Source organism: Equus caballus, chromosome X (genome assembly GCF_041296265.1).
Source record: "Equus caballus isolate H_3958 breed thoroughbred chromosome X, TB-T2T, whole genome shotgun sequence".
Lineage (NCBI taxonomy): Eukaryota > Metazoa > Chordata > Mammalia > Perissodactyla > Equidae > Equus > Equus caballus.
In genome coordinates this window covers 24608558-24752736 of record NC_091715.1, presented here as the reverse complement: position 1 = coordinate 24752736, position 144179 = coordinate 24608558, and the positions used below count along the sequence as shown (strand labels likewise).

Here is a 144179-nt window from a genome sequence, read left to right as displayed (position 1 = left end):
GAGAATGAGACCAGCAGGCACAGAGGAGCAGAGATAATGTAGTGTGTGTGTGCGTGTGTTGGCAGGGGTGGCAGACATCACTAATGACTTTGGGTCTGTGACTCTAAGTCCCCTGCTGGTTCGTTACATGAGATGATAAATTTCTGTTCCAGCTTTTCCCCCATAATGTAGTTTGGTCTGTCTGTTGCAATGAATATCCCCAATTAACACATTCATGAAGTGCTTTAAACAGTGCTCTGGAATTCTGGCCAAAGAAGATAGTGTGCCAGCCAAAGCTGTCTTCATCATTATTATTTTTTTTCTACAATGTTGTTTGGAAAGAAAGAACTGCTCTTCTGTTTAATAATGAAAGTATTCACACTTACAGAAATACAGTGATAAAAGCTTTAAAATATTTAATATACCTGAATGTGTGAGTACACATAACTTGTAATATACTAGGCAATGACTTGCAGAAAAAATATTGATTTAACCAAGAAGACAGTCATAAGTTAATTTTTAAAATAATATTTGTATGACTCTATGCAGTTGGTAAAGCAATGATGTCATTTATAAACACGAAGGCCACACAAAGATAGAATACCACAGTCTGGAAGAAATAAAGTCTAGATGAGGGGCCAGCCCCGTGGCCGAGTGGTTAAGTTCGCGCGCTCCGCTGCAGGTGGCCCAGTGTTTCGTCAGTTCGAATCCTGGGCGCAGACATGGCACCGCTCATTGAGCCATGCCAAGGCAGCATCCCACATGCCACTAGAAGGACCCACAACTAAGAATATACAACTATGTACCGGGGGCTTTAAGGAGAAAAAGGAAAAAGAAAAAAAGCCTAGATGATATAAGTTTCTCATACGTAAACTCTGTAATCAGCATATGAACAAAGAGGCCAAAGTTTAATTTACTGGTGGCATAAAATATGCAAATAATAATCATGAAAATATTGTCTGAAGCCAAATTTCCTGTTTTAAAAAGGACAGATCTATTAAGTGAAATCAGAATCACTAATTTTAAACTATAGTCAATAGTAGCAGATACAGATAGATACTTTTCATAGAATAAATACTGAAAATAATTAACTACTTTATGCAAAACATCTATTCAGCACATTATTAAGTAAATTCTGTAGTACGTTATGCTTTTTAGTAATTAGATTTATCTCTTTTTAGCACACAATATTTAATTCAAGAATAATTTACTTTTTTAAAAAATTATTGAGGTCATATAGGCTTATAACATTGTAAATTTCGGGTATACGTTATTGTATTTCAGCTTCTGTATCGACTGCACTGTGTTCACCACCAATACCCTGATTTTTATCTGTCACTATACACATGTGCCCCTTTAGCCCTTTCGCCCTCCCCCCTCCCTGCTCCTCTAGTAATACTCATCTATTCTCCTTGTCTGTGTGTTTATCGTCCACATATGGGTGAAATCATATGGTATTCGCCTTCCTCTGTCTGACTTATTTCGCTTAGCATAATACCCTCAAGGTCCATTCGTGTTGTCGCAAATGGGACGATTTTGTTTTTTTACAGCTGAGTAGTATTCCATTGTATGTATGTACCACATCTTCTTTATCCACTCATCTGTAGAAGGGCACTTGGGTTGCTTCCGTGTCTTGGCTGTTCAGAATAATGCTGCAATGAACATACGAGTATGTACCTCTTTTTGCACCCATATGTTCATTGCAGCATTATTCAAAATAATAGCCAAGTGACTCCATGTTCTTTGGATAAATACCCAGTAGTGGAATAGGTGGATCATATGGTATTTCTATTTTTAATTTTTTGAGACATCTCCATACTGTTTTCCATAATGACTGCACCAGGAGTGTATGAGTGTTCCCTCTACTAGAGGAAATAAACAAAGAAAACTTCTCGGTAAATTTGTGATAAAAAGACGTTATTTTATTTTCTTGTTCTTGTCTATGTTAATGGTACATGACCAAATATTTATAAGCCCAATTTTGATATTCTAATGATTCTTGCTTTTAATCACATTCTCCCTGCCCTTTATTTTTGGCCTTCTATTGTATCTCAAAGAAAGAGAAATCAGACAAAGAGAAGCAAGTCGCTAGACTAGAGCCATACTGGAGTAATTGCTTTGAACTTAGTCAAACGCATGACCTGGAAGTGCTTCTAAACCTGGTCACTTTCATCCATTCGGTTTTTGCCACAGGAGAAATGTTAGATAAACTGAAATCACAGAAATATGCTATTTATAATCTATTTAAAGCAACAACTGCATTAAGTTATTAAAATCTTGGTTGTATGAATCAAACTTTTTTTTTTTTTGCACGCAACTTTCAAATACTGTGTTTTATACTAGTAGACAAGAATATCCCTTAAAAGTAATATTCTGTAACAACTAAATTGATTTCCTAGGAAAGATCATTTTTAGCAGTTTCTAGCTAACTCTACTTGTGGATTTGCTATTCATAGCATTAAGATCACTAAGAAAGCAAGCTTTGGTATAGAGGATGCCAATTATTTTTTAGCCTAAGTTCTCTTTTCCCAAATTGCCCATGTATTTCTGTCATGGAAGGATAAGGAGAAAATCTACAAGGGCTGTGAACATCAAGGATATTCTTTTTTCTTTTTTTGAGGAACATTAGCCCTGAGCTAACATCCACCAACAAGCCTCCTTTTTTTTTTTTTCTGCTGAAGAAGATTGGCCCTGACCTAACATCTGTGCCCATCTTCCTCTACTGCCACAGCATGGCCTGACAAGCGGTGCATAGGTCCACACCCAGGATCTGAACCAGTGAACCCCGGGCCACTGAAGCAGAGCGTGTGAACCTAACCGCTGTGCCACTAGGCCAGCCCCCAAGGATATTCTCATTAGTCAGGATAGGTTAGTTTATGCTGCAATAACAACCCCAATATCTCAGTAGCTGAACACAACAAACATTTGTTTCTGGCCTCTGCTCAAAATGGTCACCCCAGGAGCTGAGCCTGAGGGAGGATCCAACATGACACTTGGTTCTACCATTACTACAGCATGGGGAAGAGAGTGATTCAGTGTCTCCCACTGGCCATTAAATGTAACACCTAACACTCGGGCACTTGTGGTAGTCATAATTTGCACCCTGTGAATTAGAAGTGACAGAGAAGAAGAATATTTGACTGCAGAGAGATGAAGAGAGTGACAGAGACCTGATAGTGATCTACTTTTTGGCTATAACATAACCTGAGGCTGAGATATCCTCCTGTCCTTGGGGTCTAAGATATACCTTAAGGTCCATTCAATAAACGCATTTTTTTCTTTGGCTAGAGCTAGTTTCTGATGCTTACAACCAAAAGCTTTCCCACCTCATTAACACTGTTTAGTCCACGTGTTTCCGTACTAAGTACAGTGAGCTGCTATTATAGGCTCAGGCTGTGCATTGAGCTAAACACTGCCATCTCACTCCAGAGGAAATAAATCCCGTGGAGATGTAGACTCCTTCTCCTCTGAATTATCCTAATGCATATTCTTGTAGACTGTGAAGTTTTTCCCTCACTTAATTTAGAGACGAAAGCTTCTTTTCTTAATGCCCTAATTAGAACGGTAGCTGAATGTATTGAGTATTTACTGTTGCAGGCATTATGCTAAGTACCTTAAAGAAACGATAGCTTAGCTAGTTAAGTACAATGCCCAGCGTCATAGAACTAGATAGTGTCATAGGTGATTTTCAACCCTTATCTGTCACACTCCAGAGCCTATACTTCTCATCTTATGATCCTCTAAATCTCAACCTAATCTAGATATCTGTATATCAAAATCGTAAAGACATACATTTATGTTTTTCCCAATAAGACTTATTTTTATTAAGAAATTATAAGAGCATCATGGTACCATAAGATGTCCTTTCTTTTCATCGCCATTTTTCAAAGCATTAGACATCTATCCATGAACCACCGCACCTTTGTGGGACTTGTGGGATCCAGCACCATATGCCAAGGGACCCAGGAGGAACCTCTCCAAACTGTGCATCTGGTAGTAAGCAGACAGACAGCAGTATAGGCGGTAAAACCAGCGGAGCAGCAAACCCACCCCAACCCCTCTCATGGCAGTCAAGAAAAAACCTGGAGAGTGCTGACCTGGGCAAACCCCACAGACAAGAGAGAAATTGTGCAAGTCCAGCCTTCCCGAGGGGAGATTCCAGCATGCCACTGGAGCAAAAAAATATGTCTGACAGAGAAAGACCAACTCTGTATGACTCCACTCATAGGTGGTAGTTAACATGTGGACAAAGAGAACTGATCGGTGGTTACCAGGGGAAAGGGGGGTTGGGGGGAGGGCACTAGGGGTGAAGTGGTGTACCTACAACATGACTAATAATGATGTACAACTGTAATTTCACAAGGTTGTTAACTATCATAATCTTAATTTTAAAAAAAATTAAAAAAAAATATGTCTGAGTTTAGATGCAGGAGAGATAGTGAGAACTTTACGAGTGCCACCCCTTCCCCTCTACCCCCGCAAGGAAACACTGCATGGGGTTGAACTATCAGGCAGTACTGACCTCACCTCCCAACCTCTCTCACAGTTGAAAAGGAGAACAGTGAGGGAGTGCCTGCTACTCCAGTGGTGAGAGATGCAGCTGGAGGAATCCCGTTCTCTCCAGCAGCACCCAGAGTATAGAGGCAGGACCTCCAGGATTAGAAGGGAAGAGAACAGGAAAGAGGCAGATAAGAATATCAAAGGACATTAAAAGGGACATGGTTCCTGCTGACTCCACTCAGCAGGAATTCCACTCACACCTGAGAGTACCACACCTGGGGATCTCCCGACCAGGTTCACTGGCACCCACAACACCTTGGGTACTAAATCCACACCTCCCCCCACTCTGCAGCTGGCTCCTTGTGCATACGCCTGAGTGCAGCAGCAGAGCTGGCTCTGGTAGTTAAGAGAGTATGCTCAGAAAACAGGCCAAGGTCTATGGGCAAGAGAGAAACCACAAACTTGAGCTATAGCGCCACCTTTTGGAAAACAAAAGATAGGTTCCCAGTAGCCAGCCTGGTGAGTTGCAAGAACCAGAGAAGACATAAAAGCTTACAATTCTGCCACAAGAGGGAGTAAGAAGAGTGCAGCAGGTGTACCCATACAAAAGTGAAGAAAACGCCAGATAATAACAGCACCAACAAACAGAATATCCCGTCTGAAGTCAACTAGCAAAGATTTAAGGAGGCGTCTGCTACTTCAAATGCAAAAGCAGTGATGCAAAACTGCAAGGAACACACAAAAAATCAAGGAAATATGTCATCACCAAAAGACAATAATAATTCTTCAACAACCGAGCTATAAGGCATGGAATTTTGCAATCTAGCTGATAAAGAATTCAAAGTAGCTATTTTGAAGAAACTCAAGGAGCTACAAGAAAACCCAGAAAGACAGTTGAACAAAATAATTTCAAAAATACATGTTCAAAATAAGATATTTACCAAAAAGACAGAAATCACAAAAAAGAATCAAGCAAAAGTTCTGGAGTTGAAGAACTCAATGAATGAAGTGAAAAATGCAATAGAGAGATTCCGTAGCAGAGTAGTGCAAATGGAAGACAGAATAAGTGAGTGAGAGGATAAGATTTTGAAATAACCTAGTTAGAGAAAAAAGAATGAAAAAGAGAAGACAGCCTATGTGATCTGTGGGATTCCATCAAAGGAACAAATATTAGAATAATCAGGATTTCAGAAGGAGAAGAGAGGGAGAAGGGGGCAGAAAGCTTATTTAAGGAAATAGCTGAGAACTTCCTAAACATGGGGAGAGAATTGGACACCCAAGTTTACGAAGCTAATAGATCACGCTATTATCTCAATGCAAAAAGACCATGGGCTGGCCCTGTGGCACAGCAGTTAAGTTTGCACGTTCCACTTCTTGGCGGCCCGGGGTTCACCGGTTTGGATCCCGGATGCAGACATGGCACCACTTGGCAAGCCATGCTGTGGTAGGCGTCCCACATATAAAGTAGAGGAAGATGCGCACGGATGTTAGCTCAGGGCCAGCCTTCCTCAGCAAAAAGAGGAGGATTGGTGGCAGTTATCTCAGGGCTAATCTTCCTCAAAAAAAAAAAAAAAAAGACCTTCTCCACGATATTATAATGAAATTGTCAAAAATCAAAGATAAAGAGAATCCTAAAAGCAGCCAGGGAAAAGAAGATTGTAACCTACAAAGGAACCCCTATTTGGCCATTAGTGGATTTCTCAGCTGAAACCCTATAGGTCAGCAGAGAGTGGAATGACATATTCAAAGTGTTGACAGAAAAAAAGAAATCGCCAGCCAAGAATACTCTATGCTGCAAAATTACCCTTCATATATGAAGGAGAAATAAAGACTTTGCTAGACAAACAAAAGCTGAGGGAGTTCATCACCACTAGCCCTGCCTTGCAAGAAATGCTGAAAGGAGTTCTTTAAACTGAAACGAGAAGACACTAATCAATGACATGAAAACATACCAAAGTATACAACACATCAGTAAAGATAAATATACAGTCAGACTTAGAAAACTCTAATTATGTAATAGGATGGTGTGTTAACTACTAAACTGTAGTATAAAGGTCAAAGGAAAGGAGTATTAAAAATAATTATAGCTACTACAATTTGTTAATGAATATACAATATAAAAAGAGGTAAATAATGACATCAAAAATACAAAAGGGAGGAGTAAAAGGGTGAAGCTTTTATAGACAATTGCAGTTAAGTTGCTATTAGTTTAAAATGGACTGTTTTATCTATGAGATATCTTATGTAAATCTCATGGTAACCACAAGGCAAAAGACTAGAGTAGACACACAAAAGACAAAGAAAGGAGAAAGAGAGCATACCACCACAGAAAAATCACTAATTTATATAGGTGGGCAGAAACAGAGGGAAAAAGAAACAATAGAAAGACCAAACAACCATAAAACAATAAAATGGCATTAGTAAGTTCTTACATATCAATAATGGCTCTAGGGGCTGGCCCAGTGGCTCAGTGGTTAAGTGTGCATGTTCCGCTTTGGCAGCCCGGGGGTTCGCCAGTTCGAATCCTGGGTGCGGACATGGCACCGCTTGGCAAGCCATGCTGTGGCAGGCGTCCCACACATAAAGTGGAGGAAGATGGGCATGGATGTTAGCTCAGGGCCAGTCTTCCTCAGCAAAAAGAGGAGGATTGGCAGATGTTAGCTCAGGGCTAATCTTACTCAAAAATAATAATAATAATAATAATGACTCTAAAAGTAAGTGGATTGAATTCACTAAAAGGCACAGAGTGGCTGGATGGATAAAACAGAAACAAAAATAAAAACAAAAACAAGAGCCAACTATATGTTACTTACAAGAAAGTCCTTCAGCTTTAAGGATACACATAGCCTCAAAGTGAAGGGATGGAAAAAGATATTCCATACAAGTAGAAACCAAAAGAGAGCAGAGATGGCTATACTTATATCAGATAAAATAGACCTTAAGCCAAAAACAGTAACAAGAGACAAAGAAGGTCATTATATAATGATAAAGGGGTCAATCATCAAGAAAATATAACAATTATAAATATACACATATCCAACATCACAGCACATAAGTACATTAAACAAATACTAAGAGATCCAAATGGAGAACTAGATAATAATACAATAACAGGAGGGGACTTCCATACCCCACTTTCGGCAATGGATAGATCATGCAGACAGAACATCACTAAGCAAATGTTGGACTTGAACTATACTTTGCATCAAATGGACCTAACAGACATTTGTAGAACACTCCATCCAAGAGTAGCAGAATACACATTCTTCTCACATGCACACAGAACATTCTCCAGGAGCGACCATATGATAGGACACAAAACAAGTCTACCAACTTAAGGAGACTGAAATCATACCAAGTATCTTTTCCAACCACAATGGCATGAAACTAGAAATCACAAGAGGAAGAAAGCTGGAAAATCTGCAAATATGTAGAAATTATACAACACACTCCTGAACAACTGATGGGTCAAAGAATAAATCGAAAGAGAAATCAAAAAATATCTCAAAACAAATGAAAATGGAAACATACCAAAATCTATGGGATGCTGCAAAAGCAGTTCTGAGACCAAAGTTTATAGTGGGAAATGCATATCTTAATACAATAGAAAGGTCTCAAATAACTAGACACCTCAAAGAACCAGAAAAAGAAGAACAAACTGAGCTCAAAGTTAGCAGAAGGAAGGAAACAACAAAGATAAGAGTGGAAATAAATGAGAGACCAGAAAGACAATACAACCAAAATCAATGAAACCAAGAACTGTTTTTTGAAAAGATAAACAAAAATGACAAACCTCTACCTAGTCTAAGAAAAAAGAGAAGACTCAAAATCAGAAATGAAAGAGGAGACTTTATAACTGATACTACAGAAATACAAAGGATCATAAGAGATTACTATGAACAATAATATGCCAGCAAATTAGATAAGCTAGAAGAAATGGATAAATTCCTAGAAACATACGACATACCAAGACTGAATCATGAAGAAATAGAAAGTTTGAACAGACCAATAGCGAGTAAGGAGATTTTATCAGTAACTAAAAACCTCCCAACATAGTGGCTGGCCCAGTGGTGCAGCAGTTTAGTGCGCACATTCCACTTCGGCGGCCCCGGGGTTCGCCGGTTTGGATCCTGGGTGCAGACACGGCACCGTGTGGCAAGCCATGCTGTGGTAGGCATTCCACATATAAAGTAGAGGAAGATGGGTACAGATGTTAGCTCATGGCCAGTCTTCGTCAGCGAAAAGAGGAGGTTTGGCAGCAGATGTTAGCTCAGGGCTAATCTTCCTCAAAAAAAAAAAAAAAACAAACAAAGAAAAACCTTCCAACACAGAAAACCTCAGGACCAGATGGCTTTACTGGTGAATTCTAACAATCATTTAAAGAAGAATTAGTACCAATTTTTCTCAAACTCTCCCAAAAAACAGAAGAGGAGGAAACACTTCCGAATTCATCTTATGAGGCCAGCATTACCCTGATATCTAAGCCAGATAAGGGCACTACAAGAAAACTATAGACCTGATAAATATAGATGCAAAAATTTTCAACAAAATATTAGCAAACTGAATTTACAACACATAAAAAGTTATACACTTTGACAAGTGGGATTTATTCCTGGGGTACAAGGCTGGTTCAACATACGCAAATGTGATACACCACTTTAATAGAATGAAAGGTAAAAATCATATGATCATGTCAATAGATGTAGAAAAAGCATTTGATGGGGCCGGCCCCATGGCGCAGTGGTTAAGTTCACGTATGCCACTTCAGCAACCCGGGGTTCGCCAGTTTGGATCCCGGGTGCACACATGGTACCGCTTGTCAAGTCATGCTGTGGTAGGCATCCCACATATAAAGTAGAGGAGGATGGGCACGGATGTTAGCTCAGGGCCAGTCTTCCTCAGCAAAAAGAGGAGGATTGGCGGCAGATGTTAGCTCAGGGCTAATCTTCCTTTAAAAAAAAAAGAAGATGTGGTGTATATATATGCAATGGAATGTTACTCAGCCATGAGAAAGAAAAAAATCCTGCCATTTGCAACAACATAGATGGACCTCAATTGAGGCATTATGCTAAGTGAAATAAGTCAGTGAGAGAAAGACAAATACAGTATATCACTTGTATGTGGAATCTAAAAAAGCCAAACTTGTAAAATCTGAGAGTAGAATGGTGGTTCCCAGGGGCTGAGGGTGGGGGAATTGGGAAGATGTTGGTCAAAGGGTATAAACTTGGAAGCAGTAGGTAAGTAAGTCCTGAAGAGTGAATGCACAGCACAGGGATTAGAGACAATGATACTGTTTTATAACCTTCAAAGTTGCTAAGAGACTAGATCTTAATTGTTCCCACCACAAAAAAGAAACGATCATTACGTGACATGATAGAAGTGTTACTAACGCTACAGTGGTAATCATGTTGCAATATACATGTAGTAAATCAACACACTCTAAATCTTACATTTACACAATGTTATATGTCGATTATATCTCAATAAAAATAAATTTAAAAATTAAAATGATAAAAGCCCACCCTCTTTGAAATGTTCACCCGTTTATTCATTAGTGTGCAGTACGAATGTAAGTTTTATGTTTGCATTCTGAGGCCGTCCTTGAAAGCATAATGCATTGTTTAAAGTCTAGGCGGCCCATGGAGTGACTTGTGTTTCCCAATGGAGAAGATCCAAAGGAAACACTCGGACGGGCCAATAGCTTCTGTAGCTAATACGGATTTGCCTTTCATGAAAAACCAGTCCAGCACCAGGACGCGGGTGAAGGGTGGAATGGCTTGCTTGGTATCCTCAGGCAGTACCTGCAGGGGTGAATGTGGGCAGGGAAAATTGGAAGGGCCCGTCAAAGCAGATTGTTTCTTTTGCTCCAGTCATGCAGGGAATATTTTTAAAGGTAGATTTGCAGTTCTATTTGGGTCAACACTGGAGTTTTGTATTCCTTACCAGCTATATACGCCTTTAAAAATATCTTCACCCCAGTTGGTGGTACGTTTTATTTTGTGCTGACGTTCAAGTTCTCAGTACGGGTTGTTCCTGAGGCCCAAGTTTATCCTGTCCTTTCCTTCACTTGGTTCAGCCTCAAAACACACAGGGGTCTTCCAATGAATCTTCTTTTTTGGCTGAAGCTATGTAGCAGTTAACTTTTACTGCGTAACAAACTACTACCAAACTCAGTGGCTGAAAGCCAGCATTCATTTAGCGCACGAGACTGTGGGTCAGCTGGGTGATTCTGGGATGGGCTGCCCTGGTTGATCTTGTCTGAGTTCAACTCATGTGCCACTCACGCTGACAGCTGGATGATCTAGAAGACGACCTCACTTATATGTCTGGCAAGTAGATAGCTGTTGGCTGAGTGCTGTGAAAGTGACTGGGCCATGTGGTTACTTGTCCTCAGCAGGCCAGCTGCGGCTTCCGCACATGGCAATTACAGGGTTCCGTGAGGTGTAAGAGAGGGCAAGCCCCAAGGTGCAAGAACTTTTCAAACCTCTGATGGTATCACATTTTTTAGTGTCGCATTGGCCAAAGCAAGTGACAAGGTCAACCCAGATTCAAGTAGATAAATAGCCTCTGCCTGGTGAAGGGAGGCATTCTGGCCTTGTTTGCAATCTCCCACAGCTAGTTCAAACGGGCTTTTTATCATTCAAATTGGGTTCCTATCGCTCGTGATCAACTACTGATAGAAACTATTTTTAATTTTTAAAGTGTTAATCTGAATAATGTTTATAATCATATCTCATTGGCACAACAATCACGGAACTAATCAGGCAAACTTTAGAAGAAATATATTTGAAGTTGATAAACCAACAGGGCCTTCAAAGCAATCTCCTGCCGGCATTTTAACAGGGTAATCTGCTTTTCAAGGACTTGGGATAGGCTATTGAACCATCTCAGAGATGCACGTTGTATATACATATTTTTTGTCCCGAAAGGACTTCCTTTGTAAACTTGGTAATCCTCCGAAGTGCTTTTCTGCTCGTAGGCAAGGAGGGACAGTTCCATACATTGTTTGTGGAAAAGACAATAACAGCTCACTCCTCCCGTTGCCACAGGGAGCAGTTTTGATTACTTTGTCACACTTGGTGTGCGTCCTCCCAGAAACGCCGAAGGCTGCAAAGTTAAAATCGCTCCCCAAGTGGCAGCAGTGGCTCACCACGGACGGTTTCATCTTCCAGCTCCATAAACATTCTGATGTCCTCAAGCATCGATGAGGCCATCTGGAGCCCAGGATGACCAGACAAATGGGCAACATTGGTTACTATTGCTTCTCCTCAAGGAACATTAACTAAGATGTCCTTTTGAAGTAAAGCATCTGGACCTATTTATCACTGTTTAACGATGAAGTGAAGGGGTTGCAGCCTAGCCAGAGTACTGCATTCAGATGCTAAGTACGCATCGGAAAGAAGTTTGGCGAGGAGAGAAATGACTGCAGACATCTCTCCTTCCCTGAGACTTAGAACGCTCGGTCAGTGTCATGGGTGGCAAAAAATCCCCAAGCCGTGCTGCCACATCTTAGAGACTTTTTGAATTTTCAAAATAAGGTGAGGGGTTGCCCCTAGATTAGACATCACAGAAACATATGCAATTTCATGGACATTGAGTCATTCTTTGACCCACTCAAACACACACACACACAGATTGACCAAACTCCTGAATGAATCTTCCCTTTGCTTCTGAGAGACCCTTTCATCTGGCCCCTGACCCCTCGGAGTTGAGGGTTCCTCCCTCAGGGCCACTACTGAATCTTAAAGGCTTTTAAGTAGTGGAGTGACATGTCAGGTTCGTGGTTAGAAAACTCCGTTAGAGCGGCAAGATTGGGGCAGTTTTTGCTGTGTAAAGAAATGAACCCCAAACATAGAGGCTTAAGGAAACAATCATTTTATTGCTCACGATTCTGCGGGCAAAGGTGAATCACATGGCCAAGCCCCGACTCAGTACACATGGGGACCAGTCAAAGGGGTGGATACTGGAAAGCGTGAGCAAACTGGGGGCCATTACTGCCCCAGTCTGCTACAGACGGCTTCATGATTTCATCTGTGAGTTACTTCCGAACTTGTGGATGGATTTTTCTATGGCCCTAAGTGATTTTTTTCTTACACTTGTGTACATTTTGAGAAATGATGAGGCTTTAAACAAGGTTAATAGGGAGGATGATCAGGAGACAAGATAATACGTATACTGTTTTTTTTTTTCCTCCTGCTTTTTCTCCCCAAATCCCCCCAGCACATAGTTGTATATTCTAGTTGTGGGTCCTCCTAGTTGTGGCATGTGGGACGCCGCCTCAGCGTGGCCTGAGGAGCGGTGCCATGTCCACGCCCAGGATCTGAACTGGCAAAACCCTGGGCCGCGGAAGTGGAGCGCGCAAATCCAACCACTCGGCCATGGGGCCGGCCCCTGTATATTCTGTTTTGATTTCTATTTATGTTTAAGAAAAGCTGGCTTCAATTTATGCTCATTTCTCTACTGGGAAGAGTTGAGTGTCATAAAAACCAAGAGAACTCACCCCGTAGACTCCAGGGACATTAGGTGATGATCACAAAGCGTTGTTCCATAGAGCCTCACTACCGTTTACACGTCTACATCCAGAGTCCCCATTTAAAGTTAGTTTTTGCTTACAAATTAATTCCATAGCTACACAAAGGAGACCACTTGATTATTTCAAGTATAAAGGAAACAAATTCTTGTTCTCTTTTTGTCCATGTTCTTATTTGTCCCTTCAAAAGCCTCTAATTAGATTACTCCTTCATTCCAAAAATAGTTATTTAGCTTATTATATGCAAAGAATGCAAATGCATGTAAGATTTGCTTTTCCCATTTGCTATCTTCTCCCTAGACCAGGCTTATTCCGTCATTCCTTATTCATTCAGCAAATATCTACAGTACTGAGTATGTTTTATGTGCCATATACAATTATAACTCTGCAGATCAAACATTCAATCAACAAATACGTACTGAGTGTCAGTTATGTGCCAGGCACTATGCTAGACATTAGGGTTCTAAGGGTGAGGAAAGCTCCACATTCTTTACTTTCTGGAGTTTATAGTGTAGTTGAGAATACAGACATTAATCTTAAAATCACATGAACGTGAGTATATTTAATCACAAAATGAAATAAGAGATATCCCTGGCAAAAGCGATAGCATACACAAAGGCTCTGGCAGGAGGCGCCCGGCCCATTAGTAGAACTGAAGGAAGGGCTGGGGTAGAGAGACTGTGGTGGGAAGTTGTGGAGATGAGGCTGGAGCTGGGCGATGGGAGGTGGCTCGTGCTGTGAAGGGCTGTAGGTCATGGTAAATACATGCGCTTTTATCTTAAGATAAATGAGAGTGACTGAAGGATTTGAAGTCGGGGAGGGGGGGGAGGGGTGGCATTGTCAGATTTTATTTTAAAATGATTGCTCCGACTGTTGGAGAGCAGATCGGAGTGGGGCCAGGGTGGATGCAGAGAGATGAGTAGGAGGAATCTCTGTTTAGTAGATCAGGTGGGAGCCTAGAATAGGGCGGTGCCAGCGTAAATGGAGGAAAGGAGATGGATTTCAGGTTCATAGGCGGTAAAAACAGACTTTGGTGATGGATCTATGCAGGCTGAGGTGGAGGGAGGGATCAAAGCTGACTCCTAGGTGCCCAAATGGTTCAGTAATACCTTTAGTAAGGTTTCTACTGACAAATAGAAATGGCAAGTAATAGGATATATTGGAGTATATGAGGAAGCCATTTGGTGTAAGCCTAATTCGTCCTGACTTTGTTTTTCCAAAAGGGCCTGACATGGCCATTGAGCATGCATTGTCTATCCGCTTTAAGCATTACCCATGGCAAGAACAAATGCCCTTAAGATAAAGGTGCAACTTCCCCACACATTGGCATTTCCTTAAGGATAAGCATCTCTCCCTAGGCTGGGAACTGATTGCTATGCTCACCTGTGACCACCCAGCTCGAGACAACAGGCCTGCCACCCTGCTGTGTCCACCAAGACAGCAGACCTACTACCTGCTGTGTCCATCAATCGCTGTGCCGACAGAGCAGTCTCGTGACTATTGTAAAAGGGACATTTCAATCATATGTGAAACATGCTCTTTCAGGGTGTATAACCACTCTGTACACCCCACTTCTTTGGTGCCCTTCCCTTCTTGGAGAAGGAAGGCCCCAGGCTATGGTCCTCACATTTTGGCTCAGAATAAACTCATCTGAATTTTCATTTATAGATTAGTTATGGATTATGTGTGTTGACACTACCTATGATTCTGCACCCAATTCTAAGGTGTGGGTATTTTTCCTCACCACCAAGCAATTCTCTGACACCAGGTGGGTGTCCTACAATTCAACTCACTTCTGACACTATCTACCTGGAGTCCTACCAGACTGCTCCCCAGCCCCCATTCAGACGCCAATCACAAGTCTAGGTTATCATCTGTGCTTCTGACTCATCAGCTATAGATCAGAGGTTCCCACAACCCCCTCCTCAGGCTCAATTAATTTGCTAGAGCAGCTTACAGAACTCAGAGAAGCATTTTACTTACTTACTAGATCACCAGCGTATTATAAAAGGATATAACTCAGGGCAGCCAGATGGAAGAGATGCACAGGGCAAGGTACAGGGAAGGGACGCGGAGCTGCCTTGCTCTCAGAGCACGCCACTCTCCCAGCACTTCCATGCGTTCACCAACCAGGAAGCTCGGCAAACCCCAGCCTTTTTGGGTTGTTATGGAGGCTTCATTACACATGCATGATTGATTAAATCGTTGGCCATTGCTGATTGAACTTAATCTCCAGCCCCTCCCCTCTCCCCGGAGGTCTGGGGGCGGGACTGAAAGTTCCAATCCACGAATTGAATGGTTGGCTCCACTGGCAACGAGCCCCCATCCCTAGGTGCTTTCCAAAAGTCATCTCATTAACATGACAAGAGATGCCTTGATGCCTCTCATCACAGGAAATTCCAAGGGTTTTAGGAGCTCTGTGCCAGGAAAGGATGAAGACCAAATATATATTTCTCATTATAAATCATAATATCATACTACTACCTTGTTAGGGATGGAAACAAGACACACTTTCTCTTGGATAAGAATTGCAAAGGCAACCCATGAAGTCATTCCCACGGTGTTTCAGTTAGCGTTTACTGTGCCACAAACAACCCCCAAAACGTCATGGCTTAAGACAACAGGTATTTATTCACTCACAATTCTGAGGCTGGGCAATCCCGGCTGTGCTCAGATGAGTCGTTCCTCTGCTGCTAGCCTCTGGGCTCACATTGGTGAATGCAGTCAGCTGGCAGTTCAGCTGACTAAGAGCCCTCAGCTGAGATGGTTTATTGACCGTCCCACTGAAACTGGCAGAGAGTTAACCATTGATGATTAAGTAGCTAGGAACTAAAGTTTTGTTTCCTTTTTGCAATTACTGATTATAGCTTTTAGCTGTTAAACGCACCCATTGTTAACTGTGCTGCTTAGGCAATATGCTATCTGACTCCCGCTAGGCTCCTATGGATAACATCTCCCTGGAGCCTGGGTCACCATGGTAATGGGTGTATGAGCCATTTTTCAGGAATTAGAACTCCTTGTCCACTTCAGGCCAGTTGAGACCACAAACTCATCAACTGGGCCCATGCAGATGTCTGATAGGTGACCTTTTGACGTCAAGAGGCTGAAAACTCCACCCTCAGATCATGCTAACGCCACCATTTTGTGAACATGGGCCCTATGAAGAGGCACGGAGTCTGAATACGCTTGCGCAGATCGTCAATTACCTCACCTCCCATCACCTGTCTCCACATTTCAGACCACCTCGCCCCCATCCCATAAATATCCCTGAGTCCCTATTTTCAGGGAAGCGAATTTGAGGCTCATGCTCTCACTTCCTCACATGCCTGCCTTGCGATTAAACCCTCTCTCTGCTGCAATCTCATCGTCTCGGTGTTTGGCTTTCTGGGCGCTGGGCAAAAACGAACCTGGTTCATTAACACCACGAGATCTCATCTTCCAGTAGGCCAGCCTGGCTTCTTTACATGGTGACCTCAGGGCTTCAAAGAATAACATGAGAACCTATGCCCGAAATGTTATCTCTTTTCAAGCCTTGGCTTGAACCACATTTACTATTGTTCCATTGGACAAAACAAGTCACTCAGTCAAGCCCAGAGTCATTATACATGTGAAAGATGGCATGAGTGGAGCCATATTAAAACAGAATCGGAGTGGCCATTTCAGAGGAATTGCCTTGCACGTCTTGTCTTATCTCCCAAACTGGACCAAACTGCCAACATTCCAAGCAGTTACTAAGGACAAGAATATCCTGTCTGTAAGAACTCATGGAACTGGCCTTTGCTGATGACCAGATTGAACCTGTCAATGAAGTACAAGTCCAGCCTTTTGCCTGATGATGGAACCTCAGGCCAATCTACGAAGTAAAAACCCAGCCTTAGCTCATCTAGCAACAGTGAACTCTTCTTTAATACAACTTACGTCGTCCTCCCTTTATCCCATAAAAACCCTAAGCCTCTCTCTGTAATCGGGACACAATTTGGGTTTCTGCCTGAATCTGTGCTCCCTGAATTACAATTCTTTGATCCCAAATAAACATTTTACCTCTTACACTGTTTTCTGTTTTTGTAGGTTGACATACAAGAGAATCACTCAGGGGAATGGATATGATGAGCTGTGACCAAACTGGGGACAATTACTGAAACAATCTGCCACCCATGGTTTCATTGTTTTAACTGTGAGTGGCTTCAGAACTTGTAGGAGGCTTTCCTATGATCTCAGGGATTTATTTACATTTATGTAGAATCAATACATTATTATCTAGGCGCAGCTACTATTTGACCCGGTGTTCTTGACCTAGTGTCTAGCTCTGGTGACGTAATGTATCTCTCCTTCTGGATCACCATGGCCTTGAAACATTGATTTTCTCGCAGGCTCTCCAGCCACTGCAGTATCATTTTTTGTGGGTTTTGTGCTTCTAGTGAGGAAACTTTGAATTATTTTCTGGTCTCCAATATCTTGTTGTTTTTTTTTTTTTTTTTTTGAGGCAGATCAGCCCTGAGCTAACTACTGCCAGTCATCCTCTTTTTTTTTTTGCTGAGGACGCCTGGCCCTGAGCTAACATCCGTGCCCATCTTCCTCTACTTTATATGTGGGACGCCTACCACAGCATGGCATGCCAAGCAGTGCCACGTCTGCACCCGGGATCCGAACCGGCAAAGCCTGGGCCGCCAAGAAGCAGAAGGTGCGAACTTAACCGCTGCACCACCGGGCTGGCCGCCTCCAATATCTTGTATTTGACTCAAAGTATTTCATGATCACTATACATTTCTTTGTGTAAGCTTTCCATTTAAAAAATGTTCTTTCTAACAGACATGATTGTATCAGTCCGCTATTGGTATGTAATGACAAAACACATAATTCTTATGACATACAACAATAAATGTTGATTTTGCTCATATGTCTGTGGGTCAGCTGGATCTGGGTCAGCTCCATGTGTCTCTCATCATCCTTGATCTACAGGGTTAGCTAGTAAAGGTTTGTCAATAATGACTTATCTTTTAAACCCACTGGCCACACTGAGGTCTTGGGTTGGTTGGTTTGCTTGTATGTTTTTAAATTTGTTTTCTCTCTCCCCCCACCCTCCATGTTTAAAATGTGGTTCTTAAAAAGTTTTAAGACACAGTAAATTATTTCTTTTACTGTTATTTACATTTTTTCCCTAAATGATAGTTTATCTGAGATGCTTTTTCTTTTATCCATTTTATCCATGAAATTTATCGAGACATCTTAGTTTGTCTATTATTTCTGTATCTATCAGCTGCCAGACAGGTGGGTAAGAAATTTGTTCACTAAACCATCAAGTGTATCACTTGCTGTGTCCTTTTTATCCCAAGTATTTCAAGACATTCTTTCCTTTTCCGCTATTATTATTCACAGAGAAAGGATCACCTTTGTCCTTAACTTTAAATGAAAGTTCTAGACATTTATCAAACATCTAGTGCTTTCAAAGGCTGCTCAGGCTATTTGGCCAGTTAGCTGAGAAGGAATGGCCATGAAAAGAAGCTCTGAAATCCCCCCAGAGAATCCGTGATAAAAAAAAGGCCTTACTTCTAGAATGAATAAATCTTCTGTGGATGATGGGGTAGGAATTTGCTAATTGAGGGTCACCTACTTAGGTACAATTATGTATGCTTTATAGATTAATAATAAATATTAATGGCAGAAGTTACTGAATAGAAAATAAAGGCTTGCAAGTAAATATACCTGCAAATATTCATCGTGGCAACTTTAGTGAGTGAAAGTGGGCCACAGTTGTAGGAGGCAAGCCTGTGTCACAGACTAGAATGTGGAATCAAAGCTAACCCAGGAGAATGTCAAGGCAGTTGGCTGTACTGCACGTGACCATCTACTCTCCCACTACCATTTCTTGGTAACATTTCTGAATGTGTACATCACCGAGCTTTTGGCCCCAGAAATGCACATGGCAGGACAACAGTGAATCATGACTGGAAAGAGTCGATGATGCTAAGAAGTCCGGTCGAGTGGTTAAGAGTCTTGGCTTTAGAGTCTGATGCACTTGGGGTTGAGTCTGAGTTCCATCACTCGCTCTTTGACCTCGGGCAAACCAATCAGCTTCTCTGGGGCGCCTGTAGGGATTCGGGGAGCTTGTCTGTTCCACGGCAAGATTCCAGTCTTAGGACCAGCCTCCTTGAACACCACTCCACCACCTGCTCCTCCCCACCTCTGCCTACCCACGAGGCCTCTGAAGTTTCCCCCATGAGTCTCTGCGGGGAGAAGAACTTGAGTCTCCCCTCCAATGGGTTCTGTCCCCTTTCCTTCTTTCCTCACTCACTGCCCTCAGAAGCATTTATCTCTTTCCTCTCCTCCCAAGCATAAAGCCCTCCAAGTGTTAAAGGGAAAAAAACATACAGCAGGAACAAAAGGCATTCTAACTGCTCAATAAATTATCTAGTTGAAGCAGAAATAGTATTAACTAACTTAAAGGCAAGGAGGTTATATAAAAGCAAAACAAAACAGGGGCCGGCCTGGTGGCGCAGTGGTTAAGTTCGCATGTTCCACTTCAGTGGTCTGGGGTTCACTGGTTTGGATCCCAGGTGCAGACCTAAGCACTGCTTGTCAAGCCATGCTGTGGTAGATGTCCCACATATAAAGTAGAGGAAGATGGGCACGGATGTTAGCTCAGGGCCAGTCTTCCTCAGCAAAAAGAGGAGGATTGACAGTAGTTAGCTCAGGGCTAATCTTCCTCAAAAACAAAACAAAACAAAAACAAACCGTTAGGTTAGCAATGCATACTGATGTGTTATGGATGCAATGACATAGTGTCTAGAATTTGCTTTGAAAGATTCTAGAAAGGAAGGAAGGGAGGAAGTGAGGAAGAAGGAAAAAGGCATTGGGTGGGAACAATGGAACAAGGTTGGCAAAACATGGACCAGTTCTTGCAGCTTGGTAATGGGTATATGGGGGGTTCATTGCGCAATTTTCTCTGCTTTTTGTGCATGTTGGAAATTTCCATAATGAAAAGTTAGGAAATAAAAAAATTAAAAATAAAGAGTGTTTATGAAAATTAAATGTGATCATCCATGGTAAAGTAGGTAAAGCACCCAAACTGGATATACAGTAACAACACAATAAATAATATTATTATTGCCTACCTATCACCTCACATGAGCAACATTTTATAGACCAGAGGGTAAATACTTTATATTAACCCTTTTGGGCATTTCGCCTTCAAGTGAGACAGATCTAGACGCAAATTCTGGCTCCTCCTTCTTAAAGACATGCAATATTTTTCAGGCTTTGGGAACCTCTTCTATCTCCAAGAGCTTCTGGATTATGTAGCCTACTCTTATGTCCCATGTGTCTACTTTATATGAGTAGGATTATGCTAATTAAGATACTGCAACAGGGGTCTGCATTTTCCCCCGGCAACAATCCCCATTCGCACAGGGTATGTGGTCTTGTTTCCACAGAGGTCTGTCTCTGTCTGTTTTCTTTACTTTCCCTCCTCCCTGTTTCCATTTCTTGTCTGGCCTCTGTGGGCGTTTGACATTTTGACATGGGCATAGGGCATGAAAGGACCAGGAGGATGCAGAAGGAAGGAGAAAAACCTCAGTAAACCCTCTTCCTTTTGTAACCTTTTATCATTGCTATTTTTCCTATCTATAAGAAGATAACAGTTCGCATTTATTGAGCAGTTGCCCTGTGACATCTCTGTTCTAAGCAATTTGTATGCATTATTTCACTTAATCTTCACTATTCTAGGAGGTGGGGATCGTTATCTTTATTTTCTAGAAGAGGGAATGATGCAAACAAGTTGAACATTTGGACAAAGGCCACACAACTAATTACTGTGCATCGAACCCAGGCAGAGAGCCCAAGATCTTAACCACTGTGCTCTTTTCCCCACTGTTTTCCTCTGATGTTTTAAAAATGTATTTTCTTTTCCTTCAGGGTTCTTGCAAGTTGTGATTTGCTTTCAATTTTTTTCTCTATTGAGTTGTAATTCTGTACTAAACCTTTTAAAAAGTCAAACAATACAGATGCGTTTACAGCAGAAGAAAAGTCCCCTTCCCCATAATCCACTAGGAAAGCGCTGTTAAGAGCTCAGTGTAGACCTTTCTTATGAACCTCAACAGCATTCTCTAGTGACATCACAATGGTCATAGTAGGAGAAAACCAGTATCATGGAGTTTGTAATAGGATGGTTGTAATACGCAGGAACTATGTCCAGAATTGCTCTCTGCATTCTGATAATTTCTGTTACGCTTTCCTCACTTTATCTCATTCTCAAAGGAGAAGGAGTGAGAAGAAAAGCGACTCCAGAGGCAACTCCTAGGAGATAAAATGGCCAATGGGCCTTCCTTCAAACCGAACTCGGTGGGAAGCTGAACATGCCAGTGACTGATCAACACACACATGATGAAAGTCATTATCTACGCCACCAGGAGGCCCATCGTTCATAAAGTGACATGCTAAAATGGCCATTCCCAACCTACCAGAACAGTCTCTCTTGCAGCTAACAGTAAATCCTTAGAATACTATTCATTCATTCATTTATTCATTCACGCAACACATATGTTCAGCACCTACCATGTGCTACACACTCCTAGGCGCTGAGGAAACAAATCAGAAGAAAATTCCTGTCTTCATGGAGCATACATTCCAGAGAAAGATAAGGGAAATAGACGGCAAAGCCATTTTAATAAAATACGTACTGTCAGATGATGATAAGTGCTATGGAGGAAAAATATCAGGGAAGAGAGTAAAGAGTGTTGGATAGGCTTGTGATTTTGCTCTTGTTGCTTTTTTCTCATTTCAGATATTTTCTTCTATGGTCTCTGTTACATGTTCTAGGTTTTTAGCCTTTTATATTGTGAGATATAATTTACATACAGAAATGTACATAAAACATATATGTGTAGTTAAATTATTACTATAAGGTGAACACTCATGTACCCACCACTCCACTCATGAGCTAGAAAGGCCATTATCTTAGAAACTTTCCACCTGTTACTGCCTGCTATACACTGAATGTTTGCATTTCTCCAAAACTCATGAGTTGAAGCCTAATCCCCAACGTGATGCCTTTAGGAGGTGGGTCCTTTGGTAGGTGATTAGGTCATGGAGGTGGAGCTCTCATGAATGGGATTAGTGCCCTCATAAAAGAGACCTCAGAAAGCTCCCTCGCCCTTTCCGCCTGCAAGGACGCAGATAGAAGACGGCTGTCTATGAACCAGGAAGCGGGCTCTCACCAGACACCAAACCTGCTGCAGCCCTGACCTTGGACTTCCCAGCCTGCAGAGGGCGAGAAATAAATGTTTGTTGTTTAAGCCACCTAGTCTATGGTATTTTTGTTATAGCAGCGTGAGCTGACTAAGACATTGCCCAACCAAAACCCCCTCTACAGACTTCCAGAGGCAACTGCTATTCTGACTTCCATGTTAATCACTCCCTTGCATTTTTAATACTTTTACTACCCATAAATGCCTCCCTAAAAAAGACAGTACAGTCTTTGGGCTTTCCACTTTGTTGAGGTACCTGTTCCATTCTTCTAACCATTTTTCTAAATTGGGTTGTCTGCCATTTTCTCATTGATTTAGAGAAGTTCCTTTACAGTCTAGATACAAGTTCTTGGTCATATATGTGTGATGCAAATATTTTCCCACTCTCTGGTGTTTTCACATTTTATGATGTTTGTGGCAGGAACAGAAGAGGCTCTGCCCACCGGTGAGGGGTGTGGTTAGCTGATAGCTCCTGCCGTTGGCTCCTTCAGGGTCCTTCTTAGTTTTTGAACCAAGCTCATGCTTTTCTTGGGGTAGCCCCTAGCCAATGACTGAGCAGGTGGTGGTACTCTGGCTTGGCCATTTCTGCCCATGTGGGGCTCCTCTAACAGGCAATCTTCACTCCAGAACTCTCCATTGGGCTGGCAGAGATTTTCCACCTTCTTTTCTTTCTGTGCTCCACACTGGGTAATTTGTCTTGATCTATCTTCCAATTTACTAATTCTCTCTTCTGACGTGTCCAACTTGTTGTTCAACACATCCACGACATTCTTGGTTATTGAATTTTTCTTTCCTATAAGTTCAGGTTGATTCTTTTTCAAACCTGCTTTGCAGATGTTTTCAAGTTTGTCATTTATTTCTTGAAACTTGTCTGATAACATCTAAAATTGTGAAAATCTTTCTGCTGTTATTTGAGCAGGTTCTCTTTCATGATGCTTTGCCTTCTAATGCTGTCTTTGACTCCATGCTGGTTATTACCTTAGGAAAATTATTTCTGGTGGCCTCCAGAGGCCTAGAATGGTGAGGCTTTGTGAATTGATTAGGTCAGACACCCAGGGGCACTTCTAGTCCAGACTGCATCAATCAAGTTCAGGGCTTGAGGGACCTGGCTCATTGAGGCTGTGAGTCCCTGGGGTACAAATTTGAATGAGGCAGGCATGTGCCAATAACTTCTTAGGGATTCTTTTCCTTCTCTTTCTTCTTTTCTAGCTCTGCTCAGAGTCAAGGAAGCCTTCTCTGTAGTCTCCCGGGCTAGACAGTGAGGGAGTAGATCCAGTCCTTATCCTGGAGGTATAAGTCTTTTGGGATCCATCTGTAATGATGGAGAATCTCCTACCTACAAGACTCACTATATGTTGAATGCATCTTGGTCCTGGACTTCTGAATCCCAAATGGGAAACCTGTTCATCCAAAGATGGTGCTCTGATAGCTTCTATCTCTGAGCACAGGCTGTCATCCAAAAATTAAAAATTGGCCTGGAAGTTTACCACTGTCTTTTCAGCTCTGCAATACTTTTAATTTTTTTGTAAAGATTGGCACCTGAGCTAACAACTGTTGCCAATCTTTTTTTTTCCTGCTTTTTCTCCCCAAATCTCCCTAGTACATAGTTGCATATTTTAGTTGTGGGTCCTTCTAGTTATGGCATATGGGACGCCGCCTCAGCATGGCCCAATGAGCAGTGCCACGTCCACACCCGGGATCCGAACTGGTGAAACCCTGGGCCACTGAAGCAGAGCGTGCAAATTTAACCCTCAGCCACGGGGCCAGTCCCAGCTCTGCAACACTTTTAAGGTATTATTTTGACATTTTCAATGAGAAGGTTGATCTGAATAACCTAGTGTGATACATAAATATGGCCACAAATTATCTGCAGCTCTTCCTATCAAGAGGTGGAGTCTATTTTCCCTGCTCTTGAATCTAGGCCTGCCTTATGATTTGCTTTAACCAATAGAAAACACTGGGAGTGACAGTGTGGGACTTCCCAAGCCCAGGCCTCAAGAGGTCTCACAACTTCTGCTCTTGCCCTCTTGGAACCCAGCCACCGTGGGAAGAAGTCTGAGCTATCCTGCTGGATAGACAACATGGAAAACAACTTAGGTGCTCTGACCAACAGCCTCAGCTAGCTGCCAGATGTGTGAGTGAAGTCAACCAAGCCAGCCAGCCCCCAGCCAACTGGTCATCTGACTGTAGGCCCATGGGACCAACAGAAGAACTGCTCCTCTGAGCTAGGCCAAATTGATGGTCCAGAGAATTCTGACCAATAGAATGGCCGTTGTTCTAAGCTACAAAGTTTCGGAGTAGTCTCCTAGGCAGCAATAGATAACTGATAACACCCAGCTCACTACCATGAACTTCAAGCTCCCTAAACTGAAATTGTCATGTTGAAAACATCACTATCAATTTTTTGTTATTCATTATTTTGAGAAGGTATTTACATAAAGTTTGTTAATAATCTAAGTATATTTTACTTTAGTAACCAAATATTTGAGGGCAGAATTGGATTTTAATCCTTTTTTCCTTTTGATTTCAGAGAAACCTTTAAGCATACATGGTTAGAATGGCCAAGTTCACTTGGAGATACTAAAGTCAATCAATCGCTAAAGCATAATATGAAAAACTCTACCTTCCTTTCTCCACTCCCTTCCCTGAGGGGACTAAAATTAGCTCCGCTAAAAGCAATTTTAGAAACAAAACTCATTATTCTTTAACCTAGAAACCTGAGCACAGAGAAAGGAATGGTATAACTCTAAGACCATTCACATTATTTCAAGTTAACATCCTACTCACATGTTTTGGATAAAAACCTTTTTAATGTCTTTCTACAGCAGAGCTCCAAAAAAAGTTTTGGGAGCAAGACAATCTCTTCGACTATGCCTTCCTGCTTGTGTATTTTTAGCATCTATACGGTCACAACAAAATTTCCCACTAATAGTACAATGCAAAGCAAAATATCATTACTTCTCTTAGACAAAAATTAATTTGAATTACTCAATTCCAAAGTGGTTTATGATTCTTTTTAGAGTAGCATATTCAAAGAAATTTCTTTTAAAAATGTCTCATTTATATGAAAAGAATTCCATTTGAAATACACTTACCCAAAAGATGCCTAAGGAATTAGGGTGTTAAAATTGTTGGCTCAATGACTGTTTGATGATTAAAGGAATTTAATCCTATTTGTAGCTTATTAACATTGATATGAATCTATTGTGATTGTTTTTTCAGAGTATACACTTTGCCTTATACAACTGTATGTGAAAAATGTTTTTACTACAAAATATTCTATAAATTAGATTATTCACCATTTTCCAAATTAGTTGAGCTTTATCATATTTGGATGCTAAAGTGCTTATGGTACTTAGAACGTGATCAAAATGCTGATGGACTATAGTAATAAAGAATATTTTCTTAATAACTTTGTAAATTTAATATGTAAAAAGCTAATGAGAATGATAATAGAGTTAAAAAAGATTTCCTTGGTATTGAGACAATAATGATGGCACCAACATAGGTACCATTAACAAAACTTTGTCTCGATTTGATGTTTGTGGATTGTTTTAAAAAGAGATTCTTTCTTTATAATTCTCTAGAACCAAATAGGTGAAAAGGAAAAAAATGATAATGAAAAATAATTTGGTTGATATTGTTAAAATAATGGGGGCACAATTTTGCCTCCAAATTGGTCGATTCTACTATTTCATCCCAAGAGTCAACCATGAACAGAGGTGTTTAAAAATAGCTTCTAAGAAAATAGGCTGGGGGCCGGCCCTGTGGCCAAGTAGTTAAGTTTGTGTGCTCTGCTTCAGCGGCCCAGGGTTTCGTTGGTTTGGATCCTGGGCGTGGACCTAGCATCACTCATCAGGCCACACTAGAGGGACCTGCAACTAGAATATACAACTACATACTGCGGGGCCCTTAGGGAGAAGAAAAACAAAAGGAAGATTGGCAACAGATGTTAGCTCAGGGCCAATCTTTAAAAAAAGAAAATAGGCTGTAATTAAGATCTTTATGACCGAATAAATTTAGGACAGTATATAATGTGCAATTAGCAGAGATATTCCAGTTTGTAAATAATTGTTAAATGTTAAATTATATATTATGAAGAGCATTATCTATAAATCTGATTTTTATGATGAGCTGCAAAATCTAAGCTGCAGGCAAGTATAAATGGATTGACGGCTTCACTTACACCTTTAGTTTTTATGAGCCTGGCATGAAAGCATCCTGGGCATCTCCCACGGTCACCACAATGCTTTCATTTAACTGATTACAAAAAACGAGTACTTCAGCTACTTTTGCAGTACACGCTGATGGGAAGGATGCCTGAGAAGACAGAAAGCATTACTGTGGAGAGCAGCGCCACCTAGGGGTTGAATTTGTTTCTAACAAGAAACTGACTTCTCAATAGATAACCAGGTCACTAGACCCTGTTCTACATGGCCTGTAGCAAGCCGATAAAACATTTTGGACTACAAGTGATGGACTTAGAAAACATAGGGGAATGTTGTATGGTACACATTACTTAATAAATTGTGATTATAAATTTGAGATATTTCAGCAGAAATGGTTCAGCATTTGTCCATTTATAATGACTTCATATTGGCATTACAGGTCTAAAATATAACTCTATAAAAAACCCACAACCATTAAATTTGCAGTCCAGTCTACCATCACCAGATGAAAGAAACCTACGTTAACACTTGTAGCTTCACCAGTTCTCCTTCCAGTTGCAGGACAGAAATCCCTGGCTTGAACTACACAGTCACTTGGCTCGAGCCAAGAATCTGGGGAGGAGTACGCAGTGAGAATTTTCTTTCTTGAGTTTTGACAGGCAGCCTTCTTTTTGGAAGACCCACGTGGTTACCAGTGAGTACAGTTCAATTAGTCAAACAGTCGTTGAGGTGAATTAGGAAACAGGAACAAGCAGCAACAGGCTTCAGTGTGAGAAGCCCTGTGTGTTACAGGCATGGCCCTGTCCGGGCCTGACATGCACATGTGCCTCTCTGAGACGGAGGGGAGGGGCGCCTGGTGGCTCTGATGAACACACAGTCACACTAGAGACCTGGCACAAATTTCCCTCCAATAATTTTTATTATCCAGTCTATAACCCATAGAGAAAAGAACAGCTCTGCTTTTGTTTATTCTAAATGTACCCACTTAATAGAAAATAATCTCTCCTATACTCAAATGTGATTATACTGAACAAAAATATGTACTGTCTCTGTGTGTGTGTGTGTGTGTGTGTGTGCGCTGGAGGGTGGGTGTGTACCCTGCAGGATACACACATACACACATATTTAACAAATAAAGAATTAACCCAATCTGCGGGATGGATACATAAAGATAATATTGAAAAGCCATAGAAGAATCTAAACAATTTTGTTTTCATCATTAGTTATGTCTCTTCCTTTAAAATCTATTAGATAAAACAACTAGCAGTAACAGCTCACTGAGTGGAGCAAAGGGAAGTGAAACACCGAGGCATAATGGGAAAACCCCTCAGCACAGGTGAACCTAGCAAGAGTTCCATTTCAGAGCCCGGGTTTCCCTTCCAGAGCAGGTGTTGGTCATTTCGATTGCCACCCTACCATTCTATTTTATCCATGGCTTTGCGGTCTTTTAAACACATGTTCATCCACTTTTATCATTTAGTGCTTTCTTTCAACTGTAATGAACTAGGACCTGGAATACAATAAAACAGGCCTTGTGCCCTACTTAAAAATCCAGTATAAAGATCACAACGATTTTTCCCCTTGACATTGAACTTTAAAGTGAGAGTTGCCTTTTCTGTCCAGAAATTTCCTAGCCTTAGTATGTAACTGCATATGTGGTGGGCTTACAGCAGCGCAGTTGTCTATTAAAACTTGCGGAAGGTACTATATAGGAAATTAGACAAATGGGTATTTCTTTTTTGAGTCTTCTAAATTCAGTTCATAACAAGTGATTGGCTAGGCAAGAACGCAATTTCGAATACACATTTCTTCTGTATATTGATACTTTATACGAGGTGCTTGAAATAATTGTGCCAGATCAGTAAGATTTCAACCCTTTTAATTGGGAAGGCTGGCAGGATAACAAAACTGTGCTAACGGACAGTGAATGATGGACTTACATACATACAATTAGGGCAATATGCCTTATCTTTTTGTTATGAAGCATTTCAAGCATACAGAAAAGTAGAGAATATAGTAAATACATGTGTACCCACCACTCGGAAGTGTCAAATCTTAAGATTTTGCTATACTTGCCTGAGCTCTTTGAATTTTTTAGGAAACACAACTTTTCAGGTTCCAGTGAGGTCTTCTTCCTTGATTCCATCCTGTCCCTTCCAGAGGTAACCATCATCCTAAACCTGGTATCCATCATCCCTATGCAAGTCCTATACTTCTAGTTCACCTGTGTGTGTCCACATACAGGATAGCTTGCATTGTTTTGCATGTTAAAAAAAATTTTTTTTGAGGAAGATTAGCCCTGAGCTAACATCTGCTGCCAATCCTCCTCTTTTTGCTGAGGGACTGGCCCTGAGCTAACATCCGTGCCCATCTTCCTCCACTTTATATGTGGGACGCCTACCACAGCATGGTGTGCCAAGCGGTGCCACGTCCACACCCAGGATCCGAACTGGCAAACCCTGGGCCGTTGAGAAGCGGAACGTGTGAACTTAACCGCTGTGCCACAGGGCCGGCCCTGCATGTTAAAATTTTTATGTAGTCTATGAACATTCAAGATCTATGAGGATACTCCCTTTAAGTTTGGGAAAAAAAATCAAAATCACTACAGGCATTATTTTAGGACTAGGAATGATTTTCCACTCTTTTTTTTAACCTCTTTTATTTTCCAATTTTTCTAAGAGCACTTATTACTCTTATTTCCAAACAATTTGATCAAAATAAGAAAATGGACAGGAATGCTTGTTTTAAAAAGAGCTCCCTGGGTTGCTGAGACCAGTGATGTAGAGTGTGAGCTCGCACACAGTACTGCCATTTGAATTAGATTCACCACTAACTGAAGGAGTAGATTTCAAACAGACCTATTGTTTCCTCCTATAAGCTCTGTAGTGAAGAAAAAGATGTGGTGGTAAATTAATTAAAGGCTGAAGGTTTAAATTGAGTTTGGGGAGAAAGAGGATGTGGAACAGATGGAATTAAACCTTTAAGAAAATTAAGCAATGGCATAGTGGAAAGGTTCCACTTTGGGGAAAGTCAAGTTACTGCTAATTATGGTACTATATTTTGGTTAATACTTTCAGAAGACTGCCTCCTCACTTATCAAGTCTTTGAGGGAAGCGAGTTAGCTGCATCTGATAATACCGGTATATTCTATTGGACAGACCGCGAAAACCCCTGGGAAGACGAATGGAAGGCCATAGCTTGTTTTACCATAATTTTTTATGTGTTAGTGACTAAAACACCTTTCTTATTTCCAATATTAAATGCTTGAGAAACAGTTAAAGTGGAATAAAAAGGAGTTAAATTTACCAACCTCCATTTTTCAGGGAGTAAATAAAATTCCTTTCTTTCAGAGGGCTCATTTCAAGGATTACAAGCTCCCATGCCATCAGGGGCTGGTCACATGTTTATTTTACAGAAACACAAATTGAAAATAGTTTTGTTGTTCTAAACAAGCTCGTGGGCTGAATTTGGCCTGTGGGTCACTAACTTATGACGTCTAAATTACATTTTTATTGATGTAATTCATGTATCATAAATGCACCCCTTTAAATAAGTGTAAAATTCCGTGGTTTTTAGTATATTCACAAAGTTGTGCAACCCTCACCACTATCTAATTCCAAAACATTTTCATCACCCCAAAAGAAACCCTGTACCCATAAGCAGTCATTTCCTATTTTCCCTCTCCCCGCAGACTCTGGCAACCACTAATCTATTTTCCGTCTCTATGGATTTGTCTATTCTGGACATTTCACATAAATGGACTCATACAATATGTGGCTTTTTGTGTCTGGCTTTTTTCACTTTGCATACTTTTCAAGGCTCATCCATGTTGTGGCATGGATCAGTACTTCGTTCCTTTTTCGCCTACATAATATTCCACTATATGGCTATACCACCTTTTGTTTATCCATTCATCAACTGATAGAAATTTGGGTTGTTTCCTCTTTTTGGCTATTATGAATATTGCTGCCATGAACATTCATGCACAATGACCTCTGAATTTAAGTTTGAAAATTTAAAATTAGTTTCGTAAATAGTTAATACATTAACATGGCTCAATATTATACATACTAACAGTTAACATGGTTCAAATATACATATAGAGAAAAGTTTTTTCTCACTTGTCTCTCACCTGCCTTTCACTGCTTTCTGTCCCAGTAAGTAAACACTATTCACAGCTTTTTTTTTTTGAGGAAGATTAGCCCTGAGCTAACATCTGCTGCCAATCCTCCTCTTTTTGCTGATGAAGACTGGCCCTGGGCTAACATCCGTGCTCATCTTCCTCTACTTTATATGTGGGATGCCTGCCACAGCATGGCTTCCCAAGCAGTGCCAAGTCCACACCCAGGATCTGAACTGGTGAACCCTGGTCCGCTGAAGCAGAATGTGCACACTGAACTGCTGCATCACTGGGCCAGCCCCTATTCACAGCTTCTTATGTGTCCTTCCAGCACAGGCAAACATTTTCTCTTTTTAATTTATTTTTTGGTGAGGAAGACTGGCCCCAAGCTAACATCCATTGCCAAACCTTCTCTTTTTGCTTGAGGAAGATTGTCCCTGAACTAACATCTGTGCCAATCTTCCTCTATTTTGTATGTGGGACGCCACCACAGCGTGGCTTGATGAGCAGTGTGCAGGTCTGTGCCCAGGATCCAAACCTGCAAACCCTGGGCTGCCAAAGAGGAGCATGGGAACTTAACCACTACATCACCAGGCCAGCCCCTCTCTTTTTTAAATAGAAAGGTAGCACCTTACGCGCTCCTCTGCACCTTGCTGTTTCACTTATCCTGGGTTCGTTTCCACATGTTTCTAGACACTGTCCTCATTCTTTTCTAAAGCTATGCATTTTCTAGTGTGTGGCTGTACCACAGTTTATTTAACCAGTCTCCCTTTGATGGATGTTCTGGTGATGATTTCAATGATTTGATATTTATGAAATCTACTTGTAAATGTCATACAATAAGCAACCAACAAGATAAATAATATCAGGATTAATAATGAAGAATAGAAGCAGCTACTTACTTTTAACACTCAACAGGAAAATCAAAAAGGGCCTGAGGCTACGTTTTAAAATAAAATATTGTCATCCTCTCAACTATTATGCTGTCAGGTTAGAACCAGTTATCTGAAATAGGATGAAAACTGGCAAATAAAGATACTGGTCTAGTTGAGCAACTTGCTTTTAACCTTTCTTCTGCTTCTCAGAATATTTATCTTTATAGTCCCCAAATTTAATTTAGTGGGTCATTTTCACTAAATCTTATAACAGGGAAATCTCAGGAAACACTTATGAGTTTTTTCAGCCTTAAAATAGAAGAAAATCCTACCGTTTGCGACATTGACCTGGAAGACACTATGCTAAGTGAAAAAAGCCAGACACAGAAAGACAAATAATGCATGATCTCACTTATGTGTGGGATCTAAAAAAGTCAACCTCACAGAAACAGAGAGAAGACTGGTGGTTCCCAGGGGCTGGGGGGAGGGGGAAGCGCAGGCGCTGTTGTTCATCGGGTTTAGTTAGTTACGGAAGATGACTCAGTTCTCGAGATCTGCCGTACAACGTAGTGCCTACATTTAACAGCACAGTCTCGTACGCTTCAAAATTTAAGGCGGTAGATCTCATGTGAAGCATTCTTACCACAAGAAAAAAGCAAAGGGGCACAAGGAAGCTTTTGGAGGTGATGGATATGTTTATTACCTTGATGACGGTGATGGTGTCATGGGTGTGTGCCTATGTCCAAACTCATCAAATTCTATATATTAAATATGTGCAGTTTTCTGTATATCAATTATACCTCATTAAAGCTGTAAAAAATAGCAATTTTTGTACTTTTGGTACTTCTATTCACTATTAGGTAGACACTATGAGGTGAATACTACCTGTTCTACTGTCAGTGCTGCTAGTTCCTATGTTATGACAGCTTTCGTTTGGTGGTTTCTCCTAAATAGCTATCATTCTTCCTTCCCAAATGATACAAAACACCCATCAATGAAAGAACTGAGCTTTGGGCACTTCAAAAGAAATACACGAAAAAACTCTAAGATATCATTATAGAAGCAAAGACGCATTACGTATTTTACTGATTAGCTGGAGAAGAAAAGATTGAGGTGTTGGCTAGCAAGTTGAGAGAACAGCGGGGTACTTGACTCCACCGACTAATCAAGGCGGAGAGAAACCAGCAGAAGGTCATGGTTAGCCACGTGAGACCCTCCTGATAACGGCTGCTCAACTCACCAGGGCATTTCCTGGATGCTGAGATGGCACAGTGTAGTCTTTTCTAACAGAACGATTAAGGTGCTCATCATTCAGAAACGATTTCTTCAGCTGCTGGCTAATTCTTCAGAATGCGCCTGATCAAGTGCTAGCAGGGGAGCTCCACGTTTCCTGAAATAGCTTTCTCAATTTAACTTTGATCTAAGCTCTAGTCTCTAAGTGAGAAATGCAAGTAAGAATGAGGGGTCAATTTATTTTAAGTACATTTATCATTAAATATCAATGTGTACAATTTCAAACATTTATAAATATTGCAATTTGTAGAAAATGAGTGTAACCTTAAAATTATCTGAACAGTGATTTTCACATTATTCACAGTTAATTCAACCTATCTTTGTAGAAATATAATTATGTTAAAAAGTACCCTTGCCACAACGTAATAACTTCATGATACCTTTCTATAATATTTATGTCACTAAAGTGGCAGCTGCATCAATAAAACCCAGCAGATTCAATAATATAGAAACAGGACAAATAGAACTGCAAATGCAAGCTACCATTAATCCAAAACAAAATAAAACCTTTTATACTAATATATAAATATTTTCCCATTTTCAGTTCTGACTGAAGAAAATAATTGGGGGGCAGTATTTTATTCATAGTAAACAGAAATTAAAAATATTTTTGAAATTGACATTATGCAGCTAGATTAGGTAAGTTTTTATAATACGTAATACTAAATATTTTGAGAAATTCTTGGTTTCATTGGGAGCCATTTCTAATAGTAAACCTTTTTTCAGTTGTAATGACAGTAAGCAGAAATAATTCTCTGTCATCCCACATAGAATAATTGCTTATCCACAACTGATAAAGTATTTAGATAAAAAGAGATTCTTGGCTTTATTTCTAAGGTTTTTTTCGACTTAAGTTTTTAAGCTTTTTCGACACCCTCCAAAAGGATCCCAAATAAATCTAAAATTATGTCAAAGGAAAATAACTTTATACGGACTAGTGCTTGTGTTTAAAGCAATATTTACTACAGTATTCCACAGTTGTTTTCTTTTTCTTTCTCAGCATATACCCAGCTAAAACAAATAAAAAGGTAAGATATAAAAAATACAGTTGAAGTCACAATAAAGTACATTTTCTTTTATTGACATAGAACATTTACTTAAATTTTAAAGGTTGGCTCTTTAAGAAAAAGTTTCTCCTTGTAAATAATATGCATAACCGTTGCCCAAAAATGTATACAGTGTTTTCTCCAAAATATTTATACATATAGTGGTCCACTTAAGACCAGCCCCATTATAACTTGCTGAATACAATGTGCTCTTAATTTATAAATGGGCTACCCTCAGTATAGAAAATATATAGGCATGTATGTCATACATACAAAGTAAGAAATATAAAAAGGAGAGATGAAAAGAAAAAAAAGAAATGTTCTTCCCTATAAGATCCAGACAGAAGTTCAGTGTCGTTAGCGAGACCATGTAAATGTACTCTTAATTTATAAATGGGCTACCCTCAATATATAAAGTATATAGGCATGCATGTTAGACATGCAATGCAAAATATATAAAAAGGAGAGATGGAAAAAAAAGGTCAAAGTGTCCTTCCCCATAAGATCCAGACGGCAGTTCGGCGTAATTAGTGAGACCATGGAAAATGTCCAAGGAGTTTCAGCTCTAGCAAGTACTTTTCAGAAAAATATCTAAGCTATGAGAGCACTAAATTTCCATTTTAAGAATTTAATAGAGGTTTCCATTTAAACAGTCAGTGAGGATGCTGTGGTCTCCCTAATAGGCAGAAAAGAGGACTCTTGGCCGTCTGTTAAAAAGAAACAAACAAAAAGTTGCTCATTTTTAGCCAGTTAGTAAGAAACCTTTAATCAAGTGTGTGTAGTGCAGAGAATGACATCCTGGCCCACGAGCGTCTGAATTTGTTCGACGAAAGATTCCAATGGACAGGATCTGAATTCTTAGATCTTAGAGGGAATGGGGCAGGAAGTGATGGCAAAAAAGGGGTCAGCCCCAAAGGTGGCTGGTCCAATCTTAACTGTTGATGTTAAAAAACACACCAAATGTTTCTATAACATTCTTTCTGCTGCATTTTCTTTATTTCAAGCCACGGGTCTACTTGGAGGGTCATGCAGCAAGTGGCTTATAAATAAAATCAGAGTCTATGAATAGTGTCATCACATTTAGAGACAACCACTGGATTCTCTCATTAGATAAAGAGGTCGCATCTTTGGAATCCATGAGTTGGTATTATTTACGGGATACCTAAAATGGGGAACAAAAACCATATGTCAATAGCAACATACATGAAATTCAGGAATTAAAGCAATGAAGACTACTAGTCATTTACTGAGCTAGAAATTCCATATGGTCTCTAAATACTGCTTCACAGTCAAAATGCAAGAAATATAACTGGACCAATTCCAAAATTAGCAAATATTAACACTATTGCTAATTGTTTACCAAGGCAAGCAATTCCCACTGTTCTCCAATCTCAGCATATGTTACCAAGAGAGAACCTAAAGATGGCAATCATCCATTTTGGAAGCTTAGGCATTTGGACACTTAATGTATCCTTTAGTGTAGAGATATGCTACATGTCTCAATTTTCATAGAGAACAGGCTTTTTCATCCTGTCATGGTACCAAAGTGGAAACAGAGGGAAAAAAGAATCCATGAAAACATTCAGCTGCCATGTTCTTTTCTTTCCTTTTCCAGACCATCATTATGCAGCCAAAAACAACCCCCTCAGGATAATAACAGAATAATAGAACTTCTCCTAAAATAGCATATAAGTTTCTTTATAAATTAAAGTTACAATTCTTCAGGGGAATATAAGGGCTCCTTCAACAAACATTCTTGAGAAGCAGACAGAAAATAGTCATCTGCTAATTCTGTATAGATTTATGTATACAGAAGCCCTTTGTAGGATGTAAAGCACTAATGCCAACATAAGGTATTGTTATTACGGAAGCAGAAGACTGAAACATTTATCCTGCATTGAAGAATACAAAAGAAGGAAACATAGTTTTAAATTCTCATGCAAGTAACCTATATTTTATCACTAATTAAAAGATAATCTAATGTTTTGCTGATGTAAATAATTTTCATTCCATATATACATATATATATATGTATGTATGTATGTACATATAGCTAAACGATGATGCCAAGCTAAATTAAGGCTTGTCAGATTTTTACAGACAGATCTTCTGCCATATCAATAAAGTTTACATTTTACACGTAAAACCCAGGCCATCCATCTAATTAATTGAGAGAAATAATTAAACTCTTTCCCTAATTATGAAGATTTTAAAAATGTTTCACTTTCTTGGCAACATATGGACTAAGTCACTTCCATTTAAGCCATTAACTTGGAGAAAAAGTGAGCTATCATCAAGAATGGCTTCCAAAAATGATTATTACACTTAAGTTAACACATAACACAGGTTATGCAATGTATTTCATAATATGCTGAGCAATTTTACTCATAAATAATAATTCAGTTTTAGTTTCAACCCCAATTTATTTAAGCAATTTTAAAAACATGAGTTCGCAAAATGTATTCTTTTAATTAAAATAAAAGTGACTATGTATTTCCCCTAGTTTTAGAGTTTTACAGAAACTCTGCTAACATACTCTGGCCAACACTCTTACTAGAATTGAAAGATTAAGACTTGCGTAGCAAATTTTCATAAGTATGAGAAACAGCTTATGTACGCTTGAAAGCCAATTTGATCATGGTCAAAAATTAGACTTTAAGTTTCATCTGTCACTCAGAAAGTCCTTCCATTTGAGCATTAACAGTAGCGCGTGCACTTTTGCTGCTGAGGGCAGAACGGAGCCCCTCAAATCCTCATCATCTACTGCAAATTGAAAGAGGTTAAGCAGAGCCACAGTCCCTCATTCTGACTGCCCCCAAAGATTAACTGGTCTAACCAACTAGACATTTAACGGATTTTCCAGGTTCCTTAGCATAGGAAGAACGAAAAACATGGAAAACTTTCTGCTGAGTTACACACAAATATATTAATGCTAACTAATAAAATCGTCTAATTTAAAGAGTAACTGACCTGAGATGTACCTTGCTCCGATTAACATTACCATGCTACTCACTATAAAAAAGCCCAAGGGTAGACTACAGAAGATACTAGGGTCACCTGTGGTCATCCAAGTAGAAGGGAATTCCAGTCAAGCAAACCAAAAGAGAGACACATAATTACAATATTTGTGTTAAGAATCACATGACAGCAAAACAAATTAAGTTATAAAAATAGTATATTCATAAAAGCTAGCAAAGAGTTATTATTTCAAATCAAAACTATAATCAATATTGAAGGCTTACGACAATGAACAAACAATACAGATAGCACGCTACGAGTAGCCAAGAACATACAGTAGTCTCCCCTTATCCGCGGTTTTGCTTTCTGTGGTTTCAGTTACCCGCGGTGAACCGCGGTCCCAAAATAATGCTACCTCACAACGCCTATGTCATTCACTTCACTTCACTTGAGCTCATCATGCAGGCACTGTGCCATCTCACATCGTTAGAAGAAGGATGAATACAGTGCAATAAGATATTTTGAGAGAGAGACGACATGCATATAACTTTTATTATAGTACATTTTAATTGTTCAATTTTATTGTTACTACTGTTAATCTCTTACTGTGCCTAATTGATAAATTAAACTTTATCATAGGTATGTAAATATAGGAAAAAACATAGTATATATAAGGTTCAGTACTATCCGCGGTTTCAGGAATCCATCAGGGGTCTTGGAACGTGTCCCCTGCAGATAAAGGGGTACTACTATTGTGCATATAGACCAACATAAGCCTTACACTGGCGAAGCCAAAGAGAGAACTTTTTGGGAGGCTACTGACTTTAGCTTTCTTGATTGTTCCCCAAAAGATGCTAAATGAGCAATCCAATTCCCCCAAAGTTCAAATTATGGATCCTTTGGCTATCAGAGAAGAATTATAGTCTACTGAAAATGCATTTCACACCCTATTGGATTCATTTTCTTTTTTAAATAGAAATTGGTGTATAAGAAAATGCACCCGAGAATTAATATTACTGTAACTTAAAAGCTAAATTGTGTTAACCTACACTTACAAAAATTGCCTGAGAACATGCTTCTTTGATTATTTTCTAACCTGGATTCTCTTGGAATCTCTTTCTTTAAAGAATATTTCTTATATTTACGCTTTCGTTTTTTTTCTTCTCCCCAAAGCCCCCCAGTACATAGCCGTATACTCTAGCTGTAGGTCCTTCTGGTTGTGCTATATGGGACATCGCCTCAGCATGGCTTGATGAGCGGTGCTATGTCCACGCCCAGGATCTAAACCAGTGAAACCCTGGGCTGCCACAGCAGAGTGCGTGAACTTAACCACTCAGCCACGGGGCTGGCCAACCCCTATGCTTTTCTTGAATTTAAAACTATATATCTAGAATATTTAACATTCTTTAAATAAGAAGTGTATTCAAAATTAACATCCAATTGAAATTAGTCTTTGAGTGGTGAACATGATATAATCTAAAAAGAAACTGAAATATGACGTACATCTGAAATTTATATAATGTTATAAACCAACATTACTGCAATAAAAAAAAATTAACATCCTAGAGTTAAAAAAATACAACCACTAGATGAGGTGGCACACATCTGTTATATCTTGTACAGAAACTAGCACTGTGGTAGAAAAATGATTGAGAAATTTAATTATAAACGGTCTCAAAATTGCAAACAGCCTTAGCATGAAAAGCTTTGCCACCATCTTGGAAAGGAAGTTGAGTCTCAGAACAAAAGATTAAAGAAAAAGGATATTAAGCTTATTTAGGAGAAAAAACAAAAGCTTCAAATAGGAACATCCAGGACTGAAAATACAGATCACAGTGATCTATGGTAGTGGATGATTCCAGAAGCTTCTCCTAAGAGCCAGATACATTAAAAGTGGTTCTATACTCACTTTGGGGTTGGAAGGCAGGTTACCTTTCATTTATAAACTCTTCTCCATTAAAGCATATGCTTCAATACATTCCTGGCCATTGTTCCATCCATTATGTTCCATATCTTGCATTTAGCAAAGAATTAAAATATTATGCCATATTAAAGGCATGTTTAAGGCTGTTTGAATATCAAAAGCATATTAAAGACAGCTTAAGACTGCTTACAACTAAATGGTTTACTTAAGCTGAATACCTTCCTACCTAAGTGAGTGAAAACAATAGTCCTTTGTTTTTTGCCAAGAGCATTTCCAAATCTATTATGACACTCTACTGTGTTGGATATATTTCTTCCTTTCTGATTCCAGTGAATTCCCATAATATACACCCACTAAGAACTTGGAATCAGCCTAGGAAGTGGCGCAATATATCCTGAAATTAATACAGCTTTCAGCTGGTTCAGGTCATGAAGACAGCCCCCCAAAAAGGTAAAGTAAGATATTAAGAGAAAAAAAAGACTATAGTTGATTTTTTTTCATTAAGAAGAAACTAGAAATAATTTCACTTTTAGAAAACTAAGTTATCAATTGAAGTACCAGGAATAAACTAATAAGAAAAGATATAGTAGGACAGAGTTAAGGATGTATATCAACCTGATAATTTACATTTTATGTATAGAACTTTAAAGTGTTTTTAAAATGTTAGAAACTTCGGACATATGAAAATGCTTTTCTTCAGAGCAGCCTTGCTAAGTATAAATGGCCAGATATTCAAATAAGATATTGAACATACTAAGAAAAAGTGGCAATAATATTAAAAACATTTTTACCACTTTCCGAAGACTGAGTTGTAACCCAACCCATTGACTTCATCACAGCTTTCTTCCACGTAGAATAACGAATTTCACTTTCTAGAAATAGAAGGTAGGAAAAACACACATATGAAAGGTGGTTTACTGAGATGTTCTAAGGACCACACTTACGTTCACTCAGCATTCTTGACTAATTGTTACACGTATAAACTGACATGGGACTTTACCAGGATTCATATTTGGGAGAGTATGGTTGCTAGGGAGTGCCAGTGACCGAAAGAGACGCTTGCTTGGAAGTTGGAGGGGAAATTCAGCTGGGTCTACAGGGTGAAGGGAGATTGGGAGAGGGCTACCTGCTAAGACCAGGCCATTTACAAATGAGTGGTGACGAATTAGAAAGGGGAATCCCATTTGATCTGTTCTCTCTTTGTTGTGTGTGTGTGTGTGTTGTGGGGAGACAAGAGGGGTTGGTGAAGGGAAGGACAACTGACACAATTGATTAACTCTGGGCTAAGGCCTAAAAATGGCACGGGTGGCTCTAATCAGAAAACTAATCCTTAACTTTTTGCACACAAGTTCCTTGCTCTAAGAGAGGGATTCGTGTCTTGAGACCATATACTTGCTCTGAACATTATTTGCTTATTAAAAAGCAGTTCTTTTCAGAAGTAGAAAAATTCTTGAACTTCATATTTTATCTAATATTGCAAAAGTTAAACATTACTTAGAGACAGAATATCAGATTTTGAAACACATTTCTACATCAGGGTACATGGTACACTGTCTGACTATAAAATTACTAGCATTACGATCTACTTTCTTATATATGGAAAAGAACGAATACAATTAAGAAGTGCTGGCATAGTCTTCCAGAAAATTAAACAAAAATGAATTTGAAAGCTTATTTCCCAATAGCTCAAAATCCACTTTGATGCTATTTTATACATAGGTTTTTTAAAAGTTATAAAACCAGGGGCCAGCCTGGTGGCGCAGCAGGGCCCACGTTCTGCTTCAGCGGCCCAGGGTTCACTGGTCCGGATCCTGGGTGTGGACGTGGCACCGCTTGGCATGCCATGCTGTGGTAGCATCCCACATATAAAGTAGAGGAAGGTGGGCACGGACGTTAGCTCAGGGCTAGTCTTCCTCAGCAAAAAAAGGAGGATTGGCAGCAGATGTTAGCTCAGGGCTAATCTTCCTCAAAAAAAAAAAAAGTTATAAAACTAAATTCAGTATATAAAAAACCTTGCTTTTGTACTCACATTTATTTCAATTTAAGAGCTGCATCACTGTATTTTAATAAAGGTGTCGGTCAGAGCTTGCAGCTTAGCTTAGTTTGTTAGGACAGTGAATAGATCATTTAATGCTCATTTACTGAAATTGTTGCTGCTTTTGTCAGGCTAGCTCTGCTATGCTTACAAGTTACCAGAATGTCCCTTAGCCCAGGTAATCATGTTCTAAAACCAGACCATTGGAACCAAAGATGATCCAGTGTAGACATTAGGGGTTGGTGGCTGCTATATCTCTGTTCTCGCTTTTAAAAACGGCTGTGCTAACAAGCCAAAACTGATAGCGTGGCAGTGTTCTCCTTCTACATGAAAGGACTGTAAACAATAGAAGCGCAGGGGGAAAAAAAAGAGATTTTAGGAGGTGTTTTTATAAGGATTTCTCTCATTTACACTCATTGAGTGTAGCCCAACACGCTGAGGAGCCAAATCTGAAACAGCAGCATTTGCTATTTACTTAGTTTCCTAACTTAGGAATCAACAGAAAGGCCAACGCTCTCTCACTAAGGTGCTTTCCACGGTATGCCGTTAAAAGTTTCATTCTTTAAATGTACCCTCAGCATTGATCTGGGGTTCAAACCGTTCCATTGTGACAGCTGACAAATCCTCGGGTTCGAGACTCCAGACGCCGACGCCTTCTGCAGCGCCTGCAGCCATGGCAGCTCCCAGAGCCGTTGTTTCAGGCATCGAGGGCTTCACTGAGGGGAGAGAGCCACGTCAACGTCTTTGCAGTTACCGATGCCTAAAAAAGCAGTTCTGCTGAGGGAAATGTTACTCTGGGAGTTTAAAGGAAAGAAGGCTCACTAACCTACTGGGATGTACAGAATGTCAGCTTGGAGCTGCATAAGAATCTTGTTGTTGGTCATTCCTCCATCTACCTGCAAATGACTGAGTGGAATCCCACAGTCGCGGTTCATGGCATCCAAAATCTTAAACAAACCAACGCAATGAACATAATGAAACGACTTCACAGTAACATCTCTCAAAATGGCAATCTTCTACTTAAAAACCCTCAAGACCTTCCCAAAGCCTACAGAATAAAATTTAGACTTCTTATTCTGGGCTTCCAGGCCCTCGTTGATCTGGTCACAACCAACATTTTCTCTCACGACACCGCTGCACTCACCGTTATATCGAGCCAAGCCAAACCACTCTGTTTTGCACCCTGGTTTCCTGCCTTGATGCCTGTTTGTGCTATTCCCTTTGTCTAATATGTACCATTCAGCATCCCAGCCCTCGACTGTAAAATGCCCAGCGCCTGGCAGATAATGGGAACTTAGAAGGTAATGACAGCTGGACAAAGAACCAACACTTACATTTATTAGATTAGTGTTTAGGCAGGCTTAACTTTCGACAAAGTACTTCATAAATTTCCGGCATTAGTATATAATTTGTTTAAGAGTGATAAAAGGATCAAGTACAAGAAAACAGGCCTCTATTTATTACCTCTCGGGTTTGGAAACAGACAGCTTCTAATGCGGCAAAAGCAATATGGCATTTATTGGTGAACTGTGTGAGCCCACAGATGATCCTAAAGACATACACAAAGATTTTAAGATTAGAGTGGAAAAAACGAGTCATCAATCTGAAATGTCCTGAACATGGAAAGACTGAATTTGTAGACAGAAAAGTGCAGAAGAAAAAAGGACATTAAAAACCCCCCAAACTGGAATAAACATTAAGTAGCTTGGAAAGTCCTTCGAGTCCACAATTCTGCATCCACATAGGAAAAAGTTCACGATCCATCTGAATACATGACAATAATATAAAACCAAATCAGTATTCAGCTCGACGATGTCCCTTTGATACATAACTTGCAGATGCCTTGAAGATAAAAGATAACAATACTAATATGAATATGGATATAAATTCATGAATATGAATATGGGGGCTTATTGTCAGATTATTTATAACTTCTTGGAGTTTAAAAGTTCTGAAATTATACTCTCCAAATGGAAAAGGTTTCCTCAACACTTTAAAATCATTTGAAAATAGATAGGAAACTATTAACTAATGTTATCAGCTAATTTAGTGAATAAATCAGAACCCACAAAAGCATACCTCATTTTCAATTCTTACCCTCTTGCACTGGGCTCCCAATAAGGCGCATATAACCCTGAAAATGCTGGGACGAAATAGCAGCCATAAGAAGTACCAACTTCTTTAGCAAGTTTTTCTAATATTAAACAAAAACATAAACAAAAATCACTCTAATATCTCCTACTTACTTTAGTTAACAAACACATCTGTTTAAAACAATTAGGATGGGGCTTTTGATTTCTTGTTCATTAGTACAGCAAACTGTTCCTAATGACAGCAGAATGCCACGAGCAACCAAAACAAATTTCCCCACATTGAACACCCCCACTAAAATGAAACCCAGCCCCCAAAATAGAGGAACCGGATTAGTTTTAAGGTATTTTAGCTCATTTCCACAATTTTTAAGGTAGCTGACTAGGAGACGAAGAAGTGGCCTCCGGTGTGCCCCTGATCAGAAATGTGTTTCTGATTGTCTCACCTTCAGGCAAAATTAAGCAAGTCAATGACAGAGCAGGTAGGTGAGTTCAAAATAATTATCCATAGACTGAAAATAGCCAGATTAGTACTTAAATTATAGGTACCGGCATTTTTTTTTTATTAAGGTTGTAAAAGTTAACATCCTTGTGAAATTACAGTTGTACATTATTATTAGTCATGTTGTAGGTACACCACTTCACCCCTAGTGCCCTCCCCCGACCCCCTTTCCCCTGGCAACCACCAATCAGTTCTCTTTGTCCATATGTGAACTACCACCTATGAGTGGAGTCATACAGAGTTCATCCTTCTCTGTCTGGCTTATTTCACTCAACACAATACTCTCAAGGTCTATCCATGTTGTTGTGAATGGGACAACCTTGTCCTTTTTTATGGCTGAGTGGTATTCCATTGTATATATATACCACAACTTCTTTATCCAATCATCAGTTGCTGGGCATTTAGGTTGGTTCCATGACTTGGCTATTGTGAATAATGCTGCAATGAAGATAGGGGTGCATGGAACTTCTGGAATTGCTGATTTCAGGTTCTTAGGATATATACCCAGTAGTGGGATGGCTGGGTCATAAGGTATTTCTATTCTTAACTTTTTGAGGAATCTCCATACTGTTTTCCATAGTGGCTGCACCAGTTTGCATTCCCACCAACAGTGTATGAGGGTTCCCTTTTCTCCACAGCCTCTCCAACATTTGTCACTCTTGGTTTTGGATATTTTTGCCATTCTAACAGGTGTAAGGTGATATCTTAGTGTAGTTTTGATTTGCATTTCCCTGATGATTAGTGATGATGAGCATCTTTTCATGTGTCTATTGGCCATCCGTATATCTTCTTTGGAGAAATGTCTGTTCATGTCCCCTGCCCATTTTGTAATTGGGTTATTTGATTTTTTATTGTTGAGTTGTGTGAGCTCTTTGTATATTATGGAGATTAATCCTTTGTTGGATAAATAACTTGTGAATATTTTTTCCCAATTAGTGGGCTGTTTTTTTGTTTCAATCCTGTTTTCCCTTGCCTTGAAGAAGCTCTTTAGCCTGATGAAGTCCCATTTGTTTATTCTTTCTATTGTTTCCTTCATGTGAGGGGTTATGGCGTCTGAAAAGATTCTTTTGAAGCTGATTGTCAAAGAGTGTGTGGCTGATATTCTCTTCTAGAAGACTTATTGTTTAAGGCCTAATCTTTAGGTCTTTGACCCATTTTGAGTTTATTTTAGTAAATGGTGAAAAAGAATGGTTGATTTTCATCCTTTTACATGTGGCTGTCCAGTTTTCCCAGCACTATTTGTTGAAGAGACTTTCTTTCCTCCATTGTAGGCCCTCAGCTCCTTTGTCAAACATTAGCTGTCCATAGATGTGTGGTTTTATTTCTGGGCTTTCAATTCTGTTCCATTGATCTGTGCATCTGCTTTTGTACCAGTACCATGCTGTTTTGATTACTGTAGCTTTGTAGTATGCTTTGAAGTCAGGGATTGTGATGCCTCGAGCTTTGTTCTTCTTTCTCAGGATTGCTTTAGCAATTCGGGGTCTTTTGTTGCCCCATATGAATTTTTGGATTCTTTGTTCGATTTCCGTAAAGAATGACATTGGAATTCTGATTGTGATAGCGTTGAATCTGTAGATTGCTTTAGGTAGTATGGACATTTTAACTATGTTTATTCTTCCAATCCATGTGCATGGAATGTCTTTCCATCTCTTTATGTCGTCGTCGATTTCTTTCAAGAAGGTCTTTTAGTTTTCATTGTATAGATTAGGTACTGGCATTTTAATGCTCACTCTAAGAGTTAAAGCTCTTTGTCATCCGCTAAATTTAACTGGACTACTTCACCTGCAGATTCTGGCAATCTTTGGTGTTCAATTTTACAGTTGGGTAATTTTTATGCCCTACCTTGTCAGTTTATTAATCCACCACTAATCATGTCCATTTGTTGTTTTATAAGTCTTCACAAAATAGTCTTTTATGTATAAATCAAACTCGTAATAGGGATCCATATAATTTAATGACACATATGGGGCAAAGCACAAGTATTAACAGATTGTAAAAGTAAAATATTAAAAATTTTCCTTATTGAGATTCTAACCTTTTGTTAGAACATACTCACCAATTTCCTCTGAGGTCTGTATAATTCCTAGATTGTCTCTTAGCCAGCGAATAACAGCACCAGCTATAGCTACAGAACCCTAGGGAAAAAAGGAATCCGAGAGACAATATATGTTATCACTATAAAAAGTTTTTATTGAGTGTATTCTCTATGCGTGACCCTACCAGATGGATAAAATTCAAAAATTTCAACTTTGGGGTTTCTACAAATATCATAAACTAGGTCTTCTAATACAAACATATTTTTATCTAGGTCATTACAGACGTTTCTCATGTGACGGAAAAGCAGCCAGCCCTCCAGCACACCCTGGGCCCCGTCCCCACAGGTGGACATCAATGCATTGAGTGGTTTGCTTCTCGGATAACTCTTCTATCTGTTGCTAAGCTACTGAGGTATGTTACCACCTCAGTATATACATTCCCATCTTATCCACAAAGTTATTGGGAGAGGCCACATTAAAAGTTATTTTCGGGGTGGCCCAGTGGCGCAGTGGTTAACCTTGCATGTTCTGCTTCGGCAGCCCGGGGTTCGCCGGTTCGGATCCCAGGTGTGGACCTACACATCACTTATCAAGCCATGCTGTGGCAGGCGTCCCATATATAAAATAGAGGGAGATGGGCACAGATGTTAGCTTAGGGCCAGCCTTCCTCAGCAAAAAGAGGAGGATTGGCAGCAGATGTTAGCTCAGGGCTAATCTTCCTCCAAAAAAAAAAAAAAAGTTATTTTCAAGTCCATTTCCCATATCTAACAGTATATTAAATCAAGCAAAAACAACAAATAGTTAGCAAAGATGCTAACTACAAAGTAATTTTTCTTTACAACAAAATCACCAAGGGACTGAGGGCGGGGTGTGCTGTGGCAATAAGGAAGGAAACATACAATTTGGAGTCAGATGAACTGGGTTTGACTGTGAGTTCTAGTTCTGAGTTGCTATGTGATCTTAGGGAAATTAGTTAGGCTTTCTGAGCCTCCATTTCTTCACCTATAAAATGGTGGTGACGCTAATAACATCTACCTAAATGAAGTACTATGAGGCTCAATATGAGGACATATAGGAAGATTCTTACTGATTGTAAATATTAAACTCATTAATTTTTTTTTTTGAGGAAGATTAGCCCTGAGCTAACATCTGCTGCCAATCCTTCTCTTTTTGCTGAGGAAGACTGGCCCTGAGCTAATATCTGTGCCCACCTTCCTCTACTTTATGTGTGGGACACCTACCTCAGCATGGCGTGCCAAGCAGTGCCATGTCCACACCCGGGATCTGAACCGGCGAATACCGGGCCGCCAAAGCGGAACATGTGCACTTAACTGCTGCACCACTGGGCCAACCCAGAAACTCATTAATTTTTTAAGTGTTAAAAAAGTATTAGCCAAATTCCATCGATTGATGAATGGATAAACAAAATGTAGAATATCCACACAATGGAATATTGTTTTGGCCATGAAACTGAATGAAATTCTGCTACAACATGGATGAACCTTGAAAACTTTACGCAAAATGAAAGAAGCCAGTCATAAAAGACCACATATTGCATGATTCTGTTTATATAAAATGTTCAGAATAGGCAATCTAGAGACAAAGAGTAGATCAGTACTTGTCTAGGGTTGGGGCGATGGGGTGATGAAAATGTTCGAAAGTGAGATTGTAGTGATGGTTGCACGACTCTGTGAATATACTAAAACCATTGAATTATATACTTTAAAAGGGCGAATCATGTGATATCTGAATTATATCTCAATAAAGCTGTTATACAAAGATCATGAGGGGGACCAGCCCCATGGCCGAGTGGTTAAGTTGGCGTGCTCCACTTTGGCAGCCCAGGGTTTCACCAGTTCGGATCCTGGGCACGGACATGGCACCGCTCATCAGGCCATGCTAAGCTAGCATTACACATGCCACAACTAGAAGGACCCCCAACTAAAATATACAACTATGTCCTGGGGGGCTTTGGGGAGAAGGAAGAAAAAAAAAAAGATTGGCAACAGATGTTAGCACAAGTGCCGATCTTAAAAAAAGAAAAAGATCACGAGGGTAAAAAAAGTATCAGCACAAACCATTAGGAATTCCAAAATAAGCTTTTTGGTTCTGCCGTTTCATTCATATAGATTACTAATGTAAACTCCGTCTACAGAGTCAGCCCAAACCAAAAAGTCAGGTGACATGAATTGTAGGGAGCACAACGTTTTTTATCTGTTGCCTACCTCCCTGTCCCCAGTTCAGTTAACTGAATTATAAATGACCGCCCCTCTTGCTGTTAGTATTCAGGATGCATAAACTAGATGCTGCATATGCTGATACATTCTATTATTCATAGCTTCTAACCAACAAGTAACTATACGTTACTGCAAAGCTGCGGAACACCACAATTGCTCTCTTTATACAGTGGTCTTTTAGCTACAAAAAGTTATTTGAGGAACAGATATGACATCACTGTGCAAATATAACTGGGCTTTAAAAATGGGCCAAAGACGGGGCTGGCCCCGTGACTGAGTGGTTAAGTTCGGGCGCTCCGCTGCAGGCGGCCCAGTGTTTGGTTGGTTCGGGTCCTGGGCGCAGACATGGCACTGCTCATCAAACCACGCTGAGGCAGCATCCCACATGCCACAACTAGATGGACCCACAATGAAGAATATACAACTATGTACCGGGGGGCTTTGGGGAGAAAAAGGAAAAAAATAAAATCTTTAAAAAAAAAAATGGGCCAAAGACAATTCAACAAATACCTCTCAAATTCAACAACAAAAGGGACTCTAACCCATGTCTCCCCACAAAAAAGAAGTTCTTAACACACTTCCTAACTTTGATATGTTACATATTTAGGTACTTAGTGGGACCATCAAGAGGAAGTAAATAAATTTTTTGCTTAGAGAGATTAAAGAATTTTAAGCTCGGGGGGCCGGCCCGGTGGCGCAGCGGTTAAGTTCCCACGTTCCGCTTCTCGGCAGCCCAGGGTTTGCCAGTTCGGATCCCAGGTGCGGACATGGCACTGCTTCGCAAAAAGCCATGCTGTGGCAGGCGTCCCACATACAAAACAGTAGAGGAATATGGGCATGGATGTTAGCTCAGGGCTGGTCTTCCTCAGCAAAAAGAGGAGGATTGGCGGTGGTTAGCTCAGGGCTGATCTTCCTCAAAAAGAAAAAAACAAAACAACTTTAAGCTCGGGGTTGGCCCAGTGGCGTAGCGGTTAAGTTCAGACACTCTGCTCTGGTGGCCCAGGGTTCACAGGTTTGGGTCCCTGGCATGGACCTACACACCACTTATCAAACCATGCTGTGGCAGGCATCCCACATATAAAGTAGAGGAAGATAAGTAGAGGAAGATGGGCACAGATGTTAGCTCAGGGCCAGTCTTCCACAGCAAAAAGAGGAGGACTGACAGTGGATGTTAGTTCAGGGCTAATCTTCCTCAAACAAAAAAAAAAGAATTTTACTTTCAAATTTCCTTTGGAAGCAAACAATTCAGAGACAGTAGTTGCTAAAGACTAGTAAATATATAAGATTTTCTAGACCAGTGTTGTCTAATAGAAATATAATGTGAGCCACATATATGACTTAAATTTTCTAGTTACCAGATTAAATAGGTAAAAAGAAACAGGCTAAATTAATTGTAAGGTATTTTGTTTAACCTAATATATTAAAAATATTATCATTGCAACATGCAATCAATATAAAAATTATTGAGATATTTTATCTATTTTTTGTACTAAGTCTGAAATTGGGTATATATTTTATACTTACAGCACATCTCAATTTGGACTAGCCACATTTAAAGTGCTCAATAGCCACATGTGGCTAGTGGCTACCATACTGGATAGCACAGTTCTAGATCTAATTTAAAAAACGCCTGATGGCGCAGCAGTTAAGTTCCCATGTTCTGCTTTGGCGGCCCAGGGTTTGCCGGTTTGGATCCCGGGTGCGGACAGGGCACCGCTTGGCAAGCCATGCTGGGGTAGGCGTCACACATACAAAGCAGAGGAAGATGGGCACGGATGTTAGCTCAGGGTCAGTCTTCCTCAGCAAAAAGAGGAGGATTGGCAGTGGATGTTAGCTCAGGGCTAATATTCCTCAAAAAAAAAAAAGACAACAAAAAACAGATGTCCCTTCTCCTTATACTCTCAAAAGATACTGGCTCTAAATGGCATCTAGCTAAGAAATGTATATATTTTCAATAGTTTTAGGTGAGTAAACTATGAATTTAAAAAAGCCACTGTGGGCTACCAGGGGAAAGGTGGGGTCGGGGGGTGGGCACAAAGGGTGAAATGGTGCACCTACAATACGACTGACAAACATTAACGTACAACTGAAATTTCACAAGATTGTAACCTATCATTAACCCAATAAAAAAAATAAATAAACAAAAATAAATAAATAAATAAATAAAAATAAAAAAGCCACTGTGGGGCCCGGCCCAGTGGCGTAGTGGTTAAGTTTGTATGCTCTGCTTTGGTGGCCCAGGATTCACAGGTTCGGATCCCAGGCACAGACCTAGCACCACTCGTCAAGCCACTCTGCAGTGGCATCCCACATAAAATGGAGGAGGATTGGCAGAGATGTTAGCTCAAGCCCAGTCTTTCTCACCAAAAAAAAAAAAAAGCCACTGTGCTAGAAGTCTATTAGAGTGGTTTTCTGACTATCAGCTAGTGGAACTTTATATTTTTGGAAACCAAATGTGGATGTGCCTCATTTCCATTGAAAAGGGCAGGATGTTACATGCTTAGACAATATTTTTTTGAGAGGAAGCAATATGGTTTTAGCAAAAGGAATATCAAGGTGTTTCGTGGGGTGTTTTTTGGTGAGGAAGATTGGTCCTGAGCTAACACTCATGCCAATCTTCCTCAATTTGTATATGGGACGCTGCCACAATATGGCTTGATGAGCAATGTGTAGGTCTGCACCCAGGATCCAAACCTGTGAACCCCGGGCCGCTGAAGCAGAGTGTGCGAACTTAACTGCTACACCACCAGGCGGGCCCCAGCAAATTTAAGGTTTTACTTAAAGGTAACTGGTTGAGAACCAGAGGGCATTACTTAGATTAAAACAAAAAAAATACAAAGCTACCATTAAGGCTCCAGAAAAAAAGTATTCTAAATTTGGTCATCAGAGGTGTACAGGAGAGTTTGGTTGTGAGTGAAGAAATAGAGTCAATATAAGAAAATAAAAGGTAGATTCAAAATACTTATCTGAAAGAAATATATAATTTCGGTCTAAGGATATAACACATAGTATTAGTTAGCCTTTAAAAACATTAATAAAAATGAGAGAAACCTCCAAATTCACAAAAGATGTGGTCTTCTGAATTCAGAAGCAGGAGATAAAGTGGAAGATGGTATAATGCTTTGAGATGGGCAGGAAAAAGAGTACAGGAACGGAAACCTAAAATGATAGACAGAAAGTGACTGTCTACTTGCTATCAAATAAGTTATTTGATATTTGTCAATTATATCCTAAATATCAAGATCCAATAGTTAAGTGCATCATCTACAAATAAGAACCAACCCTTGGCCTAAGTCATGATCCTCGGGGAAAGGTGCTCGCAAGCCTAATGGTTGTACTCTAAGAAAGACATAATAGAAATGAGAGGGCATAAAGAATAAATTCAATGATAACAGGATAAGGGGACTAAATTATATAAAAACTAGACACATAGCCTGGAAAGTGAAAGGCTAAGAAAGAGGTTACAGGAAGACTGGATTAAAACTAATCAAGCAGGGGCCGGCCTGGTGGCACAGCGGTGCGCACGTTCTGCTTTGGCGGCCCAGGGTTTGCTGGTTCAGATCTTGGGTGCGGACATGGCACCGCTTGTCAAGCCATGCTGTGGTAGGCGTCCCAGGTATAAAGTAGAGGAAGATGGGCACAGACGTTAGCTCAGAGCCAGTTTTCCTCAGCAAAAGAGGAGGATTGGCAGCAGATGTTAGCTCAGTGCTAATCTTCCTCAAAAAAAGGAAGATCAAGCAGATTTGATGTAATGTCATAGCAGGCAAGCATACTTTTCCTCAAAAGCTCCTTGACATGATTGCCACTGCCACGAACAGTATCTGTATAAAGCAAATATTTCAGGATGGAGGAGAGTTGTATCTTGCAAGGTCGTTACACTTAAAATCAGTAGGTGTGGAGAAAAATTACATAAAACTAAGATTATCCTTAAATTGCTTAAAATCATGCATTAGGCATAGTAAACACAATTTTGTATATGCTACAGTAATAGGTATCTCTACATACACATTTATACTGTACTTAATTTTATAAGATTATAAATGCAAACTTGAATTCTATACCATTTTTAATTGCATAGAAAAGAGAAAAGGAACAGAGTTGAATTGGGGGAGCATTATTTTTGAAATGTAATCTATATCATCAATACTTCAGTAACAAGTTAGGGAACTAAAATTAAAACTATTTAGGGCCGGCCCAGTGGCACAGCGGTTAAGTGCGCACGTTCTGCTTCTGGGTGGCCCAGGGTTCGTCGGTTCAGATCCTGGGTGTGGACATGGCACTGCTTGTTAAGCCATGCTGTGGTAGGTGTCCCATGTATAAAGTAGAGGAAGATGGGCATGGATGTTAGCTCTGGGCCAGTCTTCCTCAGCAAAAAGAGGAGGATTGGCAGCAGTTAGCTCAGGGCTAATCTTCATCAAAAAAAAAAAAACCAAAAAAACAAACTATTTATTGCTCAGAAAGTATACTTTCTAAGAAAGTACATGACAAAACTCCATAAACAATGTTTATAGGCTGTGGCAGATAGATTCTTAATTAAGGTAGCCCCATGAGCCCCGCCTCCTGGTGTTCATGCCATAGGTTAGGACCTATGACTTGCTCCTAACCAGTAGCACATGTCAAAGGTGACAGGATGTATGTGATGATGTGTACGTGACTATATCGCATAAGATTATCATGCCTGTTTTCTGGACTCCGGGTCTCCCTTGCTGGCTCTGAGGAAGCAGAGGGCCATGCTAGGAGCCCTAACATGGGAAGAAACGAAGGTGGCCTCTAGGAGCTGAGGGCAGCCTCTGGCTGACAGCTAGCAAGAAACCAAAGCCCTCAGTCCTACAACCGCAAGGAACTGAATTCAGCCAATAAGCTGAGTGAGCCTGCAAGCAGACGGAGCCTCAGGTGAGACTGTAGCCTCAGCCAACACCTTGGCTGCAGCCTTGCAAGACCCTGAGCAGAGGACCCAGCTAAGCTGTTCCGGGGCTCCTGACCCATGGGAACTGTAAGATAACAAATGGGTGTGGTTTTAAGCCACCTACATTTGTGGTAATATTGTTATACAGCAATAGTTCACTAATATACAGGCTTATATCTAAAATGGAATATCTGGCTCAAGAGGGATGAAAAACTCTAAGGAAAACCTTACACTATAATCATAAATCATACCAAAGAAGAGAGGGGAGAAAGGACATTTAAAGAAACCAATGGGGGCTGGCCCCGTGGCTGAGTGGCTAAGTTTGCGTGCTCTGCTTTGGTGGCCCAGGGTTTCGCTGGTTCAGATCCTGGGCACGGAAATGGCATCGCTCGTCAGGCCACGCTGAGGTGGTGTCCCACATGCCACAACCAGAAGGACCTACAACTAAGATATACAACTATGTACTGGGGGGCTTTGGGGAGAAGAAGAAGAAAAAAAGAAGATTGGCAACAGATGTTAGCTCAGGTGCCAATCTTTAAAAAAAACAAAAAGAAACCAATGGGGGAATATAGCGAACCCTCTTTGAAGCTCATATTTAAATAGACAAATATGGCAGAAAATAGGATTTGGTATGTAACCAATATTTACTGAGTGTCTACCACATGCCAGCCTGCTGGGACAGAGTGGTGAACTAGACAGACAAGTACTCTGGCCTCAGGGAACTTACATCCTATGAAAGAACACAGAACATGCAAGTCTCAAATCCTAAGTAAGCTCAAGTTCATAATCATATTAAAAACTCCCAAAAGGATTTTCTTTTGTGAAATAATATTTAGAAAAAGAAGATGAACAAGGAAAGGGGAAAGCACCGCTTCGGGAAGACAGCGCGCTATTAACAGACGGCAGAGGGAAGACGGAACTAATTGACTGCTCTATTTTGCTTCAGTCTCTTCCACCACTAAGAAAAATTTTCCACCGAGAAAGAGTGGGACAAACTGAGACAGTTTAATTGAGTTTAAAGTCTTAGAACAACTAAAGGATCCTGTGCCTTAATTCCTTTTTACTGATAATGAAAATAGGAACCTAGAGATGTCAAAATATCAGGCCTAGATGAATCCCATGCCAGGGGGTAGGGAGAGAAAAAAAGAACTCTCTTGGTGATGAAAACGAGGTAGAGGTCCACATCAGCAGAAATGATGAATTTGCACTTTAAAAATCCCCTCTGTTCTGGGGCCGGCCCGTGGCCGAGTGGTTAAGTTCACACGCTCCACTTTGGCAGCCCGGGGTTTCACCGGTTCGGATCCTGGGCGCAGACATGGCACCGCTTGTGAGGCCACACTGAGGTGGCATCCCACATGCCACAACTAGAAGGACCCACAACTAAAAATACACAACTATGTACCGGGGGGCTTTGGGGAGAAAAGGAAAAATAAAATCTTAAAAAAAAAAGAAATGCTTCCGATTTTACACAAAGAGTACTGCTTCACTGACTTTATAAATAAAGGTTCTAATGCAAACTCACCTTGCCCTACAGACTTAGGCTGACACATTCCTACTAGAATTTGCAAACATGTCTGAAACAAATGCTTGAGTGAAAAATGGCATAAATCTCCTCGCTTTCTTTCTCCCATCAAAATGTGACAGAAAATTTATTTTTACGAGGATACACATGAAGAGAGTTGCTCTGTTTTTTTTTGGGCCCAGCGGTTCTCTCTGGAACACTGAGGCTTTGTGGTTATAATGAAATGCTGAAAAAAATGTTAGCGAATAAGTCGATGCCTTCAGTAAACTTTAGAGACAGAAAATCTTACACTGCAAAGAGGTTAAGTAACACGCCCAGGGTCACACAATTAATTGGTAAAAGAACTGAGGAGCCGATACAAAATAATCCAGGACTCCTGGGAGCCTGGGACACCAGCTCAGTCTCAGGGTCCTTCTACCTAACTGAATGCCAAGAAGAAAACTGAGTTTTTTGAGTCCTATCTATTCAGATTTATCAGAAAAGGTGTTAGAAAACACTGTGAGTTTCATCAGCTTTGACAGTTTGTCATATTATCCATGTTGATCGGAAAAAACTTACTTCCAATGCATAATATACGGGTTTATCTCTGCCGAGTTTATAAGCCACTGTGGTCAGAAGGCCGTGTTCAGAAAATACACACTGTAGGAAGGAGAAAAAGATTTCAGTAGCCAGGCAAATAAAAAGATAGCCTAAGAATATTTTTGAAAGCTAAAATGACCTAGCTACAAAATAATTCAATAAATACACCAATTTAAAAAATAAATCTTAATAGTCAAAATTTCTAGCATTAAGAATACACTTAAACAGAACAAAAACTTTATCCCTTGTTCCAAATTAGATTTCCATTAAGAATCTGGAAGGTTCTAGTGTAGCTATCCCACCAACACAATTAAAAACACAAATATAAAAGTCAAAGAACCTAAAATGGTTCTTACTAGAACCATTCAAATTTAGCGATTTTCAGCATTTTTATTGAGCTCTAAATTTAATCCTGATAAAGAGTAAATAAATGCTGTAGACGCCAAAGTAACTTAATAGCCAATTATGCTCAAGCATTATTTATGTGAAGTTCAAGAAGACTTTCATCAATGTTTTAATTTGAAAAAACCAACCTTACGGCCTGTATTACATAGTAAGAAACAGCCTGTTCCATACCTATAGTTGGGGGAAGAATGAACAGTATAACAATTTTATTAAAAGTAAATGATGAAACATTAATAAGACAAATCATTTAAACTGACATTTAACTTTGTACAACAAAAGTCATTAAAGTTTTAGAAAAGTTCCAAAAGTTAATAAACATCGCGTACTCTTTGGAATACTGTTTTCAAGATAAATCTAGAAGGAAACGTACTTAGTACCATCTGAATGGAAAAATGCAGGTAAAGTATTTAGCGCTTCGTCAGTCATAGCCCAGGGCTGTGTTAAGAAAATATTGCTGAATGACAACAAATTCTATGTTCAGTCACAGTTAGGCTGCTACGAATCCACGTGCAGTGAAGCACTGTGACTAAGGGCCATTCACCAATGGGGCTGGCCAGCTTAGCTCTGCCATTAGTCAGTCATCAACTGAGAAACGCCACTCTCTTCTGGCACAGAGAGGAAGCTCCGTCCAGAGTGCAGGAAAATGTAGCTGGACCACAGGGACAGGGGTGACATAGAGGGGAAGGCTAATTAAGGCCTCGCTTTCCCAGTCTCCCTGCAGGAGAGGCATTCTAACAGCGTGAGTCAGAGCCAGACTGTAACACAGCTGCCATGGAAGAACCGAATTTTCTGTCGTGGCAGCCTTATCGGTATAAGCTTCAGACCCCGCAACAAGTGTGCCATTTAGACATGAGGAAGGAGTTTTGACTTAGGCCAGGCAGATAAGCAGCCTAAACTGATACCAGTAAGGGTCACAGTGAAATAGTTTTCAACTGAGTTGGCTGCAACTGCCACCCTTGGCTCTCCGCAAGCCGCCCTGCCCGAGCTTGGGATTCCCTCTCCACAGGCCTTGCGGCTGTGTTCTGCGACATCAGCTGCGTTTGTCTTGTGCAGCAAACAGAAACCAAGGGCTATTGTTTCCCATAAACATTTTTCCAGGCACCACTGTTGTGAATAAGAATTAGCCCCAAATATTCTATCCTTTCTCACCCAAACATATTCTTGGCCTGCATTATGAACAGCTAACACATTCACAGAGCATGGGACTAGTGAATACAGTTGTCCCCCCGCCATCCACGGGGGGTATGTTCCAAGAACGCCACTGGATGCCTGAAATCACAGACAGCACCGAACCCTATATATACTATGTTTTTTCCTATACATATACACCTATGATAAAGTTTAATTTATAAATAAGGCACAGTAAGAGAATATCCAAATTGCCAGCATCACTTCTCTTGTGCTCTAGGGCCATTATTGAGTAAAATAAGGGTTATTTGAACACAAGTACTGCGACACCACTACTGTTGATCTGATACCCAATAGGGCTACTAAGTGACTAATGGGCAGGTAGCGTATACAGCGTGGATACGCCAGACAAAGGGATGATTCATGTCCCGGGCAGGACGGAGCAGGATGGCGTGAGATTTCATCACGCTACTCAGAATGACGTGCAATTTAAAACTTATGAATTGTTTATTTCTGGAATTTTCCATTAATATTTTTGGACTGCGGTTGACTGTGGGTAAGTGAAACTACTGAAAGCGAAACTGTGGATAAGGGGGACTACTGTGTCTAAGTTTTAAAAGACATCAGTCAAATAACACTAGGTACAGGTAATAACATATTTACAAATTAAAACACATAAATCACTATACCTTTTTACTTCCGTGATGCTGAAAATGCTTTGTATTTTAAGTTAATCTCCTTTACTAAATATTCATAAAAATGAAAGTTAATTATCTCTTTCATGCTTTTTGAAGGAGAAATCTGTACCAATTAGCCCCCAGAAAAACACTCTGTAGGGGCTGGGCCAGTGGTGTAGAGGTTAAGTTCGTGTGCTCTGCTTTGGCAGCCTGGGGTTCACAGGTTTGGATCCTGGGCACGGACCTACACATCGCTCATCAAGCCATGCTGTGGAGGCATCCCACATATAAAATAGAGGAAGATGAGCAGATGTTAGCTCAGGGACAATCTTTCTCAGCAAAAAGAGGAAGATTGGCAATAGATATTAGCTCAGGGCTAATCTTCCTCACCAAAAAATAAATAAATAAATAATAAAAACAAAAAAGCCCAAAAAACACTGTGTACCAAACAGTAGTGTACAAGTCTTAAAGTACAAAATTGATACAAAGGCTCAAGGCACTTAATAAAAGTGAATTCTTAAGTTAGTATTCTTAACAATTAAGGAGCATCATCAATGTATGAAGAGACTCACTTGCTACATTTAGGTCACAGCTTTCAAAGCAGTACACAGGCAATCATTTTCCTCTTAAATTTTATTATTTTTTCTTCACAGTCATCAAACATATATGGAGCTTTCAGCATTTATATGGTCTACCTACCCTTCCTCAAGATTGTACTGTGTTCTAACATCCCAGAAAGATGCCTGACTTTTCTAACCTCTGTGAAGGTAAAGGTTACTTGCTATTCATCATGGAGAAGTGTGCCAAAGACTGTGCACGGGGGGAGGGTGAGTGGCCCAGGCTGAAGCTGTGAAGGAGGCAAAAGGGCTCCTTTATTACACTTAGTCAGCACCTCTGGGGAGGGAAGGCATCTATCTTGGGTTCTCTCTCTTTCTTTCTTGGAGAGGAAGATTGGCCCTAAGCTAACATCCGTTGCCAATCTTCTTCTTTTTGCTGAGGAAGATTGTCGCTGAGCTAACATCTGTGCTAATCTTCCTCTATTTAGCATGTGGGACACCGCCACAGCATGGCTTGATGAGTGGCGTGTAGGTCCGCACCCAGGATCCAAACCAGGGAACTCTGGGCCACCAAAGCGGAGCCCGTGAAATTAACCACTACACCACTGGGTCAGCCCCTTGGGTTCTCTTTCTTAAAAGCAAAATTTAATGTTCAAATAATCCTTGTTCATTCTGGAAAAATTAGAAAATACAAACAGACTAAAAAAGAATTAGAATCACCCATAGTCTGTTCCTCTACCCCAAAACAGAGACAGGGAAACTTTCCACTGAATTCTGAGCTGACTGCCATTTTCTCCCTGCTGAGATTCAGAGAGATTACCTAAATTCTCAGTCCCAATCTCTCTAACCTCTTAGGACTTCACTTTGCCTATCACTTATCTCCCCATTTATTTTACAGTTTCCATCTGTTTTCTACTCAGACTCCAAAGAAACATTCTCTGGTCTTGCCATTAACTTAAAAACACAAACAAAAAAATTTCCCCAAGCTTGGCATGATCTTGTTAACCTAAAGAACTACTTACTTTGCTCACCATTCCTGGATGGTTACATTTTTGCAAAGCAAATTCTGTCCTGCTGTCGCTATTTTCTACCTACCCACATCTTTTTTGACCATCAGCAACCTGGCTTTTATCTTGAACATTCTTTCCACAAAAGCTTCATTCTTGGAGATCACCACTGAAGACCTAATTTTTATGTACACTGGTCTGTTCACATTCTCAGCCTCCATGACATTTTGGGAGTACTTTGCACTGCTGACCTCTTAAATATCTCTACCCTAGATTTCCACATTAATGAATAACTGCACTCTATTTTTCTGAACTCTTTACCCCTGTGTCTTGCACTTCTAAATATCTCCTTGGTAATTTTATCCATTCCTATTGATTCAAAATCACCTCTAAATGAGGGAAATTCAAAGTCTCTACTTTTATATTGAACTCATTCTACATTTCTAAATGTGTGCAATATTTGGCCTACCAGTACCACAAACATGTCCCAAACAGATATTCTTCAAACCAGGCCCATTCTACTTTGGCTAAGCCCAACCACTGGGCCCAGGTGACTAGACTCCATACCTACTTCCTGTCTCTCCTCTCTCTGCAGTGCTGTGGACATCCACCCACAGCGTCCCTCTGTCCCCATCCTGCTCAGCTCTTGTTCTTCTTCCTGGGATGATGTAGTGGCCTCCTCCACGGCCTCTTTGCCTCTAGTCTCTCCTCCCTTTGACCTAGGACTGCCATAGCATTAATGGCCAGCTCCAGTCATCTCTGAACACCAGCTCACAAACCTTCTGAAGTGTCCCACTGCCTATGACGAAAAACCTCCTCAGTCAGAACTTTAGGGCTTCACAACACGATCCTAGCCTTATTTCCTCCCACTTCCCTACCCAAACGTTCTCGCCATTCTCTAAACAAGTTTTTCCATTTCCCTATTCACATCCTCATTCAGTGTTCTGTGCCCTCACCAATATCACTCATTCTTCAAAACATCTCATTACTAACAATCTTTTGTGATTTTTCTCCCCTCCCTTTGAAATCCAATAGCAGTACTTCAAAGTTTCTTACGGCACGTAAATTCTGATTTATAATATGATTAACTGTATGTTTGTGTTCCGTCCCCTCGAGAAGAGAAATATGAGCCCTAAGATTTTACAATTTGCTATTTCCCTCCTCCAACCTGCAGGGGCTGCAGAGATACTCAACGAGCCCTCCCTAACTTCAATTCTCCATTTTAGGATTTGGCTGAGAATGCTCAAGGGGAAGGGGAGCAGAAAGAGGAGGAAACAGGAGGCAATTTTATTGGGTACCTCCCTTGTGCTCTCTGCTGTGTTAGGTACTTGACAAATAGAGAGAGCACCTGATTTATTGGCGTTAGTGTGCCTGGCGGAGGAGGAAAGAAGGACAGAAATGGCCTACTTTTCTATCATTTCTCTTGACTCCTGACTCAGCTGCCTGGAGCTCAGAGTTCAAGGAATATGTTTCCAGACTCATGCTGACTCAAGCTATCTTGATTGTACCCTTGGGATACCATGACCTGCAAAGAATTTCCATATCTCCCAATCTCCTTCCAAAAAACTCTCACATCAATAATGTCACACTCTTGCATGAGGACTGCTGACCCTACTAGACTACAAGAACATTCCATCGAAAATGTTAGACATTCCCTTATTCACAGAAGAGTTTAGCCACTGAAGTTAAAATTGATGAGAGAACTAGGAAATCCTGAAGAACAGCACAATTAAATGTAAACAGTCTCCTGTTGGCTTTTTGGAAAGCTTTACCACAGAGGGGACAGTAAAGTGCAGAGGTTAAGAGCCCCGGCTAAGTCGAATCAGATGGATCTGGGTGCAATGACTTCTCTTACTTACTATCTTAACATTTCTGAGCATCTGTTTTCTCATCCTAAAGTGGGAGTAATATTATCACTCTTAGATATGGGGCTTTGTTACAGACTCTGCTTGTGTGCGTAGTAAGAACACGAGATTAGGGGGCCGGCCCGGTGGTGCAGCGGTTAAGTTTGCACGTTCCGCTTCTCGGCGGCCCGGGGTTTGCTGGTTCGGATCCCGGGTGCAGACACAGCACTGCTTGGCAGCCATGCTGTGGTAGGCGTCCCACGTATAAAACTAGAGGAAGATGGGCACAGATGTTAGCTCAGAGCCAGGCTTCCTCAGCAAAAAGAGGAGGACTGGCAGTAGTTAGCTGAGGGCTAATCTTCCTCAACAACAACAAAAAAAAAAAAAAAAAAAGGAACATGAGATTAGGCGAAAATGCACCAAATCTCTACTTTCATCATTCCTTCTGCTTCTTGTCAAAGTAGAAACCCCAGGCAGTGGGGAGAAAGCACAGTGCCAGAAAAATAACATTGAAAATCCCACAAAAACATGATGTTATCGTTACAGTGAGAAAGTCTAGGGCAAGAACAATATGTTCAAAGTTGTAGTTTAAATAATGGTTCTTTCTCTCAGCCGCTTGGCCATCCTCCACCCTCCACCAACCTCCCCCAAAAAGGCATGAATATGTTAAACCAAAACTTAGTTTCTGGATGGAAAAAGTATTGAATTTTATAAATTAAGGTCTTCGTAAGCCTCATCAGTGTGTTTACCTATGCGTAATGTATTTTATTTGAAGGAGATGAAGAAAAACCAATGGCAAGAAATTTATATATCCGTATTGGAATTCTTAAGCTATTGATTTTCAGCTTGGATGAACTTTAAAAGCTTTTCCTCATTCAAAGCAACAAAGGGAAAAATAAACAAACAAAACACCACTGTTTCTTAAACTCACGTGTTTTTGGCTTGTCCATCCTGGAAGCACATTTGTCCCACCAATGCAGCAGACTGGTCTCCCAAACACTGAACGTATAAATGACAATAAAGAACACTGACAAAGATGACATTATGAATTTCCCTTTTAGGAGAGCCATAGGATTTATTTTTCCTATTTTATTTATCAAGGAATGAAGTGTCTTATGTGTTTTGCATTGCTTCCATGTGGCCATTTTCACATTTGTTAATACCCCCATGAGATAACAGGTATGAGAAGGGAGAGTTAGAGTTAATTTATTCAAAAGATTCTCAATGGCCCACACTGTGTCACATAAGAACAAGAATTGGCCAATTTCTCGGCTCTTGTTTTCTATAGTTGAGGAAGGAGCAGATTGATTAAGATATAGGAGGAAAGCCATACATGGAAGGGGGGGTGGGTTGGGAGGTAGCAGGGAGATGTTTGTTGATGAAACTTACCCCAGATATTGGCACACCTTCCAAGGCCCCAGCTTTCTAATAAAATTTTAAAAAAGGATTATGAATAATCACAAACTGCTGGCTCTACTAACATAACTGCAACAGGAATGAACGTGAATAGCAACGTGCCATAGCATGTGGGCAGACAAGACAGAGCAAGTGCTTTAACTATGTGAGTGGTTCAGAGACAGAGACTAGAAGTATTCCTAGAATGACAAGAAGAGACGTGGCGCTGGAGAATGGACATGAGACATTGGACTGGGAGTCAGGAGATGGAGTCCTGGTTAGTTAGTGTTAAGCCACTGAGCAGGCCGCTGAAACTTCTCTATGCCTCAATTTATTTATCTCACAAAATGGAACCTGGGCTACATAAATGCCGAAGTCTATTAGCTCTTTGCTATTATCGCTAGTACTAAGAACAGACTAACACGTTCTTTAAAATGAACATATAAATAGCTACCAAACCAGCATGGAACATATTTATTTTAGAAGGCTGTGTTTTGCCAACTATTCTTCCGACCCGAACTGCTCTTAAGGTAAGTAAGAAACACAAGAGTGCTCAGGTATTGGGTATTATTTGTTCAGAGCCAACATCATTCTGCAAGATTAGATAAGCAAGAGTTAATTCATGTCATGAATAGTGGTTTTTATTTTGATCAAGTATGCCCAAGCATTCTAGGAAGAAAAACGAGACTTAAGTGGCTGACTGTACTTTACCAAACTTAATGTTTTAAAAAACATACACTCATACAGAGAAATCTGTACTGGTATTCAGGAATTAGGGGAAAGGAATGTGATCCGCAACGCAGCAGGAAGAACACCAAACACGAGCTTTGGACCGACCCCTCAGTCTGCCATTTGCGAGCCGGTCTCCCGGCCTCTGGGAGCTTCAGGTTTCCTATCTGCTATAGCGAGGGTAGGAAGAGAAGCCACCTCACATGGCTATGATGATAAGGAAATTAGAGCATATATGTGGAAACCCTTTACAAAACAGAAAAGACTCCCCAGATAGCGGGTATTATTTAATTTCTTTCCTGCCTTCCGGTTAAGACCTGCTGTTTTTATTTACTGCATATATTCTTAGAAAATCTGAACCTGGATAATAAGGGAAGGGTAAATTTCATAAAGGGCTGAAAGTGAAGCAGTAGGAAACCTAGAGGCTGTATATTTGAACAGATTTAAAGACTAAAGGAAGTGTTTGCTTATCCTATTGAAGTTCCTAACAAACTGCCGGCGGGATCTACTATGTGCGGTCAGGCACATAAAGCTCTCCTTTTTCTTCACAGTGAGGGGTCTCTGGAGGACTCCTGGGAACATCCTCCGGTGAAGCATGCAGAAAAAGTGACAGTGCATTTCCAACTACCTGGTCTGAGAAGTTGGTCAAGATATCATGTTTCAGACATTTATCTATCAAGATAGATGTTTCAGACATTTAAAAGCTATATCTGATTTCCATATTATGCTTAAGCCCAAAGCATATCGCAACTGTACTTTGTAACGGGGAACGTCAGAATTTCTCATTCCAGAAAACTACCTTAGTCTTTTAGTTCGAAACGTTAACTTAAAAATAGACAAATAAGATTAAGTTTTAAAAAACCCTAAAGCTTGACTAGAGCTTATAATAATTTGGAGGTTCATGGAGATTCTAGAAAAATCTGTTTAGTAAATGGACTTCTGCTTGTCTAAAACTAAACAGAAATGCACTGTATCTTTTCCAAATGAATGGGTAGCATAATTGGTGGGCAACCTACTCACCAGGCTATGAGAGATTTTCTATAGTCAGCAAGGGGGGAAAAGGGGGACAGAAGCACAATATTTTAAACGCAAGAGAAAACTAGGCCAGTTAAATGTTTTTTTCAACCATTCTCTGAAACCGTTTCTTAAGAATAGTTTTTTCTCTGACCCAAGTCAGTTTGTAGAAAGCTATGGAATCACTGAAGCACTTTTATTGTAGATAAGTAGCAACCATGCTTCCCTTAAAAGATTCCATGTTGCCTTAAAAGGCTTTATTGTAAACATTTAAGAATTCACGCTCAAGCTTGATCCAGAGTACTTAGAGTTCAACTCTATAACTCTCTAAGTAGAGTTTCTAATATTTGTTATGAAATGTCTAAACAATATTTTTTGCAATTTATCTTAGATGTATTCTTAAGTTATATCATAAATTCCAGGTTTTTGTGCTCAAACACCAGTTCAAATCCTCCTAGAGGCTTTCATTCCTGATGTGTCAACAGAGATACTCAATGACGCTAAGCACACTTTTTTGCTGAAACTACTTTTTCTCTGGGTTTCACTGAAAGCAACAGTAAAAATGTGCATCATGGAAACCAGTTTCATTAGCGATCACAAATCAGAAAAAGACTCTTCGCTTTCAGTTTCTTTGCTAAAGTTCTGCTCAGGTTGACAAAGAATCTAATATAAAAACATGGTTTGGCCATCAAGAGACTCAACAGGAAAAAGGACCCCAGTAAAACATGTAGAGCCCCTCCTATAAACTAGAAGCAGACCCCACAACTACGAAATAGTTGTTTGGATAAAAAGAATAAACTTGGCTCGAACGTTCCCACGTCACGCACTGTAGGTAGATTATCCCATTAATACTTTAGAAGTAGTAATACGCAAAGAAAAGCCAATTAAAGTTTATAAAAAGTAAAATCAATTGGTAGGAAGGACTCTAAGATTTTTAAGTTATAAAACTATTTAAACAATACTAAATTCTTATTTTACATACTACCAACATTCACAGAAAAGTCACAACTCTCAAAGTACAAAACATAACACAACTGACTTTTGAATTCCGAATAACAAAGCTTTCGTTTTTTAAATGAAAATTTTTTGTTACCATTAGGCCATAGATCTCAGAGGAACTCCGGACATTTGGAAGGACTTTCATTGGAATTTCAAAAAATCTGAAAAACAATAAGATAAGACTGGGTACATAACACTATTTTAAATAAACATCTGGAAACATTTATCTGTATTTAAAGGCAAAAAATGTAAATAGCAACTAGAAATGGATGCATTTGACTATAGAGTTAAATAGCAACAAATAAATAAGCCAGCAGAACATAGCTGTATGCTTGCGTATTTAACATTTCAACTTTATAGAAACAAATCAATAAAAAATAAAAAGCACAAAGAAACCAAAGTACTTTTCTAAAGGAACCTAATCTTCCTCGAAGAATAATCAAGACAATTACTTAATTTGGCCTGTTTATTATATATGCAACAACAGCCTCTCTTAAAAGAATATACAACACAGACTTGCATATTGTAGTTGAAATAGCAAGGATTAAAGTCTCGTGCTTCCCCGACATCTAAAAGTAGTAAGATGTAGGTTATAAATAGGTAACACATTTGGAAACTATCCTTAGGGCGAAACACAACTCACTCGCAGAGCTCTTTATCCCATTCCAGAGAATGAATGTTGAAAAGCATCGTCCTACTTGCATTTGTTACATCGGTACAATGGACGCCTCCATTGGCTCCTCCTGTCAAACTCTAGACAGAATAAACAGGACATGTTAAGTTTGTACCTATCTGCAATTCAGTTTACATTTTCTCAAAGGCCACATTCAGTCGCAGAGCACACAAAGCAGGAGAATGGAACATTTCAATTATTTCATTTTCTAGTTTTCGGCAGTGTCCAGTAGAATTATAACGTGAGCTATGTATGTAATTTAAATTGTTCCAGCAGCTACATTTAAAAAGTATAAAGAAGCAGTGAAATTAATTTTCATAATACTATAGATTTCTTTAACCCAATATATCCAAAATATCCTGTCAATATAAAAAATTATTACTGAGATATTTTACCTTTGTTTGGTACTAACTTTGAATGACGGTGTGTATTTTATACTCACAGCACATCTTGATTCAGACTAGTACATTTCAAGTGTTCAACAGTCATTTGTGGCTAGGTGGCTACGAGACTAAACAGCACAGTTCTAGTTAATTGATGGTTAAACAAAAAATCGGTTTTGTTTTCATCATCTTATTTTTGGAAAATGCAGAGTCTTATTAAATTTGGCCAAGTGAAATCCACTGAAACGCCTGCCTCTTTAGGATCTTACTGAACCCTGTGTTACTGTTGTTTCTTTGTTTTTTGGAATAACAGTTCATTGGGCTGTGCCTGTGCTGACGCAAGCGCATATCCTGAAAGCAGAGTTTCAAACCTTCTCATGTTAATACTCTCAGACCTGAACTGGAAGCACTGCTGCCTTCTTTTATGTGGAAGCAGTAAGAGGGAAGGAAGGAACAAAAATGAAGAAACGGCATCACATGGAGGTACAGCCAAATGTGTGCCCTTGGGTCTTCTGCAGCTCAGTTCCCACATCCTGCGCTACTCTGGTTCCAGGCAACAGTCAGAACTATTGTCAGAACTATTTCAACTGTGACTAACATGTGTGAAAACTGCTGGCTGTGAGCACAAAGCACAGCCTGCACTGGCCAAGCACAGGGAGGGGTGGAGAAGGCGCTGCTTCCCCACAGCAGTTCTGGAAGATCTGCTCTGTGGATCTGGCAAGTGAGACTAGGACAATATCCTCCTGATGCTCCCTTGGATGTTGAGAAAGATAACCACATACTTACTGAAGTATTTACAAATGAAATTATATGTCTGGGATTTGCTTTAAAATTATCTGTGGGGAGAAAGAATACGTGAGTATAGTTGAAACAAGATTGGCCATAGTTGATCGCTATAGCTGGCTCACTGCTGGAGGGGTTCATTATACCATTCTCTCCGTTTTTGGGTATATTTGAAAATGCCCATAATGAAAGAGAACTCGTACTTTTAAGATATATCCGGGAAATGTTTGAAATGTTAGTTTCTACTCCTCCATGTTCAGCTTAGGCAAAAAGATTATAGATCAAATATTTCCACTATAATTTTTCATATTATGGCTTAATTAAATAAGAGACAGCTGTGTAATGTTGAAAGCGAATAATATAAACAGCCTAGGTGCTTTCTCATGTTAAATAGCTATTTCTTCTAAGAAATGGCCAGTGGAAAAGAAGTACATGATAGGCAAGAGAGAAAGGCTATCTAAATTACTAATTAGCTAAATTACTTATTCTAAAGATAATAGATGTGAGATATGGGTTTGGTAATCATCCTCCATTTTTACTGAAGTAAGGCAAGAAAAAATGAAGAGGAAGCAGGCAAAAATGCCTCTCAAATGGAGGCTGAAACGTTCTGTTGTTTCTTGAGTGGCTTTTCTTAACAATGCTGCCGACTAAAAAGCTTGAACTCTTAGTAGAAAATAGATAGCAGGCAAAGCAATCTAGAAAATTTCTGAAAAAAATTTCTCCATACACACATTATATTTAAACATACCCAAATAAGCCATGAATCAATAGTCCCAAAAAGAGCTCTATCTTCTTCAACAGCCTTTTGAACTTTTCTCACATTGTCAAGGAGCCAACGAAGTTTCACCGCACTGAAGTAAGTGCTAAGCGGAAGGCCTGTCTTGGACTAAAAACAGTCATGAAATTCAGCCAGCAGAGTAAATTCATAACAGTTTAAAATAAAACAAAACACCAAACCAAAAAACTCAACAAGTCCCAAAATATTCAAAGGCCCTAAAGGCAACCCCACAGTATTATGGATAAGAATACTTCTCCTATCTCATGGCACAGGAAAGCATGCTCACGAACAAAGATCAGAGTGACATGTTTGCAGGTCAAAGAACATCCACGTAGCAAGGTAAAAAGAAAAATAAATGACACAATGACCTGTAACCTAGATAGTGAAGACACGGATGTTAACTTTTGGGATGAGTCAGTACTATATGCAGAACCTACTCCAAAACTCTGCTTTTCATTTTATATTCCACGAAAGTGACATGTAAACTATTGAAAATCAGAGAGCACATCAAATCATAAACTAATAACCTTAACCAGAAAGTTTGTTTTAAAACATATGACTAAACAACAATAATATTTCTGTGTAAAAAATACGTATTATAAATAAATATATATTTATACACACACACACATGTTAAAGTAACATAATATAAAATTAGTGGAGAATAAAGTAGAGGTCAAAGACACGCCAGATAAAAGCAACAGAGAGTTGCTCTATGTAAGAAAGTAGTTGCCTAAATTCAGCAAATACATTGAACAAAGTGAGGGTGGATTGAATAAAAGTTAAAGGATAAAAGTGAAACACATATGGGCTTATCAATCTTCCTTGAGAATGGATCAGGTCCAGCTCTTATTTTTATTAGTATATTAAACATCAAATTTATTTATAAGGGTTGATGAAAGTGGTTAAGAAAATACATACATCAAAATAATGCAACTATCTTTCTCCTCCCCCATCTCTACCCTCCTCATTTATCACCTAACTACAGAAAGTGATAACCTTTTTTGCTTCTTATCTCCTATGGATACATTTAATAAGAAAACTCAAACCAAAGGATTTACTACTTTAATGCAACCTCTAAGTTAAGAATCTTAACTCATGGTTTCTAGCTTTCCTAGGGAAAAAAAAAGATCAATGCTCAAAAATAATGAAAGGAAATAATTTATAAGAATATTCTTCTTTGATTTGAAGGACCAAGGGTCGTCCCACAAAGTCAATAGTGAGGTAGTACATGTCATTTTCATGACTTTGGTACAAAGTGTAAACATTGCTTAAAATGGCATTGGAGAGAAAAACATGCATCCTTTGAAGCAAAGTGCAGCTGGAGGTGGGAGTGAGGGTTAAGCAGGGTGACAGAGAGAACAGAACAGGAAGTGAGTAAGGGTATATTCAGGACTAGCCTGAAGTTATCTGGGTGGGTGAGGGCAGGAATGGTTTGTTAAATTGCTACAATTAATGGGATCTGAACACTAGTTTCAGAACAAAGAACTACAAGAAAATGCCATAAGAGCCCCATGGACAAACATTAAGAGCATAAACCAAAAAACAGAACTTCCTTTTGGACACTAGGAGAACTCTGCCTTGGCCTTGCTACGAAAAACACGCCTTGCCCGTTTCAAAAATTCTTTCTCCCTTCTTTTATCTGAAGAGAGATCTATATAAGGACTGACGTTTAGGCAATTTTTCTTAGCCTTCTTCATATGAAGAAAGCAGAAGAGGAGTTCAACAAAGGGTTGGAATGTCTTCCACCCTCCCTGAATGCTGATGTCTAAAAACTCAAAAGCACCCAGAACTTCGTTTGATGGATAGTAGAAAATAAGAGGGATGGATGTGAAAAGCAGGCTTGAATTACAGGAAGTACTCCTAGGGAGTATGGCTTAAGCCCCTGGGTCACATTATAATCCCCTCCAGCCTTCAACCTTGGAGTATTAGTGCTCCAATGCAGCACAGGGCAAGAAAGACAGGAAGGTAAAGACTTGAGTTGGCCTCAAATATCTGCAGAGAAATATTCTATAAATTGTATCGAATAACTATTGTGCAATAAGACGTAAGGCCCAAATAGTCTTTCTGGTGAAATCGCTAAACTTATTTTTTTTAAACAAGCATTCTTATAGTATACTTTTGAAGAGATCTCTTACCTTGACAAAGTTATTATTTCCTGGAATTCTTTTACTAAGATTCTCAACGGTAGACTGGGTTCTTAGATCAAGCCACACTACAGACCAAAATATAATAATATATATGAAAAACTTCATTTAAAAGAATCAAATATTAATGAAATCACTGTCAGGGATAGGAGACCGATTAGTTTCCATAAGCAATTAAAATGCTATAGTTTTCAAAAGACAGAAATTAGAAAATTAGAAATGAATGGACATATTGTTAGAAGAGAATAAATTTATGAGGGAGAATTTAAAGCTTTCATACAAAATTACAGACCAAATTAGGAGAACAATACAAACCTTAGGGCACTTATTTTGTATCCTTTTTATAGAAAAAAAGCAATGAAAAAATGTTTTGAATATGGATTTCCTAAGCATACATGAGTGCAAAGAAAATCTAAATGCTAAGTAAGCTAGTTGCCAGTGCAGAATGCACAGCCCAGGATCACTGTACTGTGTATAAAGCATGTATCTTAGAAAACTCAGGAGCAATTTGCGACAAAGTAGAGAATCTGGTACTATTATTGAGGGGAAAAAAAATAAGATTCAGTCTCTCATGTATGAAATGCTTATTTACATTAAGCTCTTTCAAAATAGGTTAGAACCCAGAAGGGTTAAAAGAGTTATTTAAAGGTCACCATTGTTTCTCCACGCTGGATTATTAAAAAATCTCCATTTTAACAGATGAACGTTATCTTAACTATTGTCCGCTTTCTGATCCCCTAGTAGAAAGGACTTCTGTTCTGCTTCATGACAGAAGGCTTGAGAAAAGAGAAGGCACTAAATGGTACATAAAGCAATTATGAAAGGTAATCAATGGGATTAGCCGAGCTTTGTCAGATTTAAGTTTTGTACTTAACTTTCCTAACTTTTAATCTGTTAGCGGTCATTCGCTATTTTTAGGCACTGACGGTGCTCAGATGCCTCCTGAAAAGACTCAGGCCCACGGGCTATTTAAAGGGCACCAGGGAAGACTATACACACTTGCCCACTACACGTGAATGCTGGCAGTTACTGTCCAGTTTGGTTCACCCTGAACTATACTATTTCTTTCTCTTCATTTAAAACCAGTTAGTTTTAATCAATTCTTCCTAATTACTTAGACTGTCATTTCCCTTGAGAGCTATCTGTGCTTGATCCTGACAGTAGCTGCTTCACACTGAGCTTTAAATCGGGGACTTCAGGACACTACACCGGTTTCCACAGGTGTGAAAAGCAGCAAAAAAAAGGGCTCATCACTACCAAGGAAACAGGAGAACAAAGAGGAAGACCAAGGCAATGTATGGCCGATAGGCGATATCTGCATTTGCCGCCCAGCATCCATTCCTCCTGCCTCTGAGAGCAGTACTTCAAATTCTCTTTAGGAAATCACCCCTCCCTCATCCTCAGCCGTGCGGTTTGCCTGAGATTCGACCCTACTGCCAGCCCACTGTCTTGATCCCGGTAACGGGCTCAGAGAGAGCATGTGGTTTAATCAGCCCAACTGAGATTTATGCTCAGTCTGCAAGAGCCCCTCGCCTCAGCTCAGCTCGGCAGTGTGTGGCTGGGCAGCGTGTGGCTGCCCTCAGGAAGAAAGAGCTGAACTGGCCACATCTGGAGCCATCCCAGAAAAGACAGACTTGTGAGGGATCCAGGTGATACTGTCTGAGTCTGGAATCAAACAGCACCGGAACTAAGCTATTTTTGGATCGCTGGCTCCATGAGCAAAAGAATTCTTTTTTTTTTTTACTTCATTTAGCTGGAGTCGAGTTTTCTATTACTTATAGTACGACTGGAAGAAGCCATTAGCAGCAGCAGCATGGAGTTAGCAAGATCTCCCATGTCCAGGGAACAAGGGCAGTCCACTTTTTACACAGTGGCAGTGTCCTGTGCCTGTGACAAAAGCAGACCCTCCTCGGGCAAGCAACCGCAGCAGGTGCGAATGGCTTAACAGGCTAATTGGGAAAAGTGGAGAAATTTGAGAGAAAAGTTTTAAATCTGTGATAGGTAGAATTAACACGTATATCTCAAGTCTCAGTGCTTCAAACTACAGTGGGCTAGGGGTTTAAAATCATTCTAGTGAGTTTCGATTACCTACTTTAAAAAAATGAAATAAGATGGAGCGGAAAAATCAGAATTCACTGAACTCGGTAAGAGAAGTATTGGCTTTTTGGTTTTAATTATGTGGGTTTGATGAATCTTGGTGTAAAATATATTTCTTCCCAAGGAACATGAAAGCCATTGCTCTAGGCTTTTTGTTTAATGACTCAAAGCCTTCTAGGTCAGTGGGTTTCTTTCTATATTTTAATGGACATAACAATCACTAGGGAGCTTAAAGATGGACTCCATCCGCAGAAATTCTAGGATAAGAGGTCTAGGGAGGGGGCCCCAAAATACACTTTTTAAATAGGTGCTCCCTTTTAAGAAACACTGCTAGACTCCACAGCAGTGGTTCTTTTCCAGAAAGCACACCAGAATCACCTGGAAAACTTCGAAATCACACAGCTCAGGCCCTGCCTTGCAGGATTCTGGTGGCTGGTCTAGGCAAGGAAGGCCTGAGTCTTCCTACTTTTGTTATAAGCATCCCAAGTTATTCAGTATCATACTAGAACTTGAGGACCTCTTTTCTAGCGCATGTTCTTTAGGATACTGGATTTGTTCCAAATGTTTATTTTAAAACAAAACTAAAGACAAACTGAAGATCAGGTGGCTCCCTGAGTCCCAGTGGCTCTGTGACTCTATTGCTCCTTGACAAAGACCACTTTTGTAACTGGGTACTTTACCCCTCACTTGAAAGCCTGTAAGTATCCACAGCGGTATCCGCAGAATTAACACCTTACCAAAAAGAGTCAAAACACTGGATGTGAAATCAAGAGACCAAGGTTCTACGTCTTTTGGCTTTGCCACCAACAAGTTATGTGACTCAAGCAAGTCATTTTACCCTTCATGGCCTGGATTTCCTGAATATAAAATAAGGCAGTTGGACTAGATGGTCTCTAATGTCCCTCTCCTTCCATTATTCCATGATCACAGAAGGCTGGCATCATGTTTACTTTGTTTTTATAGCCCAAGAATTTAAGGCAATTAGAATACATAGAATGAATTAGTAAAACTGCCAAAGAGAAAAATGTCAGTGGTTGGTACGCTACCAAGCAATTCACAAATGCTCAAAATTAATTGAATTAAGAACAAAAAAAATTAGAAAACTCATTAAAGAAGCTAAGATGGCAGAATTAGAGTTGCAGAATAAGAGACCAAAAGCCAAAGAGAAGACCCCAAGCTGGAAGACTAAGCCCCTTGTGGAGGTAATTTCTGAGAACAATCAAAAGAAGTGCCAGATCCAGATCCAGCAACAGTAGTCAATTTCTCCCAACATGTCTGAGTTGGAAGGCCGGGAAGTGAGCAAGAGCCAGAGCACCAATACCTGAGGAAGTGCCAGCAGCTGGAACTGAAGAGCCAGAGGGAACAACGGCAACTGGATCTGAAGGGCCAGGAGAAACTGGAGCGGCTAGAGCATTAGAAGAAATAACGGCAATTCATGCTAGAGATGGCCAGATTCTAGGTCTGTGTTCTCTTGTTGACCACTTAGGAAATGGTAGATCACTTGGGAAGTTCATCGGAATGAACGTTTTTCTACACATTTGAGCGCAGAAAAAGAAAAGGAAGAGACATGGAGCAGAGGCGAGCAAAGGCAGTCCAGTCGGAGTCTCTGGTTCAATGGTATTTCCATTTGGACAAAGACCAGGTAAATACCTACTTCTTCTTCAGGATGATTTTTCCCTACCTGGCCACATATCTGCGTCCTAGTTAGAAAAAGTTGCTCAGTTGGTTATTGACTGCTCTCCCAACCAGTGATTTGAAATGCTGTGTGATGTTGTGAGCGAGCACATTCCTAGATGTTAGAAAGGAATGCTAAGGAGCGTACCACAATTTCTGTTGGGGCCAACTGCAGAAGACATGGAAGGGCTGCTTTGGGAAGGCACGGGTCCCAAGAAAGCATTTCCCTAGTCGGGTGGCAGGAGATGAAGCCCACCTCCACAAAAAGGAACAGCATATCTAGAGGGAACAGGGAATTGCTAAGTTCCAAAGCGACTTGGGAAAAAAATAAGGAAAATAGACACTACAGAGTCCCGAACACCATACAGCCTGCATCCAGAAGGCATGTCCCTTAATTTATTTATTTTATTTTATTTTTGAGGAAGATTAGCCCTGAGCTAAGCTCCACTGCCAATCCTCCTCTTTTTCCTGAGGAAGACTGGCCCTGAGCTAACATCTGTGCCCATCTTCCTCTATTTTATATGTGGGACGCCTGCCACAACACGGCTTGATAAGTGGTGTATAGGTCCGCACCTGGGATCCGAACCAGTGAACCCTGGGCCGCTGAAGCAGAGCGTGCAAACTTAACCACTACGCCACTAGGCCAGCCCCAGCATACCCCTTATTTAGACCAAGTAAATCAGCTTTAAATGCTTCAGACCATCAAATGAATAGGTTAATAAAAACCAAACTTGGATGATCTGAAGCTTTCATTTGTATTAAATAAAGTCACATCCAACGTATGTCTGGTAGATTTAGTTTGTTCTGAAAAACAAAGTTTTAAGAGTGATGAGAAATGCAGTTGCCTCAACGCCCATGGGCCAGGGTTAATTTAGTTATGTAGTAACAGTACAGAGGGAGAAACTATTTCTAGAATATTTAGAAATTTGCATTATTTTTGGTTAGTCATAACAATAGAAGGGGAAAGTACCTAGAAAAAAAAAGAACAAATACACTAGAGATAATCTAAATTATTTTCAGCTGACTACAAGCAAAGGCAAATAATACATCTCCTTTGAGAAGATTTGTTATGAGAGCTCCTGGCCTGACAGGAAGCGAGACAAAGGTGAGGCTCCACGTTATGGAACACACCCTAAGCAAGGACTGCTGACAGTTACACAAAGTGACAAAGTGTTGTCAGGTTGTTCCTCCCACAAGAGACACAATAATAGTAAACCAGATTTAATTGTTATGTGTTACCACTTGCCAGGGTTAAGCTATTCATTAAGCTGGGTAAGAGGTCATTTGCTCAGGGGAAGAGACTATATCAAGGACTGTCCCTCACCTGATGACATTTTCAGGAATCAGGTGGGACCAAAAGAAAAATTAAGAGGGGGAGGGAAATTAGTTAAAACAAATATAATATAATATAATATAATATATACATACTCAAATGTGGTGGCTGAAACCTATTTCAGCTCTCAGGTGTACAAATATCAAAATGCTGATGACTGACATGAGTGTGTGCGAACCCAGGTAATCTCGGCACTTCCCCTAAGAACACTGGGCATGTATATATCAATCATTTCATCGGGCATTCCTGGGTTAAAAAGGCTATTGGCCAATTCAGAAGAGTGGCCACGGCTAACATTTATTGATGCCCTATAGTCTGCCAGGCACTGTTTTAAGTACCCTACATGTATTAACTCATTGATCTTCACCTCAAGTCTATGAGGTCCATACTTTTAATTTCTCCAGTTTAACTGTCGAGGGAACAAGCACAGAAGGATAGTAAGTGGAAAAGCCAGGATTTGAACCCAGAGTTTGAATTTAGAATTAAACTTCTATGATGTAGGTACAGCCAGGATGAATTCACAGTCTTAAATAGAATATGATGAAATATTAAAGACTGGAGACCTCACAGTTGAAATCTAATTCCGTTTCCTTTTACTTAAACTGGCCAGAGTTGAAGAATTCACTCATTGCAAAATACAGCATATTCTTTACCCAGGATTTAAGGAGATGCAAGGTTGTCAAAGAACTGTGTAATAAAAGACTTGAAATAATGAAAAATAAGTTGATAAAGTTGAATATCTTAGATTTTACAAAAATAAAAGTCTGCTCCCTTCAAAGCAAAACAATAAAAACACCACCACACTTGTACTGTTTAAGGGCAAATGTGCCTAGGAGTTTTAGGTACTTTGCCATCTATGGAAATCTTGCATGCTGATACTTTGAAACATAAGCCAGCTCCAGAAAAGATAACAGGATTGAGCTCAAGGTTCCTTCAGATCTCAACAAATGATTACACAGGTTTAATCATTAGCCCAGGGTTAACCAGTATGTAAAAATAAAAAAAGGCAAAGAGGATGAGCAATGTTGAAAATTGCAACACTCTGCATAAAGAGTTATATGGCTTACGGAACTTTAAATTCAACATCTTAGAAAAAAATGTTTGCAATACCATTTAAATAAAGAAAAATGGTTCAGAGCAACTGATTTTGGTTGGTGGTCTTCTTTAATATACTAAAGGTCTTAAATCAGTGACTCTTGCCTCCCTGGATATTAGTCCTTACTATGAACAATACTTTTATACTAAATCATGAATTGCGCTCTACAGAAAGCTACCAGAGTGAGGGTCATATTGCACTAGGTTTGTCATGCACACCAATCAACTGCAGTAGTGAGTGGCAAAACATGGCCAAGAAGAGGGGAAATAGTTGGGCCATGCTAGTTAGGCCAGAACATTTCACTGGTAGCATCAGTGAAATGTGCATACGCACCTATTAGATATCATCGATTCAAGACTTCGTCTACTCGACATTTGAACCACTTGGATAATTTTGTGCTTCTTTATCAGTTTAGTCTGTGGTGTATTGGTAAACTCACACTTTTTTTTGAGTAATACTTAGAAGACAGCAAGGTATGGAGATCACTAATAAAAGTTGTTTGGGGAAGGAAAAAAGGCTTAGAAAAATGGCGAGGAGTGGGGTGGAGAAAACTCTTTGGAAAAGAACATTGATGAAGATAATGCTAAAAGGGAGAGAGAAAAGTACCAGAGGGATGAGGATAACTGAGGAGAGGCGGGAGAAGCCAAAGGCCTGCTTCAGATCCAGGGCCACAGAGCTCCTGCAATGCACCTGTGAGGTCATCATAGTAAACGGCTGCGTCATGGCACAGTGACTGGGAAGCAGAGATGCAAATGATACTTCTCCATTTTAGACAACACACCAATGTTTATCTCGCTCATCACAGAATTCACACACAAATTCTAAAACTATACGAAACTTCTAAAACCGGCCATCTGTGCCTCCTGGATCCATTTAAACTTTTTTTCTATGCTTTCAATTGCATGTGTTATAAAAGACGTCAGTAAAACACATCTTTATTGCAAGCAAGAATGAACCGCCTTTTTCAGTATTCAACTTCCTCAAAAAGCGTATTTCACGTCCACTAACAGCACCCTGAAATTTTCCTATCTCTGTTACTGTACTGGGAGTGAGTGAGCTGACTGCTTAGCAAGGACCCTTGAGCCATAAAAAGAAGGCCACAAAAAAGGGCAACTTTTTAAAAGGAGAAATTTAGACTGCTCCTCTCATTTGCTTGTCTATAATAAATACTGCTCATCAGTTATATAATTTAGTAAGAGAGAGAAAAAAATGAAGAGAAGGACGGGCCTAGAGTAATAGATTTACAAGAGAAAGGTACAAGGAAGGAAGAAAACATACAAAAAGAGAGAGAGAAAAAGTATAAAACCCATAGACTGTGATATAAACAAAGAAGCTCAAAGACAAATAACACGTGAAAATTCTGATTCTGATTCCACCTATCCCACCTTGTATTGTTTTAAGATAAAGCTGCTAAAGATTTAATATTACATTGATATTCTCAACTGAAGACTTGCATGGAGATACGACACCTGAGTGTTTCCTGGAGGAAACCAAATTGGAGGCAGAATCTATCCTTGTCATTACTTAGTGACGTCTCTTCAAACTAATTGCTCCTTTTCTCTTGCTCTATTCCCCTTCCTCCTTCTAGCTTCTAAATTCTTAGCCTTAGCCTTCTGTGTCACAAAGGCAAGCGCCATGCCTGGCTGATTTGTCACTATATGCCTAGGAGTCATCACACAACCTGGCACATAGAAGGGCACCTACATTTCTGTTGGATTAATTTTGCATTCATTCATTCATTCCTATAGTGAGTTCATCTATAATAAACTGAGACTATCATCTCTGTGTTATCAACTTTCAAGTCTACATTTTGAACAATCTCTTTATAATAGAGCCACAAATTTCTAATTGCCCAGAAATTAGCTTTGATTGCAAGTCCCGTACTCACCTTGTCCAAAAAAGAACACCATTTTCCCTCCAGGTTGGCACCCCTTAAACATTACTTAATTTCCTTCTGTCTTCTCAGGTTGAAAATTTCGCAGCCCTGTTTTATTTTTCCCTCATGTTTATGCCCTATGCAATTTACAGACATACAGGTTGTATGTTTCCTCCCAAAGGTCTCAGCAATTTGCCTTCTCCTCTCCAGTCCCCATCTCCACGCACTAATCCCATCAACTCATTAGCAGTCTCAATGAACTCCTTTGCTAGATTTTACTGTAGAGATGAATCTTTTTCATACAATTCCTCCCATATTTGGAGGTAAATGCTTTCTACTTGTCCTTCCTTCCTGTTTCATGTTCCTTTTTCTTTCCTTTCTTGACTTTTTAAGTCATTCCATTTTCCCCCTTTATAAGCTAGTTAATTATACATTATTTTACTCTTTTACTGCTTACCCTAGACATTAAAACATGCATCCTTGACAATACAATGACCTCAAAACAGTTTAATCTGATCTATCCCAAATTTCTTTCATGTACTACTGTTGCCATGTATTTTAATTCTTAATATGAACATCACAATATATTATTGTTTCATATAGTCAAAATTCACTTAGACTGACCTACATATTTACCCTTTCTAGGGGTCTGCATTGCCAAATTTCCATCTGAGAACATTTTTCTTCTATCTGAAAAACATCGTTTAGTTTTTCTTTTAGTGGGAGTTTGCTTGTAATAATTTCTATCAATTTTTGGTTGTCTTTGCCTTTACATTTCACCTTCATTTCTTAAGAATATTTTCACTGGATATAGAATTCTAGGTGGAAGTTATTTCCTTTCAGCACTTTGAAGATTTCATGCCATTGTATTCTGACTGACTTTGCTTCCATTGAGAAATCAGATAAAAGTCTTAGTGTTGCTCTCTTGAAGGTCATATATCTTTTTTCCTCTGGCTACTTCAAAATTTTTCCTTTTATCCTCAGGTCTCAGTATATGTTTATGTATGGATTTCTGTGTATTCTTCTTGCCTGAGGATCATAGTGCTCCTTGAATCTGTGGCTTGATATCTTTCATCAGTTTTCAAAAACTTTATCATTTCTCTTTCCTGTTCTTCTGGGATTCCAATTACAAACAGGTTGGACCTTTTCACCTTACTCCATATTTCTCATAGATTCTTTTCTGTATTTTCTAAACCACTGTCTCTGTGCTTCAGTGTGGATATTTACTTCTGATCACTCTTCCTGTTCGCTCATTCATCTTCAGCTGTGTCTAATCTGACGTAAAACTCATCACTGAGTTTTTAATACAATTCTAGAATTTCCATTTTTAAATTTCTAGTTTTTTGCTAAGATTATCAATCGTCAATTAATTACTTGAACAGGTTGATCACGATTATTTTAAACTCTGAAAAATTCTAGTATCAGAATTTCCTATGGGTCTGTTTCTAATGTCATTTTCTACTGGTTTTTAGTTATGTCTTGTTTTGTATGCCTGATTGTTTTTTATAGAAAACTAGATATTGTATAGGAAAAATTCTAGAGATACTTTTCCTTTAGGAAGGGTTCACTTTTGTTTCTGAAAGGAAGTTCAGCTAGCAGTATTAGCAATCTCAGATCTTCTTAACTCAATCAGGGTTTAAAATTATTTGAATCTGAGATTTAATTCCTGTGAGGGTTGGTATATTTCCAGTTTATCTTACTTTTAGGATTGGCCATTCACAATCTCAACTGAAAGGCTGGGATTTTATCAATATCATCCCCACCCTTGGGAGCCCGTGACTCCACCTTTTGCCTCTCTATCTTCATGAACCTATGAAAGTGCTGCTTAGCCTCTGAGATATGCCTTTCAGAATCTACAGATATCTCTAGGGAATAAGCAACACCAAATTCTGGGCTTACCTCTCTGGGCTTTCCTTCTCTCCTTCATCTTGGTCCCACAACTCCTCACTGCCTTGGTAGCCTTCCAGTCCTTCAGACAGAGTTTTCTTTTTTGGTCCAGCTTTTCAAGCTGTTGTCAGCAGACAGGTACATTTTTTTTCATGCTTTTTGGTGGGGAAGATTGGCCCTGAGCTAACATCTGTGGCCAAGCTTCCTCTTTTTATTTTTTCCTTTTCCCCAAAGCCCCAGTACGTAGTCCTATATCCTAGTTGTAAGTCCTGCTAGTTCTTCTATGTGGGATGCCGCCACAGCATGGCTTGATGAGTGGTGTGTATGTCCATGCCTAGGATCCAAACCGGTGGACCCTGGGCCACCAAAGCAAAGCACATGAACTTAACCACCATGCCACTGGGCCAGCCCCGACAGGCACATTTGAAATAACCCATTCCACCACTGTGGAAAGCTAAATTCCCCTTTATTATCCATTTTGTCCCATGTTGCCCAGTACATAGCTTTTAGTGCCCTCTATATCCTCACCAACACCTATCTATCCAAATTGGGGTTGGAGAGGTTTATGTTCAATGTGGTTTTACCTCTTCTTATAGCTACATGACAGTGGACAAGTTATATAGATATTCCATAATTCATTAATAAAATAAGGCTAGTAAAACCTGCTTCACAGGTCACTGAGATTAAATAACATGAGACAGTGTTTAGCATAATCCCTAGGACACAGTAATAGCAGCTAGCACTTACTGAGCATTATTTTCACCGGTAGTTCTAGGAAAACTAATAAATAAGTCATCCTATGCTCAAATCCGATCAGTCTCTTCACTCTGGTGAAATGCATGTATGGGTTTTCACCTTCATAGTTTGTTCAGACTATCCCTCAATTCTCTCTATTCCTAATGTAATCTAATACATTCTTCAAGGCCCAAAATGGAGTTCAACCTCTTCCAAAGGTACACCACAAATTCAAAATCCATACTGACGTGTACCTCTCTAATTCTTATTCAACTTAGCAGCACAATTTATCAACTATTCCCTAATTTTGTATTAGTGTCTTTCCAAAACTAGATTATAAAGTGTTTATAAAAACAGCCAAGAATTCATATCCTCTATAACACACCCAGTGTAGCACCAAACACATAAGAGGTTCTCAAAACACACATGTATAGAAAAAAGTTCTTCATATTCCATAGGCACAGTTTGAATTGAAACTCCAAAGCACACAGAATGAGGGAGGGGTGCAGAGGGACACAGGTAAAAGAAAAGGAAATGAGTATATAAGCACATGACAGAAAAAAAGCTTTTCTGGTAAAATATTTACTTAAATCCTTCACTGTAAGCATAACTTCAACTAACCTAGTTGCATTATTTTAAAATGACAACTCAAAGTCCAAAGTGGCATTTTTACAATTCAAAGTTTAGAGTTTAACAGGAACTTTCTGGTTCCTTTGAGTAGGCCCTTTCCTTCACCAGGGGGAAAAAAAAGTAAAACTCTAACTAGTTCAAGAAGTTAGCTAACACTGATCTGTCAAAGAATACCCTCCTAGGTACTAGTCATTAAAACCGTAACATCCTGCTTTACTCAAATTCAAAATGAGCTACTCACGAGAATGAGAACAAAATAAAAATTTAAAAGATGTACTTTTGTGCAATAGGATTTTTGCTTGCAATTCTTTGACATTTTTTGAGTTTTTAATTTTTTACCACACAGAAGACATACTATATGTTTTCTTACAACACAATAACATTAAATATCTTAATTTTTTACAAAGAGTATTTCCAAAGAATTCATGCTACTCTTACAAGGCAGCTCTTTAGTATATTTTTTGCTTGAATATCACTTCCTACCAATCAATACTAAAGTAATTATACTACCAAAGTAACTGTAAAGTAAACATAGCTCACTCTATAAATCAGCCCATCTCTGACAATTTCTCTGCCTCCATTGCCCGCCCCACAACCTGCTATTTTATTGACAAAAAATTGTGCTTTGCTATTTGTGACAAAACAACACCTTTTAGTGATTGCAGATGTAAAACAAAATCTTCCTTTTAGCAAGTGACAGTGTCATTCAGTGCTCAATTGTCAAGTACAAAGAGTGATGCTAAAACATACCCATGGTCATGTACATTTAAGTGACAGTTAATGGTGGTATATTTGAGATTTTGAGTTTTTGAACCCCTGCTGAAATAGCTAAATTTGTAGCAGAAGGAATTAAAATTTTGAGATTTTATTTTCATAATCTCAGAAGAGTCCATTCAAATTCCTAGATGGGAAGAACAAATACACAAGTACTTTATAGAGAGATGACTGTGAACAGTTGTGATTCTGATTTTCGAGGGGGGAAGGAAACGAGATCTCTTTTAGGGGTCAGAAACAGCAGGGTTTATGAAACAGTTCCGGCAACATTCACCCATTTGTATAATACAAATAATCTGGAAAAGGGGAGAACATGAGAAAGAGTTCATTCAACGTGTGAATAAATATCTAAAAATGGTAAATATATAGAAACTGATTTTTTTAGAGGACTCTTCTACCCATCCCATCAGATTACAGGAAACATGACTGCACGCTTTCTTAGCCAGATATTTTAGTATGACACTTGCAAAAGGAGAAAGGCCTTGCATTTGACATCCACGTGCGACAGCTTACCCACAGCATTGTAGAGCGGCTCTCCAGTTAACTTGTCCCAGACTACAGTGGTTTCCCTCTGGTTACTGACACCAATAGCTTTAAAGAGAAAGTTAAACAGAAAGGAGTAGAAAATTAAACAAGTAGAAAACGACTTTAGGAGAATAGTTCTCTCTTTTTTTTTTTGTTACAGGCACAACTAAACATAACAATTCGAACAAACATTTGGAACGTTTGTAGTGGTATTGAGTTTTTTTTTTTGAGTGGCCCCAGGAAAAGTGGATACTCAATGCTAAGTGTTTCTTTTTATTTCTACAGACTTCTTCCTGCTTCATTACCAACGCGTGATGACAAGGACCCAGATCAATATCCAACTGAAAGGCTCCCAAGTTGCCCTATAAAAAGGGAATACAATAACTTTACAAATTTAGAATACCCAATTTATTATTCTGAGGAGACCAACAATCATTTCATTCATTTATTTACTAATTGCTACAAAAAATTTCCTTCTGTGTGTGTGTGTATGTGTGTGCACACACCCGCATACCTTCTTTTTAATGAAAATAGCCAGAGATAAAATCCTTCACGCTGGGCAATGTCATATTATGGTTAGCTAGAAATTTAGTTCTATTCTTGTATTTTAATAATATGTTACAAGACATATGAGTTTGAATCAGGCATAAATACAATATGTGATGGCATTTACATTATACTGACCTACATACAGCTAAGTGCTATAGTCACAGTAAGTTACCATAAGTAAAATACTAATGCATACCATCTTATTCAGTTCAGCTTGATTCAGCTAAATCACGGGTTCTCAGACTTGGTTGTACATTAGAATCAACTGCAGAGCTTTTAAAAATAGCACTGCCCAGGCCCTGGCCTAACATTCCAATTAACTGACCTGGGTGGGATCTGAACATTTCTATTTTCTCTTAAAACTCCCCAGGTGATTCGACTGTGCAGCTCGGGTTGAACACACTGGACTAAAGGATTGAGGTCTTTCCAGAATTTAAGGTTAGGCAGACTTTAAAGGCTACATAATCAACAACACATCTGGTGCTCAAATCTCTTCTAGACTCGCTCGTCACGTGACCATTCAGACAGCACATCTAGGGACAAGATACTAAGTCTGTCAAGGCAGACCAATCTCTATTGCACAGCCTTGGTTTCCAAAAAGCTCCTTTTCCTTCTAGCTTCTGCCTGTAGGTCTCAGCTATATTCTCTGGAGATACACAGAATAAGGTTGACCCTTCTTCCACACGTCAGTCTTTCACGAGCTTGAAGCTGCTGTTTGGTCCGTCAAGTTTTCTCTTCCCGTCTAGGCTAAATAATCCGATTTCCTTCCGCGGCCCCCACCTCCATATGGCACGGTTTAAAATCCCTTCACCACCTTTCCTAGGAAGACGCGACTGTCTGTCTGTAGTACTCAAACTGTACTCCCAGAATAAAACACGATAGGAATGTTCTGACCAACACAGAGCGGAGGGGAACCAGCAGCAACTTTGTTCGAGATAATCTTTATCCAATGCAGATTTCCTTCCTTTATTTAACACCCTTTCTAGAGGTAAAGATGACTGAGATTCTACTCCAGGAAACAGAGACACAAGATAAGAGGAAGAGATTTGGGCGTGTTTTTTTAAAAAATAGAAGACAAATGTTTGTAGGAATAAAGAAGGAAGAGAAAAGAGAATGTGCGGGGCAGAGGGGCTGGGAATCAATGGGACAGTCCTGATCCTTGTAGTGACAGGAAGGGATGGGATTAATGCCCAGGTGAAGGGAGGAGCCTCAAGTAGGGCAGGAGGCTATCGCTTCCCTTGTGATGGAGCGAAGCGGGCATGAGATCCAGACATTAAGTACAGGAACAGGAAGTTGAAGAATTAAGGCCCCAGAGCCTCAACGTTCCCTGTGAAGGAGGATGCAAGGTTATCTGCTGAGTCAGGGCCAAGCAAAAGTAGGATCATGAGTTCGGGGTGCTCTTCAATAGAGCGCAGGCTCTGAAGCCGGACTGCTGGGGTTCAAATTCCAATTCCTCTGCTTGCCAGCAGCATGACGCCGGGTCTCAGTTTTATCTTCTGTAAAATGGAGATAATAACAGTTCCCACCATACAGGGTTATAATGAGCAATCCCTGAGTTAATGCATATTACAACAGTGCCTGGCACACAGTGATCACTCAATTAATGTTCCCTTCTGCTGCCATTCATTGTCATCATTATTATTGGGGAGAGAGTGGAGTAACAGGTGCAGAGAATGGGACTCAGCTAACCAGGACACATAAAGGAATTCCCCAGCAGCACTCTGGGCATGACAGAGGCCAGGGACCTCAGTGGGTCCTCAGCAATGAGTTGCTAAAGTTGGGTATCGTGAACGTGATACTCTTAGCGCCAACTTTACAATGTGGGCTCACCATGCATGCACAGTCTACTAAAATCTCCTATTTCTCCCCACCGCATTAATTTTCCATAAACGGGCTGGCTGCTCCCTTAGCTGCAATCCTTGAGTTGCTATTCTATGCCCCTCGTGGGACCTTTCTTTATTGGCTCATTCCAACTTGTCTTCAGAATGTAATCTAGAGCTATTTCTAGCTGATTCATTAGTCACAGATTCTGCCCTACCACTCCTTCTTTCCCCTCTTTCTTAATTCGATTCCTTCCTGCAAAGTAAAATTGCTTTTCTTGCAGACAATCAAAGTCCAGCAAAATAGCTTCTCAGCATTCTCTTCCAGCCATAAACACATTCTGAACCCATGAACCCTGCACCACCAAAGTGGAGCGTGAGAACCCAACCACTACACCACTGGGTTAGCCCCCCCTCTATGTTTTTCAAATAAAACTTTTCTGCTAATCCCAGCATATGTGCCTCTCTTAATAGTTCCTAATTTTAATTCCTTCTTTGTCAGAATAACACAGTCAAGTTTTGTAATCCTCCACCCTAGATCATCTACCATTTAGGAGTATATGAAAGTTACATGCATAAAGTATGTATTTCCCGGCCTAGCAGTCTTTTAGTTACGGATACTATAACCATTGGCATATATAAAACCTAATGTATTACTCTCGTATCTAGCAGGTTCATGCTTTACCTACATACTCTTTCTCAGGGGGTGTTTTTCTTTACACTGAGTGTCACTAGTAAAATTAACTAGTTAAATGCTACCTTCAAAATCTCTGGTTAAATTTTGCTTTGAATTCTCTGTGAAAAGTTATAATCCTAGTTAGAATATACTTAGAAAAAAGCCTTTTGAAATACTCTAGGATGCTACTATTGTTGTCTTGGTAGAATTACAGATGACATGCATCCTTATTTAAAAATAAAATCATAATTTATAATTCGAACACAGTTTTGAAAAAAGAACTAAAAACAGACATGGCACAGTAATAAGAGCCCTAGAGGAAGGCTGTGGGGCTACTAAAAGTGGGAAGAGGTGTAAAGCTTTTTAAGAAAACAGTCTCCGGAAGACGTGTGCTTGAGGCAAGCTACAACAATCGCAAATGACATGTGGCCACTGCTGCTAAGTTATTTCGGAGAATGAGGCGCCTTTCTGAGACCCCTGAAAGGCCCCTGAGAATATGAGTCTGAGAAGTGAGGGACGTGTGTGTGACTATGTTGGGGAGGGCAAGGCGGTGGAGGAATCGATGTAGGGGTTCCCTTTTCTCTAATCATGAGATAACTACTTCTGATACATAAATGCTGAGGATTTTACGCTCTCAGCTTTGAAACAGTTTATGTTGTGTTTTGCTTGAATCACATGAGAGAGGATGAAAATATATGGTATGGTCATTCTTTTTTTTTTTTCTGAAGAAGAATAATTAAGTACGCAAAATAGTCCAGATCGGTGATTCCAATTCAAATACTACTGTAATTTAATCACACCATATGGGCTTAATGAGGGTTAGGAACACTACTTTAGATGTGAAAATTCTAAGTTAAGAATATATCAACATAACGTAAATTTCAGTTTACTTCACTTTTAATCTGGCATCATTTTCTCATAGATAACAGTATAGGCTTTTGATTAGCATAAATATGTGCTCGTTCTTAAAATAAAATGAATAATGTATTTCTTTCTACTTTGTAGTACTTCCGTCCAGTGACAGGCAAACAGCTGCCCAACTCTCTAAATCAAGAAGGAAAGCAGCAGCCTATATACTTGTCTTGGGCTCACGTGTGCCGTTCAGCTGGAGAGTGAGTTTTACTTCTGGAGGAATTGTTCATAGGAACCTGAGATCAACAAACTTTCTGAAGATGAGGACAACTAAACCAATAAAACTGGAATTTGCAAAAGAAATACAACCAGATATGATGAACTCTTAATGATTCTCAGGTAAGACTATAAATGAACTGCTCTTTGGCTGGAAAGCCCATTGACTTGCCACACTGGAACTAAAAACTGAAGTGGTTTGTGAGGTTATCATCCGTGGGGCTCAGGAAAAAGAGCACTGGCCCAGGAGACAGGGGGGCTGTGCTTTAACGTTATCCACCACTAAAGAGCTTTACAACCTCCAAGAAGTCCCTTTCCCTCATTTGCAGCTGGGTCTAGGTGACAGAAGATCCTTTACAGTGTTAGCATTCTGTGATCTACACAGAGTTCCATATAGGCAAGCAAAAGCTTGGCCCTTGGCAGTGCCAATTCAATAAATTATCTGGGAAAAAATATTTAGTACAACTGGCCTGGTATGGAGGGGCTTGTGGAACGTTCTCTTCCTTGGCCATAGGCTGGTGGTTGTTGAGAAGGAAGTGCTGGGTCACTCTGGCTCAGGTATGGGTTTCACACTGGCCAGACATGGAGAGGTGCAGAACAGAGAGCTGCGTGTTCAGTATTCCTACAGACCACTTAGCACAACTGGAAGACAAGTCACTTGGGCAGGAGTTGTGTGTCACCTTCACATACACCACAAAAACAAGAGGAAAACGAATGGCACCTGAGTGGGTCCAGAAGGCCAACACATCGCAGCCTACCTCACCTGTAAGGGAGGTAAAATGATGTCAAAATCATGGTCAATCATCCTGGAATCTACCTCCTGAACACGGCTTTCAGGAAGCTAGATTATTCACGCCTTTGGTAATGGGCATTTTGACAACAGAGTGTGATACTGAATGCCTCATATATTTCCTCTGTTTAGACTGTGAAAGCTGGGAGAACAATTCAAGGAAACAACTGACAATCACTTGGGTGCACAATTCATCTAAATCTTGGTGAATGCAACTCTAAAAGAAGTTTGAAGCACCTCCACCAAATGGAGGGATAAAACAAGCGTAAGATATTAGGAAATTGTTAACCAAATATCAAATCATACGTGGGTGTTTCTTTCTTTTAAAAATCGGCGACAACAGAAATAACTATATTATTGCTGCAATTTTCCATTAATTTGCAATTATTGTGATTACTGGATTAACATCTATTTGCCCCACTTGACCGTTAGCTGCACAACCCTCCTTGTGCTCCATTGTATGTATCCGTAGCACATCTAGCACATGGTAGGCACTCTATGGGTTTGTTGGATGAATGGTTTTGGTTATGTTTAGTCTTCTTTTAAGTGAGTTTTATCCATACGAATAGGGGAAAGTCTGGGGAAAAAAACCAAACAACTCAGGAATGCTGGTAAGACTCAGAGCCAAGATGACATGAATTTCAAGACACCATCACCACCAACTGATGGTTCCCCCTATCTAGAGTCAAAGTACCTATAGAAGAAAAAAATAGCCCTTGAATGATGAAGTTGAAAAATTTAAACTATAAAGAAATGGCGATTACCGCATTATGTTTCCACTCTTTACACTAGCGTATCCATTTTGGATGGATACTTTTTTTCTCCTATGAATGATGCAAAGCCAAACTTAGGTAGACATTCTATTAAAATTACTAGGAATTAACAGAGAGATCTGTAATAATCCAACACTCTCAACTATTTCAGGGAGATTTTACAAATAGAGTGTTTTGATTTCAAACAACCTCCCCCCCACCCCCACAAACCCCCAGCTGTTCCTTACTCTAGTCTTTTCTCTCCTCAGCAAAAGGCATCCGTATCTATCCAGGAGCTCCAGCAAAACCCCCAAGCACCATCTTTGACCCATCTCTTCCTTCCACCCTGCTACTCTCTCTGCTACCCTCACATCCAATCCATCAGCAAGTTCTGGCCCTCTCTCCCCACCTCCACCGCTACCTCTGTCAGTCCAGCCATCCTCCTCTCTCAGGACTTTCACAGCAGCCGCACACGGGTCTCCCTGTGTCCATACTTACGCCTTTATAATCCACTCTCCACACAGCAGTCAGGAAGTTGTCTTTATACTGCAAGTCAGATCCTGTCATCTCCTGCCACCTTGCTTAAAACCTTCTCACAGCTCCTTGTGATACTAAGAATAACATCCAAACTCCTAACTATGGCCAACAAGCCCCTCTCCACTTCCTCGATTTCAGCTCCTACTGAAACTCCTTACTCACCCACCCTCATCCCTCTTTTACACTACTTTTGACATGCTGGCCTTTCTGATCCAGGAATGTGCCAAGCTTATTCCCACCTCAGGACCTTTGCATGTGCTGCCTTCTTTTCCTCAAACACTCTTCTCCCAGATATTTGCCTGGCTGCCCCTTTTGGCCTTTGAGACCTCAGCAAAAGTGTCACCTCTTCAGAGACGCCTTCTTTGGCCATCCAATTTAAAGTAAGCCCCTCTAGGCATACTCTACCATATCGCTTGGCTTTATTTTCTGCATGGGACTTCTCAGTATCTGAAATTAGCTTGTATTTGTCCGCTCTTATTGTTGGTCTTACGCTCACCAAAATCAAAGCTTCATTAGAACAGGGACTTAATCTTCCTGTTTACTGTTGTATCCTCAGTTCTCGCAGAAATGCCTGCCACTGCATAGGCACTCGATTATGTGCTGAATGAATATGATCGAGATAATCACACCATGGAGTAAAATATTCTATTAAAAATACCTTTTATGTTGGAAATATCAATATTGAGCTGTCCAAGCTTCTCACAGGTTTTCTCTATACACTCGTAGACAGACTGCAGAATTTCCTTAGGGTCTTGTTCCACCCACCTTTGAACAAAGGAATGTATCTGGTTAGTCCACAAGAAAGCAATACAACTGTAATTTATTTCTCTAGAAATGATCACTTATGAGGGTGTGGCTGGGACGTAAATTAAAATCAGCTAAACAAAGCAAAACATATCCAGTATTCTAAAGAAATGATTTAAAGAAAAGTCTATTTCCCTTACATTTTTATTATTCTTCATACAATAGTTAATTATTTGAAAGGAGGCAAGTAATAACAGGTCACAAATAGCAAACATTCTATCTATTTTAAAATCATTTTCTCAAATCCAATAAGAAATTAGTCCCCCAGTTCTTTAAATCCTGTGGGTTTGATGAATTTTGATAAACTTTCTGCAGGTTTCACTAGTCACTAGTTATTTCTAAGTAGACTGATATACACATATTTTATTTATTTATTTGTTCATTGTATTTATTTAGTTGTTTACTTATGAAGCAAAAGGAATTTTGAAAAATCAAATAAGTATACTACTCTCTTTTGCCATTTTCCCCTAAAACATGTTGCTAGAATTTAGGGAAAAAATTTAAATTCAGTTCAATAACTATTTCATGTAGACAAGTGCTTAATCCAAGTTTTCAAACTCAATCCCAGTGTGCTTTTGGCAAGGTAACAGGGCGTCAGGAGGATAAAAGGCTCATAACAAATGACAAGGAGGAGAAACAAATGGTGATTTGAAGAAACTCGAAGGAGAAATGACACAAGTTACAGGAATCCTACAGTAGGATCTGGAAGTAGCAAGGGAATTCCCAATGCCTTTCTTCTCCATCTGCCTCAGGCCTGCCTGGCTAAATGCTTCCCTTTTCTCAGCTTTGAGCTCTGTCTCTAAATTCTCTTCTTCCAAAGACCCAAACTCCTTCCACATATTTCGAATTTTCGTCCTTCCAAGACCCAGGTATCCTTTCTCCAAGTTGCACTGGGATCAGGCCTGCGGACAGGCATTCTCATGATGCTAACATATCAGAAGCTTTTATTATTAAACAAAGGAATTCTCTAAAACATAGGAGCACATTTCTCATGGGAAGAACATGACAAAACTTGGTAAGACACCAATTTTTTCTCTTTCTTAAATTGAAGTAAACTTTACAGTGAAATGCACAAATCCAAAGTGCATAATTTGTTGAGTTTTAACAAATGTATACACCCATCTAACCAACACCCCAGCCAAGACACAGAATATTTCCCTCACCTCAGAAAGTTCTTTCACGCCCCTTTCAAGTCAACTGCATATGTGACAGGCAAACACTTGTCTGATTTCTATCATCCTAGATTAGTTTAGCCTCTTCCTGAACTTCAGATAAATGGAGCCATGTAGTAGGTGCTCTTTTGCATCCAGCTTTTTTCACTTTCCATGATATCAACGAAACTCATCCATGTTGTTGTGTCTATCAGTTCACTTTTTTTCTTCTTGAGAAAGATTCACCCCGAGCTGACATTGCTGCCGATCTTCCTCTTTTTGTATGTGAGCCACCACCACAGCATGGCCACTGACAGATAAGTGGTGTAGGTCCGCACCCGGGGAACTGAACCCAGGCTGCAGAAGCACAGTGTGCTGAACTTAACCACTAGGCCACTGGGGCTGGCCCTCAGTTCACTTTTTAAAAACTGCTGAATAGTATTTCATTGTTATTCATTCTACTGATGACAGACATTTGGGTTATTTCCAGTTTGGAGCTATTATGAATAAAGCTGCTATAAACATTCATGTATAAGTCTTTCTAGAGACATATGTTTTCATTTCTCTTGGATAAATTCCTAAGAGTTGTACGCTGCAGATGTATGGTTAATTTTATAAGAAACTGCCACACAGTTTTGCAAAGTGCTTGTATCATAAACACCATTAAATTTTAAATAATATACTTAACATTATATTTCATCACAATTACTACACATGAACATTATACCCAAAATGGATGATTTCAGCATTAGATAGTGTGTGAATGCTTTTTTAAAAACATCTATCTTTAAGAAACAAACCCTTACACTTAAATCAACAAGGCAGAAGTTTGGCAATGAAGACGACAGAACTAAATGACTTCAAAGCCAATGGAGAATTTCTGATATCTAATACTTCTTTGCTTGATTACTTTATTATCCCTTCCTCTCCCGTCCCTGAATTCCTAAGCCATCAATTACCCACATGTTTTTGCTGAGCTACCAAGTTATTAGCTTTTTTTCTTGACTAATACCTATTCCTCAAAAGTCTTCCTTGGCTGACCCAGTGGCGCAGCCGTTAAGTGCGCACGTTCCACTTCGGGGGCCCGGGGTTCACCGGTTCAGATCCCGGGTGCAGGCATGGCACTGCTTAGCATGCCATGCTGTGGCAGGCGTCCCACATATAAAGTAGAGGAAGATGGACACGGATGTTAGCTCAGGGCCAGTCTCCCTCAGCAAAAAGAGGAGGATTGGCAGCAGTCAGCTCAGGGCTAATCTTCCTCAAAAAAAAAAAAGTCTTCTCCAGAGGGTGTTTGCTCAAGTTTACAAAGCCACAGGGTAGGTGGGGTGAGATGAACTAATAAACATGATGTATCTTTACATATTAAATTAGGAAACATACCCTTCTCTTGGAAACTCTTGTTTTATTTCCACTTGATGATGACTAAGTAGTTCGGCTGTTTTCGAATTGAAAACCTGAAAAACACATTGCAACATTAGGGTGCAAGTGCAGGTAGACAGCAAAGTTGTTTAAAGTTGTTCAGCCACTGAAGTTCTTATTCATTGATAGAAAAAGTCCACTTAGATAAAATGCCATACAAGACGATCTACCTTCTCTTCAGACAGAATCATCAAAGTTCTAAGGTAGCTTCAGAAATAATAACTTCTTCTTAAAGAGAAATCTATTGAAGATCAAATTAAAGAGGCAACTCCTTATTCTTTAAAAAAAAAAAACAAGAATGGCTCCAGATGTAGGAAAGTTAATATATCAACCAGCTAATAGTATGAATTTCTTTTCAAGAATAAGAGAGCTGGCAAAATGCTGATAATGATGGCGTAAGGTTCCATTCTGCATCCACCTTAGAAGTGGAGACAGAAAGAGTCATAGATGCCCAGGCGGGGAAGCGTCCTGTGTAAATCCCTTTGAAGGACAAGAGGTAAAAAGAGCCGTGTCAGCAGGGGGGAAGTATACCCTGGCATTCAGCTCAATGCTCTCTGTGGCATACCTGTCAGGAACTCCTGCCCCTTGATACAAAACACTGAAACCAACGGATGAAAGCTAACCAAGAAGTGCTGTGCAATTCTCCACAATTTTAATACTACTAAAACAATATTTTTTCTAAAACTTAGCAACTTTTTTTCATATATATTATTTTTCACCTGGGAGTACCTATACTGGAGTACCAAAATACTTAGTCTATCAGAGTAAGGATTCATATTTTAATTAAAATTAACTTCCCCAAATCACTGTAATTGCAGCAATAAAGTAACGTCCAATTAGTTAAGAAAGTGTTTCCATGCCTAGGCTTCCTGTGGGAGAAAATTTCCTGCTCAGTGCAGACTAAGAAAGAGAAAGTAACAAGAGAAAACACATTGTGAGGCACTGCTCCCCTCCTTCTCCACACATACACCTCCTTTCCGGGAGGGAGTGAGAAACATAATGAAAGCAAAAAGACAAATTCTCAAGTCTTTTGAGGGGAGAAGATATCTTATGAGCCGAAGGTTAACTGGACACATCACAAATAAAAGGCACTTGGCAGAATCCCACGTCATATTCTGGTAATTTACAACTTAGCACTGGGGTATGTCTCCAGGATGTCCACCCCATTTGTCCTGTTTCATTCGCTGAAGTATCTCTAGGGCCTAGAATGGTGCCTGGGACAGAGTCGATGCTCAAAAAATATATGTTCAATGTCTGAAAAAATATGGTCTATCCAGTACTTACTAGGAGAAAAATTATCAAATTAAATGAGAAATGGTTATGCGGCAGAAAAACTCTAATAGGAAACTATGGTTGTATTATTTCCATTCATATAACTGCTGCTCCCAGGGTCTTCTCTCAAATTGCCAAAGGACTAGGGGTGAAGGAAAAAGGTGATCCTTTATGCTGGCTGGATTCATAAAAACCTTAATAGCAGACCTATGGGGCTATGAATAGAATGAGATCCTTCTTCCATCACTTCCTAGCCTTAACTATGTTAACTTCAGGACTCTCACACTAAAAATGAATTTATAGGCCTTTGGAATAGGCAATGAAAAGGGAAGGATTTTGGTAAATTCTATTTGCCACATTAGAGAATGACACCATCTAATCACACAGCATTTAGACATACCCAGATGGAGCCTGGACCTCCCTACTTCTTTAGAGCTCTGAATCTGAGGAGAAAATGGATATCACCTTTCGGTGTTTAGAATTTGACCCTGTGCACCACTCCCAGGTTTGTGGGACACTTTTTACATTTAATATTTTTAGAATCTGCAAAACTTTCTTAGTGCGGCACTATCCAATAAAAATATAATGGAAATCACAAATGCAAGCCAGATATGTAATTTTAAGTTTTCTCATAAAACACAATAAAAAGAAACAGGTGATATTAATTTTAATAATACATTTTATTTAAACCAATACATCTAAAAAATTATCATTTCAACCAGTGATCAATATAAAAATTACTAATGAAATCTTTTACATTTTCTTAGTACTAAGTCTTTGAAATCGGGTATATATTTCACACCGATGGTCCACCTCAATTCGTACTAATCACATTTAAAGTGATCAACAGCTACACGTGGCTAGTGGCTGTCATATTGGATAGTGAAGTTCTAGAGTACTCTTTTTCTCATATATCTAGGTTTGTGTGAAGAATCATAATGAAACCTCCTAGCCAACCACTTGTCTGCAGATGCATAAGTATACAAAGGAGGCTAAAGATGTTTCCACAAGACAGTATGGCTGGAGGTTAACTAATTCCATATGGGAACACATTGCCCAGTAGCAAGAATGCTAGTCTGTTCTTTTCAAGTAGATTTCAAAAGCCATTGCCAATTAAAGATGGCAGTGGCTATACAGTTTGCTTTATAAAAGGTCTAGCATGGTCATTTGTTTAAAAATCATTAGATGGTGGGGCCAGCGCTGTGGTGCAGCGGTTAAGTTCGCATGTTCCACTTCGGCGGCCTGGGGTTCGCTGGTTTGGATCCCGGGTGCGGACACAGCACCGCTGGGAAAGCCATGCTGTGGCAGGCATCCCATATATAAAGTAGAGGAAGACGGGCATGAATGTTAGCTCTGGGCCAGTCTTCCTCAGCAAAAAGAGGAGGATTGGCGGCAGTTGGCTCAGGGCTAATCTTCCTCAAAAAAAAGAGAAAAAATCATTAGATGGCAACAGAGAAACACCTTAGAATTACAGATATTCAGTATCTTTTTCTCCCTTTTCAAGTTTGAAATTCACCAAATTGAACAGGTAAAACTTTGGATGCACAACGGCACAGAAGAGAAGACTCTCTTTAAGAAAGTTAACTAGGGGCCAGCCCGGCGGCCGAGTGGTTAAGTTTGCGCACTCCGCTGTGGCGGCCCAGGGTTTTGCTGGTTCGGATCCTGGACGCGGACATGGCACCACTCATCAGGCCACGTTGAGGTGGCACCCCACACGCCACAACTAGAAGGACCCATAACTAAGGTATACAACTATGTACTGGGGGGATTTGGGGAGAAAAAGCAGAAAGAAAAAAAAAAGAAGATTGGCAACAGTTGTTAGCTCAGGTGCTAATCTTAAAAAAAAAAAGAAAAAATAAAATTAATTAAAAGGAATGTTTTAAGATACAATGAATCTATGGGAGCTAGAAGAGATCCTAGAGATGCTCTGGGCCAGTGTTTTCAAAATGTACTCCCTGCATTTCTGTGGCCCTTCAGAAGCTGGGAAGGAGGGTCAGGGAGCTCCAGCTGAGCCTCTGGACCACACCCACCTTAGATTTCACATTTTATTGACTTCAGCTTCCAGATTTAAACCCTTCCAGTCAAAAGCTTAACAAGGCGTCCCAAGGAAAAAAACAAAGGACAACACAAATTGAAACCCATGGACTGAATGTAATGCTCATATTTACAGAGCATTACTCCAAGAGATTAGATAATGCTGACAAACAGGGCTAAACGTTAGGTACTCTAAATACCAATTCAGTGCTTTTCCAGTACAAGATTCTACTAACACTAATTATGATCTTGTCATCATCCATTAAGTGGCAGCAAATACAAAGAAGTTGTATAACATCGGGCTGCCAGTGCTATGAAGAGGAGAAAGGACACCTAACCCAGACTTGTGGAGGTCAGAGAAGGACTCGCAGAAGAGAACTTCTAGACTGACCTCAGGTTAAATAGCAGGGAGTCCATGTGGGACCAGGAATGGGTGGGGGAGGCTGGGCTGAGGCAGGGAGAGCAGCTGCCACGTGTCTGCAGTGATCCAGGTGAGATACCTGGAGGGCTCCACTCCGGGGGCGGCAGTGGTGGGGACTGAAAGGAGTGAAGTGCGTGTGCGGAGAGGGATTTAATTTAGGAGATATAAGCAATTCGACTCATCAAGGGTTTGGATGGGGAGGAGCGAGAAAAAGGAGGAACACTCAAGGATGACGGGCTATAGGTTAGGGTAGGCAGTGTTTACAAGACAAAGGATAGGGTAGGAACAGTAGTTGGGGTACAGAAAGAGGTAAGGAGATTGCAAATTTCGTTTTAGATAATGTGCGTTTGAGGTGTTACTCGGACATGTAAGTGCAGATGCCCAGCAATCAGTTGCTTATAGTTTAGGTCATAAGCTTAAAGAAAGAGATCCACTAAGGGTACAAACTCGGAACTAGTAGATAAATAAGTCCTGGAGATCTAATGCACAGCATAGAGATTATAGTCAATAATACTGTATTATAAACTTCAAAGTTGCTAAGAGACTAGATTTTAATTGATCCCCCCACAAAAAAGAAATACTTGTGTGACATGATAGAGATGTTAGCTAACGCTACAGTGGTCATCTTATTGCAGTACATAAATGCATGAAATGAACACGTTGTCCACCTCAATTTACACAATGTTATATGTCAATTAGACTTCAATAAAAAAAGAAAGAGATGCGTTCTCAGAATTTGGTGCAGGCCAGAAAGGCAGATGAGAACTTCACACTTGGTGTAACATGGAGGCAAAGAGCACAGGCCTGGGAGGCACACAGAGCGGGGTGGGGATCAAGCCCCAGCTCTGCCCGTGTCAGCTGTCTGACTTTAACTTTTCTGAGCCTCGACTTTTCCATCTGTAAAGGGATTAAATAAAATAATTTATGGACAGTACTTTGCACAGGGCAGGCAGAGTATGCATCCAGAAGATGTTACCATTACTGTTGTTGCTACGACTATTATTTTTATTACTATTATTACTATTACTACCAGCACCAGCACTACTGATAGGTGATAGAATTAGGATTCAAAATCACCAGTTCTATATTCATCTCTAAGCCCAAATCACATCTCAGTTCCAGATTTTGTTGTGGGGGGAGGGCAATTAAAAACTGAAGAAACAAGTTCATGCAGGAAGAGAATTTAGCACAGCACAGGCATATAGCACAAGCTCAGAATATGTTACCACTACTGCTGTTGCTACTCCTGCCGTTGCTGCTTCTTGTTCTTATTCTTACGGCGGCTACTACTACCATTACCTATAAGTGGTAGAATTAAAAGTCACCAGTTCTACGGGCCGGCCCCGTGGCCGAGTGGTTAAGTTCGCGCGCTCCGCTTCGGAGGCCCGGGGTTTCGCCGGTTCGAATCCTGGGCGCGGACATGGCACCGCTCATCCAAGCCAGGCTGAGGTGGCGTCCCACATGCCACAACTAGAAGGACCCACAAGTAAAAATATACAACTATGTACCGGGGGTCTTTGGGGAGAAAAAGGAAAAATAAAATCTTTAAAAAAAAAAGTCACCAGCTCTATATTCACCACTATGCTTAAATCATGACTCAATTCCAGATTTGGAGGAGGGGGACAGTTAGAAAACGGAAGAAGTCGGGAAAATCATTTTTATAAAAAATTGTTTGAAAAGGACTTTCTGCAACAACGCATGCCTCCTCCATCTTAGAAGGAGAGCAGTGGAGAGACAAAATGCTGTCCTTACAAAGTAACTGTCCGTTAGGCTTGCCTCACTCCTCCTGTGACTAATTCAGCTATTCCATCATAAACACGCACATTCATTCCCCTCCCCACGTGATTTCCCCTCCAGCCTATTCTTTTATGCCACACTGTACTATGTGATAAGACATTTTTCAGGAATGTGAACTCCCGCTCTAGAACACTATGATACTATATCAAACTGAATGACCTAAAATAAAAATACTAGCTAAATATGTTACATCGCAAACTTGACCACAAAAGGCGTCATGGTGTCTTCCAAAAAGCCACAGAAGAAAACTTAGCAAATGGCATTATATTTTTCTTAAAAGTGAAATTGTATTAAATAGCATATACATATATCTAATACAGCTAATATACATATATCTAATGCTGAATTCGACTTTTTCCAAGACCCCACAAGGTGTACCTTCCTAGTCTTTTGATCCTAGTCAACACATCTCATCTCTGTAGGCCAATGTCTATTCTGCTGATGTCTATCCATATAATAAGCACCTGCCACATGCCACATGCTGTGTTAGGCTTTGGGGAGGGAAAAGAAAAGACATCATTCTGCCCCTCAAGGAGCTCAAAATTGAAAGCTCTTAACTCTTAGGGTTGTGACAGACAAGAGGACGAGAGGGTGACAGCTCTCTGATGAGAATGTGTCCTTGCCATTTGCGTAACGTGATGGGCAAGAAAACAAACCAACTTTGTGGGAAAAAAAAAAAACACACAAAAGAATCACAACTATAGCTATTACAAGAGTGGCCCCATTCCAGCTATGAGCCAAATTAGTTTTACCAAATTTGCTGTTCATTAGTCCCTGGCCCCTAATGGGTACTTAATAAATATGTGTCGAATAAATAAATGAAACAAAGCAAGCGGAAATTCGTCCCTAAGCCTTACGAGATCTCTAAGTAGGATGAGACAACTGGGGCCAGGGCAATGTTTCCTGCCAAAATAAGCACGGAACTACAATTCTAGTCATTCTTCATAGACACCAGCTATTGGAACAAAATGGTTACGCAACCATTATCCACGGTGACTACACTTGCGCCCTGCCCTGGACTTGCTGAATCCGAATTACAAGATCATCAAAACCAGCATCACTTATTCCAAGGCAACATTTTTTACAGACTGTGAAACCAATGTATAAGTATGCTTTTCTTGGTGAAGATTCATCTGTGACTATAATCAGAAGTGACACTGGAGTGAGAGGTGAGTAAGTGGCCTTCTCCAGCCTCTCATCTTCCCTTCACAGTACTCCAGGGAGCCAGGAGCCTAAGGCAGGAGTCAGGACAGGATTCTGAGGGTGCCAGCCCCGGACTTGAGTCCTAGCTCCACCAGTTACTGTGCGACCTTGGCCACCATCCTCAGCACAGTCTAATCAGCTGTGTAAAGGAGCTTACTAATACTGCCTACATCATAGTTGTTATGAGGATTAAATGAGATAATTCTGGAAAAGTCCTCAACACGGTACCTGACACATGTCAAGCGACAACACATTCTAAGCCTTTGGTTTTCTTTTGAGCATTCAACTTAATGGGGAAAAAACAAAGTTACCAAACTCAAGAAGGAAGTTGACTGTTTAAGCTGAAACTTTCGTCTTATAAAGAAACGGCCCCTCCTTGAAACCTGTTAGACTAATTCTCTTTCCAGGAAGTTCCCACTCTGCAATCTGAGTAACCATGTGCCAACCCCAATTCGCTTTCCCATCACACAAGCTGGAAATTTTCCTTTAGCACAAAGCATATGCATAGGGTCCCAAGATTAATTCTTCGACAACTGCAGGAAGAAAGGAATAGATCCCCTAAAATGGCAGGTCTATTACTAAAATAGCAGAAATTAAGTAATCAAACATATCCAAGTCAGAAAGTTATGAGATTTTTTCACAAGGTAAAAAAGAGAACCAGAATTAAAAATCTGTTGACCTATTAAAGAAAAATGATCATCTATTCAATAAACATTTGTAAAGTGCTCCCCACAGACACGTGTTCATTTGTTGTGTTGACCAAGATGTTTTAAGGAATAAAAAGATGAATAAGGCTTAAAAGGAGGTCCCTGCTCTCAAGTACAGCAGGCATATAATACAAAGTAGGTGATAAGAGCTATTCATAGAGACAGAAGAAGAGTGCTATAGGAAGGGGGAGAAATTCTAAGAATTTGAGGAAGACTTCTACTGAGACTGTAGTTGAGCCCTTATGTAAGGTAGATAAGAATTTCAAGAAGCAAAGTGGCACAGGGGAGGAGGCATTCCCCTTGGATGAAAGAGCACGAATAAAGAAATCTTGTGTCCTTTATGGGAGAAAGCTAATATTATTAGCATAGAAAAGGAAGAAGAAAGCTTGGAGAGGTTATTGGTCTTGTGAAAGCTGAATTCGACATGCAAACTTGACGAATAATCGTCAGGAAATTATTTAAATACCTTTAACTTTGTAAGCTTCCTTATGAGAGTTCTTCTCCACTGTATTCTTTCCTGAGAAGGTAAGCAACTATTTTTTGAGTCATAATTACAACATGGAACAATACGCCTGGAACAACTCCTGGGAATCACCTTGTGATTGAAACACTTATTCACCACATCTATTATCTGCCTTTTGGAGGGAGTGGTTTAGCAATCTCTTTCCTTATGATCAAAGGAAAAAATACCTTGCTAAACCTTTCCCAAGTTCTCCTCTACTTCCCACAGGATGGCTAAGTCTTTTTCTCTACCCTTGAAGCATTCTTTCATAGTTGTTTCTCAAAGAGCAGAAAACATTATTGATCAACTTTTATATGTCCTTCAATAAGCAGGATGGGGGTCTTCTGAATCTCCATCTTAGCTTACTCATTGAGAACGTGTCATACAGAGCCCAGTAAACAGAACCCAAATTTTGAAGGCTCATGTTGTTCACGTCACACACTGAACAACTGATTGTGATAATATGAAGTTGATTTATTCCTTCCGCATCAATGCAGAAAGCTGCCTCTTGGACAACAGAAACTGAGGGACCAGGAACAACCTGCAGTAGATAAAGAAGATTGCTGGGCTATACGGACAGCAACAGTGAAGAGCTGAAAGGAAGACAAGCACAGTAAGGCTGGCTCCTAAAAAGGCAGACTACAAAGTTATGAAATATTTTACCCACTTTCTAGAGGGCAAAGGCTGTATCAACTTGGCAACAATCACCACGTTTGGTTTGTCGCCCACAACGACAAACTATGAACTAGTTGCCAACATTCAAGAATAGGAAGATTTCGGGGCTGGCTGGGTGGCATTGTGGTTGAGTGGTTGAGCTCTGCTTTGGTGGCCTGGGTTTCATGGAGTTGCGAGTTCAGATCCCGGGCATGGACCTACACACTGCACATCAAGCCACGCTGTGGCAGCATCCCATATGTAAAGCGGAGGAAGATTGGCACAGATGTTAGCTCAGGGACAAACTTCCTCACCAAAAAAAAAAGGAAGATTTCACTGAAAACTCTAGACTACCAGTTTTTCTTAAAGAATTTGAAGATCTGGCAACACCAGGCTTGTGTCCTGCTTGGCAGCTATAGGCTGTTCCCTTGGCCTGGGTCTGCTCTCCAGTCTGACCCCCTCCCCCTGCCTGCCCCGGCCCCTGCAAGCATTTGTGTGGGCCATTCTTGGATATGCCTTCAAAAATCAACCCACAGTTAGTCAGCACACACGACTTAATGGTCTTTCTTAATTTTAAATACACAATGATGATTATGTATTTTATGTGGTGATCAAATCCAGTTAGGGAGACTTTCTTCCTTATGATTCAGGATTACTTTATAAACATTTATGAAAATAAGACAAAGTGATACCTGCCCTGGGTGATCAAAAGGTAAACAATGTAAGAGATGGAAGAACCGTGTCTTGGCGGCTCAAACCAGGGTAAGTCATTAAAGAAGACTCAAACTACAATTGGACTGAAAGCTTTCCATTTTAGACAAGAGAGACGAGTATCAAAATAAAGACATAACTGCAGGTTTTAGTCAAGTGGTCAGCTAAACAGAACTTTGAAAATATATATATACTGTACATATGATGTATACATACACATACTAAATAATGCACGAAAAAACGATTTGAGGTAAAGCAGTGAGAATGGAGCTAAATAATCAATAAATATTTACAGCAACTTGCCAGGTTAGTCAACCGTCCACTGAAAGCACGGGCTCTTGACCAACTAGCGTTTATTTGAATGACTTTTAAATTATCTTACTGAACTCAGTACTAGATCACCGTTAAGCGCAAGTTTCGTAATCGCACAAAACAAATTAACAAGCAGAGCCACTTAAATAGCACTGTTATGGTAAAACTCTGCTGTCATATACGGTAAATAAAAAGAGAAAACAGAATTTCCCTGTCCCTTTATGCTGTGAAGCGTGGAAAGGACAATCATCTGTTCGTAATGGGCAAAGCATCAGAACTGAAATTTGCGAGTCTTCAAAATTAAATAAAGATTCTGGTAAAAGCAGTGTAGTGTGACTTTTTCCTACTGTGTCCTGCCACCCCCGGCCCCCTTCCTTAGCATTCTACCTTCTGCAATTTCTACGGGAGAAGATGACAACGCATCATTACGCTAATACTATATTCGTTCTACTGCTCCAAAGGACGCAGTGTTAGGCTACCACAGCCGTGACACAGCTTTCCCCCCATCCAAGGACGTCCTGCGCCCCGCAGGCCAAATGCTCCCGGGGAAGACCGCAGCAGCGGTCAATGTGGCCACCTGTCCCCGGCTGCAGGCAGGCCGCTCTGCACAGATGCTCGGCGAGTCCTAGCTCCCTTTGGGGGAGGAGTCCTCCCATTAGTAGGTGACCCGGCTCCACCGCTAAGGCCGGGGCTACTCAGCTCGGCCTCCGGGGGTCGCGAGAGGCCGAGGTACCCCAGGCCTGGGCGGGGCGGCTCCAGCGTGGCAGGTCCCGTTCCGCTCCGGGGATCTTGGCCTCCTTCCCTTGCCTGACGGCAGGGGCCCGGGGCCGGGGGAGGCGCGAGATGGGGACGCGATACCCAGCGCCGGCGTCCCCGGGCTCCCGCCCCATCTCAGCTCCTCCTCAAATGTCACCCCCGGCTCACCAAAAAGCGCGTCGAGCTGGTGCCCTGGTCCACCGCCCCCACCAGCGGCCCCAAAACTGCTTTCTTCGTGGCTGCCATGAAACCAGCTCCGGGTCGGCGAGCAATCGCGGCCCGTTTCCCGGGTGACGGCGGCGCGCAGGGGAGGGGTAGCGGCGAGTCGGTAGGGCAAGGCGGCGCTGCCCGGCAGAACGTTCGGCCGCGCTCCGGCGGCCCCTTTACGGGCGCCGAGCCTTCTCACCCCGCCCCTCCGGCCCAGGCCCCGCCCCCAGCCGCGTTCCCCACGGCTCCGGGGGAGTAGCGGGGGGGAGGGGGGCGCTGTCTGCCGGGCCAGCCAATCAGTTAACGCGGAAAGAGGCGGAACGTTCCGACAACCCGAGGGCGGTGAGACGTCACGGGGGCAAGGGCCCGCGCTGCAGGTCACGTGGGGCCCGGCGACCCGGCGGCGCGGTCAGCTTGCTGCAGGGTCGGGGCGGAGGCGGGTGCTGCAGGTTGGCAGGGAACGCCGCTGGCCGGCCGAAAGGGCACAACCCCACCCGCGCCCTGGGGCTCCCGCCCGCGGATGGGTTCCAAAGTGCACAACTGCTTGTTCCGCTGGTGGGCTATGCAGAGCGCGGCGTGAGTCGACCGACCCCTCCTGGCCTTCCCGCGCTTCCCACGCCCCGCCCACTTGCCCCCTCCCCGCTCACGATAATCCTCCCCTCTACAGGGACTGACCCTGTGTCTTGTCACTTCCAGGAGCTACGCGAATCCCTCGCCTTTGTAGGCTTTTCTGGGACAAGGAATGTGAAGTTCGTTCTGTTTAGCATGGAAGGGAAGCTCTCAAAATCAACCTCCCCTGGTCCCCCAATTAACTATCCCAGCAGAAGTCGCCCAGCACTTCTCTGTCCCGATGCGCCCTTGCGCTTCCTAGATCTCACTCTGGTCTCCCCTCCCTCACACGCCATTTCCTTTCCCTCCATTAACTGCTCTGGACTGCAAAGGAAAGAAAAGGGGCTCTCTCGTTTGACCTGGAATTTATCTTGCCAGGATCTTTTTGGATCCTATGTTCCAGGGGTTTTCAAACTTTAGACCAAGACCCACTGTGAGAAATAGTTTACAAAAGAACCCGGGGCAAGTGCGCACGTGTGCGCGTGCATTTATTTATAATTTACATATTATAGTTACATATATAAATGCATTTTATATATATTTACATATATTGAAAAATGTTTCCAAAACAGTACTTATCCTTCCATGGTATGCATTCTGTATTTTTTTATCCTATTGCATATCGTTTTTTCAAACTGCTGGTTGAAAAATGGCTAAATTGATTTTGTAAACCACCATGCTCTCTATCAATTTCAGAAGTATTCTATTCCCACTCTTTCATTTCTTTCCACCCCTTTCCCCAATCTCGCAGTATTCTGGAACATCATTTCTGCTTTTTTCCCCTTCTTGCCTTACTCCACACCACCTTACTTGTCCATCTCTGTGTTTATAATTTTACCACACTTGCTCTGGAAGCAAATTTGCCTTTACTCTGTCCAGAAATCAGACTCTGGTGTTCTAGATGAGGCCTGCTTCTGGAGATGCTGGACTTGTAACTATTAAGCAACTGGTTTGCTTTAGGATTGGAGTGCAGATAATCAGTATTTCTGAATTTCTTGGAAGAGGAAAAGACACAGACAGGCATACAGGCAAATGTAAAAGATCTAGGCTAATTTGCCTGTAAATACAGTGAAAGATGTTAATTGAATCATATAGATAAGGATTTCCTTGACTCTAGCAGGCAGTAAAAGAAAGCCACCACACCTGCCACACTGATCCATTAAAAAAAGATCCCTGATCACGTTCGAACTTTCGCATATTTTTGACTCAGATTGCAACAGGACAGCAGATTATTTGTTTCGCAGTATAGTGGGATCAGAATTCAGACATTTCAGAATAAGTAGGGTTAGATGTACATGAGAGATTCTTAAAATGCATTGATTCTGTGGTTCCCACAACAGTCTGTATTCCAAATCCTCATTCCTTTCACCAAAAACAAAATGGAAAGGTCAAGATATTATTTGAGCTTTCAGAAGTCACACATATCTAAGCTCTCTCATAGAGATCTGGAAAGGTCAAAGGGAAAGGTTTTAAATGAAAGAGTCCCGCTCAGGCCACCTCAACTCCACACCCTAAATATTTACTCGCACTCTTGTAGATCTATTTTCTCTTATCCTTTTGGAATTGCTCCAGTTTGCCTGCCCTTTATCATCTCTTTAAGCCTCAGCTACAGTCTGCAAACTCAAATCTATACAAATGTAAAAATCAATCAACAGATATGCTGATTCCACTGTTCAGACTGTAATTGAGGCAGAGTTGGAAATAACAATGGGATACCCTGAGGCCCAGAGCTCGTAAGTGACTTGTCTGGACCAGCCAGCCTTCTGTGGTAGAACTAGAACTCGAATTTCCATCTCTTGATATCAAGCCTAGTGCCCTTTTACAGCAGCCTGAGGGAATGGAAGCTGAGGAAAATTAGGAAGGAAAATGGATAAAAAGGAAGAAGGTAGGATACTGGTGCACGCTGATCTCCCTGCTGCTCATCCCAGATTTGAAGGCAAAGCAGTGGAGGAAACACCGGATTGGAAAGCTGAGGACCTTGATCTGATCTTGGCCCTGCCCTTCAACACTTCATCTTCCTCACCTTGAGTAACTCGTTTCCTTCCACGGCTTCCTTTTGCTCGTTTGTAAAACGGGAAACGTCACTGACGTGGACAGGTTAATGTGAGACATAAACGATGTAATGCCTGTGAAAGCGCTCTACAAGCAGCATGGTTCCTGAAAGGCGAGACACAGTCTCACCGACAAGTCTGTTTGCACCAAAGAAACCCAGAGGTAAAGACCAAAGTCCTTCATGCAAATGATTTAAGTAGCTTGACTCATCTAAAGCTCACTGTGATGATTTCTGACTGGTAGAGCAAGAAGTCAACCCTTGGAGAGTCTGTGGGTGTTTCCCTTATTCCTCCTCCAGTTTTTCCTGTTAATTTACAGAGAATTTATGTAAGCGGAAAGGCTACGTTTCCCTAGAAAATCGTTTTTTGTCCTGTAATGCTTCTTGGTTTTCTCATATTTGCCTGACTAATTTGTTTCTAGCCTAGTCTATGTGGAAAACCAGCCTTTCCTTAATCTCTCCTTGCTATTCTAATGATTGCGTGGGTATGGATTGATATGCATATGGAACGCATACAATGGAAAGTTAGTGCTGGAAAGGATTACAATAAATAGCATCAGCACTTTATTTTACAGGACTGGGATGATTTAGGCAGACAAACGTAGTGATTTGCGTAAAGTAGCAGAGGGAGTTAAAGACAGATTAAGAATTTAAGTATACTTGATAAAAATAGCCAAACGGGGAGCCTTCCCCCCTCCCCATGCAATCTGGAGAATCCACTCATATGTGTTAATAATCTAAGTGTAACCACCTAAAATTATGTATCACCTTATGTAGTGTGGCACTTGTAACAGATATAGCTGATGCCGGGTCGGTGAGCCAAGGAGTCAAAAGAAAGATTTCTTAGACTCTTAAGATCTGGCAGTAGTGCTCTTTTATTTAGAGAATAGAATAGCATGGGGACAGGACCCATGGGCAGTCAGGCTGCTGCGTGGGGACAGGGCCCACGGGCAGTCAGAGATGCTGCTGGCATGGGGAGCTGCTGCTGCCACCGCTGGCATGGGGACAGGAACCATGGGCAGGCAGAGCTGCTGCCGGCATGTTGCTGCTGCTGCTTCTGCTGCAAAGTTGGGTGGAGAGTAAGGCTAAATTTAAGGCATAGGTATGTGAGTTATCTCTTTACAAGACAAAGGAATACGTAAAAAAGTTAAAATGGTATCAGTGCCCATAGGGTCCGGCCATTTGGCGGTCCCACAACTTTTAGATAAGAATCAAACCGGATTGAGTAAATGGCAGAAGTCACCGCTTGAATATTACCCTCAGCTAAAGACAAAGGAGGATTGGGGGGGGCGGGGTCAGTTACATTAGGTTGCCAGACAGTAACCAACTTAAGTTCTTGCCTCTGGCATTGAGTTTCTAGAGATAAGGCCATCCCCCTTCTTCCTTGCACAGAGAGGGAGGCATCTTCACAGATAGAGGTTTCCCTTAGAAATGTAAATCTTTCCCAACAAAGGGACAAGCAAATTCCACTCCTTGGAGCCTGCTTCTCATCTGTAGTTTTAAAAGTAACCAGCCTAAAAATCCTCATCATAAACCGTTTTAAAATTAAGCAGCCTAAAAATCCTCATCATAGTGATTCTCAAACTTTACCTACATCAGAACCACCTAGAGGACTTGTTAAAACCCCGGTTGCCAGGCCCCCACCCCAGAATTTCTGGTTTAGTAGATGAGGTCTGAGGATTTGCATTTCTAATAAGTTCTCAGGTGATGCTGATACTGCTGGTGGGGACCACACTTTGAGAACCTCTAGGCTATGGGGATGCTGGAATCTCTATCTTTCTAGGACTTGACAAAACTGTGGCAAAACTGAAAGCAGAGAAATCTGGCTTGTGACTTGTTAGTGCCCTTTTCTCCCAAATCTTAGTTCTCTGCTTATAGTCAAGTAATCCAGTTAGAATATTAGTAGATAAAGGCTTAAGGCAGAAGTTCTCAAACATTAGGCGTGTCAGAATTACCTAGTGCGCTTGTTAAGGATGCAGATTCCTGCCACCTTCTCCCTACCCAGACCCCTCAAATGCATGAGGTAGTCTCCTCGATGCCAAGGATTTTGTCCTGATCATTATTATATCCCTAGGGGCCTGGGTGTTCTATAAGAGGTTGCTGAATGAATGAATGGGTCAGTGTGATAGACTGTTAGATAGGTGGCTCCCAATGAATCGTGCCTTCTGGTAATAATGTCCTTGTGTTGTACACTCCCACATTTTTTTTCTGATGGTTTAAAGTTTTATTGTAGGCTTGGCTGCTGGATATAAAATAAAGTCATAACAACTGTCACAAGTATGACAGGCTGTACATACAAAGTCTAAGCTATAAAAACCATTTCAAAATATAAACTCGTGTTTTTTTGTTTTGTTTTGTTTTGTTTGGGGGGGGAGGTTAGCCCTGAGCTAACACGTGCTGCCAATCCTCCTCTTTTTGCTGAGGAAGCCTGGCCCTGAGCTAACATCCGTGCCCATCTTCCTCTACTTTATATGTGGGACGCCTACCACTGCATGGTTTGCCAAGTGGTGCCATGTCCACACCCGGGATCCAAACCGGTGAACCCTGGGCTGCCAAAGCAGAATGTGCAAACTTAACTGCTATGCCACTGGGCTGGCCCATAAACTTGTGTTTTTGGAAGGCATTGTGTCAAGGGCCGCCCATGTTAATTCCTTTGGTATAAAAGGGTAACGTTTCCCTTGACAAGCACACAAAAGCCATCCATTACCTTACACTTTTCTATCTCCGTGTAACTACTCTACCTAGTCCAGTCTCACTCTTATTAGTCACAACTCACTTCTGTTCATTCATAGGCACAGAGGAGGTTGGGCTTGGGCCATGTGACTTGCATGGCCAGTGGGACATTGGCAAACATGATGCAAGCAGACTTAATAAGTGCTTGTACAAAAGTGGACCTTTCCTGCGTGGAACCCACTGGCCACACCATAAGAAAGCCAACCTAACCTGCTCCTACTAGCTGATGAGAAGCCATGTGAAGGAGAAGGGTGGCACTCTAGTTGACCAATACCAACTTCCAGATATGTGAATGAAACCATCTTGAATATTTCAGCCCCAGCAGAGCTCCCAACTGATTGCGGCTGCTGAATGAGTGACCCAGTTGAATGAGTGACCTGAGCCAATATCACCTAGAGGAGGGAAACCACCCAGTTGAGCCTAGCTTGTCTGCAGAGTCGTGAGAAATAATAAATGGCTGCTGTTTTTAGCCACTTGGTTTTGGAGTCATTTGTTATGCAGCGACAATAAATGACACAATGAGCACATTTTGATGTGATGTCTGTTCCTCACAGAATTTAATTCTTGATCATATTTGGTCACAAACAGGACACTGGGTCTTTTGGAAAAATCGAAGTATCAACATCCAGAAGTTTTCTCATTTTCCAAACATGTTTGGAAAACTTGCAACTGGTGCAAGTTGAGGGGTTTTCAATTTGAAAACCTGATCCTGAGAAGGTTCTGGGCCAGGGATGGTACCTGGAAGGCCCTTGAGGTCTTGGTTGGATCTGTTAAGGATAAGGTGGTGTGTAAGGTGGGACCATTGTCACTTGGGCAGGTTTTATTTCCTTCCCCCAGCATTTGTTTGGCTTTCCAGCCTCGGATTCCTTATTTTCCTCATGCTTTCTCTTTTGTGTGCTTGTTCGTTTTGTCTTTCCCTTCTTATATGCCTACCTCCAAGCCTCCAGGAACTAACAGAAGAGAGACAAAGATGTATGTTCCTTTTTACTTTCTGCCTTTTATTATTTTATATAGAGATGTACAAAATATGGGTACTGACAAAAAATGAAGACAAAGTAATCAAAATTATGTTCAATTATGTTAATAATTATAAATTACATATAATTATTACATATAATTATTAAATTACATCTAATTATAAATTATGTATTACATTTATAATCATAGGCACTGACTTTTCAAGTGCTCCATTCACACATTCATGTTATACAAAGAAAAGAAAATTTATTCAGTGCCTTATCTGACAAGTCACATAGTAGGCACAAAATATATGTTGAATGCATAAAAAGAATTTACTAATGTCAATGAGATTACAATCACTCATTTGCTGATTCTCTAAAAGAATGTGACCTCTTGGGGCTGGCCCCATGGCCGAGTGGTTAAGTTCATGCGCTCCGCTGCAGATGGCCTAGTGTTTTGTTGGTTCGAATCCTGGGCATGGACATGGCACTGCTCATCAAACCACGCTGAGGCAGCGTCCCACATGCCACAACTAGAAGGACCCACAATGAAGAATATACAACTGTGTACCGGGGGGCTTTGGGGAGAAAAAGGAAAAAAATAAAATCTTAAAAAAAAAAAAAAAAGAATGTGACCTCTTGAAAGAAAAGGTAAGTTTACAGCTTATTTTTTAGGCTCCCTATTTAAGCTTGATTAGGAAAAAAATTGGAAGAAAATGTATCATTCATTGATCACTCAGTAATGACATGTAAGGAAAGAGGAATGATCATCTTAATTGAAGTATATTCATTGTCTTCTTAATGGGAAACTCTACTCCTTTTTGAAACATTCCACTGAAATCACATGTGTCTTTGGGGGGCACGTCTTATTTGTGACGGAACATATGGATTTAATTTTTTAAATTAAAGGATTGGAAAGAACTTTTCAGATTTCCTAGCTCAACTGCACGTATTAGAGCTGAAGATAATAAAGGCAAGAGTCTGGGTAACTTGTCCAAGGTCACTGAAATGTACGAAATTGGTCACTAAGTGGTAAGATGCACAGGTGTGTCTTAGGAATTTATCACTATTCATGAGAAAAAGAGCTCAGAGTATAAGCCAACCTACAAGTCAACAAACAGTACTATTTTCCCAAAGATACTGTAAACATATAAACATTCTATGTATAAATAATTGAGCCATCACTGAAAAAAATTGTGGCCTTTTTCCAGAGAGTTTTTCTACTATATTTTTTACATTCCATTCTCACAAAGCCCGATTCCTCACCTCTGTACACAAAACCTAGGTCTTCTTCTCTGTCATCAATCTCTCTACGTTAGAGAATGAAGAAATAAAAACTGTAGAGAAACACCAAATGCTGGCAAGGATGTGGAGCAACAGGAACTCATTCATTGCTGGTGGGAATGCAAATTGTATAGCCACTCTGGAAGACACTTTGGCAGTTTCTTACAAAACTAAACATACTGTTATCATACGATCCAGTAATCATACTCCTTGGTATTTACTCAAGTAAGTTGAAAATTTAATTCCACACAAAATCCTGCACCAGATGTTTATAGCAGCTTTATTCATAATTGCCAAACTTGGAAGCAACCAAGATGTCCTTCAGTAGGTGAATAGATAAGTAAACTGTGGTACATCCAGACAATGGAATATTATTCAGTACTAAAAAGAAATGAGCTATCAAGCCATGAAAAGACATGGAGGAACCTTAAATGTATACTCTAAGTGGAAGAAAGCAATCTGAAAAGGCTACACACTGTATGATTCCAAGTATACGACATTCTGGAAAAGGCAAAACTGTGGAGATAATAAAAAGATCAGTGCTTCCCAATGAAGAAAAGCCTGGGACCAGAATGCTCCACTGGTGAATTTTACCAAACACTTAAGAATTAACACCAATCCTTCTCAAACCCTCCAAAAAATCAAAAAGGAGGGGATCACTCGCAAACTCATTTTATGAGGCCAGCATTATGCTGAAACAAAAACCAAAAAAAGGACACTGCTAGAAAAGAAACTACAGGCCAATATCCCTGATGAATGTAGATGCAAAAATTCTCAATAAAATACTAACAAACTGAATTCAGCAGCACATTAAAAGGATCATTCACCATGATCAGGTGGGATTTATCCCTGGGATGCAAGGATGGTTCAACATCAACAAATCAATCAATGTGATACATCACATTAATAGAATGAAATAAAAGAATCATATGACCGTCTAAATAGATGCAGAAAAAGCATCTGACAAAATTCAGTATCGATTCATAATAAAAACTCAACAAATTAGGCATGGATGGAACATAACATAATAAAGGCCATGTATGAGAAGCCCACAGCTAACATCATACTCGAAGGTATACTCAAAAAGAAATAAAGAAATTGATCCCATTTACAATACCATCAAAACCAAAATACTTATGAATAAATTTAACGAAGGAGGTGAAGGACTTCTATTCTTTGTTGTTGTTGTTGTTGAGGAAGATTAGCCCTGAGCTGATATCTGCTGCCAATCCTCCTCTTTGTGCGGAGGAAGACTGGCCCTGAGCTAACATCTGTGCCCATCTTCCTCTACTTTATATGTGGGACGCCTCCCACGGCATGGCCTGCCAAGTGGTGCCATGTCCGCACCTGGGATCCGAACTGGCGAACCCTGGACCGCCGAAGCAGAATGTGTGCACTTACCTGCAGCGCCACCAGGCCGGCCCCAGGACTTCTATTCTGAAAGCTACAAGACATTGATGAAAGAAATCAAAGAAGACACAAAAAAATGGAGAAGTATTCCGTGTCCATGAATTGGAAGAATAAATGTCGTTAAAATGTTAATTCTATCAAGAGCAGTCCATAGATTCAATGCAATCCCTATCAAGATTCCAATAACATTTTTTACAGAAGTAGAAATAACATTTTAAAATTTATATGGAACCATAAAAGACTCTGAATAGTCAAAGAAAGCCTGAGAAAGAAGAACTAGGCAGGAGGCATCACACTTCCTGATTTTTAGCTATACTATAAAGCTATAGTCATCGAAAAAGTATGGTACAAGCATAAAAACAGAGAAGTAGACCAACGGAACAGAATCAAGAGCCCAGAAATACATGGTCAACTAATATTTGACAAGGGAGCCAAGAATACTCAGTGGGGAAAAGGCAATCATTTCAATAAATGGTGCTGGGAAAATTGGGTATTCACATGTAAAAGAATGAAACTGATCCCATGTCTTACACCACTCACAAAAATTAACTCAAAATGGATTAAAGACTTAAACATAAGACCTGAAACCATGAAACTCCTAGAAGAAAAAAATAGGAATACACCTTCTTGACATGGGTCTTGGTAATGATTTTTTTGGATATGGCACCTAAAGCACAAGCAACAAAATAAAAAATAAACAAGTGGGACTACATCAAATTAAAAAAGCTTCCACACAGCAAAGAAACAATCAATAAAATGAAGAGGCAACCTACAGAATGAGAGAAGATATTTGCATACCATACATCAGACAAGAAGTTAATGTCCAAAATAGATAAAGAACTCATACAACACAATAGCAAAAACAAAACAAAACAAAAACAATTAAAAAATGAGCAAAGGACCTGAATAGACATTTATTCAAAGAGGATATACAAAAGCCTAACAGGCACATGAAAAGATGTTCAATATCACTAGTCATTAGGGAAATTAAATTAAAACTGCAAATTAAACAAATTAAACTACAAATGAAATTTGACTGCAAATTAAAACTACAGTGATCACCTAACATGCCTGTTAGATTTGCCATCACCAAAAAGACAAGAGACAACAAATGCTGGCATGAATGTAGAGAAAAGAGAACCCTTGTGCACTGTTGGTGGGATCGTAAATTGGTACAGCCACTATGGCAAACAGTATGGAGGATGCTCAAAAAATTAAAAATAGAACTACCATATGATCTAGCAATTCCACTTCTGGGAATATATCCAAACGAAACAAAAAGACTAACTTGAAAAGATATCTGCATCCCCATGTTCATTGCAGCATTATTTATACCAGTCAAGACATGGAAACAACCTAAGTGTCCATTGATGGATGAATGGATAAAGAAGTTGTGGTATATATATGTATATATATATACATATATATACAATGGAATATATATTTATTCAGCCACCAAAAACAAGGAAATCCTACCATTTGCAACAACATGGATGGAGACCGAAGGCATTATGCTAAGGGGAATATGTCAGACAAAGACAAATACTGTATAATCTCACTTATAAGTGGAATCTAAAGAAAACCAAAAAACCCCCCAAACTCCTGGAAAAAGAGATCAGACTTGAAAGAGATCAGACTTATGGTTACCCGAGATGGAGGGTGGGGATGTGGGGAATTGGGGGAAAATGGTCAAAAGGTACAAACCTCCAGTTATAAGATAAATAAGTACTAGGGATGTAATGTACTATATGATGACTCTAGTTAATGCTGCTGTATGATACATGGGAAAGTTGTTAAGAGAGTGAATCCTAAGAGTTCTCATCATAAGGAGAATTTTTTTTCCTTTTTTTCTTTTCTTTTTATTGTATCTATATGGAAGATATATGCTAGCTGAAACTTTTGTGGTAATCATTTCACAATATATGTAAATCACACCATCATGCTGTGCGCCTTAAACTTATACAGTGATGTATTCCCATTATTTTTCAATAAAACTGGGGGAAAAAAAGATTAGAGCTTGCCAGGGCTTGCAGTGTGGCAGGCGGTGTGAATAGGCGGAGCACAGAGGATTTTTAGGGCAGTGAAACTACTCTATATTGATACGATAATGGCGGATACATGTCATTATACATTTATCTAAACCCGTAGAATGTAAACACTAAGAATGAACTCTAATGTAAATCATGAACTTTGGGTCGCAAAGATGGGTCAATGTAGGCTCATCAGTTGTAAGAAATGCACCACTTTGCTGGGGGATGTTGATAATGGAGGGGGAGCTGTGGGAATGGGGGCAGGGGTCATATGGGAATTTCTCTGTCCTTTCCACTCAGTTTTGCTGGGAACCTAAAACTACTCTAAAACCATGAAATCTATTTTTAAAACTGTAGAGATAGTTTTGATGGATTTGGATAGTTCTGTCCCCTGCTCGTCCTCCTCGGCTGACTGCACACCACTGGGCATTCGTTACCTTGGTTGAGAACTCCCCACTCTTTCTCTCCCATTGCCATTTTGATTCCCTGCTCTCAACCTCCTTTACTTTTCACCACATTGCTTGCACTGGTGTATTTCTTTGCTTATGATAAAATAAATTTTATTAGAATTCCTTTTAGTTGTACTTAAGCTTATGAATTTAATAATTTTTTAAAGCTAAACTATTTTAAAATTTTGTAAAATATTGGCACAACATGAAATCAGTAACTTATGGAGAATAGAGATATTTTTTCTCCTTTTAAAAACAGTTGGTCCCCAAATAATTGCTCTTCAGGAAGATTTCAAGTCCACTTTGTACTTACATTTTCAAATATACTTTAACTTCTCCACTTGCCTTCATGCCCTTTTCTCTAATTGCTGTTTAATGACACTACAGTCTCCAAATGGAAATTTCCGCTATGTAGTTTGTGTCTTGCTGCCTGGAAATGATGGTGATGTCACAATCGTCGGTTTGCAGTTAGGCAACATAGTAAGAGGAACCTGGTTAAAGGGGAAATAACTTCTATTTGTAAACTAGTATTTGTACAATGAGGAAACCACATATTTATATGACTCTCCTCTCATGACTCCCTCTTCTTCTGGATGGGGTGATGTGACATCTCTGCCTATTAAAGAGAACTTGCTTTGATGTAGTGCCTATGTGTAGACACTTTGGGATGCCTGCATATTCCACAGGTGAGAGAGTCCATATTGCTTCAGAGTTTGGAGATCTCCGATCTCCGGTCTGCCAGTCTCACAGATATGGACACCCAGACTGGCATATGTGTTCAGAAATAGGGAACAGTGACTACTTTCAATTCATGATTCACAGCTTTGTGGTTATGAAGCTTAAAGGAAAAAGTCCATTTCAAGTAAGAGTTTGGTGCCTTCTCTGGTGCCTTCTTCTTGTGCCTTCGCCCTCAGTGAAGTGTTTTGCAGCAGAATAGTTTTTTCCCCTATGATTATGTTTATTATTTGAGAAATTTCTCTGCTGTCAAGTATAACAGAGCTTGTTACGTGGCCTGTATTCAGGAAAGACTTTATTTTCAATCTTTTGATATTTTTCCTCCTGTTAATTCTACCGAAATTCTTTTTTCTAAAGGAGGAAAGGCAGATTCTATATTCCAATGAGAGTGAAAATACTCCAGATACTTATATTTTACAACAGTTTAGACCAGTGTTTTTATGGCTTTAGAGTCACAAGACCCTGAGTTAAAATCTTGTACTCTTCCAAAGGTATGTAGGTCAAGTTATAGCAAACTGGAGGTTTTCTTAGACTCATTCCCTTAAAAATTTCACTCCCCTGACCTTTGGCCTTTGCTTCCAGGCCCTTTTTTAGCAGTATCCCTTTCTCCCTGCCTATCTATTGCAGTTTGTGGTATATTGTTGCAATAATGGCTTCCAATGTGTTCACTCCTCCCTGTACCCAACCCCTGCTTAGTCTCCATCATCCTGGCTCCACACTTGACCTGGTGATTTCTTTTGGCTAAGGGGGCAATAGTAACTATGACATGAGCAAAGACTTAAAACTAGCTTCTTCGTTTGGGCTAGAGCTCCTTTGCCAATCCTTAAACCACCATGTGGAGAAGCCTGGGCTAACCTGTTGGAGGATGAGAGACCCCACGGAGCAGACACAAGTCATTGCCACTGAGGACCTACTAGAAAAACCAGTTTGATAATCACCAGACATATGAGTGAGGCCATGCTAGAACATCTAGCCTCAACCCAGCCAGCCAAGACCAGAAGAGCCAGCAGAAATATCCCAGCCAGCACAGACAATCCACAGAAATGTGAGCTGAATAAAATATTATTTTATTACAACCCGATCAAAAAATGGGCAGAGGACATGAACAGACATTTTTCCAAAGAAGATATACGGATGGCCAATAGACACATGAAAAGATGCTCATCATCACAAATCATCAGGGAAATACAAATCAAAACTACACTAAGATATCACCTTACACCTGTTAGAATGGGAAAAATAACCAAAGCACAAAGTGACAAATGTTGGAGAGGTTGTGGAGAAAAAGGAACCCTCATACACTGTTGGTGGGAATGCAAACTGGTGCAGCCACTATGGAAAACAGTATGGAGATTTTTCAAAAAATTAAAAATAGAAATACCATATGACCCAGCCATCCCACTACTGGGTATCTATCCAAAGAACTTGAATTCAGCAATTCCAAAAGTCCCATGCACCCCTATGTTCATCGCAGCATTATTTACAATAGCCAAGACATGGAAGCAACCTAAGTGCCCATCGACTGATGATTGGATAAAGAAGATATGGTATATATACACAATGGAATACTACTCAGCTATAAAAAAGGATAAAATCATCCCATTCACAACAACATGGATGGACCTTGAGGGTATTATGTTAAGTGAAATAAGCCAGATAAAGACGAACTCTGTATGATTCCACTCATAAGTGGAAGTTAAACATATAGACAAAGAGAACCGATTGGTGGTTACCAGGGGAAAGGGGGGGTGGGGGGAGGACACAAAGGGTGAAGTGGTGCACCTACAACATGACTAACAGTAATGTTCAACTGAAATTTCACAAGGTTGTAAACTATCATAATCTCAATAAGAAGTTTAAAAAAATTATTTTATTGTTCCAAGCCCCTAAATTTCAAGATGGTTTGTTATACAGCAAAAACTGTATGATACACAGACCCACATCTGGTCAGTTCAGTTTTCTACCGTGTGAGGGAATATCAATCACTCAACTGGTTGCTCATCTTTCCTCTTCTTCCCTTATGGAAAATATCTTAGCCCGGTTCTTTAGTTACAAGGAACAAAATCCATTTAAGTTTGCTAAAAACCACACTCTGTGTATGTATATATGTGTGTGTATATGTGCATGCACACGTGCTGAGTGGGAGGTAAGAATTGGTTTTAAGACAACTTCTTAGGCTCAAGACCTGCAGCTCAGCCAGGCTTCATGTTTGCTGGTGCTGGAAAGCCTCTGAGAACTGAGTCTATTCTTTCCATCTTTTTTTTCTCTCTCTGGGATTCTTCTCTGAAACTCTTTGAACGTATGTTCTGTTTTCCAATTTCGCTCTGAAGACTGGCTTTCTCCGTTGAGTCATCGAGTTGCACAAGTTGCACAAGTCTAGGAGAGACTGAGGTGTCATTTGATTACAATCTCTTTCCAAATACAAACTCTCAAAAAGAAGATCTGATTGGCTCAACTCATTTGCCTGTTGCCTATGAGTAAGCTTCCCTTTAATCAAGTGGTCACCCTGATTTGGTCAGCAGTGGTGACATGGGACAGATAGGATGGGCAAGAAGACTTTGTGCATCTGCTGGTTGGCTGGAGTTCTCGATCTAGGCTGGGCTCAGCTGGGTGTCACTGCCTCAGGCTGTGACTGCTAGGGTGGCCCTTTTTCTCACTGCAGGTTGTATACTAGATAGGGTGGCTCTGTTCCATTTGTGTTCTCTTCTTTCTTAGACCAATGAGATAGCTTGTTCTTGGTCATGTTCATCTAATGGTGATGATAAAAGTGCAAGAGAATGAACAGAAATGTACAAGGCCTATTAAGGCTCGAAATTGTCACACTGGCACTTCCATCCAGATATCATTCACCAAAGCAAGTTACATGGCCAAGCCCAATTCAAGGGGCAGGGAAATCCACTCCATCCAAGATGAGAATTAGGGTCAGAGAAATAGGGCTGAAGAATTAGGGCCAGCAATACAACCTAGGACATGTTCCCTTTTTCATATCTTGGTATGCCCATCTTTGGACGAGCAGAGATGGTAGTGGTGGTGACTAATGGTGAAGAGCCAGAAGAGATGGGTCCAGGGGCTAGAGGAACAAACATGTCTATAGGAATGGCTTCTAAGATCATCAGCAGTCAAAATGACAGAGTTTAAAGGGATACCCTAGATATGGGCCTACTCGGGATCAATACTATTATTCCAGGAGATCCAATATGGTGCTATAGCTGCAATCTCTTGGCCATGACATGGCCCTACAGTGGAGAGGGGCCAGTTAGGTTGTTCAGGGTGGAGATAGTCTCCCTGGAATGAGAAAACTGCTGTGCACATCGAGAAAGCAACACAGGGGCCAGCCCAGTGGCGCAGCAAAGTGTGCAGTTCCACTTCGGCGTCCCAGGGTTCACCGGTTCGAATCCCGGGTGTGGACATAGCACCACTTGGCAAGCCATGCTCTGGTAGGCGTCCCACATATAAAATAGAGGAAGATGGGCATGGATGTTAGCTCAGGGCCAGTCTTCCTCAGCAACAAGAGGAGGATTGGCATCAGATGTTAGCTCAGGGCTAATCTTCCTCAAAAAAAAAAAAAAAGAAAGCAACACAGATACATATATGTACTCATATATCTGGCCAACATATGCAACATATGGCCAGATCCTGCTAGCTCACAGTGCTTTTTCTGTCTTGTAAAACCACCATCCCCCACCCCCAACCCACCGTACAACTTGTTGTCTAAATGACTCATTTGGCAATTTATCATGTCCCACTTTACCTGTTTATTTAATTTGTCATGTGTGGATCATGTGAAAAATCATAAAACTATTTTTAAAAATAAAATTCAGAGCAGGCCTATGCCCATATAGTTGATTCTGATTGTTCAAGGAGTAGAAATCAGGGTAATGAAGTCCAGAGACCCAGTAAGTGAAACTGGTGGTAGGAGGAAGAGGCAATAAAGGTAAACCATTAGCAGGGGTTTGCTGTGATAGTCCCAGAAGAGGCTCCTAATGCAAGCTAGTTGCTAAGGGCCGAAAGGAGGCTGTGGCCTGAGTGTGTTAGGAGAAGTGGGGGAGGAGCTTCCTCCAAGCACTTAGGGGAAGAAATGGACCAAGGCCAAGCAGCAATAGGAACTCTTCAAACTTCCTCATCTCTGAATTCAGAGTAAGCTCCTGTTTACCTTTCTAGCCTCATTCCCCACAACTTCCCCATCTGTACTCTACTTACTGCCAACGAGCGTGCTTTCCGTTCTCCAAAGACATCCTGCTCTTTTCCTGTTCTATGCCTTTGTGCCGTTTCCTCCATCTAGGATGCTGTCTTTCCAGTTTTTGCCTATCGAATTATTCTCATCCTTCAAGGCCTATCTCTAATTCCACTTCTTTCACGAGGTGGATTCCTCAAGCAAATATGACCTGTTTCTACTTGAACTCCCGTAGTACAACTCCTAATGTGCCTTGAATTGTCATTTGACCTGTACTTGTTTTATCCATCTTTTCCTTCTTCTTCTCTCTGTATTAGTTATCTGTTGGATGTCCTATATTTTGTCTGGTCCTATTAAGACGCATGTCCTCAAAATCTCTTCTCTCAAAAGGCTCTAGTTGGTCTAGAGGAAGACGCAGACCGGTAAACGGGAATTGCAACATGTGATAAAGACTAAACAAAAGTAAGCGTAAGTGCTATGGGAGCCTCTAAGAAAGGAACTCTAATCAGCTGCTAGAGTCAGAATCCTAAGGGTAAAGGGCAGAAGTCATTCCAGCAGAACCAGCAGCACATGGAAAGACCCTGGGGTTATTCACAAGCTGCTGTAAGGAGCAATACATTAAAAACTTTTGTTTAGATCTTGGTAAGTTAACCTAAATGTATAAATTACATTAATATTTTCCTATTTGTTGTATCTTCTGGCAACCTTCAATAAGCTATTATTCATCCCAATTTACAAATGAGGAAACCATGCTCAGGGTGATTAATTTAGAGTCTATCAGATTCAAAGTAGCAAAGTAAGGATGACAACATAGGTTTTCTGATGCCAAAGCCATGCTCTTTCCTCTAGATTCTGCCTCTCAGGTCTGGCTCCTCCAGATAGGAGAGAACTGGGCGAAAGGTCAAGGAGAGGCTACAGGAGAAATGTTAGGAGTTGGAGGATGAATGACATAACCCTCACAGTTTTTGCCCAGGACTAACTCTGCTCAATACAGTATCAAAAATCCAATGTGTAGCAGGTAAACCAGAGTGCCTTAGTCCCTTCCCGTGGACTCTTCTCTACTTTCAATGGTTGACACTGCTATTGGCATAGGTAATAAAAAGGGGGCGGGGTGAGTGTAGGATGACCTCTAACCTACTTAAAGAACTGGCGTGGTTACAGTGATGGTAGCCAACAAGAATGTCATAACATTCAAGTGTGCAGAATTGGCTTGGAGTCGCACAAATCATCTGACTGAAATTCTAACCTCAGTACCAGGGGTATGCCTTTTTTTAAAAAAAATAATAGGATATCACTATATTCTAACTCAAAACAAAGTTTCACTTCATTTCCACTTAAAAATACATGTGCTATATACAACATTGAGGAGAGGTAATAAGGGTTTGGCAAAATCTAACAAGTAAGATTGCTGTAACTCCAAAACTTCTGGTCTCTACAGAGACCAGCACTGCCACCCTCAGTAAAAGGTGGAAATTGCAATTATCAAGTAAGAATACAGTATCCTTAAATGAAATGCAAATTGCTCCCCTAATTAACAGCCTTGAATGATGGACTATTGGTGTTGGAAAAACTCTTGGAGATCACTCCTTTTTCTACATTAAAATTAGATAAAGAAAAATTGGGTGACTTAGCCGGGTAACATTTTTTTGGGATTTCCATGTACATGATGTCATTTTATCTTTGAAACCTTGCAAAGTAGACATGACAGGTGGTGTTCTGATTTTACAGATAAGAAAACCAAGTTCAAAGAGTTTAGCCCTTGCTTATTAGCACAAGAGTAATAAATGACTGTGCCAGGATTTTTGTGCTTTTTACTGTACCACGTGACCTTTCAAGACTTTTTATTGACCTGAAGAAAATGATAGTAAGGAATAATAAAAACGAAGAAAGAACTTAGCATTTCACTGTTTTCTTATGCAGTCCAATAAGGAGGTGGAAAGGGTTCTAGATTGGAGCTTAAAACTTATTTCCAGCAGTTATTGGCTGAGTGACCTTGGGCTACCTTCCTACATGTGTTCATCTCTGAAGTCACAAACCTGTCTTGCAGGGTTAATGTGAGGCTCAAATGAGATAATGAATGGGAAAGCACTGTGTAAACAACGAAATGTTAAGTGATCATATGGTGAAAACACATTCTGGACGACCCATGCTTTAGAAATGTAGAGGAGAAAAGAACATTAACTGTTTAGGTACTTGTCTCATGAAGGACATCTGGAACTTATAAAGGAGGATTCAACAGCTTTAACAGCAGAAATGGTAACTCTGAACACAAGAAGAAATCTATGTGCTCTTGTCTGAGAAGACAATATAATAAAGAAGGTATTTTAGAAGTTCATTTATGGACTCAATACATTACCAATTAAAATCCCAACGGAGCGCTTAACAGAACTTGAGTATCTGCAGTCAACTTTTTATGGTAAACCATGCCACCAAGCAATATTTTTAGGAAAAAAAATGACAGCCTGGGATTTACTCTGCCAAAGTTCTAAACGATTGTCACAATTTTCTGGTAGTATCTCAAGTAGAGAAAACAGAAGGAGGAAGTAGAATAAAAAGTAGACAAATAATATTTTAAGATGTCAATATATGGCAAATCAGGTGACCTAAAGGAATAAAAAGAAATCATTAATAAATGTGTTAAAAATGGATATGAATATGGAGAAAAATAAATTTACAGCAATATCTTGTATCACATCCAAAATATTTTTCAAATTAGTTAAAGAGTTAAATATTAGAAAGCCACCTACAAACAAAGCCAGAAGAAAATGGAATCACAGATCTTAAATCGGTTGTGGAAGGGAGATAATTTCTTGATACCTGAAGTAGTAAAAATATCTGTGGTTGGGGCCGGCCCGGTGGCACAGTGGTTAAGTGCGCACGGTCCCCTTCGGCAGCCCGGGGTTTGCTGGTTCGGATCCCGGGTGCGGACGTGGCACCGCTTGGCAAGCCATGCTGTGGTAGGCGTCACACGTATAAAGTGGAGGAAGATGGGCACGGATGTTAGCTCAGGGCCAGTCTTCCTCAGCAAAAAGAGGAGGATTGGCGGCAGTTAGCTCAGGGCTAATCTTCCTCAAAATAAATAAATAAATAAATAAATGAATATATTAAAAAAATATCTGTGGTAAAATGGATATAATAAGAAACGAAATGTTTTCCCACAACAATGGATAATAAAGTGAAAACCACTGAGTGAGAAAGATATTTGTAATTGATATGTAGGAACAGAAATTTTAGCCCCAAAATAAGTAAGCAAAAGAGATACTGGCTTGTAAAGGCAATAACTACTTTCTAAGAAGCATGGTCAAAGAATGTGAATGTACAGTTATATAAGAAGAAATATATGGAATAATTAAATTTTACTCAAAAGTTAAGCTGCCAGAAGAATTTTAAATTTTGTGAATTAGAGCAACTATGAGGTGTGATCTTAACTATATTTAATTAGTAAAAATAAATCAATTTGAATAGGTTATTATTGACAGGGTTGTGGGAAAAAAATATTCTTATATGTTGCTGATAGAATGTGGGCATCCTTTACCAAGGAAATACTTCAAAAGAAAAGAAAAGGGGCTGGCCCAGTGGCTCAGTGGTTAAGTGCACATGTTCTGCTTTGGCTGCCCAGGGTTCACCGGTTCGGATCCCGGGTGTGGATGTGACACTGCTTGGCAAGCCATGCTGTGGTAGGCGTCCCACATATAAAGTAAAGGAAGAGGGGTACGGATGTTAGCTCAGAGCCAGTCTTCCTCAGCAAAAAAGAGGAGGATTGGCAGCAGATGTTAGCTCAGGGCTAATCTTCCTCAAAAAAAAAGAAAAGAAAAGAAAAGAAAAAGACCCACTTGTACAAAGACACAATTGCATATCGTATTCCAGTCAAAACTGGAAAGTACCTGAAATATCACTGTGGAGAAATTGCTAGGCAAACTGTGATATGTTTAGGCAATGGATTAATATTCCCATTAGAAATGACAAATATTAGGAGCATATAAATATGTGGAAATGATATATAAAATAATGTTAAGTAAAACAAATAAACAATGTACATACATTGATACCAGTCTTACAAAACTTGTAGTATAAGCACTAGGGTTGGAAGGGACCCTCTTGCTAAAAAACAAATATTTTTCAATGACGTTTTACCCCCTCATTTAAATATTTAATTTGACTTTATTTTATACCACGTAACTAAATAGTCAAAACATAAAAATATGAAAATACATGAAAAAGTCAGAGATAAACAAAATTCTCTCCTGGGGCTGGGATTATTATCTTAAAAATTTTTTTCACATCTACACATTGTACTTTATTTACTGCTATAAACAGAATGTTTGTGTCCCCCAAAATTCATATGGCGAAACCTAATCCCCAATGTGGTGCTGTTTGGTGGTGGGACCTTTGGGAGGTGATGAGGTTGTGAGGGCAGAGCCCTCCTAAATGGGATGAGTGCCCTTATAAAGTCCCCAGAGAGAGCTCCCTTGTCCCTTCTGCCATGTAAGGTTATAGTGAGAAGATGAGCATGTGAACCAGGAAGGGGTCTCTCACCAGACACCAAATCTGCTGGCACTTTGATCTTGGATTGCCCCGCATCCAGAAGTGTGAGAAATAAATATTTGCTGTTTCGAAGCCACTCAGTCTACGGTATTTTGTTATAGCAACCCAAAGAGAAATGGACTAAGACATTTACTATCTATAACTGTGATACCCTTTGACCCTTTTTTCCTTTTTTTTTTTTGAGGAAAATTAGCCCTGAGCTAACTGCTGCCAATCCTCCTCTTTTTGCTGAGAAAGCCTGGCCCTGAGCTAACATCTGTGCCCATCTTCCTCTACTTTACATGTGGGACGCCTGCCACAGCATGGCTTGCCAAGTGGTGCCATGTCCGCACCCTGGATCCGAACCGGTGAACCCTGGGCCGCCGAAGTGGAACATGCGCACTTAACCACTGGGCCACCAGGCCGCCCCGACCCTTTTTTCTTTTATCAGCTTAACTTGTAGACTTGGAACTAGATTTACTCTTAGAGATTATCTAGTCCGACCTTCTCGTTTTGAGAATGAGGGCACTGAAGCCCAGAGAGATTAAGGAGCAGCTCAAAGTCACAGAACTTGTCAGTTGCAAATTAAGTTTTAGATTATATACAAGCATTACTTATTTTCTTATAAATAGATTTGTCGGGGCCGGCCCCATGGCCGAGTGGTTAAATTCGCTCACTTCGCTTTGGCGGCCCTGGGTTTCGCCGGTTCCGATCCCGGGCACAGACATAGCACCACTCATCAGGCCATACTGAGGCGGCGTCCCACACAGCAGAACTGGAAGGACCTACAGCTAGAATATACAACTATGTACAGGGGCGCTTTGGGGAGAAGAAAGAAAAGAAATAAATAGATTTGTCATACCTCCAAATGAGCATGTGATTCATCAAAGAGAGAAACTCAATGTCAAAAGTATTATTACCTCAACCTTGCTCATAATTAAAGAAATGAAAATCAAAATAATAAAATGCTATGTGTCACTTATAAGATTAGTAATAAACTAAAAATATGGTATCTAGTGATGGTGAGAGTTTGGGGAAACAGGCATCGCCATATTGTGTTGGAGGGAGTGTCAACTGATGCAGTGACTTCTGGAGGGCCATTTGGCAATAGCTACCAATCATTTAAATGCACTTTTCATCTAGAAATGCCACTGCCAGGAATTTACCCTAGAGATATACTTGCAAAAGTTCTTCAAAAGGATATTCATTACAACATTATTATATAGGAAAAATGAATAACTCACTAAGGCATTGGTTAATCGGAAACTGGTTAAATAAATTAGGAATATTCTTTAGATGGAATACTATACAACTACTGAAAATGAGATGGCATATGTCAAATTGGAAAAGGTCTGTAAGATAAATTATTAAGAGGAAAAAAGCCAGGTACATAATCATGAACGGTCCCTGGTGTGTGTGGAACATACATATACACATATACACACACATATATATGTATGAATTCTGGAAGAAAACACAAGAAACTTTGAATAGTAGTTGCCTTTGGAGAGAGGGATATGAAGGAGGGGAAAGAGGAAAGCTTTCACTTAACATCTTGTAGTAATCTGTACCATATGGATTTTCTACCTAATTACATCTATTACTGGTATTTTAAAATTGTCAACAGAGTTTATGTAGGTTCCGGAGTCATGGCCAATATTTTTTTTCTTTGTTTCTTGTTTCAACTTTATACTTCTCTGTATATTTTCTTTATATTTCTCTGATAAAAAGAACAAATATTTTAACATTTGTATTGGGTTATATCCATGTAAACTGACCCAGAAAAATGTCCATGAAATTTTAAGTGAAAAAAGCAAGTTGCAAAGTGAAATTTTTCATTAAAAAAAATCTGGGGAAGGATGAGTATTACATTATAACTTAGATGGGCAGGATTGGTGAGGAAGAACGGAAAACCTCTTTTTGAAATACAAATCTAATAAAGTAAAAAAATTAAATTAAAAATATCACTAAGAAGCTATATGGGGCCTGTATCAGTTTCCTATTGCTGCTGCAACAAATTATCACAAACTTAGTGGCTTAAAGCAATACATATTTATTGTCTTAAGTTCTGAGGTCAGAAGTCCAAAACGGATCTTACTGGGCATAAGAAAAGGTGCTGTCAAGGCTGTCCTTCTGGAGGCTCCAGGGGAGAATCTGTTTTCTTGGCTTTTGCAGCTTCTAGAGGCTGCTCGCATTCCTTGACTTAGGCCATCTTCAAAGTCAGCAATGGCCTGTCCAGTCTTTCTCACATTGCATAACTCTGACACTTTTTCCGCCTTCCATTTTTTTTTCTTTTGAGGAAGATTAGCCCTGAGCTAACATCTGCCACCAATCCTCCTCTTTTTGCTGAGGAAGACTGGCCCTGAGCTAACATCCGCACCCATCGTCCTCCACTTCCTATGTGGGACGCCTACCACAGCATGGCTTGGCAAGTGGTGTCATGTCTGCACCCGGGATCCGAACTGTCAAACCCTGGGCCACCGAAGCAGAACGTGCACACTTAACGCTGCGCCACCCTCCTTCTTGCATTTTTTTTTAAAGATTTTATTTTTTTCCTTTTTCTCCCCAAAGCCCCCCGGTACATAGTTGTATATTCTTCATTGTGGGTCCTTCTAGTTGTGGCATGTGGGATGCTGCCTCAGCGTGGTTTGATGAGCAGTGCCACGTCCGCGCACAGCGGACCGCCTGCAGCGGAGCACACGAACTTAACCGTTACTCGGCCACGGGGCCAGCCCCTCCATTTTTTTTTTTAAAGATTTTATTTTTCCCTTTTTCTCCCCAAAGCTCCCCGGTACATAGTTGTGTATTTTTAGTTGTGGGTCCTTCTAGTTGTGGCATGTGGGACGCCGTCTCAGTATGGCCTGATGAGCAGTGCCATGTCTGCACCCAGGATTCGAACCGGTGAAACCCTGGGCTGCCAAAGCGGAGCGCACGAACTTAACCACTGGGTCATGGGGCTGGCCCCACCTTCTTCCATTTTTAAGGAACTTGGTGATCACATTGGGCCCACCACATAATCCAGGAAAATCTCCCTATCATAAGGTCAGCCAATTAGCAAACTTAATTCAACCTGCAACCTTAATTCCCCTTTGTCACGTAAGGATACATATTCAAAGGCTCCAGGGACTAGGTCATGGACATTTTGGGGGGAGGGCATTATTCTGCCTACCACAGGATGTGAGGACAATGGCAACTTCTGGAACTATCTAGAGATGCTCCCAACGTGAGCCAGCGGGGCTGGAATGCTAGTAATTGGTCGGAAGGGGCTGAGCTGGCTTTATAATCTCACGCTGATAGTACCTCGGTTTAGTGTAGCCCGAAGGAGAACCTTTTATGTTACTTTCGTACCTGAGTCAACCCTGGGAAGCAAATAGGACTGTGATTTGCTTAATTCCTTTATCTTTTTCCTCCTTATTTCCATTTTAAGATGTATTTGCTGGCCCTACATCTGCACCAGTGCTTTTGTCCTTTTGTGGAGTCTTTAATCCACCAACCCAACCGCATCCTTGGTGTGAAAAAATGCTGCCACAGTACTCTGTCCTTGGCACACTTCCTGAGCAAGTTCCATCACCCACCAGAGCCCCAGCTGAAACACGCCTGTCATCATCACTCTTCATTTAGAAAAGGTATAGGTTTGCAACACTTATTTAAGGTGTATCTATGTGCACACACACAGACAAAATTTACTCTGGAGGTTTAAGTAGGAAAAGAAAAGGGGAATACAGTTGGACTTGAAATAGAAGCACTATGCAAAATTCAGGAGTAAAAGTTAATTTAGGGAGAATAAGAAAAATTGCTTCTATAATTAGAATCATACTGTTTAGGAACCTCAATTCTCGTCTAAGGTCTCAGGTGTACATTTTCATGAACAATTATATAATTTCCTCCCTAGACTTAATCTTCCCCTCTGATTTTGTGGCATTAGTAGTATCCAACTCAGAATTTAAAAAGGAGGTCGGGGCTGGCCCGGAGGCGCAGTGGTTGAATTCCCATGTTCTGCTTCAGTGGCCTGTGGTTCACCAGTTTGGATCCCGGGTGTGGACATGGCACTGCTTAGCAAGCCATGCTGTGGCAGGCGTCCCACATATAAAGTAGAGGAAGAGGGGCATGGATGTTAGCTCAGGGCCAGGCTTCCTCAGCAAAAAGAGGAGGATTGGCAGCAGATGTTACCTCAGGGCTAATCTCCCTCAAAAATAAAAAATGAGGTCAGAAAAAAAGTCATCACCTGAAACGGAGCTAATATGACTCAAATGGAGGAGATTAATCATGGACAAGAGTGACCTACCTAGGGAGCTGGTATGGGTTATGTGGGAACTAAGCCAGAATTTAAGTGCAAGTCTCTGGACTTCTAGTTCCAGAAGTTTTATTCTTTAAGGTGGAAACAAAATACTGGTTTTTTGCATTTCAGAGGGACCGGCAAAAGTTCAAGGCTGACATGGATGTCCAAATAGGAGAAGCCCTCATTGTTGGCAAAGGGCAGAGTTCGAGTCTCCTGTTTGGGATGGCACTTCCTATATTTGATCTACCCGGTATCAGTAAAGGTGTGGGCCCATAGCAGGCTCTCAGCAAATATTTACTCGGTGCTTGATACGGTTTCTTCTCCAGTGTAATATTTTTAATCCGGTTCAAAGGTGAAAAATATTAGAAATCAGGTGACAGCCCCCACAGTGGTTGGTTCACATGAAATGATGTCAGAAGGATGTGGGGTGAGGAAGGATTGGTGTGGGATAAGGAGTAGAAATTGTACACGGCTTGAGCATGTAAATCCAGGGAAAGGCAGCTAGCTGAGAGACACACAACTACTGTGTCATTTTCAAGGCACTATAAAGAGCTTCTTTCTTTTGCCCAGAGCTCCTTATATAATGTGGGTGAGTGTGATGGGTTGGGGGGATGAATAGGGAGCACACGCATGCCTTTCTCCAAGCAGGCCTACAAGCACATTCCTGTCACTCCTGCCTCTCTCCCCCATCTCCTCTCTCTCTACCGACCAAGAGGAAAGACAGGAAGCAACAAAGCCCACTTCAAATTATAAGCCAAGTGCTCTTGTGTGCTTAGCATATGTTATTTAAATATGTTGCTGCTGCTGCTGACAGATCCTGAAAAGGTTATGTAATCTACTTGTGAAATACACAACAAAGAAAGGTAGCAACTGCATTGGCAATTGTCTGTAAGTTGCATACCTATCTTTTTTTCCCCTTTACTCAAAGAGTGGCTGTATAGCAACTTGCCCATCAACTTTGGAATCCACAACAAAGAGCGCATCAACTGAAAGAAGAGTTTTTACTGTTAAAATCCAAAGTAGGTCAACCCTAGTGACTTTTATAAAGCTTCATTTCCTGAGTTAATGGAAAAAAAACTTTAGCATTAGAAATTTAATGGTGCCATGCTTCCTTTTCTCTTTTTCAAAGAAGGTTTATGTCACGGCTTATCCTTTTTGTCTGTGTGTCCTTACTGTTGGAAATTTTATGTTTGCAGTGTTTATCCCAACTATACATCAAAACTGGTTAAATGTCTTTCAGCAAGGAAAACTATATTGAGAAATCACAAATCGTTGCTCTGTCTTTATTTCACTTATGAATTAAATATTTGTTTTAAGTAAAAGATTATTACTTTCAGTCACTTCTTTTAATGAAAGCCATTTAGTGAAGCCACTTCAAAACTATGAGAACATGAAAATTCTGTGTCTTTTTCTTATTCTATTTTATAGCAGGAATCAAAGTTCATTCAGGGGCTGGCCCCGTGGCCGAGTGGTTAAGTTTGTGCGCTCTGCTGCAGGCGGCCCAGTGTTTCGTTGGTTCGAATCCTGGGCGCGGACATGGCACTGCTCGTCAGACCACGCTGAGGCAGCGTCCCACATGCCACAACTAGAAGGACCCACAACGAAGAATATACAACTATGTACAGGGGGCTTTGGGGAGAAAAAGGAAAAAAATAAAATCTTAAAAAAAAAAGTTCATTCAATGCTTTAACTTATGAGGCCCCTAACTTAATAAAGAACTGGACTTTTTGTGTATTTTGTCTTTGTTGGGCAATACTTAATGAATTTGTTAATTGTTCTTTGGAAATTAAGAGGTAGTTATAGAAGATCAAGTAGGGGTAGGAAAAATAATTACTCAAGTGAGGAAGTCTGAAACCTCAGGGGTTTTTTTGTTTTGTTTTTGGAGTTTTTCTTGTTTTTTGAGGAAGATTAGCCCTGAGCTAACATCTGCTGCCAATCCTCCTCTTTTTGCTGAGGAAGACTGGCCCTGAGCTAACATCTGTGCCCATCTTCCTCTACTTTATATGTGGGGCGCCTGCCACAGCATGGCTTGACAAGCTGTGCGTAGATCCACACCCGGGATCCGAACCGGCAAACCCCAGGGCGCCGAAGCAGAATGTGTGAACTTAACTGCTGATCCACTGGGCTGGCCTCTGAAACGTCAGTTTTAAGCCGGTAACTTAGTAACTGAATGCCCTTGGGCAATGGATTGATCTGAGTCACCTCTCTGACTTGAATTTATGAATTGCACATGAGTTAAGGGAATGGTAGCTATAAAATCCTAACATGGAATAATTAGTATACTAATTAAGTCCTCAGAAAGGACTTTGAAGTCAGACTGCCTGGGTTCAAATCCCAGCTCAGCTGCCTACTACATTGTGACTTGGAGTAAGTTCCTTAACCTCTCTGTGCATCACTTCACCATCTATAAAATGTGGATGAAAATAGGTCCTACCTCGTAGAGTTGTCATGATGATTAAATTAACTAGTATATGAAGAGGACATGGAAAGTGCTTTGTAAGAGTTAGTTATTATGCTAGGAGTGGTCCTAATATTGAAATTGGTTAATGATCAATTCATTAATAGAATAATTTGCCACAAATCATGCTAAACCTTGTTTGATCATCAAGAAGAAGAAAAAAAAAACCCTTATGGATGACAACCAAAACCATCTACACCCACAGAGCTTACTGTCTACAGTCATTATGCAACTTTATTACTCCACACTCTGCTGTCTTCATCACCATAATTTGCTATCTCAGCAGACTCTTGCCCGAGAAGATAATAGTTGCCAATAATTTTATTGCTCATTCTGGGAACTTCCTGAAAGATACATTATACTCACAGACCCCGAATTCTTTGCCTTAAAAATCCTCACCTTTCTATGTCCACCAATCCTAAACTATTATATCACAGTCCTTACCTAATCGTAACCAAGACTGCTCATTGAAAGGCCTTCCTTAACCCAGACTTCAAAACCTCATAAACATCCTGAATTTCCCCTCCCCACCCAAGATTCCATCAAGGTCACTCTCGTATTGCAGTAAGAGTAAGCTCAGCTTTGTCTTATCAACAAGTCATCTTGGTGATCTTTATGGGGAGCCAGTATTTCACACGGATTAGTGTACTGAACTCTGGAACTGGAGTTAGAAGGTATGACTTGAAGTCCCAGCTGTGCCACGTGGGCAAGTCATTAATTTTCAGATGCCTCTTCTGCAAAATATATATGTATAAAATATATACACATACACATAACGTATATAAAAGTGCCTGCTATAGTATGTGGTGAAGAACACTTATTAAGTGTTTCCTACATTACCATTCTTTTTCTTTTTGGTTGCTTGCTGGGGAAGGGTAAGCCGGGGAAATGACTAAACTGTTAGTGTGTTCAAGCCATCATGTCTGGGTAAACACTCCTTGACCCCTAATAAACCACCTTATAAATACAGCCAGTGTGGGTTGAAGACCCTGGATGATGGGGATACTTCTTTTTGCCTGAGACACTATTGTTTTCTGAAGGGACTGCACACAGGACCCAGAGCAAATGTTAAACCATTCTTATCTGCAGACAGCAAGTAGCTGATTCAAAACCTTACGGGTGGACGGCCGAGGAGCAACCTCTAGCACACTCAGCTCCTTTGTTCCTCAGAATCTTGTGGGTATGTGGGAGGTGTCCTATGTGGATATTTCCTAGGCCTTCATCACCTTGCTCACTGACTCCTCTCCTCCTTTGTCACTTCCAGTGCCACTTATCGATTCATTAACTCTCAGGTCCAAATTTACCCTTTTTGCCTGCTTTGGGAAAATGGGTCCGGACCCTTTAAGTCTTCTTCCTTCACCAGCTGCCCAATGTTAAGCTTTGTCAGTGGAAGGTGCTGGAGAGACATTGCAAGAGGAAAGGATATTGTGTCATGGTCTGATGTGCTTGCTCAGCAGTCTCCTTCAGGATGCTGGGCTTCACCAGCGCAGGCAGCTTCTCCAGCACCCAGCTCCCAGAGTGCACAGAAGCCAGCAGCATCTAATGTCCAGAAGCTTCCCCTGGCACCCATCTTGAGTGGTGTTATAGCCGAGTGCCTCTCTTGAGACACCTCCCCGTGAACAGCTTCCTAGGAATCCTAGAGGATAGGTTTATCCCAGCAAGTTACAGAGAGTAGGTTTTCAGCGAGTTCTGCTGGTGTGACACCACATGATTTCTCTGTCATTCAGTGAGTCATGACGATGATTTGTCAACGAGGTCTGGATCTTAGTCTTCAGGGGAGGGGTATCTTTCTTGGGCACTCTATTTTGGGTCTAGAGGCGGTGGCTGCTTCTCTATCTTCAATTCCTATACTCTGTAGAGTACTCTTTACCTTTTACTAAGCAATCCCGCATTACTCCAACTTCCTGTGATACTTAATGATTCTTTAAAAAAACTTTAATTAGGCATTTTTATTTCTTTCTCTGTGAATTGCCTATTTTTATTCTTTGCTCATTTTTTTAAATGAAGCCACTTTATTGAGGTATGATTGACATACAAAAAGCTGTACATATATAATGTATACAACTTGATGAGCCTGGAGATAAGCATACATCCATGAAATCATCACCACAATCTATACCATAAACAAGTCCATCACCTTCAAAAGTTTGCTCTTGCCCTCTTTATATATTATTATCATTATGATTTTGGGATAAGAACACTTAACGTAAGATCTATCCTCTTGGCAAATCTTTAACGATACAGTCCAGCATGTTAACTATAAGCACTATGCTGTACGGTAAATCTCTAGGGCTTATCTTGCATATCTGGAACTTTGGACCCTCTGACTAATACTTCTCCATTTCCCCTCCCCCCAGCCTTTGGCAACCTGCATTCTCCTCTACCTTCTACGAGTTTATTATTTTAGATTCCTCATATAAATGGTATCATGTAACGTTTGTCCTTCTATGTCTGGCTTATTTCACTTACCATAATGTCCTGCAGGTTCACCCATGTTGTCGCAAATGGCAGATTTCCTTCTTTTTCAAGGCTGGATAATATTCCATTGTATTTGTAAGCCACATTTTTTTTTTACCCATTCATTGATTAATGGACATTTAAGTTACTTCCACGTCTTGGCTATTTGGAATAATGCTGCAATGTACATGGGAGTGCAGCTACCTCTTCAAGATACTGATTTTAATTCTTCTGGATAAACACCCAGAAGTGGGACTGCTGGATCACATAGTGGTTCTCTTTTTAATTTTTGGTGGAACCTCTATACCGTTTTCCATAGGGGCTGTGCCAATTTACATTCCTACTGGCAGTGTACAAGAGCTCCCTTTTCTCTACACCCTCGCCAACACTTTGTTCTTTTGGGGGTTTTTTTGTGGTTGTTGTTTTGTTTTTGATAATAGCCAGCCTAACAAATGTGGGGTAATATCTCATTGAGGTTTTGACTTTCATTTCCTGATTAGTGATGTTAAACACATTTTCATGTACTTGTTGGCCATTTGTATGTCTTCTTTGTAGAAATGTCTATTCAATTCCTTTGCCCATTTTTAAATCAGGTTGTTTGTTTTTTCACTATTGAGTTATAGGAATTCCTTATATATGTTGTGTATTAATCCTTTATCACATATATGGTTTGCAAATATTTTCTCCCATTTTATAGGTTAACTTTTCCTTTTGTTGATTGTTTCCTTTGCTGTGTAAAAGCTTTTGAGTTTGATGTAGTCCCATTTGTCTATTTTTGCCTTTGTTGTTTGAGCTTTTGGTGTCATAGCAAATAAGTCATTGCCAAGGCCAACATCAATAAGCTTTTCCCATTTGTTTTCTTCTAGGAGTTTTATGGTTTCAGGCCTTACTAGTGAGTCTTTAATCCATTTTGAGTTAATTTTTGTGTATGGTGTAAGATAATACACAAATTTCATTCTTTTGCATGTGGATATCCAGTTTTCCCAACACCATTTATTGAAGAGACTATCCTTTCCCCATTGTGTATTCTTGGCACCCTTGTAAAAGATCAGTTGACAATATATGTGTGGGTTTATTTCTGGGCTCTTATTATATTTTTTTTTTGAGGAAGATTAGCCCTGAGCTAACATCCACTGCCAAGCCTCCTCTTTTTGCTGAGGAAGACTGGCCGTGTGCCCATCTTCCTCTACTTTCTATGTGGGACGCCTGCCACAGCATGGCTTGCCAAGTGGTGCCATGTCTGCACCTGGGATCCGAACCAGAGAACCCAGGCCACTGAGAAGCGGAACGTGCACACTTAACCGCTATGCCACTGGGCCGGCCCCATTTCTGGGCTCTTTATTCTGTTCCATGGGGCTATATGTCTGTTTTTATGCTGTGACCATACTGTTTTCATTAATGTAGCTGCATATTATGTTTTGAAATCTGTAAGTGTGATGCTTTTAGCTTTGATCTTCTCACTCAAAGTTGCTTTGGTTATTTGGAGTCTTTTGTGATTTCGTATGAATTTTAGGATTATTTTCCCTATTTCTATTAAACATGCCATTGGGATTTTGATAGGGATTGAATTGAATTCATAGATCATTTTGGGTAGTATGGACATTTTAACAAAATTAATTCTTCCAATCCATGAACATAGGATGAGTTTCCATTTATTTATGTCTACTTTAATTTCTTTCATGAGCGTTTTATAGTTTTCAGTGTACAAGTTTTTCACGTCCTTGGTTTAGTTTATCCTTAAGTATTTTATTTTATTTTTTTGATGCTATTGTAAATAGGACTGTTTTCTTACTTTCCTTTATGGACAGTTTGTTGTTGGTGTATAGAATTGCAAGTGATTTTATACAGTACAAAGCCGTATCCTGCAGCTTTACTGAATTCATTTATTAGTTCCAACAGGATTTTGTGGAGTCTTCAGTGCTTTCTACATATAAGATCATGTCATCTGCAAACAGAAACAATTTTACTTCTTTTTTTTCCTATTTGGATGCCTTTTATCTTTTTTCTTGCCTAATTGCCCTTCCTAGGACTTCCAGTACTGTGTTGAATAGAAATGGCGAGAGTGGGCATCCTTGTCTTGTTGCTGATCTTAGAGGAAAGGCTTTCAGTTTTCACCATTGGGTATGATGTTAGCTGTGAGCTTTTCATATATGGCCTTTATTGTCTTGAGGTAAATTCCTTTTATATCTAATTTGTTGAGAGTTTTTTTTTTAACCATGAAAGTGTGTTGGATTTTGTCAAATGCTTTTTCTACATCTATTGAAATGGTCACGTGATTTTTATTTATTCTGTTCATGTGGTGTATCACATTGATTGATTTGCATATGTTAAACCATCCTTGCATCCCACTTGGTCAGGGTGTACGATCCTTTTAATGTGCTTCTGAATTCAGTTTGCTAATATTTTGCTGAAGATTTTTGCATCTATGTTTATCAGGGAAATTGGCCTGTAGTTTGCTTTTCTTGTGTCTCTGTCTGGCTTTGGTATCAGAATGATGCTGGCCTCATAAAATGAGTTTGGATGCGTTCCCTCTTCTTTTCTTTTCTGGAAGAGTTTAAGAAAGATTGGTATTAATTCTTCTTTAAATATTTTGTAGAATTCACCTGTGAAGCCACTTGGTCCTAGATTTTCTTTGTTGGGAGGGTTTTGATTATTGATTCAATCTTCTTGCTAGTAATTGCTCTATTCATATTTTCTAATTTTTCATGATTCAGTTTTGGTAGGTTGTATGTTTCTAGGAATTTATCCATTTCTTCTAGGTTATCTAATTTGTTGGCATATAATTTTTCATAATAGTTTTATATAATCCTTAGTATTTCTGTATTATCAGTTGTAATGTCTCCCTTCTTTCTGATTTCATTTATTTGAGTGTTCTTTCTTTTTTCTTACTGAGTCTAGCTAAACATTTGTTGTTTTTGTTTATCTTGTTAGAAAACCAGGCCTTAGTTTCATTAATCTTTTCTATTGTCTTTCTAGTCTCTTTTCCATTTATTTCTGCTCTGATCTTATTTTTGTTGTTCTTCTTTTTCCCAAAGCCCCCCAGTACCTAGTTGTAGATTCTAGTTGTAGGTCCTTGTGGTTGTGATATGTGAGATACCCCCTCAGCATGGCCTGATGAGCGGCGCCATGTCTGCACCCAGGATCAGAACCGGTGAAACCCTGGGCCACCGAAGTGGAGCATGCGAACTTAACCACTCGGCCACGGGGCCAGCCCTGGTTATAGTTATTCTTAATTCCTTTGTATTTTAACTTTTAAACATTAGGGTTAAAATGTTTTATGCACCACTATTACAGTATTGCATTATTCTGTGTTTGTCTATATATTTACCTTTATCAGTGAGATTTATATGCTTTTGTGTTGCAGTTCCGTGTCCTTTTATTTCAACTTGAAGAACTCCCTTTAGCACTTCTTGTAAAGCATGCCTAGTGGTGAAGAATTCTCTCATTTTTTGTTTGTCTTGGAACGTTTTATCTCGCTTTGATTTTTAAAGGTTAGTTGTGCCTTGTATAGTATTCTTGGTTCACAGTTTTTTTTTCTTTCAGCACTTTGACTATATTATTCCAGTCTTTCCTGGACTGCAAGGTTTTTGCTGAGAAACCTGCTGAGAGTTTTATGGGGGTTCCCTTGTTTGTAATGAGTCACTTTTCTCTTGCTCCTTTCAAAATTCTCTGTCTCTAACATATAATTTAACTTAATTATATATATAGTTATATGTATAATATAATTTAATTATAATGTGTATCAGTGTAGGCCTTTTTAGGTTCAACCTATTTGAATCTTTTGGGCTTCATGAATCTGGATGTCCACTTCCTTCTTCAGATTTGGGAAGTTTTTATCCATTATTTATTTATTTTTTTTAAAGATTTTATTTTTTTCCTTTTTCTCCCCAAAGCCCCCCGGTACATAGTTGTGTATTCTTCGTTGTGGGTTCTTCTAGTTGTGGCATGTGGGACGCTGCCTCAGCGTGGTCTGATGAGCAGTGCCATGTCCGCGCCCAGGATTCGAACTAACGAAACACTGGGCCGCCTGCAGCGGAGCGCGCGAACTTAACCACTCGGCCACGGGGCCAGCCCCTATCCATTATTTTTTTTAATAAGCTTTCTGCCCCTTTCTCTTTCTCTTCTCCTTCTGGGACTTCCAGGATGTATTGGCATGAGAGCTGGGATCTCCTATTCCACCAGCTTGCTGATGTCACTTTTCATTAATAATTTTTTATATCAAACTTTCTCTGTGTGGCTATTCTTTCCTGATTGGACCCAGACTGATATGCTTCCCAAGTCATTTCTACCTCTTTATTCTCTTCCCTCTTTTGTGCAGAAAGTGAGGCATGAGATGAGGCCTTGCCCTAAGTATTTGCCAAATTCCCCAGTAGAAATTATTAAGTCATATTGCCCATCAGTCTCCTTCGGAGCATTGCAGATTTTGTAGCTTCAGGTACCCCTAATTTCAATATGCTTTTCTCCTCCTTCTAGTTACCATTATTCAAAGGCAGACAGGCTCAGACTCTGGTGGTCTCTATTGTGGGAAAGGGGTCATAGGGAAGGGGGACATAAAAAGTGAGGGGCTCTGGCTGATCTTATAGAGAATTTAAAATCAAACACATCCTGCCTTCACAAAAATTAATTTTTTCTAAAACTCTGTCTATAAGAGACAAAAAACAAAGGTCTATAAGAGAAATCCTTTCTCTCCTCTAATATATATTTGACTCTTATTTATTGAGAAATAACACGCTGATTTTATTACCTTAAAAGAACATTTGCCGGGTCCGGCCCCATAGCCAAGTGGTTAAGTTCTCGCGCTCTGCTTCTGCAGCCCAGGGTTTCACCGGATCGAATCCTGGATGCGGACATGGCACTGCTCATCAGGCCACATTGAGGTGGCGTCCCACATGCCACAACTAGAAGGGCTTGCAACTAAGATATACAACTATGTACCGGGGGATTTGGGGAGATAAAGCAGAAAAAAAAAAAAAGATGGGCAACAGTTGTTAGCTCAGGTGCCAATCTTTAGAAAAAAAAAGAACATTTGCCTTCTCTCAGGCCTAATTCACATTACAAAACATGCCATATTGTCTGATAATAACTGGTCCCAATGATTGCAATCTCCTTCCTCATTGAAATGTGTGTGTGTTTATGTATCTTTTAAATTTTAAATTTAAAACAACTTCAAGGAATAAAACAAGTAATTAGCAAAATATATTTTGAAATAATTTATGAAATGGGGAATGATTAGTATTTATTTCTGAAATTGCTTCCCCTTTCTGTGCTAACTTTTCAGCTGGTTGAAGTTATTTTTACATTCTTTTAACCCACGAGGCAGCTGCTCTTTAACCATATCCCTCATTCTGTTTATTTCCTTTGAGTCTTTTGCACTGATGTCAAAGCACCAAATGTAACAGTGAACGTCTATCTTTATAGAATATAACAAGCTAATTTACTGCAGGAGAGAAATTTTATATTATTTCTACTAGCTTTATTGATCTATAATTGACATACAATGAACTTCCCATATTTAAAGTATACAATTCGATGAGTTTTAACATATGTACACACTCATGAAATCATGACCACATCACGATAACGAACATTTCACTCCCAAAGTCTTCTTGGCGCCCTTTGTAATCCTTCTCCCTTGCACCCTCAATCCCATTTCCCCAGGCAACCGCTCATGTGGTTTTTGTTGCTATTGATTAGTTTGTATATTTTAGAGTTTTATAAAAATGGAGTCATACAGTAGGTATTCATTTCTGTTTGGCTTTAACACAGAAAAATTATTTTGAGATTCATCTATGTTGTTATATGTACCACTAGTCCATTTCTTTTTATTGTTTAGTAATATTTCATTGCATGATACATCACCATTTTTTAATTCATTCACTTGTTCATGCACATTTGGGATATTTCTAGTTTTTGGTTATTACAAATAAGCTGCTATGAACATTTATACACAAGGCTTTGCATGGATATATGCTTTTATTCCTCTTTCATTGGGCAAATGACTAGAAGTGGAATAGTTGAATCACATGGTTGGCGTGTATTTAACTATTTGATAAAGTATAAAACTGTTTTCTGAAGTGATCCTACCACTTTACAATTCTAGCAGAAATGTATGAAAGTTTCAGTTGCTCCACATCCTCACCAAAACTTGGCATGGCCAATCATTTTAATTTTAGACATTCTAATAGGTATGTAGTTGTAGCTCATTATGATTTTAATTTGCATTTCTTGAACTAATGACATTGAGCATCTGTTTATGTGCTTATTTGACATCCATTTATCTTCTTTGGTAAAGTGTCTATTCAATTTTTTTGCCCACTTTAAAATTGGGTTGTTCGTTTTCATACTATTGAAATTTGAGAGTTCTTTATATATTCTGGGTACTAGTTATTTATCAGATATGTCATTTTCATATATTTTCTCTCAATCTGTCTTATCTTTTTATTCTCTTAACAGTATTTTTTTGAAGAGCAGGAGCTCTTAATTTGATGGAAGTGCAGTTTATCATTTCTTTTATGTATCGTGGTTTTAGTGTCATATCTAAGAAATCATTTCCTAATCCAATGTCACAAAGATTTTCTTTCATGTTTTTCTATAAGTTTTGTAGTTATAGGTTTTACATTTGGGTCTCTGAGTCATTTTTAGTTAATTCTTGTATATGGTGTGAGGTATGAATTGACATTTGCTTTTTTGCACATGGATATCCAACTGTTTCAGCACAATTTGTTGAATAAACTAGACTTTCTGTGCTGAATTAGCATTGCACCTTTGTCAAAAATCAGTTGACCATATGGGTATGTGTCTATTTATGGATTCCCTATTGTGATCAATTGATCTATTTATGAATCTTTACACCAATACCAACTGCAACTTTATAATAAATCTTTTCTTTTTTAAAGATTGACACCTGAGCTAACAACTGTTACCCATCTTCTTTTTTTTTTTCTGCTTTTTCTTCCCAAATCTCCTCAGTATATAGTTGTATTTTTTTTTCAGTTGTGGGTCCTTCTAGTTGTGGCATGTGGGACACCGCCCCAACATGGCCTGATGAGTGGTGCCATGTCTGCACCCAGGATCCAGAACCGGTAAAACCCTGGGCTGCCTAAGTGGAGAGTGCGAACTTAACCACTCGGCCACGGGGCCGGCCTATATATAAATCTTGAAGTCAAGTAATATACGTCCTCCAACTTTTCTTCTGCTTTTGAAAGTTATTTTGGGTATCTAGGTTCTTGGCATTTCCACATGAATTTTAGAATCATCTTGTAAAGTTTTACAAGTAATCATGCTGGGATTTCAATTGGGTTGTTTTGAATTGATATCTTTACAATATTGAGTCTTCCAAGCCATGAAGATGGTATATTTCTCCTTTTATTTAGGTCCTAGTTAATTTCTCTCAGCAATATTAATTTTCAGTGTACAGGTATAACACATATTTTGTCAGATTAATTCCTAAGTATTTTATATTTTTCACGCCACTGTAAATAATTTTATTTTTATAATTTCAGTTTCCAATTTGTAATTGCTAGTATACAGAAATGCAATTGATTTTTGTATGTTGATCGTATATCCTGCAACTTGATAAACTTACTAGTTCTAGTACCTTTCTTGCGATTCCATAGGATTTTTTATATAACAAAGCATTTCAATGGGGAATAAAGAGAGTTTTATCCTTCCCTTCCAATGTAGATGCCTTTCATTTCTTTTTCTTGCCCTCTTGCAGTGGCCACAACATCCAATACAATTTTGAATACAATTGGTGAGAGTGGATATCTTTGCCTTCTTCCTCATCTTAGGGAGAAAACATTCGGTCTTTGACCACTAAGTATGAGGTTAAATGTAGGTTTTTCATAGATGCCTTTTATTAGAATGTGGACATTCCCTTCTGTTTCTAGTTTGTTGAGAGATTTTATTGATTCATTTTTGAATGCTAAACCAACCTTGCATTCCTGGGTGAACTCACTTGATCATGATTTATTACCCTTTTTATATAGTATTGGATTCAATTTTCTGGGGCAATCATGGGGCTTACCTAGTATGTTTCCTGTCTCTCAGGGATTATTGTGTTTCATTGCCTGATGTCCAATGTTTTGAAAATTGTTGTTTCATAAGTTTGTCCCTGTAAATTTGGACCCTGTTAATCCATCTTGGCTAGAAGAAGAAGTCCAAATGTTGCATTATTAACATGAACTCTGGAGGAATTGTGATAAAAAACTGTCTCTTAGATTACAAGCCAATATAAGGTATGTGTTTTCATACTAAGCAGTCATGGTATAGCCTCAGGAACAGAGGAAATGGAAATGGAAATTCAAGGCTCAGGAGACATCTTTAGGTTTGAGGAAGTCAAACTTTGATAGTGTTTCTTACTCTTTTATTTGAACAACAAATTAAGCATATTTTATAAGGAAAGCAGAAATAGCTCTTCTTTTATTGGTATTATTCATATTTCTATTCTAAGAGAAGATGTTGGTGAGTGTGTATACACAAAAACACACAGAGGAATGGGGAAACACAGTGAAAGTAAAATGTAAAGAAAAACCCTTTACATCAATTGGTGTACCACAGCTGAAATTTTTAAAATTGAACCTAGGCCCTCTAGAAGAATCAATCAAGGGTGGTATCTTCTTATAGGCTAAAAAATATTCAATGTTCATAGAATTGCTCATCCACAAAACTCCAACTTTTAAGATAAGTATACTCATTACTGGTTGTCTCATAAGTTCAGGAATACTTCAGCTTTGAGAATACATTCCAACTACTGCAACTCTTATTTCTTATTAAATTGCAAGGCAAAATTAAACCTCCTTAGCAAAATACGGCCTCCAGAAACATCTGGTCTTTATAAACAGAAGCTTGTGGGTAAAGACCATGTCTCCCTAACTTGTCAGCAATTCAATACTGCATTGACAGACAAATTGGTGTGGCCTAAAAGCGAACTTAAAGAATTATGTTGGCCTAATTTAGCTACAGAGCCATTGTTCTAGAGTATTCATTTTCTTTTCCTACAGATTTTAATTGTTTAATTTACTTTGTAATGATATATTTGTTAACTCACATAATGGTGCTTTTTGGTGTGTGTGAGGAAGATTGACCCCGAGCCAACACATGTTGCTAACCTGGCTCTTTTTGCTTGAGGAACATTGTTGCTGAGCTAACATCTGTGCCGATATTCCTCTATTTTATGTGGGATGCCAATGGTGCTAGGTCCACACCTGGGATCCAAACCTGTGAGCCCTGAGCTGCCGAAGCTGAGCACACAAACTTAACCACTACACCACCAGGCCAGCCCCATAATGGTGCTTTTAGGAAAGTCTTGATATACTGTCTCAGGATCTGCTTGAAGGCTCAGGCCCAGCAGGAACTAGACACTATTACAATGGCTTTCTCTAGACATATCTCTTTTCATCTCTGCAGCAACACACTTTTCACAACATGAGTTGAGCTCCCTCTGATGGAGGTATGTAAACTCTTTTTGTTTTAGTCATGCTTGACTGCCTTATTAGGCACAGATTCAAGTGTAGGCTACAATAATGATTTTCTTTTAAATCTTAAATTTCATCTCCTTCGAATAGAATGGAATCTCAGCTCCGGGAGCACATTAATTAATGCAGCACTTTATGCACATGACAGTTGCTTATGTCAGTCTGAGATCTTCTGACTCATACTTTTCTTCAATGGATGTTTCATTTTTTTCAAAATTTAATATTTATGGAGGAGCTACATTTCTCTGCTCAAAAGACCATTAGTAGACTGACAACATAGTTTAAAGAGGTTTTAACAAGATAGCATACTTTGAGCTCCAGTTTCAGATTGACCAGAATTTAAATCGTGGCTTTTTTACTTACAAGCTGTATAATTGTGCCTCAGGTTTCTCATCTTTAAAAATGGGACATGACTAGTATCTAACTTGTAGGGTCATGGAAATGAATAAATGAAATAAACATGTAAGGGACTTGGTAGTGTGCCCAACACGTGACACGTGCTTAAGAAATTATTTTGCCTCAGATTAAAACCAGAATACTGGGAATGTTTTCAAGGTAGTGTAGAGCTTTTAAATAGATGGAGAATTTCTGACTTTCCTGAGAAAATAGCAAATGGTAGTAGGCTATTGGAATTGGTGACCTTGGCCATTTGAAGATGATTGTCTTGTCTTAAACCCTGACTTGCTCCCTATTGATGCCCCATCCAACAAGGGCTTTGGTCATTCCTTGAACACAGCATACTTTCCCTCAACTCTGAGCCTGTAAGCACATAGTTATTCCTGTTCAGTTTCTCCACACCCAAGACTTAGCCTGGCAAACTGATGAGTCTAGTAATCCCCATGGCACAGACACTGATGTGAATAGCACCCCGTTAGTATGCATTACACCAAAACCTACATGCTTGAAGACTGTTTTCGTGTGGTCAGTACATACTTCCATACTGAGCATATGAGAATTCCAGAAATATCTATGATGTAGACAGTGATGCAAATGACATCCAATGAATTATGAAGTGTACTCAAAAGTACATGGAACACATCTACTTTTGTGTAACTGTTACCTGTCTCTACATTGAACATGGAGGCATCTAGAAATGGTGTAAATTGTGAAATGAATGGAATTTCTAGTGCTAGGCAGTGCACTGCTTTTGGAAGAATTCTGCAGTCATGTGCTCTCACTACATCTCTATTTAGTATGAGAGGTCCGGAAGTATCTATCGAACACACTAGGATTTGAATGGTACCTATTCAGTTGTAAAGTGCACCAAAATATAGATGGAATAAATCTATTTTTATATGGCCATTCCTTACATTCACATTGAACATACAAAGACACAAGAAAGATCCATGGTGTAGACTGTGATGTGAATGGCACCCATCAAGTGTGCAGGGTACACAACCATTAATGGAATAAATCTTCTTTCATGAGACCATTATTTTCCTCCTCATTGAGAATACAAAGAGTCTCATAAGATACATGGCATAGACTGCAATGTGAATGGCACAGCTTGAGTGTGTAGTGCACACAACCACTCGTGGAATAAATCTACTTTCATGTGGCCATCACTTACAACCACATTAAGCATTAGAATAGCCCTGAAATATCCATGATATAGATTAGGATATTGTTCACACTACTGGAGTCGTACAGTACACCCAGATGCACACTAGTGTTGTGCAATGCATGCAACTATTTGTAATACAAACCTAGTTTCATGAGGCTGTCACTTACTTTCACATGAGCATATATGGAGTCCAGAAAACTCCATGATGTAGACTGTGATGGTAATGGCTCTCCTTGAGTTGTGCAGTCCACCCAACCATGCATGAAATGTCTACGTTCAAGGGGCCATCATTTATTTCTACATTGAGCATATTAGGAATCCAGAAAATTCATGATTTAGAATATGATGGGAATGGCACTCATTGAGTTATGCAGTGCACCTAACTGAACATGAAATAAATCTATCTCCATGTGGCCATCAATTACTACCATACTGAGGATATAAGTAACCCAGGAAGATACATGGTATAGACTGTGATGTAAATCACACTCAGTGAAGTGTGCAATGCATTCACATACAACAGTAAATAGAATACGTCCACGTTCATGTGCTCATCACTTACCTCCACAACGAGCATGGGGGAATCCAGAATGAAACATGGCATAGACCGTGATGTGATCAGCCCTCCTAGAGTTGTGTAGTTCACTCATTTGCATATGGATTTTTTTCTATTTTCATGTGGTCACCACTTATCACCACATTAAACATACAAAGTGTCTAGAAAGATCCATGGCTAGTACTAGGATGTTAATTGTACTCCTTCAGTTGTACCTAAATGTACATAGAATAAATATATTTTCATATGCCAATCACCTACCTCCACATTGAGCACATGTAGAGTCAGGAATGATCAGTAGCATAAACTGTGATGGGAATAGCAACCCTTGAGGGAGCAGTACATATAATCCTTCACGGAATATGTCTGTTTTCACATGACCATCATTTTCTTCCATATGAGCATACGAAGTGTCCAGTAAGACCCATGGCATTGAATGAGATTTGAAGGGTACTTCTGGAGTTCGCAGTGCACTAAATCATACATGGGGCAAGTCTACTTCTATGTGTTCATCACTTACCTCCACCATGATTAAGGTAGA

At 40.1% G+C, this 144179-nt stretch overlaps 1 protein-coding gene across 8 annotated transcripts; it reads right to left on the bottom strand.

Moving 5' to 3' along the window:
• Positions 1–33768: 33768 nt before the first annotated feature.
• Positions 33769–102251, bottom strand: GK (glycerol kinase). Of its 8 annotated transcripts, XM_014728796.3 has the most exons (22): positions 101853–102237; positions 91277–91350; positions 88600–88706; positions 81678–81755; positions 72481–72564; positions 69054–69130; positions 66886–67023; positions 64942–65051; positions 64393–64459; positions 63306–63323; positions 61551–61586; positions 61093–61160; positions 55077–55119; positions 54523–54603; positions 45320–45398; positions 42769–42865; positions 42136–42220; positions 41498–41618; positions 41244–41387; positions 39428–39508; positions 36725–36811; positions 33769–34916 (listed from the first exon to the last, which is right to left on the bottom strand). In XM_014728796.3, exons 1-22 carry the CDS (start codon positions 101928–101930, stop codon positions 34906–34908), a joined length of 1764 nt encoding a protein of 587 aa, XP_014584282.1. In that variant the 5' UTR covers positions 101931–102237; the 3' UTR covers positions 33769–34905. The 8 variants fall into 8 exon arrangements, with proteins under 8 accessions (XP_014584282.1, XP_014584284.1, XP_014584283.1 ...); XM_014728798.3 differs by lacking the exon at positions 36725–36811; XM_014728797.3 differs by lacking the exon at positions 63306–63323.
• Between the last annotated feature and the right edge of the window lie 41928 nt (positions 102252–144179).

Coding starts and splice junctions, on each gene's coding strand:
- GK (XM_014728796.3), bottom strand. CDS start 101,930: ATGGCAGCCACGAAGAAAGCAGTTTTGGGGCCGCTGGTGGGGGCGGTG. Junction 64,460..64,941: donor TGGGATAAAGAGCTCTGCGA/GTGAGTTGTGTT, acceptor ATTGTTTTTCAG/ATTTTTTGAAATTCCAATGA. Junction 42,866..45,319: donor ACAGACCTCAGAGGAAATTG/GTGAGTATGTTC, acceptor GTTTAATATTAG/AAAAACTTGCTAAAGAAGTT.